Genomic DNA, 122893 nt, shown 5'->3' on the forward strand with positions numbered 1-122893 from the left:
CAAAATGAAGCTATAAGTTAAAGTAAACAACGTGGTTTAATCAAGTGAAAAAATAAAGAGCCCAAAATGTAGATAGTAATCTCATGCTCAGCAAACGCTTCAAAAACTAAACTATTTTCCCGCTTGAACAACTAGAATTATATTAGATTTTCTAAACTAGATTAGTATTGTAATTGGAGCTATTTAAGTTTTCACAAATTAGACTAAAAAGATTAATGCTTTTGAAATGTGGTGCTTCCGTAGAATGCAACGCATTTCATGGCTGGCAAAGAAAACAAATAAAGAAATTCTACACCAAGTGAACCAAACCAGAACTCTCTTAAAAAGTATGAAAACCAGACAATATAAATTTCTCGGCCATGTAGTAAGAAAGCAAAAACTGGAGCATCTCTCTTTAACTGGTAAAATTTTTGGAAAGCGGGCACCTGGCAGACAAAGACAAACACATCTGGAACAATTTAACGACAAGACAGAAACAATCATCCATGCAACATATAATAGGAACATTTGGTCTAATTATTCATCTGAGGCCGTCGATGCCTGGTTCAGGCAAGGCAATTGAAGAAGAAGAAGAAGAATTAGAGCTACCCAAGTTTTCACAAATTAAAGTAGAATTTAAACTAGATTAGAATTAGTTAGACGCAGTTGTCCCATTTCTTTTTCTATTGGGATAAAACGCCAATATGGCAAATCTGGATCGACGTGTCATTCCTCCATGACAGTACTAAAACTTGCCAAACACGTCAAACACGTCAAAATAGACATTCTTGCTATAAACACCTTTAATTCAGAAAACGTGTGTACTGCTATACCACATTCGGACGTACAATGTAGCCTACATTGTAATTTTGAATTTTTATGTTATTACACTCAGCATGTTTGCCATCTTTGGATGAATACAAAGATGAAGACAAGATGCACTCTTAATACAAATCGGCTATGTTACAGCATTAGCATTAGCAATAAAAAATCCCTTGAAAGCATATGAAAGCAATCCACTGTACGACCCCTGAGGCAAAAGCTGTATTGACAAGTTTTAATTTTGCATAAAACGCATCTCTAATTTCTTGTTTTCAGCCTCTGTGAACAGGACTAATGCAAGGAGAATTCAATCCCGCCACCAACGCTGTTGTTTCGTATGAATTTATAGCGTCGAGTTTGGATAGTTTTTAGTCTGGCATCAGTTCCGCAGCCTTTCTAACATGGGTAACCCTGGGTAGGCCGCGCCTGACAGAAATCATCAATGCACGCAAGCCTCCACACGCCAACAATGTGACGATCCAGGTTGCGGAGGAGGCACCAAGCACCAATATGGAACCTTTAGGACCTCAAACTAATACACTTCTATACGATTAAGGTAAATATTGCTTTTACGCGCTATATCCAAAGAACTTTTTTGCTCCAGGGCCCCTTGAAAAGGTTACGGGCCCTAAAATCGTTCTGAGTCCAAAAGTACCCATCATGGACCTCCCTGTCAATGCTATTGTTTGTAATTGAGAACGTCTTTACCTGGTGGAAACAGGGAGAAGGCGCAGTCCTTCAGTGGCTCTCGTAGACTTGAATCGGGTCTTGTGAGTGCAATAAATTGGAGGAGCCACATTGGGACATCTTTACGCCGGCTGGGGTGGTCGACGTTGCAACTAAAAAAAGGAAATTAATTGTTTGTGGATTCCAAAAGTACACATGCTCTTTCATAAGAGAAAACAGAAATAATTTATAACCCACAGTGTATTCTTAAACAAACCTTAAGTTAATGAAGAAAACATAACATCATAATATAGTTACACCATAATTAACTTGAAAAAAGCAAATGCCGACGATTCAATGTGCTATGTTGACTAAATTTTGATAATTAAATTGCAGATTTTTGCGAGATTTGCGCTGAGGTGTTCACCACTCGGCTATACTGTCAATGGAAGGGTAGTGTCTTACCTGCTAGTGGTAGTGTGTCTTACCTGCTAGTGGTAGTGTCAGACTCGACAAAAAGGGAAACATCGATAAAATTAAGGGCTGCCCGCTGTGTTTTGTATTTGACTTGGCTCACAAGACAATTCGAGAATTCTACTAACAGGTTTAAATGAGAAGTTGTAGTGGACAGCGGAGACGTGAACGAGAACAATTGGCGCTTATGACGTTTCCTATACCGATCTGCAAAACAGAGCAAGACGTAAGATAATGGCGGTTCCCAAACTTGATATCAGGCATTGAAGAATGACTAGAGTCTGTAAAAAAAGCCTTTTATTACACATTGTTAATTTATCATTGTTCTCTTTTTTTCAAATTTACGTCAATTGTTTACGTACTGTTTGGGGGTTCTGCTTCAACATCTTCTGCAAAGTGCGCAATGCATAACTGCGCAGCTTTTAGAACACGATGTGAACCTCCTTTGAGGAAGCCAGCCACTTCATTTTGCCAACACTCTTTGGTCTCTCCTCCAGAAGCAAAACTGTAACAAAAATTGCCATTTGTCAATAAAAATAACTTTTGTGATACAAGAAACGACTAAAAAACAGCTATTGTGAAGCAACAAATGTTGTCGCTCAGTGCTTGTAGAATGTATGACCGCGGCCTTCAACCAGGCCCGGATTTAGGGGGGGGGCAGAGGGGGCAGTTGCCCCGGCCCCCCCGACTTTTGAAGGGCCCCCCTATGTGGAAAAAAATGTGATTTTGTGTTATTTTATTCCTTTTGACCTTTAAAGTTTCTGCAAAATGCTGTGCAGTACTGGACTGATGCTACTGTAGACGTAGAGATGGCTTTTACGCGCCGTAGGCGCAAAAAATTTTTTTGCACGGGGCCCCCCGATCTAAAAGTGCCCCGGGCCCCCCATTAGCTAAATCCGGCCCTGCCTTCAACACTACTGTATGACAGAACCTGCATTAGTGGTTCAAAACCTCGAGTGAACAAAACTATCAGAATAAAGCTCTTCAAGAGACTTTATCTAACCTAAGATGAATGTTCCGTAAAACGATGCAAGAATAGCATATTATCTGATGCCAGTACACATGAAGCATATGAGTGTAAAATTGCAATACAATAAAATTAATCAAAAAAAAAGGTGATAAGAATAATATTGTTCCATACTTACTGAGTTTAACAAACAAACAACTAAAACGTTGAATCAACGTAAAAAAACTGATGTTTTATGTGTATCTAGAAAACCTTATCTCATTTCATCCGTTATTTTGCATTTACCTTAGGCTACAGTTCATAAGGACGGTAGCCTATACTCTTGTCTGGAGCCTGTCGAAACTTAACAGCAGTCAGCAGGCTACTGGTACTCTGGTCTCGAAACCCCAACCCAAACAAAATTGGTCTGCTTTGTTTCAAGTCAATTTGATTTAAGTCTTCAACAAATGAAGTCATCATCAAATAGAATTAAAATGCTTTGCAATAAACAATATTTGTCACATAAATAAGCATAGCGCACACGACAAAGTTTTTTTTCTTTTTTTCAAAGCCAGATCGTAAACACTGAAAGCGCATGCATACCTGCAGTAAGTTTGTTGTGTATTCACAAACCAAAGTGAATCTAACACAGTGTAATCCACATTGGATCGCCATTGATATTTTCGATTTGGTATCTGAAGAATACGACCTCTTTAAATTATGCCAATGTATAAGCTAAGATTAATAGTATATTGTTATTATTGTCGGCTGCATTGCCGAGTGGTGAGAGCCCTGAACGACACTCGAAAGGGCGCCGTTTCGACACCGCCCATGAGCACGCGGCTATGTCTTCGGCAAGACACTTAAAGGCATGTCTGAAGGTGGACACGAAGATTGGCTTCCTTGCCTTCAAGTCCACGTAATCTAAATCTTGAAATATCGTGTGTAAGCCTGGATACGACAAACAAACATTAGTACTAATAGTATATCTATTACTAAACAATCAAACTGATTTTCAGAGCATAATTATTTTGCCCCGAAGAAATGCAGAAAACTTCTACATAGGGCCGTTGAGAGGATGATTGAGAGCCAGTGCTATTGAGATCCTCGGGCACCAAATCAAAGCACTTCTAAGAAAAGCGCACTAAGAATTCAAGGTAGTTTCTTCAAGTTCCCTGGCCCCTTGGAAAGGTTGAGGCCCTTAAAATCATCGGGGGTTGGACGCCCCTGATCATCATTGTTGCTGTTTCTATGTCAACAATAGCAGATGCACCAGAAAGCATTTGGTCATTATTGGGTCAAAAAATCGAGTATTCATTGTGATCACTTCTATAATGTAGAAGAACTAAGGTTTCCAAATTTTTCTTAAAAGTCAAAGAAGAACTCCTTCTACTCAAGTTCTGTTCAACAAAAGGAAGTACCTAGCCTATTGTTGCTTAAAACAAATCCAGTAGACTATGCAATAACAAAATCTAGTCTACGTACAACATAAGTGGTATATTTGACTGCAACATTCCTAGATAAAACCACTGTTTGCATCTTGGATAGACTCAAGAAAAGCTCTCGAGTCGTAACTCTTCATGTGTAAAACAGACATAACTATTCAGTATTTTATTATAAAAAATCCATGGAAAATCAGCAGAACCCTATTTATGGCATATGCACTTCAAATAGATTCTATTTGCATATTCCACAACTAACATTGTGCAGATGCCATAAATAGGGCTCAGCTGATTTTCCGTGCATTTTTAATAATAAAATACTGAATTGGTACTTGATGGAGAATCGCTGGCCTGCTGCTTCTTAGTTAGGAGATTCCCTATCCGTAATGGAACAGAACTATTGTATGGAAAGCAAAAATGAGCGATCAAGTGAATTATTCTAAAAAATTTACATGCAAATTGTAATTTTCGTACCAAGGTCGACAAGCAGGATACAAAGTAATGTCTCAGTAGCGCAGTCGAGTGTACGAAATCGTCGTTTGCTCGTTTTCGTCTTGCCACTCCCACGTGGTTGACACAAGCTAGAAAATCAGGGTACGTTGAAACACCAAACCATTGTGAGGTAATAATAATCATGGTTGTGAGAAACTTTATTTTAGTGACGTAGCTAGAAAGAAAATTTTAGGGGGGCAAAAGCAATTGCTGGGGGAGGGGAGTGAAATATTTTATTGTTTGAGATAAAGAGTTTGATAAAAATATAGCTACGGCATGTAGCCAAATATTTATGAAATGTTGTTTAACGTAAAATAAAATGTCATTAAAACGTTTTAATTGTATTAAAAACATATGTTGGGTTTGAAACGGCTAAAGAGCATATGACTGTAGGCTACATCGGTTTTGGCTATAGCCTGCTAAACTGAGGGTTTCCTGTAAGTGACATTGCATAAAACTATAAAACCTATTTGACAAGCATGCTTGTCCTGCTCTGCTCAAGAAACCTGGTATTTCAAATCACATTTACTTTTTGAGACGACTTTCATGGTTCTCCCTGTTTAGCAACGGTAAGCCTACTACAACGGTTCGCCGAACTATGATTACAACCGAGCCTGCAAGGTTTCAAATATCACTGTCCTTCCATGAAGAACGGTTTGATAAATTGTCGCTCAACTAGCTGCCGTTAGACCAATTTTCGGATTATGCAAGCCACAAGGTCGATAGGCATATTTATTATTGCTTACTACCGCGATTTTAAACTAGGAACATTTTGCAACCTATTATCATTTTACTCATCTGCAACATTTTCAAAAGTCAAAAGTTAATGTAACTTCTCACATAAAGTTTGTCAAAATTCACTCACCTTCATTTGCAAACATACAAATCACAAATGTAAGCAGTAGTAGTAGTTGTGAATATAAATTTGCCATAACGCACAAAATAAAATTTATCACGCTTACCGATAAAAAAGTAAAAAAGAAAAACAACACTAAACTAGGAGGCAGGAGCAGTCTAGCTTGTCTGACATGTGTAAAAACTGAGTCAAATATTTTCGTGAACACCTTTTATAACATTCTTTCAAGCGCCATTTAAAAGATAGGAAGGCTAACTTAACCTTTTTGGTAAATACGATACACCATACAACGCTAAGTAGGCTACTGTATTTGTAGGTTGAACTTACAAGTTTGTAAACAAAGCCTGAAGACGTTCTGACATGGCCCAGAAAGTTTAATCAAGCGGTAAATATTTAATGTGTTAATTGAGAAGATAATTAAATTAGGAACGATTAAATGGCACTGAAAACAATCTAATGTCAATTCACAAAATTTAAACCTCGTTATTGGTGCTATCAGTCGTTTTAAAATACTACTGTTGCTTTTAATAGCATTGCGATGAGACAATCTTGATTTTTGAATAATTCTCTTCGTAAGCACACTGGAGTTTTTAGTAACTAACTAAAATTTAGTTGCTAGCTTACAACTTGTAAAGTTATCACTAGTAATAGTTGTAAGCGGTGCTCTCAAGCTAATTTTTGCTCATAATAAAATAGTTTTTTAGAAAATTAAATACCATAAAGAACCCATCGAACAAAATTGAAGAGCCCAGTTCCAAAACCGCTTAGGCGCCACTTTTACCAAAATTGAGTTTAGAGTGTCATTAGGTAGAGTATTACCATAGGTACCTACTATCCATTCCTTTTTTTCCAAAACATTCTCTTTCTGCTTCAAATTCGACACTAAATATTGCGTTTTCTTCCAAAACCGCTTACGCGCCATTACACTTTGTTTCCAAAAACACTTGTATCCACAATTAACCAATCATATTAAGCCATTGTATCACGTGACATATCGCTGATTGTTAAACTGTTTTCGTCATCGTTTCGTGATAAGCAGCAGTGTTACCATTTGGCAAATTTCACTACCAAATTCGAGATTTGGCAGAATTTTACGTTGTTGGCAGTAAAATTTTGAGTTGGCAGAATTTTGGCCAACATTTTTGGTGAGTTGACAGTCAGTCTCTGGTCAGTTTGGCAAAATTTGAAATGTGTTTGGTAGTTTGAAGCATCCACTATCTGGCAACACTGATAAGCACTGTTGTAGGCTTGTAGCCTATTGTTGCAGTTACCAACGGTGCTTAGTAGCCTACTTGAGCTTTATAACTGTGTTTTTTTGCTTTGTTTAAAGTGGATTTGGATTGTGGTGATGAATTAGTGGTGGTCAGCTTGGAAAAATGGTTTCAAAAATTGGTTTCTTTTATTCTGGCAGTTTTTATTCTCCAGTTTATTTCCAAAACCGCTTATATCCACATTTTTAATTTTATAAAAAGGCGATTTTAAGCCCTCTAATATTCCTTAGATCTGGACAAACGTCATGGCTCAATTCAGTAGGTAGTTATACATCGTTAGAAATCAAAAACGCATTACATTTACCAAGTGAAACTGTCATAAACGTTTTTCGTGGTTTTCTCGAAATCACCGAAAGTGGATGTAAGCGGTTTTGGAAACAAGCTCTTCAAATACGGAAGACGCTATAGTTGAATTTTACCCCAGTATAAGATCATCAGTGGTGCATAGCGTATCCATGTGTTTTGAGCGGGAATCGAACTTTCAACGTCATGAGAATTGTGGAAATCCTGGACTTGAAGCTCGAGTCAGGCGTAAAATGCCTAACATCTCAACAAAATTACATCAGCCTGCAATCAGATACAGTTACAACGGTGTCCGACAAATTGTTCGTAAGCAATTATTCGTAAAACAATTGTTCGTAAAATTACTTCTTCGTAAAACAATTCTTCCTAAAGCATTTTTTCGTGCATGCAGTTAAAATTTGATGTATACGAAGATATGCTTTACGAAGAATTGTTTTACGGATTTCATTTTACGAAAAACAGTTTACGAACAATTGCTTACGAACAATTGTTTTACGAACAATTGCTTACCAACAATTGCTTTACGAACAATTGCTTACGAACAATTTGCCTATAACCAGTTACAACTTTCTAAAACCTCTACAGCATGTTTCACCCTTTCTGGGGGATCATCAGAAGGTTCTTATTCTTCTTCGTTTGAACCTTCTTCCTCACTTCAAGGGTCGAGGGGCTCTGCCTTTTACCACCCTTGGGCAGTGGCGGCGACGCGGTCTAGATGTTTGATCAAAAAATCCTTATTCAAATAGAATAAAGCGATATCGTGATAAAATTAAATATGTTCAAATTACCACAATTTGACAAATTTTTACATCACATCTGTCACGAAAGAAAACAGTCTATGCACAGCACTATTTGGTTCAGTACCGGATCTAGATGAGACGCTTGAGCAGGTGCCCTCCAGAATAATCGAAAAAAAGCATGTAATTTTTCTCAAGTTTGAAAAATTTGTCACCGACGAGGTGATGTAGATCCAAAAATAGGCTACGTCTGTACAAGACGGCAAATACGACCGTACTGTGCTCATACTGAGTGTACAACTACGATTCTACAATACTCAAGACAGCAAATTCGTTTGTTCGACATTGATTTGCAGCTGCAGACGTTGAATCAATGTCGAAACGACGGATTTTGTTGTCTGGGGTACGACGTTTGGGAGGACAATTCCTAACTCTGCCAATTAGTAAAAACTAAACGTATCCTTTGACCTTTTAAACGCGTTTATCAACTTTTTTTTGCCAACGTTGGTGAGTTTGGGTTGAACTTTCCGGTAATTAAACAAAGTGTTTACAAAGTAATAATGGGCACTTCGTGAGTCGCACGCGAGCCAACAGCTCTATGATAATGATCCCCAAAATAAATGGACAATTTAATAAATGTAGTAAAAGAGACCATTTGTGGTATATTTTTAACTGACGGCTAGCGTCAGCTTAAACTGACGTCGTAAAAAGAAGCCTTACAAGGAATACAAGCATGCTGATGCCGATAGGAATCCAGTTTTGGGGCTATTCTGACAATGAAGAGACCAGCTAATTGTTTGATCCCTTTAAATTGTGAACTTTTTTTTAATTTAAACTATTGATAATTTTGTTTGTTGGCTTGTTTGTTGCAAAAAAACAGTTTGTATTTAAACATAAAACAAACGCAATCTTGCATTGTTTTACCTGTACCCTCATGCTCCTAGTGTCAGTTTAAACTGACAAAAATAAAATCATCCCTATTTTACAAAAAAAAAAAAATTCTCGAAAAAAACATCCATTCCTTTCAAGTCAGTCTACAGTCTACACCTATCTAAAGTCACCTTGAAGAATGAACAAAAAACTCGAATTCAGGAGAATATGAATTAAATTGTCTTGGCTGACTAATCTAAGCACACTATGCAACCTTTGATGCATGTTTTCATATCTGATATCGTTGTTTTTCATATTTTATTTATTCGTCACGTGGTGGTCTAGAACGAACAACCGTTGGGGTCCGTAAGGTGACCATGTTATATCAACACCAGACATAAATTAAAATGAACTAAAAGAACGAGAATGAAAAGCCAAAGTCGTTGACGTCCATAGCGGAAAGCATGCAGTGCAGGTGAGGTAATACGAATCCTAGTTGGCTTTCTTTGAAAGGTCACATCGCCAGTTTTAGTTTACAAAAACAATGTAATTACTGTTTATAAAATGAAAAAGGCAATTCCAGGACAGACGCTTCACTTCAGCCAGTGACGTAACTTAACTACGCATAAATATTTGAGAGGGAAAAAGCAACTGCTGGGGGAACAAACGTCATTTAACATGAATTACAATGGTATTTTAACGTTGTAATGATATTAAAACATTTCTTGGGGGCAGTATATAAGTTTTGGGGGCATCACCATTATCAAAGATCACATCCACCAGTTACAAAAGCGATGTTATTGCATTTTAGAAAGTGAATAAAGCGATTTCAAGACAAACGCTTCATTTCAATACATTATCTAAAAGTAGGCCTAATTTAAATTGCGATGCTTTCAAGATCACCACCACTTTTCATAAAAAATATTTTCTTCCAGACAACCTAAGTTTCGTAAATCTCTTTCCATGGCATCAATGAATGCTGGAGGTCCGCAAATGTAAGAATCTGTTGTTTCAGGAATGAAATTTGACATCATCTCACTGAAAGATGTCTGATTGATCCTTCCTTCACGGTAAGTAACTGCGAGAGAGTCCGAAGGAAGAAAATCATCACACCTCCCTTTGTTCACATGAAACCTACACTTGGCTGGGAAGTCCCCACAAATGCTTCGGATTTCCTCCTGAAAGTGTAGATGCATACAGCACGGATGAGAACAATAAAGCCAGTAAGCAAACGTTTCAAACAAAATTTATTTTAAAAAATAATGCGGTAATGATGTACTCGGCTATGCTGACACTGTCTGCAAAGTGCTGAAAGTAAGCATACCTGTCGACACAACGCTTTATAAAAACACACTATTATTAATATTGAAAATAAAACGCTTTTGTGTAAGCCAGCCATAAGTTGAACGCAGATATGAGAGCCATATTTTTTTAGCAATACCGTATTTTTCAAAGCCATCTTCAGTTTCATAAATATTAAGTATAACTGTCGGACGAAGAGACAAAATGCAGGCCTACTCCTTACATGTCAGATTACCAATATTAACTACAATTCCAAATTATAAACGTTTATTGATTTTTTCGAATTACAGTTAAAAAGTCACCTTAAAACTTCTATTGAGCTGAAATCACCTACTTGTGTAGTAAAACTTACTTGAAAAATTAATTCTTTTATAGATTTCGCGCTATAGATGATCGCCGTTTCAGCAGAGGCAGCATCACCCTTGTTTCGACTGTGCATATCTCTGTAGCAAAATGAGAGTATGATGGCTAAAATATGTTTATCATGCGGTCATACTCGTAAGAAGCTAATTACGGCATTTCTATTCTTGTGAGGCTTAAGAAATGAGAAAATAAGGTTCCCGTTAAGCTGTCATCAACACTAACTAGAGTCGGGATAGCCAGTTCCTTTCGTTCAGCTGCTTTTCATTCCGCAACTACGCCCACCCAATTGATTACATCCTAGAAAGTCCAACCAGAGACGGTCGTATAATTACAAAACGCGTCTTTTTTACAATGTCATCCTACTATCATAAGTTATTTTTCGGGTAAAAACTACACAATTTAATAAAAGCCTCAGCATCCAGCCACCTACCTCCTGTAACGAAGAATAGACAGAAGAGGATTAATGCCTACGCCTCCTGCAACCAGCAGCACGTTTTTATTCCCGTTGTCTTGGTAAAAAAAATTCCCTCCAACTCTCACATGAACCAAAGCACCAATTTTGCACTGAAAAGTCATGAAATTGTTATGACAGTTATAGTACATGACTAGAGAACTGTGTGTTTCTCGGCAGTCGAGTGTAGCAGGAACTCAGCGATAGACACGTGTTTCGCTTATGAAGCTGGGCTCATCAGTACCGCACCACGTTCCGAAAGCTAGTGCATCATGCTGCTAAAAGCGAAACTCAATCGATTGAACAACTGATATCTTACACGTCTAATATTATCGCTGTTACGTAATATGCACCTCTAATTTGAGCTTGAGCAGCGCTTATCATTGTACTGGTTAGTAGATCTCCAGCGTTAGTAGGCCTATCTACCTAAAGCGAGTTAAATCAAGTCCACGTCTATGAGTGGCATACTTTGTTGTGGATCCAAAATGCAGGAGGATGGTCACTGGATTTCACAGCCAGCTCAAGAAGACCTTTCTTGTGCAAACTAACCGGAGAGCTGCAGATTGAAAAGCCGCCAACCGTGTCGACCTCTGGTATCATCATATCAATCCACTGGCCAGCCTGCAAGGAAGAAAAAGAAGGTTTTTAATTCAAATGCCTTTCAAACAATTTTTCTCCAGGGGAAGAAAATTGCGAGACCGAACAAAAGATGGCTATTGGCTAGAGTTGGTGAGAGAAGATATCAGTGTAAGATATCTGAATAAAATCAACCTCTAACCGGAAGTATGAATAAAATCAACCTCTAACCAAGGGGCTGCAAAAACTGGTGGACTCCTGATAGTGAGAATAAACAGTAGGTGTCATCTATTAAAAGGGACAAATGAATGGTAAAATCTAACAAACCTCATAGTTTTATGAGAATCACTTCTGTGATGATGTTTCTGAAAAAGCAAGTCAATTTTTCCTACATAAAACGCTCTTTCACCTCACCTTAAAACTGGCATCTTCCACAAACTCATCCTCTACCCGTAGTGTCAAGTGTTTGACAGTGGGAGAGATGTCTTTGATTGATACCACTCGGGATGGACAAATGTGATTATGACGTCGCATGTTCTTTGTGCGGTTCAAGTGATCTCTGGCGTCATCTGCACAGCCTGCTGAGCAAGTAGCAATTCAGGCGAACTCATACATGTTTGCGTATATAAAACTATACGACTTGCCAGAACAGTAATTGATGCAATACTAAGACTTTGTTTTACATTTCACCTGGTACTTTAAACCTCAAACAAAATACTCGGTCGGAAATTTGCAATTTCTATTTAGTATAGAAATCAGGTCGTTGCGGTCAGTAAGAATTTTTATAATCCGAGGAAGCCTTGTGCGTTATAAAATATGTTTAATGTGATATTGTAAAAAATATATCATCGCCCAATAACTTACACATTTCACGTAAAAGCAAAGTTTATTTTACGAACTCATGAGCTTAGGTAATAACAAAATCTGCGAATCATCATTAAAAGCAAAATCTTCCCACCTTGGAATGGTTCCTTGCCGTTGTCGGCTTGAAATCTGCTACAAAACATTAAGGTCAAGATCTTGATTAAGAGTTCAGAACAGTAACAAGAGATATGTAGGTGAAACCAAAATGGTGTCTGTCAAAAATTGCCAAAAAACTACTAATTAGTTTTCTCATGGTCTTCTTTGTCTCTGGCTAGCAAATGTGGCAAACGTAAAACGTGTCATTAAATGACGAAGTCCATTATTAGGAGAACATCAACACGTACAGTATATATAACTATATATTGAACAGTATGAACACTATCGTAGATTAGTTGGGAAGTAACCCAGACAGCAAAATTCGTCATTTTTACATTGATTCAACGTCTGTAGACGTTGAACCAATGTAAAAATGGAGGCTAAATACCAATAGCTTGCCATTATAAAAATTTTCACCTTTCCATTAGGGATATCTTGCTTTTAACAAAAACTTACCAAAGTATGTTCCTGATATTGTTTCTAACTTGACAATGAACAAGGGGTGCTCCACGTTGCAAAGTCCTCACACAATTCAACACTCGTTCCATGAGCGGATTTACACTACTAACACTAATACAAATTTTACAAAAAACATGCAAAAAATAGACATCTGAAATAATGTCAAATAATAAACAAACAAGATTGGAAAACAAAAGGTTTTAACCCTAAACAATTTTGTTGAAGCGAGAAAAATGACCCAGCTGAAACAGGCAACTACCGAATGACGTCAGTGCCACAAAAAAAATCTAAAATTTATGGGGATTGATAAACCCCGCCAGATGTTGCCTGCATGGTCTAATCATGAGAACGTCAGGATAAATCGAAAGGATGCGGGTTCAACACCCGTTGAGAACACAGCTGCGTCTTGGCAAGACACTTAATGTTTGATACGATGATTGACTTCTTCACTTTGCCGTACGCTTGATGCAAATTTTGTACTACGGGATACGTGCCTGGACATAACCAGTAGAATGGTGTGTGGCGTGATTTAAACAGACCAGTGTTTACCAAATATATACATTATATCAGGGCTATCTTTCCCAAAAGAATCCATAACAAGACATTGCTTGGTTCACATTAAAAAGCCTGACGTGTGGATCGCCAGGTTCAGAACATGTAATGTAACATTAAACAATAATTGAAACACATAAAAGGCGTCATAAAGCATGTTACCAACTTTGGTGTGCCACAGAACAAAAATTGGACAATAAACCAAACGTTTGCGACTTCTAGCGGAGACATGGGCGCTCAATTACGAACCACTGGAGTGGGCAAGCCCAACTACGCATGTCGACGTCAGTAACTCGAAGCAGACATACTAACATCTGATGTTAGAACCTTACGACACGAAGGAATAAAGTTAAGAAAGTTTGAGAACATTCAATACACAAGGGTCTGGTTCATAAGGTGGTTACATCATTAAGCTTAGTGGTCAAAGACCAGAACCGACTTACTATTACACTATATGACGTTTAAACTGGAGTAAATGAATAATGAATATCGGTATAATAATATGTGTTTACAAAGCCAATCATGTCTGAAAGATTTCAAAAACGAAAAATGTCTGTACTGGGCGAAGTTTTCTTGACCTGATTTCCGACCAACAGCCTTTAATTTTATAAAGATGTATCACAACGAAATAAACAACAATCACACTGTAAAATGGAGATTAAAGCCATCAAAATCATCATATCTGATCAAAACACAAATTTTTGAAATTACAAGATTTTACCTTTGAAACACAAAACTTTGTACAGTTTAGTTTCTTTTCGTGTTCGTAGTCTCTTCAAATGGAAACCAACTCGGATTCTTTCTATATTCAGCAACGAATTAAAGATAAAGATCGTAAAAGATTGATCAAAACAGCCACAATCATTAGTCATTACATATGGAAGAGACAGCATTGCGTTTTTTTGGTATTTATCCATAAAAATAAGCGTAAGACATAGCTTAAACGTAAAGCAAGATGTAGTAAATGATTTCTATCCCGATGTCATTTGTTCCTTCAAAACAGTTTTGAAAGCTTACAAGTAAGATAAGTGCACTACTGTAACGTGTGGTGTTGCTGTAGAGCAGAGGTGACGAACCTGCGGCCCGCGGGCCGCATGCGGCCCGTCAAAGAATTTTGTGCGGCCCGCAAAACAATTTGACAATCGCTCATGCATTAAAGACAAAAGACATCTCAAAGCTGTTTTATGCCTTCACTGGTACCGCACACCTTTCCTTTGTGTCATTGCATTATTCACCAGCAAAGCCTTTGCGCAAAATCTGTGGAGTTTGATCAATGATCATGTGATATCGGCATGAACATGAAAGATGAAAATCTTAGTATGCAGTTGAGAGTTGTCACATCGTCTGTTCGAGCTAATATTGAACGCTTAGTCAAGCAAAAAACGTTCCAAAAATCCCACTAAGCAAAAAAATTCACTGCTTCAATGTTATTCTTTAATATGTTATGCTTCAATGCTGCATTAGATAGCTTCAGCTGTATGATTCGCATGGGCTTTTGTTTGTTGTTTGAAAAAGAAATTTCATTAACTGATTTGTTGTTTCGGAGCATAATGGTCGAAACATTTAGTCAACTTGAGCAAAAACTCATATGAAAGCAAACGCTTCGAAAACTAAACTGTCTTCATTATCAGTGCAAGTAGGCTACTGTTGCTCTCTCCTTTTTGCTCAAGTTGATTTGTTTTTATTTTTTACTGTTGTATGTTTCGATTCTGCGTAAGATAATTTCAACTGTAAAGGTTTTATTTGTTTGTTTGTTTTTCATGTCTTTATCCTGCATTGCGAGAAAGCGGACTTGAGCGCTATGCATCGGTGTACGCCTCCCGGCGTACACCTGACCCACGCTGCAGCCGACTGCAATGTCTGTTTCCGATTGTCTACTCTACTTATGACTTAAATTTGGTACTACCCATTACTCGAAATCGATCACTGGGTAGAGGCAATTATCGTAAAGTTTCTTGCCCAGAGAAACAACAGCAAGTGCGGGTGGTCGGAGTCGAACATGCAGGCTCTCGACTGCGAGCCCAACGCGCTAACCACTCGGCCACTGCTGCCGACTCGGCCACTGCTGCCAAATTTATTACTGCTGCCAAATTTATTACTTTCATCTGCCGTTTGTTACTTTTCATGAATAATTTCTTGAGTCGCTTCTAAAAGATTTCATAGTAGGTTACGATTAAAAAGTTGTGTGGCCCGATAACTCATGTGTAATTGACAAAGTGGCCCGCGACCGCAAAAAGGTTCGTCACCCCTGCTGTAGAGTGATACATCTACCACAAAGCAACCTTACGCATGACTCTGAAAATGAGCAGTGCAGCTCAAAATAAAATATGCTTTGCAGTTTAACGATCGTGTTTTTTTAATTTCTTTGCCTTTTTATGTTTATGATGACATCCGTCAATACGTTCATCACTATGTGGTTCAGTTCGACGGTGTTTGCCACTTTTTTTGTGTTTTTCAGATAATGCCGATTTCTGACGGTTTTCTTTGGTGTCTTTGTGTTCAATGGATTGCTTGTGCTTTCCTTCTTTTTTATCTTTTTTATGCTTTTTTACATCCTTTTTAGATTTTTTCTTCTTAGACTTACCAGCCTCTTTTAAGTTTTCTGGACGTTTTTCTACCCATTGATCCTTGTGCTTCACCTTTTTTTTCTTTCTTGATTTTGGACGTTCATTATCGGAACTTGAATCCGTTGAAGAATCATCCAGAACTTGTTGAAGCCATTGCAACTTCTTATTTTGATCTTGTCTGGATTTACCATTTAAAATGCTGTACATGGGATCTTCATACATCTAAAAATAAGAGAAACTTTACATTTCAAAATTATGTGGAACAGGTGCATTTATAGCTTCTTATATCAAACACAGTCAGTTCTGCATAACAGGCCAAGCATTGGGAGCGCAGCCAAATTGATTTAGCAAAAATGAGTGGTTCCATGGCCTGTGAAAGCCTGTGCCCTGTATAAAAGCATGGTTTTTATATCATACTTAAAAAAAATAGTCTGATTTAGTGAGATTGTCAGTAAATATCTATCATAATATTAAGGTGTACAACATTGTCGTAATCAACACCATGCTAAGACAACATGCACACAACAAACTGTCAATCATTTTAACAAAGTTATGTGTGATTGCTATAAAGATAAAATAAACAGCTTTTCAAACATACGCATATTGCCGCATGACACAGACTGTAGCCTTGAATTGCGCATCATTTCATTCATTGCACATTCTAAAGTTAACTGTTTTCATGCATTGCTATTTTTATTGGTATATATAGGTCTATGCTCAAAGCGACAATGATTTGTCAGCAACTTTGAAAGTTTTCCACAGTAAATTAAAGTAATGACAGATTTTGCAAAATATTATCCATTAAATCGAATCTGCAGTAAGATAGCCCTTTCTTGAAAAAAACAAAAGCTTACACAGTACTAGGCTACCGTATCGTAAAATACATAAAGTCAAATTATGCAACAACAACTGTCAACTAATTCCTACTTCTCGAAATTTTTCACTTGAAGCATTTCCACTTTCAAAAAGCGGGCATTCTTTATCCCCAGTTCTGTGCCCATAATTTTTGCATTTCCAGCCTAAGCAAGATAAACAGATAAAACCACTCTTTAGCTGAATAGAAATTAATTGAAATATAATATCATATTGTATAAATATACCGTAATACAATCTTCTGTGAAACAATTTAATAACAAGGAGCCCTGAAACACTTACTTACAGATTATATGAAAGGCATACTTGAACCAAATAATTATATGAGGCCATTGACGCCTGGTTCAAGAAAGGCAAATCAAGAAAATAAATTATATTTATATATATTATACACAAATTAATTATATATTATTCCGGCGTAAAACACACAATAGTCTAAGCGAGAAAAGACATCTTTCTAAATTTACAGTTGCATTGTGAATCAAATGTATTTTGCAGATCATTCAAAAGCTGTCATTAAATAACATAACTGAGAAAATTACATCATACTAACATTGCATCACTTTGACTTCTTGTCCAAGAGGCATCCATAAGCCTTTCTTCGGGGCGTTAGCTAAAAACTCTCTTGCTTTTCGATTTCCTTCAGTATCCGGAATACATTCTTCTGGTTGTTCCTCGTGCTCTTTCACAATTCCTGGAGGAGCTTGTTCATAACTAAATTTATAGAATAACAATAGAATAACATTTGCACTGCAAATGCAAACCAAAACATCCTCAATCATGAGGGCACCTTGACTCAGACAACTAAATGTTTTTTCTGTGCCTCCATAGTGTAGCTTCCATATAAACCAAAATAAAATGTAATTATATTTTCTGCTATAGTAAATCGAACTGAATATGGAGCTATACCAACATAAATTTGATCGATTAAGCTAATAAACATGCTTATCTTCAAAACACAAAAAGCTACTAGGTATATATACCGTATATATATTGAGTTGTTTTTTAAAAAGGAACTTTAGATTGGACCATAATCCTGAAAATCTTGGATACCTTTTCTTTTTCAGATGACTTAACTTTATTTCATCACATTATCATCACAGCGAAAACAATACATGTCAACATAGCAAGGGTCTCGAAAAAGTGGGGGGTTGTAGGTTTTATGCTGCTTACAAATTAATGAGAAAGAAATACAGGAAAAACGTTGCCGACCATCCGGCACAAGTGGCTTAAAACCTGCAAGAGCCAAAAGTGGAAGCGACAAAACGCAAACGTTAAAACTGGTACTGTTACCTACACTTTATTAAAGGCTGTGGCTATATTTACACTATATAGTGTAATAATAGCATCAATAGTGTTGCCAGATAAAGAATTCTGCGCTAATCTGAGAAAAGTTTAAAGCTGTTGAAAACAAAATCTTGTATTTTGGAAATTTTTTTTAGTCCTGGACTCCTGGGCAAAGATCAAAACCCTAATCTTATTCCTAACTCTAACCCTTACCGTACCTTAACCCTTCCTTACTTTAATCCTAACTCTGGCAACACCTGATTGTAACCATGGCATTAAGTGTGGAAAAATAGCCACTTCCTTTATTAAACAATCTCAATATTAACACATAAAAAATAAAACAATAAATACCACTATTAATGCGGTAGGCCTACTATAAAAAAGTGTTCAATGCCAAGCAGAGCGAATGTGGTTACTAATCTATTTGAATAACAGAAAAAGAACCTTCTGGCGATTCCAACAAGAGTGAAACAGCCTGTTGAGGTTTTTAGTGAATAGCCAACCCGGTACCGTACCGTAGTAGTTCTGTATTTGATACAAAAACAAATGTCAATCAATACTTACAAAGTTTCAATATGCTTTATTCTTTCAATAATAGCCTTTTCCATGCTGGTGGTTCGAAAATTTACTGATGTAAACCAGAAGCTGATCTTACACAAAACCAAAAGTAGTTACGAGAGTGTTCCACTTCTGTGCTCTTTCTGTTTTCCCAGTCTGACCTGACGTCAAACAATGGATTCAGTCATTTCAGATAGGGTGAAATTTTGATGTCCACAATTGATTGATTGATTAATTGAATCTTTATCCTCGGACTGGGAAAGCTTCTTGCAGAGCTTAATCCTGGCAGTTTCGCATATTTGTAGAGGCTTTGAATCACTGACGCAGGCCCGGTCACCGAGATTGGCAGAGTGAAGTTACCGATTGTTGAAATCTTGTTGCAGGGGAATTATTCCATTCATTAGATGCCGCTGAATGGAGAGCAGTCCTTAACGTGCGTTGCTCAAGCACATGCCCTGAGAGTCGAACCAGCGCCACCATCTTGAAGCTTCTTCGTTCCAGAAGTGACGCGCTAACCAATTGAGCTATCGAATGCAATCGAGCAGCTTTAGATTAGGTTTTACTGAAAGCTGCTGTTTGAGTTCCATTGCAAAAATTCGATTGCTTTTATATTCCCTTAATCCTGAAAGTTTGGTATGTTTGTGGAGGAGGAGGAGAGGTTGTTGAAGCTTTGATTGATTGGATCTTTATCCTCGGACTGTGAAAGCTTCTTGCAGAGCTTAATCCTGGCAGTTTCTCGTATTTGTAGAGGCTTTGAATCACTAACACAGACCCGGTCACCGCAATTGACAAAGTGAGTTTCCGATTGTTGAAGTTTTGCGGCCGGGGAATTATTCCATCTATTAGATGCTGCTGAATAGAGAGCAGTCCTTAACGTGCGTTGCCCAAGCGCACACCTCGAGAGTCGAACCAGCGCCGCTTGATCTTGAAGTTTCTTTATTCCAGAAACCACGCGCTCGTTGCGCTAACCAACCGAGTTATCGAGGCATTGATACAGGCCATGTCAGTGTGATTAACAAAGAGAAGTTTTAGCTAGTTAAAGTTTTTTTTTGTGAATTAATTCATTCGTTGGGTGCCTCTGTATGGAGAGCTATTAAAAATGTGTCGCTCTAGCACACACCTCAAAATTCGAATAAACGCTGCTTAATTTTCATGCTCAAAAGTCAAAAGTTTAACTATTTGATCTTTTAGAATAGACTGTCACAAACAGGGCGGAAGCTAACCTCGGTGACATTTTGGTCTTTCGCTGCCATTGTTTTTCTGCAAATTGTTTCTGTTTTATTGTATTTTGTATGCCGGAAGCACTAATAAAAACAAAAGACAGAACTAAATGGACGAAGTTTATATGGGAGATCACAGCTGATCAAACATGATCAATCTGTTGAAGAAGAATAATTGTGTATTTTCGCCAACAAAACAAACAAACGGAACTGCAGCCACTGTGAAAAATTTATCTGGCAACCTTGATTTATACCGTTTGCTTTCAAAGTAATAAGTTTGAATCAACAAGTGAATAAAAAAAAATATAAAAAAAGTAAAAAAATAGTATCATTGGCCAATCCTGTAGATGTTTGCTGGTACACCCCTTCATTTTCTTTGAATTAATAAGTTTGAGTTGGTTAAAAAAAGTAAATTATCAGCCAAGTATTGAAACTTGTATGTTTTGTTGGTAAAGCTTTCGCCACCGTGAAGACCGTTTGTATTTGGACAGGATACCGTACTGAAGAAGAGCTTTATCAATAAATTATACAGGTTTCGAGACTTGGCAGATTGTATTTACTTGTTATGTACGGTGGGCTAGGTTATAACCGTACTATTGCATCTTAGATGAATATTATGATGATTATTAAATACATAAAATAAATCAACATTAGGTTATAACTTATTGCAAAACTGTGTTGTATTAATGCAGGTTGTTGAACTCTTCACATTTGATCTAGTTTATTTAGAAATTGTTTTTTAACATAGTGTCATCATGAGTCTTTCTTTAAGGTAATAATCTTTTATATATTGTGGTAATAAAGATCATATTAATACAATTTTTGGAGATAACATTGTTGAACTATAAACAGATAAAACCAAGCAACAATACATCATTTAACAAAATATGCAAAACTAAATCAAAATTAGCAAACAATGTCGGCTATATTGATTGAATCTTTATCCTCGGACTGGGAAAGCTTCTTGCAGAGCTTAATCCTGGCAGTTTCGCATACTTGTAGAGGCTTTGAATCACTGACGCAGGCCCGGTCACCGTTAAAACTGGTATCGGCACTCGTCAGGAGGACCTAAGATTGAAACTGCCTTTTGGTATTGTATTGTTTCATCAGTTTTCGTGACCGAATCTTCAGCCTGATCAGACCGTCACGTCTGTTGAAGCCAGCTACTGCTGATGAAGCTTCGGTTACAAGCTTTATGTGGCGCTCCACAGCTTAATTGTGGCATGGGTTGCGCATAATGAGCTTTTCTTCTCTGATTTTTTCGATGTTGCAGTTACTCAGGTGTCGAATTTCTGGTGGTTCGTTGGTTTGGTCAGACTTTAAGTTCACAAGTTTGTAGTAAGATTTAGCATGATTGAATTTTCTCACATGGACAGAAGCTACGGATTCTTCCCTAATCCCCATCGGATGGCTCGTTTTGGACTGGTGCTGCTTCGCTTTCAGGCACTTCATTTTCGATTGAAAATTATTCAATGACCCCTCTCAAACTAAGAATTTTGTTCACAGCTAAATGACAAACTGTCTCATCTGCCAACATCTCCAAGAGAATGTTTTCTTGGTGCGCAAAGAATGCATTTTGCTTAAGGACATCCAGTGCAATCTTCTTGACTTTATTGTTCGGAAATTTGACGACTCTTTGTAGCATGTTAATGAAGTTTTTTGATCCATCTGTGATCGCGTGGTAGTGCTTGATTTCAAACCATGCCGGAAGGTAAACTCTAATGCAAAATTCTACGATTGTTGTCAATGTTGTGGTTGGTCGTTGTACAGAAACATAGAAACGGGGTAGCCTATGCGACAGGCCACAGTCAGCCACCTTGCATGGGAAAGTCCTCCAACTTCGAGAAGCTCGAGATCTTCATCAACAGTGCCCAACATTACGGCCATGCAAATTCTGTACCCATAATATTCGTCATTTAGCTGTGAACAAAATCCTTAGTTTGAGGGGGGTCATTGAACAATTTTCAATCGAAAATGTAGTGCCTGAAAGCGAAGCAGCACCAGTCCAAAACGAGCCATCCGATGGGGAAGAATCCGTAGCTTCTGTCCATGTGAGAAAATTCAATCAAGCTAAATCTTACTACAAACTTGCGAACTTAAATTCTGACCAAACCACCAGAAATTCGACACCTGAGTAACTGCGACGTCGAAAAAATCAGAGAAGAAAAGCTCATTATTCGCCACCCATGCCACAATCAAACTGTGGAGCGCCACATAAAGCTTGTAACCGAAGCTTTATCAGCAATAGCTGGCTTCAACAGACGTGACGGTCTGATCAGGCTAAAGATTTGGTCACGAAAACTGATGAAGCAATACAATACCAAAAAGCAATTTCAATCTTGGGTCCTCCTGACGAGTGCCGATAACATTTCCCCCTGCATAAAACTGGCATTTAACGTCTGTCGTCTAGGCTGTTATAATATTATGAAACCCAATTTTGTATTTGTTTGTTGTTACCATCCTGTGCTTGTGCTTGCTCTAAAACCACTCAAATGTGTGTTTCATTGGTTAGAGATATATCATACTCATTATGGTGCCGTTAAACTGTGCATAATGCTATGTGTTATTCATATTTGACCTGAAAATTACATTTTGTGATAATAACCATATATATATCTAGTGAAATTTCGAAAAAAACTTCTTTTGAGACAGATGGGAAAGTGCACATTCTGCTTCTTTTGGCATCAAAATTAGCTCTCTAGCATCACCGCTTACAGAGTTATGGCATTTTTATGGGATTTGACCCCGCATGACCTTTGCGTCAAGGTTGTCACCTGAGTATTCGAGGCAACTTCCCAAAACCACTTTTAAACTTAGGTTTGGGACCAAAAGCAACTATTGAGAGGGGACGTTTTTTGAATTAGTGATTTTTATTTTTTTCACTCCACCCTAATCGGAATTATCAGATGCTGTATCGGAGAATGAGGTTGTCGCGTTGTCACTGGAATACTTGAAGATGCAAAACTGCCCGTTCATGAACGCGCGATGCCATATGATCGGAAGCATTATTTTTCTTTACTGCCGAAGAACCGTTTATCCAATTTCGTACTACTGTACTTTTTTTTATCTTGACCCTGTAGCTTTTGCTTTTCTAATTCCGATTTGTTTCCATCATAAAATCCTTCACAAATTTTGCAAAATACCACCCTAACTTTTCCTTTTGTTCCCTCTGTTTGATAACTTAAAGCAGGTAAATTCCACTTTTTAACTGTATCTTCTTTCACCATGATTTATATTCGCAACGACATTGGTAAACAATAAGCATTAGATGAAAGAATAACTTTTGCGTAACAATTAAGTCAGTATTTACAAGGTTGCAAACATCTTACAGTTCACAAGAGCATTGTCAGCGCATAAAATAGCTTGCGTAATGCTCTGGGGCCTGGGCTACCGCCGTGTGACACAATGAAGAAGCGCATAAAATTTTGTTTGATTAAAGTATACGGCAATTGCTGCCGCAATCCAAGGTTTGTTGATGTGGCGAATGTTTTTGCTGTCGTATATGGAAGCTAATTTCGAGGGCTGAACATGTGTATCACCAAAAACGTTTACAAATTTCAGTTTACATATTATATATCATATATATAATATGTTAAACGCTGTATTGTTGCTCGGTTTTATATGTTTACAAGGGTATCTTATGTGTAGCAAACCTTGCACATTGATGGCTATGAGTTCTTTTTAAACCTAAGTCCCAAGCATAACCTTAGCTTTATTAGTTAGGCTATATATATATACCTTTAATCTATAAAAAAAATTATCTGCTGAGGAAGCCTCAATGCTGCCACAATAGGAACTATTTGCAATCACCAATATAGCCTAGCTTACCTACGTATTCTATGTAGGCTGAAAAGGCCTCATAGCTATCAATTCAACTGTGCAAAGTTTGTGACATTTAAAGACGCCTGTTTATAATTGTATAATATAAATGATAAAATTGATGCTTTGGACTATAAATTTGGTGATAGATAGGTATGTGTGTGATACTAAATTCTGTCAAATTGGAAACATTTGAAGCGTTTAATTTGTTTTATTTGAAACAGTGCAATTGTTTCAATATTCCATCCCTGTGATGCTAACACCAACATTGAGGTCTGTGCTATGTATCAAAACAATCTTAGTTTATCAAGTTATAAGAAAATTGTATATATATATATATATATAATATAAAATACAGTAGTACCAATTAATTTTTGTTAACTGCAGAGGGGAACTTGGTCATGAAAAATCGAAAAGAAAGAAAAGACGAGAACTAACCAATGAACAAAAGCAAGAAATAAAAGAAGCTTTTGAATTGTTTGACACTGATAAGGACCAAAAAATTGACTACCATGAACTGAAGGTAAAGTAGGCTATTTGCCTTAAATAAAACTAAATACCTAGTCCAATGAAATGCTATTGAAATTCAATGACTTTGCATGTTTTTCTATAATGACGTTTAGACACATTACAATACATTAAATGAGGATCGCATCACATATGAAACTGGATGTTAAGGATTTTTTGGGAGTAGCAACTTTTTTTTTCTGGTTTGCATTGAGCAGTCATTTTGTAATGTTAATAATATTTGTGGTATGGTACTATATGATATAGGTACTGTATAACATATTGTTTTTCATTTACCTGATGTATAGGCTATTTAATATTTAGTAACAATAATGGATACAGTTTAAAACATTTGATTTTTAATGTACTATGGTTTACTTCACAGTAAGCCACTAAGATGCACTGAATGGCAAACATTATACATGTGAGTAATGCTCGGTTTGTTTGTAAAGACAGCTTTTGAAGAAAATCAATTCTTATGAATTGTTTTCCTCAGGTGGCCATGAGAGCACTCGGGTTTGACGTCAAAAAAGCTGATGTGCTGAAAGTACTACGTGACTATGACAGAGAAGGCACTGGCACCATAAGCTATGAAGACTACAATGACGTCAGTGAGTCACTATCCATTAATGGTTTGCATTGTTTTAGTAAAAGAAAAAAAAAAAAATTTGAAAACAGTTTTAAAAGCATAGTTGGGAAATGAAATAAATGACCTCATATACTGTAGACACCAAAACAGCTTCCACCCAATTGAAAAGATAATAATTAATTAATTAGTCGAGTGAGTGCAAAGTATCTGTATTGTCTTGCTTACACAAATGAACACATTGTTACTGATAGTCAATAATGCATTATTACGCGTTATTCCACAATCCACACCCGGTGACACTGAAACTACCATTGGATTTCGTGATTTGAATAAATGAAAATAATCTTCTTTGCAGTGACGGAGTGGATGTTGGAAAGGGACCCACAAGAAGAGCTGGCAAAGGCCTTTAAACTATTCGACGATGATGACACAGGAAAAATATCGGTCTGTGTCGCAATATTAGCCTTCTTTCATTACATGCACTTCGTCAGTATTCTGATTTCATGAGTTAAAAAAGGAAACTGAATTTTGCATTTTTAATGACTATCTCACCAGATGGCATAAGAGGTTATAACCATGCCTACCAGTAAAAATGGAAAATATTAATTTTTAATCAACCTCGTCATATTAGAAGCATTGCAATTCAAGTCATAACTTAAGGTTCTATGAGCTAATCCAGCATTAGAATAAAGTGTTTGAATTATGAGTATTGAGGTACTTAAATTTTGCGTTAGATTCTAAAAGCACTAGCTGATGTAGTTATGTTATCTAATATATATTTATTGCACTTTAACCAAGTGTTGGACCTAGAATAACACGTTGCTTCATCTGCGTTTCGAACAGGTCCGTAATCTCCGTAGAGTCGCTCGCGACCTCGGAGAAACGATGTCAGAAGACGAAATACGCGCCATGATCGATGAATTTGACACTGATGGCGACGGTGAAAGTGAGTTTTCTGTTTTACAAGGTTTTGCATTCCCGTTTAATTTAAGAACTTTTATTGGTCCAATATTAAAACCGCTAGAAAGAAGCCTCTCAGCATAGGGATTTCGAGGAATTTAATTTGGAAAAGTCCAAACCCTGCTAATAACGATTCGAAGGTGTACAAGCAAGTACGTCATGACATGAAGTATGCATTTCTTATCAAGCTACTAGTACTTGTAATTTTGCTGCTTCTGTGGCATTGGGTACCACTCTTGTTAGGCCAATCGCAATGCTAGGTTTTCGATTACCCAATCAAAAAGGTCTCAAACATGCTTTTGACTCTTTTGTATTACAAAATTTAGCTCTTTGCATTGGTCGTCAGTTCGCGTAAGTCGTCACTTTTTCTGTTCCCCCTGGCGTAACGAGTTATCCAAGTTCTACTGTACTTACCTATGTTCACCTGTTACAGTATTGTAATCAACTTTCTTTTTTCTTTCTAGTTAACATCGAAGAATTCATTGCTATCATGACAGGAGACACGTAATTCTGACGTGATTTGGTTTAAATGAAGTTTGAGTATCTGCTGTGGTCTACGTCACTTTCACATCACACAAACTCCTGTTCGACTCCTGGCGTGGTTGATATTTTCTTGCCGTTCTCCAACCCATGAAGACCACATTTTTGACACTGGTTCAGCTTCATGCTTAAGAGGTTTTATCGGATGAACAAGTTCAAAAATTGGAATGAAATGTTTATCTCCGCATAGATACGTTAGTTCGAAACAGTGTAACATTTTTTCTTAAGGCTATTGCGCCGGTTTAGAACCGTTTGGATTAAAATCATACACTTCTTATATTCCATGGAAGGCCCGAAAGCTGTTTTCATAATGGTGGATTGTCCTTTTTTTTGTTAGATTGATTACACTGATAAAGTGAAAATGCATTAATAAAACATGTTATTGCATTTTGGCTTCATTCACCAGATATCTGAGACATATTAACTTATTTGTGACTTTGTCGAAGTGTGTGTGTGTGCACTTTTGTGTGCCATGTAGCTGTAGATTCATTCTCTTTATGTGTTCTGTGCATTGGAAGCCGCTTTGGAAGGGAAAGTCGTCAAGTCTAAAACTTTGCAAAGCAATCAATTCAAAACACACATTGTGTAACTGGTGTGTGACGGCTCTAACCATCTTTTTAAGTTGCTTTTTTTACACGTTGTCTGTAGCTGTGTTGTTTCAAGTGTTTTGAAAACATTTGAAAAAGAATACGCCCCTGATTGGCACTCGGCGTCTCTCTTGATTGAACAATTAGATTGTATTAAAATATTTACTTATCCGCATTTGCAAAGATTTAAAGAAATTTTCTTGATGGTGTAAAACTAAAACGTAATAGGTTTTGTTTATGTTTGCTCGTTTTGTATAAGTGTGAGTTGTGACCAAAAATATGTTGTATAATGGTCAATGCTTGTCCCCACGCAAAATTTGATTTAAATAACGGCTTACTTTTGCTGTAACACGCGCTGGTGTGTGCAATGTGCATAGAAATAAAAAAATAAACAAGATTGAAAAAACTTTAACTTGCTTTCTGTCAAACGTCGTATGTTGGACTTTGGTAGTTCTTAAACTCAGGTCTTCAATCGTTATTTGAGCTTGCTGCTTGCCAAATCATTCCAAAGGTTCATCCAAGTTCTTTGCTCTTCAATCATAGCTTTTCTACATACTCCCAGATATAAGAACGTCATAGATAAAGTGATACTTTCACTAGTATTGTTGACATTTTGGTGGACCCACGAGTTACACATTACATCGTTTCGTCAACAATTGATGTTGTTATTATTTTTTATGTTTTTTATTATTTGTCAACAATCAACGAACTCGTGTTGATTAGGTGTATCGTTCGCGTTATAGCTATTGTTGTGTGTCACACCTACAGTCCACCCACGTACTAAATGGTTGAATTAGGCTGTAGTGTTGAAGGTTGCTAAATAACTTTTGCGTCTGAAGTTCTTAGTTTATCACTCATAAACAAGCTTATTTTTTTCAATTTTTATCCTATTTTTGACCAACAAGAAGTGACAGTAGACGGTCAAAATATCATCACTTACTCATCTAGTAGCATTGGCAGGGCAAGGGTTACTTTTGCCCCCCCCAGCACGAGATACTTTTACGTGCCCGTAACTTTCCCAAAGGCCCGTGGAACTTGAATACACCACCACGTATGCTTTGGATGTAATGTGGAAGTGCCTTGGGACCCAAGAAGCTTATTGGTACCGGAACCAAAACATCCTCTCAACCGCTGTACACACATCTATGTTCAACTTCTTGTATATTATCTCATTGAGTGTACACCCCTGCTCCGTTTATTCCTTTGTCTATGCACCTTTCAATTGTTTCCTATCTGGCGACGTTGAGTTGATACATGGGTTGATTTCCAGCCATTAAAATCCATCTTTTTTTATATTGTAGATTTTTAAAAAGACGGCTTTTATTGGCTGGGTTATGTGAACTGCTTTGTCGCGTCCTCAGTAGATGTATGGAGATCACGACTGTAACCAGCTGCTTTTACACTGGATGACTTTGACACGGTTAACTTGGCGGTTGGGTAGCCCCAGCACAACCCGTTCCTGCATGATCGTAAAGTATTCGCTCAGTCAGCAAACCAGTCGTTTTTACGTTGATACAATATGTGGAGATGTTAAATCGATAAAAAAAAAGACGACGACTGATTTATCGACTGATCAGTAGAATTATTTTATGTTTGATAGTGTGTATGGGTTTTGCAGTGTAGCCTGTGAGTTTTGTTTGCGAAGTGTGTTTTTTTTTTTTTATTAAAATGTTAACCAACAAACCGATGGCCGTTTACATCGACAACGCAGCCCATTGAGCACCACACTTTTTAGACGAAGAATTGGCAAGATGAAGAAACATCTTTCGGGGTATGCGCTCGAACAACGCTTTTTAAAGGACTGTTCAGCTGCTTCCAGTGAATAATTTAAAGACAACAACACTTCAGCAAAATCCTCACTCTGTCAACCTCGGTGACCGGGCTGCGTCAGTGGTTCAAAGCCTTTACACGTATGCAAAATTGAATTAACCTCTCAAAAAAAAGTTTTCTCTGTCCGAGGATAGAAGTTTCCACTATCTGGATCCAAACCATAATCAGGTTTTGATGTTCTCAATTGAGATTGAGTCCAGTTAGTTTCGCTGTCGACGTGTTTCTGTGTATACTCATTGTATGTGCGATCATCACCGGGAATTAGAAGACGGAGTAGTTTGCGGTACATCGCTTCAGCGCATTTATTAATTATTTTTACCGAGTGAGCATCACAATATGGCAACTAAATAGCAACAGAAGAAGGTTATTTGCATTATACAAAATATCTCATTCAACGTTCACGTTTTGTAAACGTGACAACGTTACATTTGTACGTCTAATCCGCAAAATTACATTGTCACCTTTATGCTATTTTTGATCATATAAGACTGCACTAAGCTTAAGAAATAGAAACCGTTTTTTTTTTTTTGGTCAGTTTAGTCAACTTTATACTTTTGTCCCTACTATTCGCTAAGGATAAAATAGCTTATACTATTTAATGAAAAATGTGAATTATTTTCATTCAATCTGCTTAAAGAATTCAGCGCATGCCATGGATTCGCAAAATACAGGGTGACCCAAAAAGATTCGTACCCATAAAAATTTTAATTGTGACTTTGGTTGAAAAGCTATTTACTTCAAATTACAACCACACATTATTCAGTTTATGGAAGACCATTGACCAGAGTTTTAGCTTTTTCTGTCAATTTTTAGTCAATTTATGGCTTTCCCAAGATGTGTTCCAAATGTGAAAAAATCGAATAAAACATGGGTACGCATCTTTTTGGGTCACCCTGTATATGGCACTGGACAATCCGGGTATTGTTAGACTCCAACTTTGTTGCAATAACAAAGGTTTGTAATTAGTTAGAGCAGTTAGATATTGTCGCTTAGCTGGGACAGGGGCGAACCCAGCAAGTAGCCTTTGAAGGGAGAGGCGATTTCAACAAACACAATTATGTGTAAGTCTACGTTATGCCGGCCTTGCAAGTACACCGTAAATATAGTTACTTTTTTGTGTTCTAGAAGTGACGATAGCCCTCTTTAGAAATGCCACTAAGCTTGGAAAGGCTATTTCTATAAAACGATTTTATTTGTGAAATAATCTTGTTAGCCTAGCCAGGGGCGAGTTTAACTTATGGAGGGCCCGGAGCACTTTTAGATCGGAGGGCACCGATGAAAAAATTTCTTTCGCGTCGAAAGCGCGAAAGATTTTGCTATGTATCTTTAAAGTCACCCACACCGTTGTTAATGCCTGTTACGCCAAGCTCAGTCGCAATTTTCTGACTAAAAAGTAACCTTGAAAGAAAAAGGAGGCATTTTACAGAAACTTCAAAGGCTGAGAAAATAATAATAACAACACAAAATCACATTTTTTCCACGTCGAGGGACCGTTCAAAAAGAGGGCTCGGGGCAACTGCACCCTCTTCCCTCACTAAGTCAGGGCCTGAGCCTACCCAGAGCGCGCAATCGATAACTTTTGTTTTGCTTGTCTCTTTGAACCACCCTGTAAAGTGCAAAAGATATGGACTTTTGTAAAAGCTACAGCATCATAATATAACCCATGAAATGCTTTGTTCTTTCGTTCAGGATATGCGTAGCTGCGATACAATAAAGAATACAATCATACCCGTTTTGTTCCATTTCCGTTTTGTGCGGAGATCTTGTTATCTCAGCAAATGGTGTCCCGCTTTGAGCTACTGGTATCATAGAAGGAGTCTTGACGCGATATATTGGTAAAATTTAGCTTGATCGAGCGTACCTTCCCATAGAGAAAAATCTGTCATTTTTACATCTGCAGACGTTGAATAAATGAAAAAATGAGGGTTTAATCAAAAAATAAAGAGCCCAAAATGTAGATACCAAACTCATGTTCAGCAAACAAACGTTTCGAAAATATATCACTGAAAATTTTTTGAAAAGTTTTGAAAGATATACCACTGAAGATGAAGACAGTATAGTTTTCGAAACGTTTATTTGCTGAACATGAGTTTGGGTATCTACATTTTGGTCTCTTTATTTTTTGGTTAGATTAACTAGGTGTTCCAACCATTTTGCTGCTAAATGAGGGTTTTCTGCTGATTATGTTGCTTCTTGTTACATGTCATGACAAAAGTGGCAGCTACAAAATTTAAGTTTTGAAAGTGTGGAAAGAATCCCACTATCTAATGATTTATGAATCAAAGTTATTCGTTGATTATTGTTCATTTTGTGGCAATGATTTTCAACGCAGGTGTAGTAGCTAAGAGGAACAACAGTAGGCTACTCTAAATTTATTTATTTGTCAACAATTAGGTAACTTTGCTGAAAAGTTTCAAAAACCATTCATCTTTTTGTTAATTTCATTTAACTATGTTTGATTTCTTTTTTGCATAATCTAAATTGTTCATCAAAAAGCAAAACTTGACATGTTTTACTAAAAACATACATGATTTTGTTAGTAAAATTTGGAAAATTACCAGGAAAATTTGATAACCATTTCAAAAAAGCAGCTTTTTTTACCAGCATCATTACAATTTTGTTTAGTTACTTAGCCTACTGTAGTTAAAAAATAAAGATGGTGATCTACGTGTATGTATAAGGCCAATAAAAAACGCATTTAATACATATAAATTTCAAACTGAGGTATACTTTTTATTAATTTATATGTGTTTATTTACATCAAAGCAATAGGTCCATATTCACAACACACAAACCAGAAGAAGTTTCAAAGTGTTTGAACAAGAATATTTATATGCTCAATCGCTTACGGCTACAAAATTTTATGTATAATTTATCGTAAAGATAGATATTTAGGCTTAAGCGATCCATCTTAGGCAAAAATTATTTGGCAAATCCCAAAAATTACCTTAATAAAATCAGGAAAGAATAAAGTCTTACAATTTGGTGAAAATAATGATCATCAAAGCGTGACAATTCAGAACATTTTACAAAAATGTGAAGGGCACGTGAACAACGCTCCCTTTCGTTCCGCTATTGAATGATAGGACAGTTCGAAACAAATATATTCTAATCAAAACAAAAAATAAATTGTTATCACATTTATAGCACTGAAAATGGTTTTCGAAACGTTTGCTAAACATGAGCTTAGTATTTACATTTTGGGCTCTCTATTTTTATGACATTAACCAGGCGTTTCAACCATTTTGCTCCATAACCTCGTTTGTTTTGAAAATGGTTTGTTTAAGAATAATAGAAGTGGTAACACTCCACTGTTTCTAAGTTTACTCAAAACAGTTGCAATTCCTAAATAATTTGTAAATTTTTTTGTAAGTTGGTAAATAGTTCAAGGCCATTAATTGTAAGATGGTTTTTCTTAGTCCTGTCGTTTTCGTTTCGGGATAACACAAAGATGAAAATTGCTTTCTCTTTTAGCAAGAAACTTTCCGTGACCGTGAATACGAAATTTATTAAAACATAGTTTGTATTTCTTGCTCTCTGTATTTTAAAATTAGTTTTTTTTGCACCTTGCCTTTCTACCACATCATGTGACCTGTTCACCACCTTTTGATGCAGTTACCTTTGATTCTCGCAGAGCCTATATCGTTGAGTTTGAGCTAGTCAGAAGTACTGCGCAGTTTTTGTTTTTTCCAGTTTGTAGGTTTAGTAAACCATTGTATTTTATTTCAGATGTAGTTAAATAGTATGTATGCTAGAAAGACATCTTGTGATGTCGAAAACGTTCGATATTTAATTTGTTGCTTAGTTTTGTCATTTGTGTTTTTATAAATGTAATAAACTTGAATATGTTCAACTTGATCACGTTTCTCGGCTTCGCGTGCATGCAATTCAGTTTTTAAAAACTCGAATAGTTCTAATTGTAATTGTAACCTAATTTCAAAAAGCTTAAAATTCTAGCTGTCCAAGATTGGTAACAAACACCCAACAACGAGTTTACTCGACTTGTTTACAAAATTGTTTTATAAAATGTTCTTCTCCCGGTTATTATTATATTTTAATACGTTGTTTTAACCTTCAATATTTCTAACATGTCAATTTTCAGAGACTTGTTGATAAAAAACATCATTGTACCATCATTGCAATGAGGTTATGTGTTATCTCCCTGGTTGTCTTGTTCGCTGTTGCTAGTGTCTCTCCTGAAACACAAAGACGTAAGTAGCCTACACTAACAATTGACACTAGTTCAATACGTTTTTTCTATTGTTTGTGCGCGAGCATTACACCCTTACTGCATTCTTAATTTAAAGAACGTTAATTTATGTTATGATAATGCATTTTGATTTGATTACAAAACAACATGAAAACTAGTAACCACTAATCATGTGAATAACTTCTTTTGTCAATAACTTGTCATTTTTACTTCCGTAGGCGCTTGGAAATTTTCATGATATTCGATATTTTATGTAGAAACCAAATTTCAGCAGCGTTTAATAACTTTTGTAAAACCTTTTTGAGTTCGTAAATTTTGATGCTACTACCCAGACAGCATAATCCGTCATTTTCACTATGATTTCTGCAGACTTTGAATCAATGTAAAAATGACGGATTTTACTGTCTCGGTAAGTCTATTGACAGTCGCAATTCCCTTGCATAACAAGTATAAAACAGCACATCAAAGAGTAGCTAATTATATTTATTTTTTATAATAAGGCTTTTGGGCTCTGTGCTTAAAAAAAGAAAACACAGCAAATCAATTTGAAGCATAGTTTGAAAGGAGGCAACCGCAAAGTTTTCGTAATTTTTGATCTTGATTTGTACTTGTTTCTAATGCATATTAATGCAAAATACGACCTTTTAAAATATGAAAGTTGTCCCGAATAATACAAATACATTCTTTCTTAGCTTGATAACTCTGGAACATCTTTTGCTACTAAAATTAAAAATTCAGTCAAAATTTCCTAGTATCAAATTTCATTGTTGTTGGCAATTTTCAGTTTTTTTAATTTCGTTCATTTCAATAACTAAAATTTAACGTAACAGTCATAGGCGTAGTCAGGGGGGGGGGGCGAAAGGGGCCATGGCCCCCCCTCCCAAATTTTCCAAGTTTGGATTCCGAAGTTGAGCCCTTTGTTAAAAATGTAGTAAAATTTGTAGAAATTTATAACGTTTTCCAAGACATCTGGCTATTAACACCCCCAGGACTTGTTTTAGACACACAGAAAGACACCAATAAATTTTGCAAATCGTAAATCGCGCAAAGTTTACGCGATTTACGTTTCTTTGAACTAATTTGTGGAAGCAATTTCTGAATGGCTTACTCTGTTGGGTTTTTGTGTAGTTGTTGAGTTTTTGCGGATAGCTGAGTTTTTGGTCTTCTCTAATTTTAGCCACAGTTTTTGCCCGTTCGTGTGTAAGAGCTACCTTTAAGTAAATAGCTGTTTATCTGCTAATAAACTTCATACAAATATTACCCAAAAAGTGTTTCCAGAAAGCGCTACAATCCATTATTTAAGTGTAATTTTTCAAAAATTTTCCGGGGGAGCATGCCCCCGGACCCCTCTAGAATACGCGTGCCTTAGGCACGCTCTAACCTCCAGCCACTTTCATTTCTTCCCCTGCTCAACCCACCAGGATACGCCACTGCACATCAAGTGGCGATGGCTTAAATCAAACACTTTATTGTTCTCTTCAATTCATCAAATATTTGGCCCCCCCCAAATTTTTTTTCTGGCTACGCCACTAGTAACAGTGATTATTGTTTTACTCTGACGACACGTCTGCTCAACTACTCAACATTGGGCATGGGCAATGACTATTGACTAATGATACAATTAACTAAAATTAATAAACAATTTTTCAGCCTCAGTGAGTATATTTCTGCTAAGTATGAATTATTTTGCGACCCGGAGTGATACATTTCGCAACCCACACTTGGGTGGTAACCCATTTGCGGACTCTTGTGTTAGCTTAAAGTTTAATCTAAAGCATAGACAAAATGATTGAAACAGTGAAGCGTCATTTTAAGAATTGCATTTCTGGTCAGTATGTTTAAATAGTTTATTGTTTGGCTGCACGGCTGATAAGCGATAGCGCTGGATATTCAAAAACGCGGTTTGGCATGAGCACGACACGGTTTGTGCGTCACACCGACGTCGCCAAAGCGTCACGCAATTTTTTGCTCCATCGTTGAACTTGAAGAAGGTAGGAAAGCTGCTTTCCCGTTTATGCACGTAATAACCACCACACAAAGCCCATATACGACAAAGCAAATTCAAAAATTCCCTCTACCATTTCGTAGTTTTTGCTTGTAAAGCCTAAGGGATAGATGAAACAGTCCACTAAGTAGGCCTATTAATAAAAAGTTATATAACACATAGGCAGTGGCGGCTCGTCGAAACAGGCTGCAGCCTACTTTCGTGAAATTGGTAAACGTAACTGTAATGTAAAACATTTTTGCAGCCTATCCATTAAAACTAGCCACGAGCCGCCACTGCACATAGGAACAGCGAATGTCAACTTACAGAGAAGTTCTACACTTATAACTAATAACGCATAACCAAGCAATAAAGTAGAAAATGAAAAATTCTCGTTATAGTTGTTAACCTCATAAAATTTCACTTCGGTTGGATACCATTGTACTACACTAGACCGATCGTTGTTGTAAGAAGCTAACCTGAAACTTTTTTGTTAAGTGACCAACCATTATCCCTTTGATGGCCAGATATGAAATATTGTACAACGGAACCGCATTAAACCATAATAATGCCATTGTTAATGCAAGAGAAAGAATAAATTGTCATGATAACCTTTAAATTTATCACAAGCAAAAAATAGTTTAACGTTTGAATATGTTGAATCAACGTAAAAAAAGGCAGATTTAGCTAGCTGGATTGTGTTTTCAGGGTATTTTGGATGTCGAGATGATCACTCAACAGGGAACTCCAGTCTTTCACTGGACTCTTGCTACAATGGTTGTGCAATGAATGATTTTAAATTTGCTGGCGCAGCAGCTCTTAATGTGGTAAATAACTATATAGCACTTTGCTTGACACTGTCATGTTTTACTTTTACTGCATGTTGTGCTATTATAGGCAGATAATACCGAGCTAAGACACGGTATCTATAACATAATGCAACAAACTGAAAATATACTATAAATTACAATTATTTTCGGCAATCTATACAATGTGTTAGCCCTTATCAAATAACATGGCCGAAAACGTTTGTAATTTGTAGTTTATTTTCACTTAATGTATTATGTTAAATAGAGTGTCGTAGCTAGATTTTATCTGTTTTATTTCAAAAAAATTACCTTTTTATCAAAAATATTTTTATTATTATTCATACTTACAAATAAACATTTTGAAACACCGATGTCTATTCATTCTACAACCGCATGTGGGAAAACGTTTTGTTTAAAATTAAGAAATAAAACAAATAAAAGAAAGCAAGTTTATCTGCAGACGTTTCCAAGGAATTCAAAGTTGTATCAATTACTGTACATAGTTTCGATTCAATTACAATACAATTACACCATCAGAATTTTTAATTGCAATATTATCCGCATACATTGTCTTGAAATGTTCAAATTACAATTACTTCAATTATAACACTGGTCAACAAAAAAAATTTTTTTCTTGTTGCAAGAGATTTTTTGATCGATTCTGAATGAGTTTTAGCCACTGATTCCAAATCTGCAATCAGATTTTTTCTGCAAGCTCTAGTTTTTATGCAATGCACCAGTGGATATTTTGAGGCTTGCAGCATTTGGTCTGAAATTTAAAACAAAATTCCAACTATTTAGTTCTAGTTACCACGGCAGTTAACCTCGATTTACAGCGATACGATGATTGGTTTTACAAATGCCAAAAAAAAGTTGATTCTTTTTGTTATATTTGTGGCATATACTCATTCCCTCGTCAGAGACGCAATATAACGCCATTCGTGAAGCAGGCCTACAAAGCTTATTTTCAAGTTCCTCTGGGAGATCAAGAGAAGAAATGGGCTCCACATATTGTCTGCCATAATTGCAAAGAAATGCTTAGAGACTGGACAAAGAAAAAACGTAACGGGTTTCCTTTTGGTGTCTCTATGGTGTGTCGTAAACCGAAGGACCACTGCACTGATTGTTACTTTTGTTTGATTAACACCAAGGGTATTGGCAGGAAAAACAGACAAAATATTTCTTATCCAAATATTCCTTCCGCTATTCGACCGGTCCTTCACTCTGAAACGTTTCCACCTCCAGTATTTAATGGTTTTGCATCCTCCGATGATGAAAAAAACAGACTCTGAGATTTACCACGGTGGTATGGAATGCGATATATACTAAGGAAGCAGATGTAGACTCAGAAGGCTTTAATTCTGAAACCATTCAGAAATTTAACTAGTCAGAACTAAATGATTTCGTACGAGACTTGGACTTATCCAAGCAAGCTGCTGAGCTTTTAGCATCAAGGCTTAGTGAAAAACACGTATTGTACCGTTCCACAAAGGTTTCGTTTTTCAGGAAACGACATGAAAGGTTTATATATGTCTTTTTTTTTCAGAGGAAAAGCAGTTAATTTACTGCAATGATATTCCAGGCCTTCTCGTCCAACTAGGAGTTTCTTCACATGATTCAAGTGAATGTCACTTATTTATAGACAGTTCTAGGCGAAGCTGTGACAGCTTTTGAAGTGTGTTCTTTTGCACAATGGTAATGCATATGGAGGAGTTCCAGTTGGTCATTCAACTGTCTTAAAAGAATCATATGATAATATTAAGCTAGTCATTGACTTGCTGAAATATCATCAGCACAATTGGATATTATGCGTTGACCTGAAAATGGTTGGTTTCTTACTTGGTCAGCAAAAAGGATACACAAAGTTTCCATGTTATCTTTGCATGTGGGACAGCAGAGCTAATGACAAGCATTGGACCCAAAAGGATTGGCCCATACGTGAAACACTTAAAGCCGGCATGCCAAACATGTTAAACGATCCGATTGTAAGTAGATACAAAATTGTTTTCCCCCTCTTCACATCAAGTTAGGGTTGATGAAACAGTTTGTGAAAGCTTTAAGCCCTGATAGCGACTGCTTCCAATATATTGTTCACACATTTCCCTCCATTTCATACGAAAAGATTAAAGGTGGTGTCTTCAATGGACCACAAATTCGAAGCCTTGTGCGAGACCAACAGTTCACCGATAAGATGAAAACCAAAGAGAGAGCAGCATGGTTGTCCTTTGTGGATGTCACTTAAAACTTTCAAGATCATGGAACTGCGTAATGCAATAAAACTCATCAAGACTGGTAAATCTCAGGGTCCGGATAAGATACCTCCTGAGTTTCTCAAGCATTGCCCTACCAATCTATTAGAATGGCTAGCTAAGTTCTATACAGCTTGCTTTCAGCAATTAAAACTCCCTAAAGTATGGCGTAAAGCTTCAGTGATGGCTATTCTCAAACCAAAAAAGCCTGCCGATGACACCAAGAGCTATAGACCAATATCTCTCCTTTGTGTCCCATTTAAACTCCTAGAACGACTGCTTCTTTTACGTCTTGAACCTATCATTGAACCTCAACTACCGAAGGAACAAGCTGGTTTCCGTCATGGACGATCTACAGTTGATCAAGTTGTGAAACTCACTGACGACATTGAAGATGCATTCGAACATCGAGAGAAAGCTGGTCTGGTACTGGTTGACCTAACTGCGGCCTATGATACGGTATGGCATCGTGGACTGACTCTCAAGCTTCTTCGTTTTATCCCTAGCCGCCACACAGTTCGATTCATTCTGGAGATGATCTCTAATAGACGCTTCACAGTTCACACCAGTGATGGACAGAGAAGTCGACCCCGCTCTTTGAAAAACGGTGTGCCTCAAGGATCAACCTTGGCACCACTGCTATTCAATATTTACATCAGCGACCTCCCCTGCACCAAGTCAAAGCAATATGGTTATGCCGACGATTTAGCCCTACTAACCACTAATAGAATCTGGTCCAATGTAGAGCACTCACTGGAGTCAGATATGAAAATAATTTCGGAATACTTGAATACGTGGAGACTGCAACTCAGTGCTACAAAGACTACCGTCAGTACTTTTCATCTCAATAATCACCAAGTCAACAGGAAATTGAAGGTCGAAGTCAATGGTTGTCAGTTACCGTTCAAGAGTCAACCAACTTATCTCGGGGTGAAACTGGATAGGCAACTGACGTACAAGCAGCACATCCAAGGCCTGCGTGCAAAAGTAACTGCGCGCAATGGACTTTTGAGGTGCTTGGCCGGCACAACATGGGGGGCAAAACCATCTACCCTCCGCATAGGTGGCCTGGCGCTTGCCTACAGTGCCGCAGAATACGCAGCTCCGGCATGGTGTCGCAGCAAGCACACCAAAAAATTAGACGCCTGCCTGAACGAGACAATGCGCATTATTACTGGATGCTTAAAACCAACACCACAGCAATACCTTCCAGTGCTGTCAGGTATCCTACCCGCTAATGTACGCAGAGAAGCGATGGTGTCTTCGTTGGTAAATAAAGCCTGTGCTGATCCGAACCACATACTACACGATTGCGTATCCACTGTCAATGTCCCAATCATACAACGCCTACCATCACGGCGCCCTTTTGTAAGGCATGCTGCAAAACTCCAGCTCGCTGATTTCAGCACGTCAGATGCCTGGTCCGAGGAATTGAGCACTGTGCCAAAAATAAAGTCTCGCCTCGTTCTATTCGATGTCTCTCCTGCCTCTTCACTCCCACTTGGTTCTGAGCTTCAGAGAAGGGAGTGGGTGACACTGAACCGAATAAGAACGGGAGTTGGCCGCTTCAATGCTTGCTTGACACGCTGGGGCATAAGGGACTCTGCTGCTTGTCAGTGCGGTGCGACGGAGCAAACAGCTAACCACATTATCTTTGGGTGTCCCATCTATTCCCCTCCCAATGGAATAACAGGCCTCCGTACACTAGATGACTTGACGAAAAGTTGGCTCCAAGTCCTTCCATTCGGCTGACCACAAACTTTCTGCTTCATACGAACGACGACGACGACGACGACGACGACGACGACTTAAAACTTTCTTGGAAACAAAAAGGCTCACAATTACGAGGTTCTTGTGAGCAAAATGTTCTTTGTTTTCCGCGACTTAGGATGCAGAATGAGCATTAAAGTTCATTTCTTATTCAGTCATCTGGACAAATTTCCAGAAAACCGTGGAGCTGTCAGTGACGAACAAGGAGAGCGGTTCCACCAGGATCTTATGAAAGTAGAAGAACGTTACCAAGGCCGATGGAATCGACACATGATGGCAGATTACTGCTGGAGCATTAAACGAGACTGCCTCCAAAAAGCTTACAAACGCAAGAGCCTGAAACGCCAATTTTTGCCCAGCATGTAGTGTGGATTTCGCTTTCTATTTTCAACCAGTGAACTTTTCTCACAACATCAAACTTTTAAAGGAGCTTATTTATGCTTGTAATTGCAATAGGTCTGCATGCAGTGGTATGGTTACTACTGTAGTTGTGAAAATGATTCGTTTGTTATGTATATAGCCTATATAGTTCTTGAAATTTTGTTTACGACGCTTTTCGAATGATTTTGTAATGTTTTTTCAAATATTTCGGTGCATTTCTAACAGTAAGTATAGATCTAAGCTATAGACAAAACAGTTAAGCAGTTATTTCAGTCGTAAAAGATGTTTTTTTTCCTATTCATCAAAATATAATTTTTTTGAAAAATATTCAGTTTTTACTCAAAAAAGGGAAAAATCAAAATTTGCAAAAAATCTAGAGCTTCTAGACCAAAACTAACGTCATATTCAGATTCAGCACCCCAAAATTACCCAATTCCAAGTGAATTTGGAAATGCAACAAATTTATTGTTGACCAGTGTAATTAATTGCACGTTTCAATAAAAAAATTAATGTTCCGATATTTATGTTCATCAATGATTTTTGTTGTTTGATTTTATCAAAAACAGTAGACTTGCATTTGCTGAAGATTAAGATGCGAAAATTATCTGTAGGACCCAGTAAGTTCCTTTTTGCTGTATAGAAGTTATCAGACATTGCAAATAGCGTACTGTACTGTAAATGTTGAGCTAATGTTGTAGTTAGGCCTCAATGTAACCTAAATGTAAACGCAATTTAGACCAAACGTTTTTGAAATTGCAATTACATTAAACAACAAATGAAAGTCTTAATTACAACTATAATTACAATCACATGAAAATGTGCAATTAGTTACATTCAATCACAATTGCAAATTGTAATTGATCCAATTCTGTCACTGTCACAGTTGACGTCAAAACTCAATTGGTAAGAGATGGTGATATTACAAAATAACAATATCTTCAACAGGTTACTGTACGGCTGTGCTTCCCAACCAGTGGGTCACGACTCACGAGGCTACTTTAGGTAGGCCGCGACGCATTTCCAAATGTCACAAGTCACGATAAAATCGACGTGTCGTGGTATTATTACTTACCAATTACGCAAAATGTAACATATATCCAACGACTTAAATTACCTGTTGTGTCGTGTCAACCATTTCAGTACCTTCTTCCATATTGCAAAGTGTAGGTAGGTTCAGAGCCGTGTGATTACAACGGTTCAGGTGAGATGATGGTTAAGCTGAACGTTGAACAACAATTGAAGTCAGAGAGTCCATTTGTATGCTTGCCACGTGTTGAAACATGCAAAGCGAGGAGTGTCACAGCCTTCCCTCAGAAGTTGACTGATCGAAAAGAATGATTAGGATACGCGAATAAATTTATACCAGTTTATGCGATAGTGACGTCAGAATGGTTATGAGTGAGGTTTACTAGAATGGCCTCTTCTTCCTCCTGTCAATGCGGTGCCGAGGAACAGACCGCAGACCACATCATCAATGACTGTTCCATGTTCAAGCCATCTAATGGAGTGGAAGGTCTGCGTGTCATGGATGATGAAACCCGTGCGCGGACATTTTGCCGAAAGACATTTTGCAGAAACCCATTTTGCCGAAAGACATTTTGCCGAAAGGACAAATTGCCGAAAGGACTAATTGCCGAATGGACAAATTGCCGAAATAATTTGGAAAAAAATTAATTGAAGTGACACAAAGTTTCGTTGCTATGCAAGCAGTGCCTTTGAACTGGCAATTATTTTGAAGTGATACCAAGTCTCATTACTATGCAAGCAGTGCTTTTGAAATAGTAAATACTTTTCTACTGTTGTTTGCCTAAAAATGACTTTACCCACAGTTTTTGGCAATCAGTGTCAGTTTGAAGTGACGCCAAATCTCATTATTAGTGTATGTGCAGTCTCCACAGTTTTTGTACATCAGTGTTAGACGTTTATTTCACCTGTTTTTTGAAATTCAACTGAAGTCTTTTATTATTTCTGTTTGCTGCCATTTTGTGCTCCGTTTATGCCAATTTTGGAATTCATTCAGAATATTAAAGCCAACCGTAGAATTCTTCTTGAAGTTTTCGTATACGTCCTTGATAAACGCATACGTGACAGTCGTACTGGAGATGTGAAAAACGCAAAGAGTGTTCAAGTAGATAATAGTTGCGACGTTCTTCAAGGTCAGTGTTCACATCATTCTCACGCTCCTGATCCATCACGTACGGTTGTTGTGAAGACTATTTCAGCAATTCAACACCGCGCCGTTAATTCCAAAGAATTTACCAGCAACGTTATCCAGAACTGTACACAAGATTTTCCCCTGGCAGCATCTGGTAGTCTACCCAAGGTCGATACATTAGCTAAACTGTTCTGAAGAAAACGCAAGGTTGTGAACGATAGACTAAAACACGTTGTGGAGAATATCGATACATATAACACTTCTGTCAGATACTTACGCGCTGTCGCACATAATTTGTGAGTAAAATCTGTTTGTGAATGATATTTATGTGTTATTAGGTTATGATAATAGGCTACATATAATACATATTTTCGGCAATTTGTCCAATCGGCATTTAGTCCTTTCGGCAAAATGAGTTTCGACAAAATGTCCATTCGTCAAAATGTCTTTCTGCAAAATGTCTTTCGGCAAAATGTCTGGGTACCATGAAACCAAAGACTGGATGCTCTTTAGTAGCCTTCCAGTGTAGTCGGGGAACATCGTGAATCTGGGGTGGTAAAAGGATAGACCCTCGGCCCCTGAGGCTCACACGACGACGACGACGAGTGCTGCCAGTCACAATGAAGATAAATTAAAACTTGAAGGTAAAAAGTTATATAAGTGTGGGAACAGGAATGCATTGAAAAATATGACAAAGTGTTGTAATGTGAAACCGCAGTCGGTACATGATCACCATCTCAGCACCCTGCCCCATGTCATGCATTATTCCTTTTGATAACATACCAAATATTGACCAATCTACACTTAATAATGATAAACCTTACAAGGTAAATAAGCTTTTGCATTTTCAAAGCCAAAGTTATTCTGAAATCAAGGATCTATCTTCAAAGATAAATGTCTATGAAAAAAATCAACTGTTATTACTCCATGTGAACACGAGAAGCTTAGATGCTAAACTTGCAAAACTAGAATCATTGCTCACTGAAATTTTAAGGTTACCAGATATAATTGCCGTATCAGAAACCTGGCTTAATAAGAATCGTACTCAGTTTGTCCAGTTGCAAGGTACAATTTTATTTGTTCTCACAGTAGGCTGCACATGCAGACGCTAAATCAGTAGCAGGTAGAGTGGGAATGTACATAAACCATTCAATAACATATAATCAATTGGACAACTTTGGTTTAAACATAAAAGGTTGTGAAGAATTGTGGGTAAACATACCAGCAACAAATAATAAGCAATGTTTAATTGGTGTTCTATAGCAGACATCCTCAACATAAACTTGATGAATTTCAAATGAAACTCTGTGAATGTATTGACACAATAAATACCCTAAACAGGAACTACTATATATGTGGTGACATTACGTGACATTAACATTGATCTTTCAAAAAAAAGATGTTAACACATCTGTCAAAGGCTACTCCGATAAACTTCTCAGTTGTGGCTGTCAGCAACAAGTGGAGACTCCTGCCCGAGTAACCGCTAAAAGCTCAACTTTCATTAATCAATTGATCATGTTTACAGAAATGACTTACAAAATAAAATTACGTGCCATAGGCTACTTTGTAACATGACATTTCTGATCATTTTCCAATTACTATTGCAATACAGTCAATGAAACCCAATATATTAATCAAGGTGAATATCCTGACATCCTAAAAATTGCTCACGTAACTCCTATAGGCTACATAAAAATGGTTCTAAAAAACTACAGCAACTACAGACCAATATCAATCCTGTCACCTTTTGCAAAAGCATTTGAAAAATGCCTGTTTGGCCAAATGCACAAATATCTAGCAAAAAAATGCCTTGTTACACCTCATCAATTTGGTTTTAAGTCAGAGTATTCCACTTCACTTGCTGTTTCAAACATTTGTGATGACAGTTTAGCAAACCTTGACAACAAAAAACCACCTATTCGGTATTTCTTGATTTTGCTAAGGCTTTTGATACAGTCGACCATGCTATTCTCACAAAATAAAAATAAAAAAAAATAGAAAAGTATGGATTTCGAGTCCATTCCCAACAGTTGTTAAAAAGTTACATCTGCAACTGTCAACAATACACAGTTGTAAATGGTGTTTTGCCCGCTTCTAGAAAAGTTACCTGTGGAGTTCCCCAAGGCTGTCATTAGGACCTACCACATTGTCATTAGGACCTCTCCTATTTTTGTTGTATGTAAATGATCTGCCTAACCAGGGGCAGATTTAGCTGATGGGAAGCCTGGGGCGCTTTTAGATCTGGGAGCCCCGTGCAAAAAAATTATTCACGCCTACGGCGCGAAAAACCACCCCTACGTCTCCAGTAACATTAATCCAGCACGGCACAGCATTTTGCAGAAACTTCAAGGGCTGAAATAAAAAAATAAAAAAACAATAACACAAAATCCCATTTTTTCCAGGGCGGGGGAGGGGACCTTCGAAAGGGGGGGCCCAGAGCACCTGCACCCTCTGCACCCATCCCCCCCCTAAATCCGGGCCTGTGCCTAAGGCAACAAAAATTACTGTTAAATTAGTGGCTGATGACACTAATCTAATGATGGCACAAATGTGAGAATGACTTACAAAAAAAGGTGAACACAGAACTTGAAAAGGTTTTCACTTGGATGAAACTTAACCGGCTATCAATAACTTTACAGAAACAGAATACAATCATGCTTATTACAAACAAAAAACAAATAAATGATGTTAACATTAAGATTGGGTGTAAACCAATTCAGCAAAAAGATCAAATCAAGTACCTTGGTGTCTAGATTGATAATAAGTTAACGTGGAAATAACGTGACAATGACGTGACAAGAAATATTTACATTCATTATTTTAGCAAAGAGTCGACAACTCTAAAAACTTTCTAGAAAAAAAAACAGTTAGGCCTAATAAGCTATGCTGACAATGCAGTAGCGGATGTAAAAAAAATATTGCTTGGCCTCCAGAAAATTTTGTCATAATAAATAGTGTTGTTTGGGTTACTTTTTAGGCAATTTTAGAAACAATAATATTTTTTTTTATCAAGCTCCCTTATATTATTATTACCTATTAGTATGCAACCAATTTAAGTTAACTTACCATTTCAAAAAAAATTCATTCACGATCGTAAAAGGATTTCAATAATTTATTTCTTGAAAGTTGGTAGGTTATATAGCCCAGTGTGGTGTAGTATTTCAACAGTCTAGAACTTAGAAAATCTATCTGAGGTGTCCTGACCTTCGTTTCACTGATAGCATTTCCACGGCACATTTAACTTCATAACGTATCTTGATTAACAATGAAATTTGTCAATTTAATTGTTATTTAACTGGACTATTTGAGTGCGCAGTGTTTACTTTGTAATATTACATCGATTTGTTAGTTTTTGTGGGACCCAAAAAAATTTTTACTCTTATAATCTACTGTTGAAGCTATGCATATCTTATTTTGATGTCTAAATGAATAAAATGTGGTTGACGAGTAAAGAGTAAAGACGATGTCGCCGCCAATGTGCGGGTTCAACTATGGCAGGAGGGCTGGCAGCCGGACCAACATTAGCCAATATGGGGCTCACACATATGGAGAGCCTTCCTCCGGAAAGCGTAAACCGTGGAAGTATTGGCGATGCCTAAACCGCTTAAGAACTGGCATTGGCAGGTATAAAACTTTGATGAGACACTGGGGATATTCCATGGGGAGCACAAGTTGCAAATGCGGACAGGAGAAAACGATGCAACATCTACTCGAATGCCCTGACCTAAAAGCAAGGTGTTCTGCTCAGGATTTGGCCAAGTTCAACGATAGAGCAAGAGCTTGCGTGATGCTCTGGGCAGTGCCGGTCTTAGGGTATTTCGGGCCCTGTGCAAAATATGCTTTGCGGGCCCCAATGCAAAGCTATGTCTCTATGTTGAGTCTGGATGCAACCTATTTCGTCCCCTGAAAAATTCGTACCCCGATTTCGTACCGTGAAATCGTATAACAAAATCAAATTTCGACCTATTTCGTCCCCTGAAAAGATCGAGAAATTTTGAAATGTTTGCCGCAACTCCGATCAGCGACTTCGGCTATGTCGGTTTTTTTTCTCGATCTTTTCAGGGTACGAAATGTTCAGGGGACGAAATAGGTTGAATTTGTTGAGTCTCTATGTTTTCTTGTTGCTAATACCTTTGTTGAATTTTTCCATTGAAAATGACAAAATTACTGCATTTTCTGAGTAAATTGCGGGCCCCCTAATTTGCGGGCCCTGTGCGATCGCACGGTTTGCACACCCCAAAGACCGGCGCTGCTCTGGGCTACGGCCGTGTGACACACGATGAAGAGAAGCCTTCAGATGGTAAAGTAGCCTACCGGACCCCTTTCTGGGTACCAGCCCCACTTTATCTCTCTGGTGGTAAAATAGCCACTTCAGCCACCAAACAGTATAGCCTAATATAAGAATTTAGTCTAGTATAGTGATTTCCCTAACCACGAATATCAACCCGAAACACGAATTGCAAAATAAACAGGCTAATGTTTGTTTAAATTCAAAAACTGAAATGGCACAAGTAAGAAGATTGCTATCCCTATTTCTGGACTAAAAATTAGACCAAAACCACTTTTCAGATTTCAGCAAATGTTTGACCTAAACCCAAAACCTTTCCCAAATCCAATCGAAAACTTTCTGATCGTCTGCACCAACTTTGCTGTAAATTTTCTTCTGGTGAGCCTAGAACGACCAGTGAAACATAAATGGAATCGGGAAGTAATACTCTAACGCCATGAGTTAAGTAAAAGTTCAAAAAAGCAACCGCTAGATAGAGATAGTAAGTTTTGCGGATCGGGAAATTTTATTGCACAAGATTTGTTAAACGACTTGCTTAAACGACATCAATAAAAGTTTGTAGACAAACTTCATGTTCATAAAATTGTCGATGAAGGGGGACCGAAAATAAATTGGTACCGGGCCCGAGAAATCTTGTCTACGGCCCTGGTGGAAAGGAATGATTTGCTGACAGGCTAAATATTAACTCTTTATCTTGCAGCCTGCAGGCGTCCCGCCACTTATGTGCTATTGCTACGATCCAGTATCCACGCCGAATGTAGACGATTCATTTTGTAGCGCAAACTGTCCAAATGAACCAAGTTTTACTTGTGGATCAGCGGACACCAATTATGTATCTGTTTACGTTAATGGTAAGTTTGTATAAAAATTTCTTGGACTGTTTTAGATTTTATTGAATTGTAGCCTGCATAAAAATATTGATAACCCAGCAGATAAGGTGTTTGCTTTCTAACCGTGCAATTAATTCCAAGCTCTAGCAGGTTGTTGAAATAAGCACTACTTACCTCTACCCAGGGGGCCAGGGTGTAATAAGTTGGGAAGGGTTATTTTCTGAGGGAAGGGTTATTTTCTGAGGGAAGGGTAGTCGGAAGAAAAATTTAATCTCTTTCGACTAAACTGGTTTAAACTCTAAATTAAAACTGTTGAAAAAATTTTCACTCTGAAACTCTCTAAAACCAATTCTACTAAAACTGAACCAACTCTAAACTAACTAAAACTTATCTGAACTATTCTAAAACTCTCTCTAGCCTACTTTAAAACTTTAAAAACACTCGAACTCTCGAAAAAACTGGCCAATCTACTCTCTATAGCAGTGGCTTTCATCCGGGGATCCTCGAACCTCAAAAGGATCCCCAAAGTATTTTCCGAGGGTTTGTGAAAATTCTAAGTTTGCAGAATGATTGATAAATTATGACATTTAGAAATTGGCTGAGCTATGTTTGTGTATTTCAGTTGTTGTTGTTGTTGTCGTATCCAGGCTTACGCCCACCAGTTAAACAATTAGAAAGCAAGGAGAACAATCTTCGTGTCCACCTTCAGACAAGTCTTTGAGTGTCCTGCAAAAAAACACAGCACCGAAACTTATGAAACATTAGGAGACTTTAGACATTTCCATTGGGAGACGCAATATACCAAAAATTCAGATTACATTTTTTTAGGGACCGCGACCGCTTCGAAGGTACTAAAAGAATCCGCCAAGATAAAAGATTCATAACCACTTTTCTTTTGTTTAGAAGTAATGTAATGTAAGAAGCTTTCGGTAATGAGGAACTTATTTTCACATTTTTTGATGCTTGGTAGGCTATCAATTGTCTACCCTTTTCACTCATGAGACAGTTATAGTCTATGCCACAAACATTAGACACCAAGTACAAAAAGGCAACATTCGTCAGATTCGGATTCTTTTTATTTGGTTTAGCACTACAGCATGTACAAAATTGTACATGATGTACACATCAATTGATCTATAGCTACATAGATAAATACATTAAATGTGGTAGGCCTACTGGTATTAGGACGACAGCAAAAGACCACAGGGTTAACGAAGTCAGCTGCCACTCATCATCATCACTACCATAAATCTAAATGTATGAACAGCTTTTTCTGGACTGTTATTTTGACTTCAAAACCTCATAAGAAGAGCTTTTTGGTTTGACTCTTCCACTTTTGTTAAGCAGTCTTGCTTAGAAGACCGATCCCAATTTGTAATATCATAATAGGCATGTGTAATTGTGTATGTATGACAATGACATCATAAAGTTTCTTGTTCTAATTTCAGCGACATTGTTGGGAAATGCCGCAGTATCTGACTGCCATGACTTAACATACGTCAGTGAGCTTGAGGAATGTCGAACCAGCCTGGCTGCACAGTTTGACGTCATTGAAAGAATGACAATCCTCAACGAAACTCTAATGATGTTCTTCTACATGGAGGCCGTTTGTACGTATTATGTTGTAATCTTTTTATGTATTAGATCAGGGCTGTTGCAAAGATACTTTGGGCCCGGTTGCCTACCAATGAGATCGTCAGGCCTTAAAACAAGACACTACAAAAAAAACGCAGTAAATCCGAAACTAAGTGGTTTCTTTAAGTTCCAGCCCCTTGGAAAGGTTATGGGCCCCTAAAATTATTTCGGTTTCGGGTCCAAAAGTACCTCTAAAACCCCATGTTTACACTACTGCATTGAATGCTTATTCTTACAAGAATAAACGGTCAATTAAACAGTCTGTTACTGTTGTCATTCAGAAAATGATATGATGGTGTTGTACCATGACTGAAAAACCTAAAATTAAATAAAATTTCAAGCCTTAAAAATTAAGTTTTGTAGCTTTTGTGGCTGATGATACGACTTTTCCTCTGGAAATTAGTCAAAGATTGTTACAGTAGGGCCCACTTAGTAAAAACTATCTGATAAATTTTAATAGTAGTTCTTACAATAATAACTAATGTTTACAAAAACAGCAAAATATTATTACTAAAAAGTCGGTTTGGTACCAAACTTAAATATTAGCCTATACAAAGAAAAGGTGGTTTACAACTCAAAGATTTTTGTCTGATACGCTTCAGAATTCTGTCTTCAGAATTTTGAACACCTCCCTGATGAAAATTTTCTGAAAAGCGTAAAACGGAAAGCTTCGATTTACGAGTCGTTTACTTCTTCCTGTAGCACGAATATTATTAAAAAACAATACTCGTAGTCAGGGCCTCTGAGAGAAATTTTCACTAGGGGTACGAAGAGTCATTCTGGGCCCCCCTCTCACTCCGAGCCCCCTTTGTCTTTGGCAAAAAGTGTGATGTTTGCTTAGGCGTATTGCACACCACACAACATTTTATTACAGAATTGGACATCTGTGCGCAATAATAGTATCAGGCTGCAATTAAACTATTATTTTGTGTTGTGCATATCATGTGATCTGACCCTCGCCAATTTCTGTATCCTGCATTACATTCGTGTGTCAGTTGTTGATGGTGCTGTAGGATACTGTTGTTGAGAGATATCGCTTATGCGGCTTATTGTACATCTTTAATGTAAAATTTTTAAATTCATTTTTTTATTTCTCTTAGATGTAGCTTATAATTATTCCTGAAGAGGACACTATGTGATGTCGAAAACGTTGGGTTTAGTAGTTTTTCATATTTTATTTGTGTGTTCAATGTTAAATCCGTTAACTGAGTGTTATATGCATCTGGTACAAGCCAAGCTCTCTTTCAAGGCTCAAACATAACATCTTGTTAAAGCATAATCAAGTTAATTATCTGACCAATCCTAACCTTTTTTCATTAACTTTTGCATTCACCACATGCCCAGCACAAGCAGAGGTGAACGAGAGAAGTCACTTTTTTTACTCCGGCTCCGGTCCTGCTCCGAAAGTATTCTCCGGCTCCTGCTCTAACTCCAAAATTCATTTTGAAGTGAAATAAGCGTGAAACTAGCTTTGTCAAATAGATTCTAAAAAACAAAAACACCCAAGGGTTTTTGCCTGGGGTTTTTCTCAAACCTGGTTTTGCTACACTATGCCCCTCCTCCCTAGGACAGGAAAATAACTAACTTTTATGATTTAATTTAGAGCGCTTTTAACAGAACATTTTTGCACGTAAAGCATTAAATTACCACTTTGGGCCCCAAATTTGCTTGCAAAGCACTCGACTTTCTGGGCCCTTTTGCTAGATTACGGACCCCCCCAGGACTAAAGAATAACAACTTTTATGCTTGAAATCAGCTGTTTAGGATGGTTTCAACCAAACATTTTTGCGCGTAAACTATAAAACCACAATTTCGGGCACCCCAACAAACACAGGCCTGGGCTCTCAAGGGTACGCCGTACCCTCCGTACCCCCCTCTCATAAGCCCTGCTCGTAGTAAAAGCTGTAGCCTGTATCTCTGTTCAGTTCAGCAAGCCATTGCCCTAGGAAGGGCTGTAGACTTGTCCGCCCAGTTAGCTCAGTGGTTACGCGCCCGGTTCAAGATCACGCGGCGCTGGTCCGACTCTTGGAGTGTGCGCTTGAGTAACACATTTCAGGACTGCTCACCATTCAGCGGCACCTAGTGAATGGAATAATTCCCCAGCAACAACACTTCAACAATCGGAAAACTTCACTCTGGCAATTTCGGTGACCGGCCCTGCGTCAAGAGCCTCTTCTCTATAAGTATGCGAAACCACCAGAAATAACCAATCAAAGCTTTGTCAGTCCGAGGATAAAGGTTCAAAACAAACAAACAAAATATCTAGAGCAGTGTGACCTACTGTTTATAATCATCAGAGAAATCGAAGGCCATAGTCAAAGGGGCGCGGCTCCGCAATCGCCGGCATGCCTTTAATTGTTTCGCTAAAGACAATACATCTCTGTAGGCTTAATGACTAGAAACTGGAATCTAATAGATTTGGATTTTTTTATTTGGTTTAGCACTACATTGAGTGTGGTGCTGGTGCTTGGACGACAGCGAAAGATCACAGGGTCAACGAAGTCAGCTGACATCCTCACACAAGTAAAAAAAAAAACTACGAGAAGAAGAGGCAATAACAATAAGAGTAGACTACAACAAAAACTAAACAATCTAACAAAGTTAGAATTATAACAGCATATAATAAATCATTCTGGTGCACTGTAAGGTCATGCTATGGGATGGCAGTCGTGGGTGATGAGATATGTCAGTTTAATAAATCTATTAATTATATTGAGCAGTTGAATCAATGATTCTCCTTTATACTTCTACCACCTGTCTGGTGTATTAATCCAAATAAATATCTCTTCTTTTTCTTTGTCGTTTTCTTTTTTTTTCCTTCTTGTTGTTCTTTTTTGCTTATGGTTATAAATTAGAGAAATAAAACAAAGTAACTTCAGCGGGTTTAACATGATGTATTACATACACAAATATAACATAATTAAAAATAAACTCTAACGTTTTCGACACGTACGTGTGTCCTCATCAGGAATTACATATCTGCAATATACATGAAAATTGTAAGGTAAATTTGACTTTGCACTATAACTGTAACTGTAGCCTATACTAACGACACTCCAGACTGAAAAGCACAAACTGAACGAGTGACAAAGGAATGAAATAACACAGGTTATAAATTATAGTTATATTTTTTTATTATGCTATTATGATTTCGTTTGTTGTTATTTTTATTTGCAATGATTATTATAATTCTAAGAAGCATACTTAGCATTGTCGGATTGCTGTTGATTCCATTGCAACGATTTAACTAGGTTTTTGAAACAAGCTGTTGAATGGTACTTTTAAACTGACATGTTGTGTTAAACATAAAATGTTATTCACTGTACTAGTACGTGCTCAGCCTTGCGCCGATAGCCAGGAAGAGCTCTCTCTTCACAATTTCTTCCCCTGGCGCTTGCTGGTTTTATTGGCTCTTTTTTTCCATAAAAATAAGAGTTAAACTGACTGATAAAAGCTGTGGTTAAATTCCCTTGTGGCATGAATTTCATTGGTTTTTACACACGATATTTAACTTCTTTGTCACTTAATTTCACAGTTTGATTAGTGACTGTATGCTATATAATGATTAGGATTTCAGTGTCAAATCGGAGTGATGTCTAAGGTGTCTAGATGTCTAATTTTTCTAAACTCTCAAAAGTATATTTTCTTGACACTGCTGCTTTTGCAGATGAACCTGACCAGTGTACAATGACGCCTAGCGGTTGTTGGATAAACCCAGACAACCCGCTTGTTAATTCTACGTGCTCGTTCAACAGCACCAACGGACATCGCACATGTGAATGTCCAGTTGGTTTCAAAGATGCAGTACCAGTGAATGCTTCACTCACATACATACCCGGAACTAACTGCACAGGTGTGTGGTAAAATACCCAAGTTATTTCTGGAGATTTTCTTTCTAAGGACTATAGTCCGCCCCGACAGCTCAGTCGGTTGAGCGTCAGACGTTACGAACAAAAGCACTGCTTGTTCCAGCGGTAGCCTAAAGATTCGACTTTTGGGGTGTGCTTGCGCAACTTGTTTCATTTTCAAGGAGTGCTCTCCATTCAGCGGTACCTTGCGAATGGAATAATTCGCAGACAACAACATTTCAACAATCGGAAACTTCACTCTGTCAATCTCTGTAACTGGCTTACGTTAAAGCCTCTAAAAATATGCAAAAATGCCAGGATTAAGTTCTCAAAGAAGCTTTCTCAGCCTCAGAATATAGATTCAATCAATCTCATACACAATGACAAAACCCATCTCATATAGTACGGAAACATCTTTTTACATTTTTCAAGAACTCATAGTTTTTAAAAATGTTTAGATGTACTGTTGCAAGAATGTAATTTTTCTATTATTTTATGTAAGTTTTCCTCGATTTATAGCGTAAAAACTAGTCCTCCTCAAATGCGCTTTCACGTTTTCTACAAAAGTTAATGCTTTTCGCGTACTTTAGATTAGAGTTTTTTGAATACTTTTTTCCGTGACTCGAGATTCAATGATGTTTAGCTGAAATTACTTTCTCGGCCTTAATCTCGCTTATCTTTGTTCTATCGTAATTGAAAGCGACTTAAATTAAATCCCGGAAATGTTGACAGTAGCTCATGGTTTGAAAAAACATTGGTTTCTTTCCATACTGGATTTAACCTTCCAGCTACAAACAATGCAGGATGAAACGCGTATTGCATATCTTCCATTGTCACCTTGAAGCTTGATATAATCAAAACAGCCCCAAAAATAATGGGGTTTTTTGTTCATTTTTAATAAAAAGTAGACGCTCATGGAATAACGCACCGGAGCTAAAAATTAAATTTTAGTGAAACAAAAGCAACTTTTTTTGGGGGCAAACATCATTTAAAATTAATTGTAATTGTATTGAAGCAAATTTTTGAAAGGAGGAAATAAAAATTTAGGGAGCGATTGCTTTTAACCCTCCCCCCATTGACTACGTCCCTGCGCTGATGTGTCTCAACTTTTGCCCGTTCGTCTCGTTGTTGAAAAGATTTATAAGTTTAAAAGGATCCATCATCTAGGAGACTAGGTGCAATCGAAAGATTCATTTTGCTGCTGTTTTCGTGACGTAATAATGAAAACAATAAAAACAGAGAGAGACTGTTCACCAGGCATTTTATAATAAAAGTAATTTGCGTTCTTCTGGTGACTATTTACTAGGTTACCTCCTGATGTTAAAGATGATAACTAGCTTTTGTATTTCCGACGTTTCGTCAGTCAGCACGACTGACTTTATCAAGGTGGCTAAAACAGGTTAACACAACCTGTTCAGCAACGATGGCACAACACAAAAACGTACTGATAAAATGAATAAAGTAAGCAGCAAGAATCAGAATTAAAACACGCAACAAGACACCTAGAGGTTAAACTGAATGCTTTATTCATTTACTTTATTCATTTTATCAGTACGTTTTTGTGTTGTGCCATCGTTGCTGAACAGGTTGTGTTAACCTGTTTTAGCCACCTTGATAAAGTCAGTCGTGCTGACTGACGAAACGTCGGAAATACAAAAGCTAGTTATCATCTTTAACATCAGGAGGTAACCTAGTAAATAGTCACCAGAAGAACGCAAATTACTTTTATAATGAAAACAATATTGGTTGCAGTAAGAGCTCGTTTTTCCAGACCCCAGATGATTAATTTTCGTCTTCTTGACTCGGTTGGAAAAGGTTGCCCGATCGACAAGATAAAAAGAATAACATTCTTTGCAAAGATTGATTTTGTAACAGATCTGTATGAAAAAGGAGATGATCTTCAACATGAAAAATTTAAGCAAAGAGATATTTCTTTACATTATAACCAACTTAATTTACAGACATCGATGAATGCATCGACAACACCACATGCACAGCCTACGAGTCATCCTGTGAAAACATGGCGGGAAGCTTCAAGTGCGTTTGTAACTATGGATTTATTGACGTCTATAACGACGGCAGTTTCTGTAACTCGTCAGTAAACGAATGTCTTCTGCCAATAGCACCTATCTGTGATGACAACGCTCTCTGCACTACGCTTGGTAAGCTGTCCAGATAATGATAGACCGGTAATAACAGTCAGTCAACTAGGCGTGGTTTAACTTTTGATAGTTACAATATTAACAAAATTTGAAGTTGATTGAAGAACACTCAACATTGATTATAAAATAATGGCTTTTCAGAATTATCATTTGTTATGTTGTCTAATGAAAGTAGGGAAAACATTTACCTCCATCAAATAAATTATATTCGGAGCTGGTTGAATAGCGCATATTGCCCTTGAGGAGTGTGGGCAAAACATTATATTACATTGCATAGTTTGGTGCTATTCATCATGTTTGACGTCATGTGTGAGGTCATGTCGTCGTTGTCCTCACACATCGTATTGACAGTTTATCGTATTGTCACATTAGTCATAGAGGGCTACATCATATTCGTTAAAAGGAAGCGAATCGTGTTGTTGGGATTAACAAATGATCCCGAATAAAATTTGCCGATGTGCACAGCTTTGAAATGTCTTTTAAAGTTTGTCACGATCAGCTAGTTGAACTTACAATTTGGGTCACTAGAAAAACTTAATCGCCTGTTGCTTCCACCAGACAGTGGAGATCCCCGCCATACTTGCACTTGTAATTCGGGCTTCAGTGGTTCAGGAGAAACTTGTACCGATGTCAACGAATGTATGGACCCCACACCACCTTGTGGGGATAATGCAACTTGTACTAACACCGAAGGAAGTTTTGAGTGTTCGTGTGATAATGGCACAATTATGGAAACGAATGGTGCTTGTACAGTACCCCCTGGTATGTTATAAAAGTCATAATACTCGTTAGTGATTGATGACGTTGAAGTTTACTACAGATCACAGCGAAAACTTATGCATTTGTTCAAGCCGCATCTAAATTAACACTGTATCAAGGTAATTGAAATCATTATATCATTATTATGTCATTATGGTTATTATTTATTGTCATCAAGATTATTATGTCATTAATTAGATTGTGCTTTGAAATTGACAGTTGGCGGGTGTTTTGTGTATTCACTGATTAGTTACCAATAATGCAAAAATACAAACTAAAACTAATGTAATAATACAAACTAAAACCTTCTCAAATAAAATTAAAGTTTGTTTCAAGATGGCGCATTGTCCGTATTGCATTGTTTGATCACGTCCTGCAGTCAATGTTAGTGAAGGCTACTCTAAAATCAGAGAGTTGCTTAACAATAGCACTTCGACTACAATCAGAGTGCTTACTTCCAAGGTCATGTATACAAATGATAAAACATACGATAAAAATGTCAAAATAGCTTTCTTTGTCCATGAACACAATTTTTTTTATATAACATGTACCTGGTACGACTAACTACCGCTTTTTTGCAGTAATTACGCCTTGCAACGGACCAGATCCAATAGAGTACGACAGAAAAGTACTATGGGGGCAATCTTGCTCTGTGGCCATCCTTCTCAATTGCACAGACAACAGTATGTGACATCATTGTAGTTAGCAGCATTTTAAAGTAAATAATCATTTTCAAGGTTTCTTAAAATAGGCCATTAGTCCTACGCTCTGCATGAACATTCTTAATACAAATCGATGAACAATAAAATCTTAGTTTCAAATTTTTTTCAAAATAGGCTTTTTGTTTTCCTTTTTCCATATTGCGCTCTAAAACTTTGCCAGAAAATAAAAGTGTTTGTTCTTGTCATTTACGGTTACACTCTGCATTCGTGCATTATCCCGAAATTTACCGGTAGCTTGTTTTGTTTGGTATTGCAACAAAGAAACTGGATTCTTTTATTCTTCCATATTGCTAAGATTGAAACAAAACACTAAAATTATTTTGAGTGTAAACCGAAATCCTTGAGGAGTTGTAACTGAAAAATCGTTACCTTACGCTACATAATATGTATTAGTAGATAGTTCTATGCCAGTGGATGCCCCGATTTTGTTCCTTCGAACTAACTAAAACAATAAATGAAAATTTAAAACAAATGATTTTTAATTTCCGAAAGAAAACATTTTCAGAAATTAAAAATCTTTTATTCGTTTTAAATTGTCTGACATTTCCAAATCAAATTTAAAACTGTGTCTGCAACATGTTTCTTTGCTAGTTATGCTCCATACGATACTTAATAAGTTGCAGTGATGTACGCGCAGTCGCGCATACAAAAAATATTGACGCCGTCACCGTAAACGCAAACGTTCGAAAAACCATACACGTATGCGTCAACGTAACTTGTAAAAAAAGTTGGCAGCGTCACTGCATACACTAGCGTAAACTCATTTTGTTTGCTAGGTGCCAAACATTCACACGGTATAAACCACTCGAAACATACAGGTTTTATTTTGAATTTCCACAAAGAAACACAAGCATCTGAAAGTGTTCATCTGACCTTTTGCTGCGTTTTGGTTTCAATATGTCTTTGCCCACTGAAAACATTCTTTCAACTGCAGCGCTGGAAGGTATCGGAGTGTTGTAGCGAAAAAAAACATTTCGCAGTTTGATAAAAAAAAATACAAACAACAGCTAAGACATTAAAAGGTATACGTTGACGCTATACGCTAAAAAACCGCGAAAACTTTACGGCGTCCCCTCAAGCGACAACTATCCAAAAAAAATGTGGCTGTAAGCGTTATCGTAAACAAAAAGTCTACGCCAAAAGTCTACGGCGTAGAAGTTGCGGCATAACGTACATCTCTGATAATTTGATGTGCACCTTCCTTCTCCGAAATGTCAAGATGTTTCAATACATCCAATTTGGCTTGTTATAGTTCTGATGAGCTTAAATCAAAATAGTGTTAGTAGATTTATAGATGGCAGTAACGGTAAGAAAAAAAACGTCTACGGTATGTATTAACAATATTGATATATTCATCATCGTTTAAAGGTGGCAACTTCGATAATGGAGAGAGACTTGAAATTGAAAGTACGACCAACGCTGAATGCGTCAACGACCAACTGGTCTCAACTTTGCCTTCTGACTATCTTGTTGAAAACCGAGGCTCCTTTACCGGCAACAGAGGAAGGGTTTTGTTGAATGCTCAAGTAGCATGTACAGGCGATGAATTTAGCATCAAGTAAAGTGATAGTTACAAACATCAAGTTTTGAAACGTTTTCTTACAAACAATATGACAGAGCAGATGTTTTCAACACTCTTTTATCCCTTAGCCTATCAAAAACAGTAGCAGCAGATTTCGGTTGGCCTATTCGAAGGTGAACCATTCATAGGGACAGAGTTGCTTGTTTGAGTTACAACTGGTAAACGCTCTAACTACAGTAGTAACAACAATCCATAAAAAAATACAGAATAGGACAGTTCACCAAACATTTAAATTATAAATTAATTTCTTGCGTCCTTCAGGCGACCGTAAACTATCATTTCCACATCTTATAATAATCTAGTTTGCAGTCACCGGAGTCCGGGAGAACGCAAGAAATTAATTTATAACCATCCATAACATATAAGTTCTGGGGTGCTGAGTGTTTTAAACGTATTCAACTATTCTCAGCATTTGAATTTACCTAATTTTAATAAAAACAGTGCAATTAAAGATCATTTGGAAAAGATAGAAGATTTGGAAAAATTAGCACTATTGGGGATGATATAGGGAAAAAGAAGCAGAGGTCGACAAAGATTAACTTATTTAGGGCTACCATACGTCCACTTTTAAGAGGATTTGTCCTTTTTTTTCAAGAAAAATGAACTGTCTTCCGAGGACAATAAAAAAATGCTCAAATGTCCTCTTTTTGACAGTTTGGGTTTTCTTGCTTATATTTTCAACCGGATTATGTAGCTTGATGACGTTTCAGCGACAGCTTGTAGGCTATTTGTTTTCTAAACATTTTGTGTAGGCTACCAATATAACATGCTGATTTATAAATTCTAGAAGAAATTGACACATTTTATGGAACTGTTGTTGAATGTTCTTAGCCTGGTTCACTGTAAGATATTAAACGACATTTTGAAGGCCATGCTCACCTTACACTTTCACAAAAAAATATTCTTTTACCTACATACGTTTTAAGTTGATACAACGCTTGTCGATATTGTTGGTTACCAACTCAGTTTGGTTCGTTTTTACTTGAAACAAATCGAAACGAATGTCTATAAGTGCAATGTGTATAACACCTAACCTCCAGCAAAGAAATCGTGGAATGGATAGGCCTACAGCTTTGCAAGGAAAGGAACAGCTTTTTCGTTCACTTTGTTTTTAACATCTTAACGGATATGCGCACTGCGCAGCCTACTGTTTTAACCCTTAGAAGGTTGGGCTCCTGGAGTCTTGCTCAGTTTGGGGGGGGGGGGGGGGGGGGCTGTCGACTCTTTTTATGCTTTAGGAGTGATATCTCTGTTACTTTTAAGGCACGGTTTCAAATTTTGGACGTCACTTTGTAAAATTATTCACGCTGAGCATATCGTAAAATTAAAACTATGTGAATTTTAGAATTGCTCATATACGTTGAAATGTTGAGGTGACTTATGATTGTAATTGTAGCTTGAGTTTACATATTATTTTTTGGTAGAGTAATGAAGAACATGCATTGCAATGTTGTCATTAAAATTTTTTACATAATTTTACATAGAGCCAATTCCCTTCACGCTGTGAAACAGTTAGGAGGGCCAAATTAATTACTTTCATCCAGCTGGTGGGAAAATTTCGAACAATAGAATACGAAATATTTCAGAGCATGTGCTGAGAAATGCCTTATATCTCTTAATGTATAACCTTTATTCGCTCAAAATTTCAGCTCAATAGAGTTGAATAAAAGTTAGGAAAAGTCAAGAAATCTCGTAGTCGCAGCCTCAGTGGTTTTAGAGATGCAACTGTTGATACAAAATAGTTGAATTAACAGCCCCCCCCCCCCAACCTTCAAAGGGTTAATCATATTTCTTGCAAGTAATTTAACAATTTCGTTAAGGCTGACCATTACTTGTTGAAAAAAGTTAAGGCTTGGCTACCTGGAGATCGTGTCTGATTTGTCACATGTTGCAGATTTTTGCGATCATAGCTGTCTGACTGAAACTGTCTAACAATTAGATATTTTTTCACTTTTTGCTCACTCTTAATAATATAAAATCATTTGTTGTCTTAAGGAAGCACTAAAAATGAGAAAAAATAAGTTAAACGTTCAGTAAATATGTTTTCTTGTTTTTTTGTTGGGAACTTTTGCTGCGTAGGCTTATACCGGTACTGTAATGATCTAAAATGATGCAAACGATTCTTCAAGGGTAAATTTCTACTTGCTGGCGAAACGTGTCCTCTTTTTATGCGATGAAAATATGGTAGGCCTAAACTTATTTAAACAGCTTGAATCAATTGGCCACAAACCCAACAGTCAAAACGAACGATTCTATATGAATGGCAAATGACAGAGAAGTTTGGAAGACCATGATTGCCAACGTCTGTATCTGATCAGGCACATAGCCTAATCATCATTAGAAACTGCCAATCGTGTTCATTTGTTCAAATAATAAACTCTCATCGGAATCCTTCGAAATTGTTCGTAAGTGTTTGTCCGAGCTCGACACCAAGATTCACGAGGCATTGCTCATCAAATCTTTTAACTCAGGGCTCAACAGGCAATTATTTGCTGGCGGAGCCTCCTTTCTTTTTTAATTGAATTGTCACGTGTTGTGCTTAACGTATTTTTGCTTTGTTTGTGCCACTATCTCGTGTTGTGCTTCTATCCATCTTGCGTAATCTGCTTGAGTCCTTTTTCTCAATTATTTCTCAACAATTAATTTTATATCTCAAATACTTGACCCATTACTGTGCTGCTTAATTTTTTCAGTTATCATTGTGAGTGAGCAATTCAAGCAGTTTCTCAAATGTCTAGGTTTGACCATATTTTTGCTGTGATACTGTACGATTCTTTAGTATGTCTTTTAAAATTATTTTCTTATAGGCTTGAAAAGGGCAGTATGACTATTCGAAAACGTTCGATTACTGTTTTTTTGTTTTTATAATGTTAAATGTAGTGTTGTTGCTGAGTTATGTCTGTTTACATAATAGCCTAAGTTGGCAAGAAGCACAGCAACGGAAGTTAATAAAACTTTACAAATTGGGAAAATTCTGCAGAACGTAACAAATCAGACAGTATCTCTAGGTAGCCATGAGTTTTAATCACCATGTTTTTTGCCACAGATTAGCTATCCAACGTTTTCTTATGAGCCAGGCGATGTACGCTACTATGTGTCTACAATAAGTTCTCAAAAATCACAGCGACCGAAGTTTGACTTGTTTCTTTTGCTCTAGGTTTGATCGAACCGTTGCCAATTTGGGCGGATTTCACTTAGGAAATCTTTTCTTGGGAGGATTCGGAAATTTCGAAACAGTAGAAGCTGCTTATGGTGGCCAAAGAGAGTGCAGGGGGCAACCCTGGTACCAAGATGGTATCCAATACAAGTTTGGAGTGGCAGGCGGTTCCTCTGCATGTGGCACCCGACGCAGGGCAACTGTAAGTGATGAATTCTCAATTTTAATTGATGCCATTAGAATTTTAAGAGATTTAACTCTGTTCCGAATTTAAAGTGATATTATTTGCAGACTACTCGTAGTAGTTTTGTTGCGTTACAATGAAAAATTTCTTCATCTTGATCCTAATTGGTTTCAACTTTACATACGCATCGCGTCAGACCTCCTTTCATGTAGTAAACTTAGGGTTTGGCCAAAAGGAATTTTGTTTGAACAACTCCATAAAACTAGTTATTGATCGTTCATTCCAATCAAAACAAAGCGTTATTAACTATTTTATCTTGGTAAAGAGCTTCCATATTAGGCTATGTATTTATTCTGCAATCTGTAGGCTTCTTAATATCGTTGCTGCGAACACTTTATTTTTGTATGAGATGTGTAAATAATCCTTGTTGTGATACTGATAGTCCATTACCTAACTTCAATATGTGTGTGTGCATTAGTTTGTTTTTTTGTGATATTGTTGAGTTCAGTCGTGTTCTCATTGCTTCAAAAATTGGCGCTCCAGTTGTTTCAGGAACGAGGAGGCGACTGATTCTTAACTAATTCATCTATACTTGTTTTAAAGTGTCAGGTTTGGTGGCCGTACCTATATTTATCGATGCATAGACCGTAGAACTAGATCTTTTCATGCACGTTTTAAACCATTAAGGTTTTGCCACGTTTTCCTTTTGTTGGTTTTATTACTGTATTTCTTTTTCACAATATCATTTCTTCTGCATTCTGACAAAGAAAAATAAATTGAATTGAATGAATTGAACAAACAACGTTTAAAAAATTGATGGAAACGAAATTGCAAAACAAACAATCATTCTCCAAATGGTTTAAAAGTGAGCTCTATTATAGGGTATTAAACTCGGCGTGAGGGTGATGTCCCAATCAGGCTCCACCCTAACTCAGATGCATTGAAACTTTACTCTGACACCAGAGAAATGTTGCCGTAATATAACACATTTCATTAACTGTTTCTAGAGGAATCGAATAACCTATACCAACGTTGTGCGAGGACGATTGGATGGAGGGAGCGATGCTACCATTACGCGACGTATTCAGTTCAAAATTAGTTTTAACTGCGTTTTCAGCAGACGGAGCAATTCCTTTACAAATAATTTCTTTGTGTTTTTTCGACGAACTAAAAGGTATAGTTCACTAATACAGTAGTCCTGCTTATTAAGTCAAGCCCGCAACCAGGGGGGACATTGGGGGCATTTGCCCCCCCGAAATTTTTTGAAAAATTTTTAAGCGTTCTATGCAGTATGAAATGTACTATAGGCTACGTCGTACACGTACAGCCATACTGTAGACTTGTAGAGCGTAGACTATCGAAGCCGAAAGTAGGCTACGCTGGTTGGAAGCCATGCTAACGATTTTGTTCTATAAATTAGGCTGGCATCCTCATTATCTGTTTCGTTAGCGTATACATAATGTCAGCATCCATCATCACCATAAAAAGCGTTTAAAAACAACTAAGTCATTCGAGATCAAAAGCAGCTGCGATAACGTGGTGAATAAGCTACTCAGTTGGGCTTAGGCATTTGTAAATCTGATTTTAAATGAATTCTTGAAAGTGAAAGGCCAGCAAGTGCGGTGTCAGCAATAGAATCCCAAAAAGAGTTTTATCCAAACATTTACAAACTCTTGATAATTTTGGCTACACTTCCAGTCACAACTACTTCTGCAGAAAGAACATTTAGCTGTCTACGACACTTGAAAAGTTACCTTAGAAGCATTATGGGGCAGGACAGACTTTCTGGACTAGCTCTCATGCAAATCCATCGTAGGCTACTCAAATTCCAAGCGCGGAATTGGTGTTAAATGAACTTGCCAAATCAGGTAGAAAGTTAGACATTATAGGCTATGTTCTAAATTAAAATGTCATGTTGCATTTGCAAAGTCAACTTCTTTGGGCCTACAAACATAAAAACTTGTTGAGCCAACAAAATGTTTCAGGATTGTAATTTGTAATTACCGTGTTGAGTTTATTTATATGTATCTGTTTGTTTATGTTGATGTAAATATATGTTATTGATTAATTTATGACTCCAGTCGTGCCAATGCAGTTCGTAGCCTACAGATGTTGTATTTTATTTGTAATCGACTGAACACATTACTGTAATATCGTAATTTTCTTCCTTGGGTAGGCCCGTAACATGGTAGTGCCACACACTCTATCAATGGGCGTGGACATTCATAAAAATGTCATAAAAATGTTCATAAAAATGTCACAATGCATCATTTTAATGTTTGTTCTTTGATAAAATTAAATGCCCCCCCCCCGAAAATATTTGCTGGTTGCGGGCCTGTATTAGCCTAAGTCCACCTCGGGACCAGACAATTTTGAGCTTATTAAGCGGGTAGCCTATTAAGCGGGGGAGCGAATTTTGCCACTTCTATACGCGTAGTTGACTATGCTCGCCTGTGCTATGGCTAAAACTTGCTAAATCTGTTAACAACTGTAGCCTACGCAGGGGTCGGCAACCTTTTTTGCTCTGCGGACTGGTTTCAAAATGAAATTTTTTCGCGGATCGTTCTTTAAAAAAATCTAATGTTCAACAATGAAAATTTATTGCAGCTCATATACTGTAAGGTCATTATTTAATGTGGACCTTGGGCTTGTTTTGCCTCAACGAGACGATCCCACCTAGGAAATATAGAACTCAACGACACCCGCAATGTTTCTCTCACGTCCAATCTGTTTCGCGGTTTCGTCTTTGTTGCTGCCATTACAGAAAATCCAGACTCGCATAAATAGGATGTCGGAAATGGCAGCAAGGTTTTTAATGCTTTTATGGCAAGGTCAGGGTATTCCGGCAAGACTTTCATCCAAAACGTTGGTAGAGTCGTTGTATGAAAAATAACTTTCAAGCTACCGTCATTAGCAATATCCAGTAGCTGGTCCTGTTGTCGAACAGGTAAGGTCGATTCACCAGGTTTGAAAATAAACGGATTACGGATCCAATCCTTTGCATTTCGAGGGTCTTTAGCGCTTGGAAAACAGCGCTTGAATTCTATTAAAAGAGTACGCAAGTGTCTGCTCACAAGTTCGGAGAACTCTTGCTCAGGCTCACTGTCTTTCAAAGTCTCTGCTAATGTTTGAAACATGTCAAAAACCCCTTTGTTTACGCGCTGCTCCCACAATTTTAGTTTTTCTGTAAACGCAGCCACTTTATCTGCCAACTTGAATACAGTTGTCATTTTGCCCTGAAGTGAAAGATTTAGTTCATTGAGCAGATTGAATATGTCACACAAGTAGGCAAGTTTGAGAACCCGTTTTTCATCAATAAATTTGCTAGCAAGATCTGAATTTTTCTCCAAAAGAAACCTTTGCAGTGGCTCACTTAGTTCAAAAACTCTGTTCAGTGATTTTCCTCTGGTGAGCCACCTTACTTCTGTGTACAACAGAAGGCATTTGTGCTCGGCATCCATGTCCTCACATATCTGCTCAAACAGCCGAGTGTTCAGTGCATGCGCTTTTATAAGGTTGATCATTTTTACTACATCATTGAATACACTATGATGCTCGGATGATATTTTTCGGCTAGCCAGCATTTCTCTGTGAATGAAACAATGAGTGGCCTCGCACTCTGGTGCGACCTCCTTAATTCGAGCAGTCAAACCAGACAGACGACCAATCATGGCTGCAGCCCCATTCGTACACAGACCGACACAAAAAGACCAGTTTAGTTTCCCTATGTAGTATTCATTCAGAGCCTTCCACAGTTCGGAGGCTGTGGTTTTTTTTGGCAAATACAAAGCACATAACATGTCCTCATGAACATCCTCTTCATAAAGATATCGAACAAAAACTAGCTGCACAGCTTTGTTTTCTATATCAGTAGATTCATCACACTGAATCGCAAACCATGGTGACTTCACCAACCGCTCTAACAGTTGAGCTTCAATGTCTATCGCCATGTCCTCAATACGTCTCGCAACAGTGCGCGAAGAAAGCGAAACCTGCGCTATCTTTTTAGCTGCCGATTCTCCTAAAACTTCACGGCAAATATCACTACAAGCTGGTAAAATCAATTCTTCTCCGATAGTAAATGGTTTATTAGTAGGGCAACCAAAAGTCAATAAAGTCAAAATTTTTCTGCCTTGTTCAAAGTTTATAAAACGTCCACAAACTAAATTTCAGGCTGACACGAAGAGAGGTTTCAAAGTTATTAAGTAAAAAAAAAGTCAAAATTCATGGTTAGGTCAAAATTTTCTTTTAACGTAGTTTTTCTTCTCTCTATTGATATTTTATTAAATCTACACAGATACTGATTTTTTGTTGCAATTTCTGTTGCTATTCTGACGTAATAATCGATTTGATGCAATTTCTGAGGTAATAATCTTGTTTCGCCCACTACTGACGATTGAATATTAGCCAGCTACCCTGCTGTTGATGAGTTGGTTGCCAGGGTTAAAGCAGTGACCGTTTATAACAGGTCAAGAAGAGCTAGTTTAACTTCCATTGGCCAACCTCCACACTCCACAGCCAAATGTAACTAGATGGGCTTTTGGTTGAAAGCTGCTTTCTATTATTCAAAAAGTCTACCAAAAGTAAGAAATATCGTGGAAGGCTTCCATGATGGTGGATTGGTGGTGTCTTGCTGCGGCGTGCTCAAGATGCTGTAAAAGCTCCCAATTTAGCTACTCACCTTGTAGAAATAGAGGAGCAGTATAGTGCACTGTTTGATATAATTCAGAAGATGGAAAACAGCCGTTACACCATTCAAGAAGCTTACCAGAAAATGAGGTCTCTTAAATTTGGTGTTGATGGCTGCCAAATTGGAAAATATATTCAAGCAAGAATCTTAAGGAATGGCATCAAGTGCATTGTGAAAATGGGACGAGATGATATTTCACCACATTTCACCACATTTTACCACATTTCACCACATTTTCACCATATTTTACAACATTTTCACCACATTTTACCACATTTCACCACATTTTCACCACATTTTAGGAAAAATTTTGGCGAGAGACAGAAACTTCAAAGGCGATAATGTGAAACGTTACTTGATGTTGAAGTATAATAGTGCAGAACCCCCTCAGTAATTTCGGGATATTTAGACACTCCATATTTATCTTTTGCAGTTTTTTGAGTGACTTTCATTACCTGTTCGTTAGCTGTGGTGTCGTTGAGTTTTCCACATTTTTCTCATACTTCAATAGAAAAGAAGCTATCCTTACCTAACGGTTTGATTTCTAAATTTCACGTTTGAGTTGCAAACGAAGAAAGTTGTTGGTCAAAATTAGGTCAAAATTTGTAAATTATAAAGTCAAAATTTCAAGTTTTTAGGTCAAAAAATTGGTTGCCCTATTTATTAGTCTTAGCGATGCGGTGAGACACCAAGTACGATGCTCTTAGTGCATTTGGCTTTGTTGATAAACCTGTCCTTAGTAATCGTTTTTCAGCTTCGTGATCACTTTTTCTTCTTTCAAAAAAGTCCAAAGGTTTACCTTTTAGTTTGGGATGTTTTCTGTGCAAGTGCCGAATTAGTTTTGAGGGCTTCATAGCGTCGTTTGATAACTTGCTGTTACAAATTAGACAGAGCGGATAAGGTGTTTCGGAATCACAAGTTGAAATGAATCCGTACTTTACATAGGACGACTTATAATGGCGAATGAAAGAAGCCTTCCTTTTTTTGAGGTTGTAGATGTAGACCCCTCGTTTGCGACATCAGATTTTTCAAATACTGTTGGCCCACTCAAACACAAATTTCACACTCACAAATGAATGGTCAACGTAAAAGTTAAGTCACTCTTTTTGAAAATGAATCGCACAGTAACTGTTGTAAAATGGCACCTAGAGAAAAGTTACTATGACGTAATAACAGCATTGCTGCCTCGCCAGTCTCAACAAGCTCAAGAAAATGCACGTGGTAGAGGTTAGCAAGTTTAATGAAGAAAGGACGCCTCTACATGTGCATTGATTAAAAAGATTAATTTGAATTTTTATCAGTTAATCTTAGACCACTATAATAATTCTGAACGTTCACTTAATATGTAAAAGTATATGAACTCCTCGCGGACCGGCAGCGGTCCGCGGACCGGTGATTGCCGACCCCTGCACACTGCACAGTCAGGCCTGGATTAACCATTGTGCTAGGGTGTGCTAAAGCACAGGGGCCCCGCAGACAGAGGGCCCCACTTTTCCTAAAAATGAAATAAATAAAATAGCTGGTAAGGGCCCCCATAAAATTCATTTGCACAGGGAATGTTTTCCCTTGCACGGTTTCGTTGATTTAATGTGTGTCATTTTGCATCCATTATAACGTAAACATTGTTGACTTAATTTGCACATGCTTATTTAATCATCGATCACGTGCTATTTGTGCTATTTATAACTTCCATTACGTTCCACGTAAGCTGGTAAGGGCCCCCATAAAATTCATTAGCACAGGGGCCCCATTTGACCTTAATCCGGGCCTGCCTACAGTGTACACAATGATCCGTTGTTTTGGAAAATTGCGTTTTATGCACGTTGTGTCAGCAACGAGCGGTGTTTTGTACAACCCAATGAAATGAGATTCAGGTTAAATGGTGCGTGACGAAACAGTTGAATTAGGAACTGAGTTAGCAGCTTAATAAAGTGTGAAATTTTCGAAAGCAAGACAAAAAATAGTAAATTGTAACATCTTTTTAGACAAATTCATGCAAATGTAATAAAAAAAAATTTGGGCTCATAAAGCGGAGTTTCATATTGCAAGAACGAATGGGAGTAATTCCGAACCGGACCAAATTGGGTTTAATAAGTAATAAGTGAGTGGGCCTATGAACCGTGGGCTTAATAAGAAGGGACTATTGTAATAGATTATGATAAAATATTTATGTCTTGTTTGACTTTTTTTTTGCAAAACCAAATTGAGTTAATAGTAACTTTACAACGAAAAGGAGTTCGTGCCGAAGGCCGTCTTAGTTTTGTTCATAAAATCATATTCTAAAATAAGATATTATATACTGTATTTGCTTCGACAAAATGTCCGCTGAGAGGTAAATTTATCTCTGGGTTAATCTCTTGTTCAACAGTGGCATATTTGCTTGACGGAGACTTTTCCTTAGTGTAGGCTATCTGGTACCGGTAATGCAAATTTACACGCTTCAAGGGGTAATTTATAGGTTATTTTCAAAGAGAGTTGAAATTCTTGCTTATGTCACCAATTTTGTCTCACTTACTGCAGCCACCAGCGAATGTTGATTTACGCATCCCAAGATTTATGGTATATTTTATTTTGAAGGGACGTTGAAATGTCTGCTTCAATTGTTCTTCCCGACAAACAAGTTGAAATAGAAATGGCACTTTACAAAGACCGAGGCCTCTCAGAGCCTTACTCACCAACTATGCAGCTGAACGCAAGAGAGCTCATCTATGTCGACGTTAGCCTGCCAACTGATTATGGAGGAAGGTTTGAAGTTCAGATTTTGCGTTGCTGGCAGACAGCAACTCGCGACGGGCGAGGAGACGTGTTCAAGACCATTATATCAAATGGGTGAGTAACAAAAGCAAATATAGAAAATCTAAACAAATGTTTTGTGAATAGTTTTTTTTAATGTTCACGAAAAACATTACTTGCAATAACATAGCAGGGGTCTGGAAAAAGATAAAAGCGAAAAATCGCGAACTTTAATGCATGCTCGAGACCGAGTCACCGACATGATTTCCTAAAAGTCATGTCGTAGCCTACTTAACAATAAATTAAATACAGAAAACATAAACAATGTTTATGTTTGATTTTGAATGTTTGTTATTCTCGTAGTTTCAACAATTGTTTGGTTGCCCCAGCCCATCATTATGGCTGTATTGGATGTTATGTTACCTAGGTTACGGTAGGCTACTTCGTCGGTGGTGATTTCCTTTTCAAAAGGATTTTTGTTTATTAAAGGGGGTGATTGAGATAATAACTGTAACTCCATTAAATTGACATTTTTTGTTGTTTGAAGTTTACATCAATTCAATATTCTGGTTGTAAAAAATACTGAGCCTAGTCCAGATCATCATAATGAGAGAAAAAGTGAGCATACAGCTTTATATTAAATAGGCTACCGCTACTGTACGGAAACCAAAATGGGAAGCTTCGGTCTGACTAAAATTTACTGAAATTGACATTTTCTTTTCTTCTTACATTTCTTCCATCCTCAGGCACACAAAGTGTTATAACAACGCTTAACAGTGACTGACGTCAAATGTGAGTTTTAGAGAACATTTGTAATATTACTGGCGAAAATCTGGAAAGTCTGTAAAATGAGACAAACCAGGCCGCATCTTCAGTTTTCCATGTCATCTATATTCCATAACAATACGTTAGTTACGTCACAATAACCGAATCATTGTTCTTGTATAGGTGTGAAGAAAAACAATTTACTCAAAATGGAAACGTCCTTCTTCCAAGTCCAGATGGTTCATCAGTGAGATTTGGCTTCCCAGTAAAATCCATAGAAGGCAACAGTGAGAATATTTACGTCTCCTGCATGCTGGACGTGTTGGACAAGATATCGTATTCGGACTTTGACCAAGTGAGTTGGTTTGTCTCGATACGACCTCATTATAATTATTGTGTGTGCAGTTAAAGAACACTGTAGAGTGTAGAATTTTAATGGCTGCAAACTCAAATCTAACAAAACTCTACCTTTTTTCAACTCAAACAATGAATAACGTTGGGCTAAATTTGAAAAGTTCGATAAGGTTTGAGAAGATTAATTGAAACTTGAAAAATCGATCTTGAAAAGTTCTTCCAGTTCTGGCGGAGACAGCACCTTTCTTGAATGATTAGGTTTTGGAGTCAATATGTGATTGCATACAATGTGTAGGCCTATGTGAAGTCTGTGTATTTGCTTTTTTTGTAAAATATTCATCTAAAACCAATAGCCTATGCTTTCAATGTCGTGACATGTGCAATAGACTACATACCTTACCGGTTCTGGCAGTATCAAAGTGTAACATTGTTCACCACAGAGATGCAACGCATTGACTCCAAACCCGTCCACATTTCGAGCTGACATCTTTATGAAGGTTGTTACCGTTGGTCCCGTTTCTGTGCGTGATGTTTGCGGAGGAACCCACAACGGAGGGTGTCAACAATCATGTTCTGTGACGCCACAACATACACCACTTTGTTATTGTTTATCTGGCTTCGAAGTTGACTCAGCAGACTCCACACAATGTCGATGTGAGTAGGCTGCATAGTGTTTTACTTTACACTAAGATCTATTTAAACATCATACAGAGTTCTCTGGATAGGCTATACATGATAGGTTAGCCTCAGTGGCGTAGCTAGGGGGGGCGGACTGCCCCAGGCGGAACGTCTGGGGGCGGCACTTGCAGACAGGACTTTTTTTTGTTGATAATGCAAAAGTACACGAAAAATAAAAGCAAACAGAACGGCAACATTCAAAACATATAATAATTTCACGTTAAGTCAATTAAGAAAATGGAATTATCTATTGCAAATGTCTTGAAACTACAAGGTTTTTATTGCAAACTGACTAAATTAACTTAGTGTCTATAATAGTTTCATGACCTCATCGACTGATTTGATTTGGTAATTGACGACTTTGCACAGCGCAAGAGCAGAAAAATTAACTTTCGAAGTGACTCATGCACAATCTCACTTATGTTACAGAAACTGATTTAAAATGTAAAACAATTAAGTTACATTTGCAACATACTATTTGACTCTTGAAATAAGCTACTCCACAGTAAAAACTATTAACCAACGTTTGCGTTTACAAAATATTTTACCAGAAACATTGACCAAAGGATATAGAATGAATTAATTCTAATATGAGAAAACAAATAAGGCGGCCGTGCATTTTCGTTACAGCTGTCGAGGGAAAACTTAAATGCCACTTAAAAGGGAAAACACTTGCAACAATATATTAGAGCCGAAGGGATATGTAGCTGTTGTTGAATGAATAAGTGAATGAAGTTTACTGTAATCGCACATTATGTTTATAAAGTTGTCCATTGGTAAGTGATAATGGAATGTTGCCAACAATTTAGGTGAAATCGATTTATTCTAGTAATTCAATAAAATATAAAGCTGATTTTGATTATAATCTTGATGTTGCCATTGGTAATTGGGTAGCCTATCACTAATATTAGCTGATAATATTTCTTGATTTTCAGTGAAATAGGGAGTTACCTTGTTTTTACACATCGTTGCTGAATACTGATTAACCATAGTAATCTACCGCTGCTGCACTATACAGTACAAACATTTCAGTAAATGATTTTACCGTATAGCGCTATAAGGCAGTGTCTATATGGAGTCTACAGACGCTTCGTGTTTGAAATCGATTTCACACGATCCACGCTTAACTTCGCAGAAAAACAAGTCAGAAAATCTTTGAATTCTACTTACGCGAAACTATAATCCTATCACTGTGTAAGTTGGTAGCCACTTTAACAAGTCGAAATTCTGCCACTGAAAATGACTAAGTTAGAATGAAACCGTCAACCAATCATAAGCTACGGTTTAAGTGACGTAAAAAATGGCGAAAAGAAGATAATAGAAAGCAAATTAAGCGATGGATTTTTTGTCAGCTGGTTGGCTTAGGGGTTAGGGTCAAGGCTAGAAAGTAGTCATTTCATTGACGCGAGTTTGATTCCCACCACTGCTGTTGCTCTTTTTCTTCTGTAATTACCAAATAAAGTTCAAAACAAGCATTAACTCTCTGGATGAGTGCTAGAAGGGTCACAATTGGACGGTAGCCTCTAATAACATGTTCTGATTGGTTGGCGGTTGCATTGTAGTCATTTGCAGTGGCAGAATTTCGACTTGTTAAAGTGGCTACCGTGTAAGTTAGGCTGATTTTGCAGAGCTCCGCATTGCATTTTTTCAGATTTAGATTTTTTATTAATTGCTGTAACAATATACTACCTACTGTAGGCTACTATTGTTACTGATGCCATGCCGCACTGGATTTCACTTTTGGTCACATAAACCGGCCTTGTATCCTGAATTATTATAATTTAAATACACGGAGAGGGGGAGCACAACACTATGTTTATTAACTGTTGTAATAAATAACTTTGCTACCGTCACTAGAATGTGGCTGTTAGATTGCGAAAAGTGAGAACATTGCGCAGTAGCATGGCTAAAGTCTACAATATGATTTTTCTGCATTTGCAACCTTGTAATTTGTGCGCTTGCTCATTTTGTATTCGTTTTACAGTTGATAAGAACAAGCTTCTATATGATTCTATCCATATTTTATTTTAAAGTATTGTAAGTAGGCTATATAAAAATTATTGGAAAAATTATAAAACTTACGTTGCGAATAAGTAAAGAAAGTTCAATGAGCAAAAGAAGAAAACGTCTGTATCACTACATTGGTAAGCAACTATTCATGTTACACAGTCTAGTACTCTAGTAGAAATGATTTAGGCCTAAATGAATTTTTCTGCCGTTATGTTTTTAATACGTTACAAAATTCCTGTTAGCCTTTAGCAGAGGCGGAAACATGCTCTTCAAATTTGGGTAGCCTTGTAAAAGGTTACAAATTGATTACTTTAATTCTGCAGCAGTTTTTGTGCTTTTTGCATTCAGTAGGCTATATTACTAAATTATAATGATACGTTCGTCTGACTTTACACCACAAATTGAAAAAAGCACGTTGCGTATTGCAGTGCTGATAAAAAAGCGCATTTTATTCTCACATGCTTTTTCTTGAAGGGGCGGCAAAATCTGAATCCGCCCCGGGCGGCACATTCCCTATAGCTAGTAGCTACGCCACTGGGTAGCCTACTTGACGTTAACAGATGAAACTAGGGACTTTAGATAAAACACATGAAATGTTTTTCGTGAAGATTGAGCAAGGACTTGTGCGGCTCGGCGAATAAGCTTCTGAAACGAGAGTCAAAGATAGCCTACTGTGGGCTATAGGCAAAACAAATAACTGTATTAACTAAATAAAAAAAAACTATGTGAATTGTAGCATGATCGCCTGCGTGTGTCATCATAATATAGTAGGCTATAGAATAATGTCCCAGGTGTTGTGACCGTGCCAAATCCTTGTATTTAGTAAACCATAAAACATTTGTCTCCGGGCACGCTTTAACTTTCGCGTTTTGTCGCTTCTTCTTTTTTCCAGACCTCTGCTATGTTATGGCAAGTGATGATATTGTTGTTGTGTGCTTTGCTGGTCTGAAATATGATGATGACTTGTTTTGCAGTGTCAAATCCTGTATCTCCGATCTTCCCTACACAAATCTATTGGTACTACTATGTGATCCCACTCCTCATCCTGTTCTTACTGATCGCTCTCATCGGGCTAGCCATCTATAAGGTGAAGAAATCCCGGAGTTCCCACTCAGGAAAATATGTCTTGAAGGAGGCGGAGGAAGCTTCAACATCCGAGGAACCAAACAGTTTTCTTCATTAAAGAGACACACTGAGAACAGCAATAAATTGTTTGATGTATTTGGAACATAGTATATTTATCTTTGTTGACTGCGTTGCTGTAGCATGCAAAGATAAAATCAAAAAGTTGTATTTTTTTTCAAAAAGCTGTTCTCGTTAAGCAGCAAAATGGTTGGAACGCCTGGTTAATCTGATCAAAAAATAAAGAGTCCAAAATAGAAATGGCCCTACTAAACTCATGTTCTGCAAACGTTTCAAAGACTATGCTGTCTTCATCTTCAGTGCTTTAAATGTCCATTAATAGATTACGATTTACATATATTATTATTCATTTAGAACTTTGGTAGAGTTTGTCTTGTTAAACCATAGGCATAGGCCTACGAAGCCGGATAACGTGATCAAGTTTAACATCTTCAAGTTTATTACATATAGAAACACAAAACTACGCAACAAATTAAGTATCGAACGTTTTCTGTCCTCTTCAGGAAAAATATACGTAGGCCTACAACATACATTCATTTATAGAATATAGTAAGCCTACATTAATAGTAGGCTACTGAGATGAAGACAGTTAAGTTTTCGAAATGTTTGTTGAACATGAATTTAGTTTTTACATATTGAGCTTTTTATTTAGTGATCTTATTTTCGTTTGTTTCATAACATACTTCACAATCGTTAACAGCCAATTGCCAACTAAAGACCAAACAAGAAAAACGATTACAACGTATCCGGCCGGTAGCAACCAGAGAGAAATATCTATTCGGAAAGAATAGCCTACAATGGCTGGCATCGCTAAATTCAACCTACCGTACTTTGAAACCCTGTTCTGTTTCAAAAAAACTTCCATCATGCCTACAATATACGGTTTAGGCCTAAAAGTTATAATCACTGCACTGTGTAATGACAGATTGAACGCATCCAACCCCTACCACAAGTATGAACAGGACAACTGAACCAAACTGCTATCAATATTCAAAATCTGCGGCGTAGGCTAACCTACGACTAAAAAATAAATGAGACTGTTCACCAGGCATTTTGTTAAATAACATGATATACGTTCTTCTGATGCAAGCAAAGCTGAGCTATCCAACATCTTGTGATAGTTCAGCTGAGTCTGCAACAGAAGAACGTATAGCATGTTATTTGGTCTACTCCTGTTTGCTTAATGCTTATTCTATCTAAAACAGTAGGTTACAACACAGTTCACACTGCACTTGTAGGATTTATGGTGTTTCAGAGTGGTTTGCACTCAGGACAGCAAATCCGCCACTGACCGTACCGAAGCATCGATGGGCGCAGTCGAGAAGATAGATTTGTGCTCTCAAATGGCGCTTTCTCTTTGTTGATGATAGGGTGCACGTAATTTACAATATCGCAAACGTATCAACTGGACAATATAATAAAGTTCGCATTATCAAACCTCACTATTACGAGATATTTGGGTTGTGATATTGTTTTTATACATCGTTGTCGATTATCTATAGTAAACATGCATGGTAATTTTAAGATTTGACGGTTCAGTGCAGCTTTACTAATGGGGCAGCCAAGTAAGGTATTGCTTAATATGGAGAATGAAACAACAGCATTATTGCTATATTTATGTCATTGGTCCAACTAGGTGTGGTATCGGACTTCTTCCTACAAAACAGGGATTTTAGATCATGAATACGCGAAATTACATCTGTTTCTGCTTATCCGCCACACCAGAAGGGTTACGTTTCTTTTTTTCTGATGTAAAAGATATTGTACCTTTTTTGAGTTATGTAAGAATGCAATTAGTTTTAAAGTAATTTAAGGTTTTCTGTTGAAAGCAAGCTAGTAGCGAAGCGAAAAAAATTGACCCTTCTAATGTTGCCGGAAAAGCGGAACCGCACGTCCCGTAATGTAATGTCCCTATCAAATCCTGGTTCGTAATGGTCCATTCCAAACGCTATTAGCTTTCGCGTACCACAGCGTTGGTCAAAAGCGGGCTTTGTTGCATCATAAAAGAAGTATGAAACACGACATGAAATAAAATTATTTTAACAGATAACAGTGGTCAACTGGTCAACGTACAAATCACTGTACAGTTTACAGCAGGCTACACTATAACACATAGCAACATGGACAAAATTACCGATACGCATTATATGATTGACAGTCTCCGAGTTAGCGTTGGTGCCACAGCGATATGACTGGCAGCTAAACACACTGAGTTCATTGCACTGGTGGGTGCTCAACTTTCCTTCAGCTTCGTGCTACAGAAGACTAATTGACACTTGAGGTTGTTCAAAAGTCATATGACGTCATTCTCTGGAATAACGTCATTCCTCATATAACATCAAATGTGACAGTGAGGTAAACTCCGTCCAAAGAACATCGTATGATATTTCTACAGCTCCTCAGAGGTTGCTTGCGGACGTCCATGCTCAAAGGACCAAGTACGATTATTAGTCATTTACATTTTTACTTAGCAACTGCACAATGCTCGTGGAGACAAATCTCAATGGCAAGCACACATCGAAATGCATTGAACAAACACACAAGGCAGGAACCGTTTGCTGCATTTCTCTATGATGTCACCTATCCAGCCCATTAAATGAGAGTGGATGATGTGAAAATGCTCCCAAACAAGAATTAGCACATCTTTTAAACCTCATGGCAAAGTCAAACCACTGTTTGAACACATGAAGCACAGAACCACAACAGAAGTCATTCAGATCACGCGGCGCTGGTTCGACTCTCGGGGTGTGCGCTTGAGCAACGCATTTCAGGACTGCTCTCCATTCAGCGGCAAATAGTGACTGGAATAATTCCACGGCAAGATTTCAACAATCGGAAAACTCCACTCTGTCAATCTCGGTAACCGACCCTGCGTCAAAAACCTCTACAAGTATGCGAAACTACCAGGAATAATGACCCATCAACGCTTTGTCAGTGCGAGGATAAAGATTCAAAACCAACCAACCATGTCTCAGAAGCACCAATACAATCCAATTAAACGTTATAAAATTGCTTTAACCCAAAAAACAGGAGTAGTCAAAGTCCTCTTTGACACAACGTTCATGTCTGTGTCATCCAATCAGCAGTTACGGTAATAGGCGGGTGTTTATGCCACGCAGTGGTGAGAGCTTATACTTTTATAGGAATACTCACTGATACCATCCTGACTCCAAAAAAAATAAAATTTAAAATTGACAGCAATGAATATTCAACGTTTCAACTTGATTTTTAACGTCTAACTTTTAACAGACGTATTCTAAATTTTATTGATATAGTTCTCATGTTGATACATTCGTTCGCAAAAGAACTTGACAACTGCAGTCAACGTCTTAATAACGTCAACTTGCCTCGTGGAAGTTTCATGATTTTGCAAAACATCAAGCAAAAGTATAGAAAATTAGAAATGTTCTTTGCCAAGTTTGCTTCATACAAGAAAGCAACAGGCAGCAACATCAATAAAGTTTTAACTCAGAAGTTTTCATCCAGTCTTGAGCGTTGTGTTGAAAGGATATTCGGCAACACTGTTCTCAAGACACTGAGTGATATATTCGTAAAGATATTGGGCAACACTGTTTTATGGCTCCAGATCTTGAACGGGACATCGATGGATGCGAGATCTGGCTCGTTCGTCTTTCGTGATCCGGAAGAAGTGATCCACGTAATTGGATCTCGCAAGAAGATCAACGAAGTCTTCATCGTGAGTAATCACCACGAGTTGGAAGTTGCGTTGCTGGGATCGGGAGTCGATGATGCTGAAGAGGAGTAAGACATTTAGTAATGATGAAGATGAAGAATTACTGAAGCTTGAGGAGCAGACAAATATTTAGTACAGTATTGAAGAGAGTCTTCTGATTTGTTGAACAATAGCAAACGTAAAATAATAATAACTTATTTTACACCAGTTGGGTGCAAAATAGCATCTATTAAAGTCTCCACAACTGGCGATTTTAAGCCAACTGTCGCAGTTCTTCCGGGCTGTGCTTTGTAAGAAATCGAAACTTTCGCATGAAAGTTTCTGCTGGTTCTCCTTGATTTTGTTTGCCTTGATCAGTTTTTATTAAAGGAGAGTTTTATTATAAACTGAGTTTACTGGATGTCGTATTCTACGTCCCAACCAGAGAAGTTGACGTTTGCTGACTTGTTGAAGCAGGGGAGTTTCTCATACAGCACCATATAACAAGTCATTGTGAATATGGTCAGTCCATGAAGTTTTGAAAATTCTTCTTAATGATTGTGTGTGGGATGTGTTGATGGTATTTTGAAGTTGTAATGTTGGCTTCCATGTTTCACAAACATACTGTAAGTGAAAACGGGAAGAACAAGTGTTTGATATAGCTTCAGTTTTAAAGTTGATAACAAGGTACTGTTCCATATGTTGTGTAAATTTGCCACTACTGCAGCATTTGCTTTGCAAAAACCAACCTCGCACCAACGCGGTGCAGAAGTGGAAACGGTGGAACGTGTTTCCAGTAGGCAAACGAAGCTCTGGTGGAGCTAGTAGGGCCAATCACCCGCTAGTGGAGAATAACAGTTTCGAATGCATACAGTGTATGAAAGATTTCTTTAACACGGTTGATTTTTAACTGCATAGTATATATGTTCACAAAGCTATCACAAGACTCTCGGCCCAATTTTTAAAGGCTATTCCAGTCCACCATCTATTTTTTACGTCAAAAGTTGTGCATTTCTTATATTATGTCTATCCATTCCCATGAAAACTATTCGCTTGATGGGAGTAATCACTCTAATAGGAGAAATTTATTCTTAGTCCAAAATCCTTACATTACAAGGTAATAAAACCTAGACAGATCCAAATCTGAGCAAGTACCATTATGGTGCGCTGCTTACGTCATATTCAACACCATTCAATTTGAAGAGTTCTTAAAAACTTTGATGACAAACTACCCACCTGACTAATGCCTTGGCAAGACTTTCAATGTTGTCTCGATCCAAGTTGGTCGTGGGTTCGTCCAAGGCTAAGATGCCGCAATTGATACAGAAAGCTTCAGCTAATGCCAAGCGAATCACCAGTGAAGCCAGTACCTGAAACGAGGAAATATGTTGTGCACGCGCAGAGATGGGAAAACTGGTGTCGGTCAGTTTATCGACTTATCCGGCACTCTAAACAATCCTATCAATATTTCTCGCTATCAACTATATCATGGCGCAGACAATTAGAACAAACTTACAGTTTTTGAGTCCATTAGATCAGCGTGTTAAATTTAAAAAAAAATGCTAGCTCGCCGTCTAAACTTTTTGTACCCTCTAGGTTAGAACGTTGACGTGCCAACACTTGTTGCACAGCACATTCAATGCCGAGTGTTGGGTTAATCAGGGGTGTTCAGTAGGGTGTTTCATTTTTTCACCATTTTTGAAATTCAAAATGCCTGGGGTCCCATCTGGTGGTATTTGGGGAAAAAAGTTTACACCCCAATTTTTTTTCAATTATGACGTCATATTGAGGTGGTCCACAAGGTTTGAAATTTTTGGGCCTCAAAATTTCGAAATTTGGCCGTATCTCCGGAACCACTTGTCATAGATCGACAAAATTAGTATCAAAATGCGCAGAAGGGTCGGTTTCCTATACCTGATGTAGAGAATATTAAGGTCCCTCTGCTTCAGAAAAAAAGTTATTTCAAAAAATCTGATTTTCGGTGTATTTTCTCCTGATGAACAGAGATCAGGTGATCAAGATAATAAGTTTTTCTGTATTTTTCCACTCTTGGAAGCTGCTATTGCATAATAATAGTCCTTGTTTGTTTTGCAAGAGACGAAAGTGTAATTAACTAATTATTGAAGGTATTACTATTATAATGATGATGGCTACGGCTACCCCTCGTCGAGGATATTATAATGTGACCGTTGAGGAAGAGGTATGCTGTTCACCTGCTTTAGATTTTGATTAAGTGTCATTATGGTATTAAGGTCAAGTATTAGTAAGTCGATGCAAAACTTCAAAGAATCGGAGAAAAATGTGCTTCCCCTTAATTCAGATATAGTCATCACTATTTTTTACTTGAGGAAGAAAGTACGGTAGCCGAAACTAATCCCAAAGTTTTTGAAGAAAATACCCCATTTCAAAGATTTGAGAGATGAACTGCTGAAAGATGTAGCTGGCATATAGAACAAAGCTGGTCTTCCAGTGCTTAGCAAACAGAGAATTGAAGCCAAGTTAAAAGATAGAGAAGTAGGCTACAATACAGCAAGAAAGAAAGAAATGAAACGCAGAGGTAATGAGGTTAATCAAGAATGGTTGCAGAACTTGTTCGATATATGTGCATGTAAGTGAAGTGTTCGATCTCCGAAAATCAGGTTGTTTTTCAAAAGAAACTCTCTTGCAGCTGTGAACTCGAAAACCGAGTCCAGGAGAAAGAAATAGCTTTCTTGAAAGATCAGCGAAAAGATCGAAAAATGTTTATCGGTGGCGTAGATGTCAACCATGTAGAAAAGGCTTTGGAACGGGAAAATCATAAAAGGAGGTGGGAAACGAGCAGTGAAGTTGAACAACCGAGCACTTCTGGCATACAATCTGCCAAAGCATCGGCACTACTATGTTCGAAACAGAGAAAAAGAAATGAAGCAGTTAGATGTCTACACAGTAGCGAAAGCGACTCTGATGGGGATATAAATTGGGAAGATGATAGGGAATACGAGCCTCTGAAATCAGCTGTTGGGGAAAAAGTGTAGGCTACAAGAAAGTACATTCTTTTTCAATAAATGATAGAAGTTGTTTACTTGCTGATCGCAGGATGACTTCGGTACGCCAACAGTCAGATCTTATGAGGTCGGTTTTTGGAAACGATCAAATAGCTGCATCACCTTCGACAGCATACCGCCAACGACAAAAAACAGGAGAAAAATCTCTGATGGAAAGTGAGAACCTTCTCAACTCAGCTTCTACCATGCAGTTATGTTATGATGGGCACGTTGTCGATAAAATAGATCGATACGTTTTCTTAGGTCAACTTGTTGATGATAATGGCATGAAGCACGAAAGTGTGCTTGCTGTTAAAAATTTTCCCAAAAGTGTGTCAGTCACTGCAGCACTGACTTTTGACAACATCATCCAGGAGGCTTGCAAAGTTCACCTACCCCAAGTATATTCACTATTCAGTCATGGCTGATACGACTGCTCTCAATACAGGAAAAAAGTCCGGAGTCAATACTCGACTGGTCAATTATTTTAATGATGAAGTTGGTCATGATATTCATACCCTTTAATGCATGTTCCACATAAACGAAATATATCTTTTCCATGTCATTTCTTTTGTGGACGGCGCCAAGAAGAGTCCCGGAGCAATGCAAGATGGGGCTTTGCTTAACCAGATAGCAAGACTAGACAAGTCCAGTACTGAAACCTTAACACCAACTATTATTACGCAATAACAGCTTTCAAGAGTGGAAAAATACAGAAAAACTTTTTATCTTGATGACCTGATCTCTGTTCATCAGGAGAAAATACACCGAAAATCAGATTTTTTGAAATAACTTTTTTTCTGAAGCAGATAGACCTTAATATTCTCTACATCAGGTATAGGAAACCGACCCTTCTGCGCATTTTGATACTAATTTTGTCGATCTATGATAAGTGGTTCCGGAGATACGGCCAAATTTCGAGATTTTGAGGCCCAAAAATTTCAAACCTTGTGGACCACCTCAATATGACGTCATAATTGAAAAAAAATTGGGGTGTAAACTTTTTTTCCCAAATACCACCAGATGGGACCCCAGGCATTTTGAATTTCAAAAATGGTGAAAAAATGAAACACCCTAGTGTTCAGCTTGGGTGGTGTTTTATTTCAAAGTTGCATCTCAGCAATAGTAACAAATAGAAATCCTGAATATTTACAAGAGCAAACCAGAAGTACATTGCTGGCATGAAACACGCGTTTATTAGATGTTATTGCTCTTTAAATAGCTTGTGACACTTAAAAGCATAAACTTTCGTCAAATCCTATAATAGACTGAGTTTCATTTTAAGCAGCATGATCGTTGTTTATTTCACAAGTTTAAATACAAACGACCTGTTTTGGTTAAAACAGGTCGTTTGTATATACACTTGTGAAATTCGTTAAATCGGCTGAACATGTCAGCGTTGAAGAACTGCAACCGACTTCACTTGTTTGTGTTAACCAACCACCTCCAAGAGAGATAACCAACAATAACTTGCCTTTTGCCCAGCACTGCATCTTCCCCTCATGTCCATGCCGATCCCATTGGCGTGCATCACCACACGGTAGTTGAAGACACGTCGGGAGGCGGCACTACCAGTGTCTTCGCTACTGGAGATCTCGATGTAGTCAATGTCTAGGTGGAAGGAATCGTTTAAAATCTTCTCTACGTATCCGCAGGGTATGCTATGTTGGTAGAGCTCTGCTTCAATAGGGCGCCGGTTCGACACCGCTCAAAAGCATGCGGCTGTGTTTTTGACATGACACTTAAAGGCATGTTTGAAGGTAGACACGAAGATTGGCTTCCTTGCCTTCCTCTCTACTTAGCATAATTTTTCAATCACCGGACGTCAGCCTAAATATAACTGAGAAACAAGATTGGAAGACCTAAGTTCAAATCCAGACTGGGTCACATCAACGAGTCTGAATTAACCGGTGCAGCTTATAAATCGTCATTATTTAAGATCTGATGATACAGTGAATACGATTCTATGGCCCAAATTCAAACAAGTTTTTTGTTAAAAAGAGAAAATATTGTACTGTAGATGAAATAAGCAAGTACACAAAACCATACAAACTGTGTGATCGTTTCGTGGTACCTTTCCCTTTGTATGTTTCTTGCCACAAGTCCTTGATAATCTTATTTATCTCGTTCATTTTCATTTTATGAAATTGCATCACCGCCCTATCCAAGGCTTTGTAATATTTCCCGAGGTCGTCTATAGAGAGGCCAAGAGTGGTGGAGTTCACTAAAGAATTCTTGAGCCTTTCATCAGCGTGCCTGACATAACATGGATCAGGAAGTGATTACAAACCAGCCTTTGCTCATTCGTCAACAAACGTAGATGCGATGTTAAAAATACTATAAAGTTACATTTACCAGCTGTAGCTTAACTTTGCCATAAAATGAATAAATTGATTTTGCTGAAAAATGACAACGCAAAGCAGGTAATAAAAGTTGTATAATAATAATAATAATAAAAGTAATTTGCGTTCTTCTGGTGACTATTTACTAGGTTACCTCCTGATGTTAAAGATGATAACTAGCTTTTGTATTTCCGACGTTTCGTCAGTCAGCACGACTGACTTTATCAAGGTGGCTAAAACAGGTTAACACAACCTGTTCAGCAACGATGGCACAACACAAAAACGTACTGATAAAATGAATAAAGTAAGCAGCAAGAATCAGAATTAAAACACGCAACAAGACACCTAGAGGTTAAACTGAATGCAGTGAATGCCTAAAACCAGTAGGCTGCTTTCCAACAGCGTAAATTTATCTATCTATTGGGCCACCGTCAAGAAACATTGAAAAGTCATCAGACAAGACAGAAACCAAGGGAATTGGCAATAACAATGATAGAGAAGACGCACTGAGAATGGAAAAGGTGAAGTTAAAGTTAAAGTAATTTTTTGTACACAGAGGGAAAATTCTGACCATCTTTCTGGTTGAGAGCATGTTGTGCTTTCTGGTTTATGTACTGCCTGCTGAACAGGTTGTGTTAACCTGTTTTAGCCACCTTGATAAAGTCAGTCGTGCTGACTGACGAAACGTCGGAAATACAAAAGCTAGTTATCATCTTTAACATCAGGAGGTAACCTAGTAAATAGTCACCAGAAGAACGCAAATTACTTTTATTATAAAATGCCTGGTGAACAGTCTCTCTCTGTTTTTACTAATAATAATAATGTTAGTTTTTATATAGCGCTGTATCCATCGCAGACTACGTTGCTCCTCAGCGCTTTACAAAGCAGACAGTGTCAATGCAGCCGTATAGAGGCGCAACTGACCGAATCCATTCCATTGCTGAGTGCCAAGCAAGAATAAGATTCAGTACCTCTTTAAAGATACTTGAATGAAGGAAGTAGACCATGCCTGTCCTACTGTCTATGCTTCAAAGCACAATACATACATTTCTATACAGCAAAATAGCAAATTGTATTATTTTTATAGATAATGATTCCCATTACAAAAGCTACACTCTAAAGCACAGCGCAGGCTGATAAAACCAACAACGAAAGTTTTATCACAAACTTAGAAAAATAGAAATTCTTTCGGGAAATTTAACATCCAGTCATTTTTTTTCATTGCTTTACTTTTTGACAAGCATAAGGGCACAAAAGTGCAAGGAAACAAAAAATAAACTTAAACCTTAATGATATAAGCAAACATTATCGTAATGGAAATCCACATTACTTGTAGTCGTCCGACTTCAACTGAACTTTGTACTTTCTTACTTCCTCCTTCAAGTGAATCTCTCTCTCTGCTGCACGGACCCGCTCCTTGGTCAGGCGGTCACGCTCCTGGCCGAGTCTCATGCTCTCCCTGGGAAGTAAAACGTTCACTCGTTGACGCGGTTGGCGAGTTTGTTGCTTGTGACGCACAATGCAACGACAATGGGAGGTTGCGTTTTAAAGTCAGCGTGATTCTACATAGAACCTTCCCAGACCCAAAATCCGTCGTTCTTACATGGATTCTATGAAAAAACGACGGATATTGTTGTCTGGGTCGTGGCAAACGACAGATGATAAAAAGTGGAAGAATCAAGAGGCTTAAGGTTCGATTCCCAGCTCCGTTACCTAAACATATCTCGCTGATTTGGTATGAGGATAGTTCGACATGGCATTAATGTTTGCATTGTACGTACGCGTGATGTCCTAACAATGTAATCGTGACATTGTAAATCATCTCTTGCAGCTTATAGTATTGTGGATGCTTTTCTAAGTCTTGTAATTATAACACCAGGCACAGATTTGATTTACACCAAGGGATGTTGCTGAAGGCGACATTATAGAAACAATTGATTGACTTACGAACGACGCTAAGCAAATTGTAGCAGTCGATGCGTGTCCATTGGTCAGAGTTCAAACTATACACGAAGTTGGGGCACTTTTTCACCTATGACAGTTAGCAGCTCACACACTGAAACATGTTGTTCCTATAAGTGACTGACCTGTTTATTTTATCTGAGTCCATTCCTCCCAGTTCTTTCCGCTTTTCCGCTATTTCCTTTCCAACCTTCTCAATTTCAAGAGCGCGCTCTCGAAGAGCAACATTGTCTTCTAAGTCTCGCTGACGATCCTGGGAAAAGGAAGTGATTCAGCAAAATTTAAAGTGATGAATCAGCATAATTTTAAACTTTTTGGTTTTCAGATGGAATAGTGTAGCTTTCGGAGAGAAGCATTTTTATAATACAATAAACAGATGGCTGACAATAACTTAATAGGATTGAATGGCATTATTCAAAACAAATACAATACACTAACATACTTGTGCTGAGCGTTCCGGTCGAGGTTCGGTTTTGACAGTTTTCGTTTCGCATTTTTATGATGTACAATTGTACATACAATCCTACACACTAACAACATAATAAATTCAAACGACTTCGGCAAGAACTGTTTGCCCTCACTAGGAAATACCTAACATATTTAAACAAATAACTATAAATAATGGTAATGATAAGTGTCTGAACAAGTAACTGTAATACGCACTGAGCTAAGCACAATACAGTTACTTGTTTAGACACTTATTACCATTATTTGTAGTTATTTGTTTAGAAATGTTAGGTACTTCCAGTGGAGCGCCACGAGTTCTTGCCGAAATCGTTTGGATATATTATGTTGTTAGACCGTTAGTGTATTGTATTTGTTTTGAATAATGCCATTCAATCCTATTAAGTTATTGTCAGTCATCTGTTTATGGTTTTCATTTGCAGTGACAGCTTTTCCAAGACATGGCATGAACGTTAGTTCGACGCCGCATGAGAGCACACGTACGTGTCTTAGCATGGCAATTAAAAGCAAGCCAAAGTGAGAGCAGCTAACTTGATGACTACATAATACATACAGTAGATAGAGTCTTTGCCTGCTTTCAGCTGCTTGTATTTCTATCTGCAACTAGACTGTACCGTAGCTTGCCACATTGGGGCACAATAAGTTGATTTGTTTGTATTATTGGAAACAAAACATTAACATCTTAGCACTGTAACAGTGGCCGAGCTGCATAGCCGAGTGGTGAGAACACTGGAACGGCAATCGAAAGGGCGCCGGTTCGACACCGTTCAAGAGCATGCGGCTGTGTCTGTGGCAGGACACTTAGACATGCCTGAAGGTGGACACGAAGATTGGCTTCCTTGCCTTCCCGTCCACTTAATTTAAATCTTCAACCACCGGGTGTAAACCTGGATACGACAATCAAGGGTTTCAAGCAAAATTCGTCATTTTACATTGATTCAACGTTTGTAGACGTTTGCTTAATGTAAAAGTGGCGGAATTTGCTGTCTGGAAAATACAGCATAGTCCACCTACCATGCATGTAGCGATGTCGTTTTGTATTTTTGCAATCTCGTCTCGGAGCTGTTGCAAGCTTAGATTCAAAGCTTCGATGCGACTTTCCGTTTGGACGATGTTCTTTGTTGTCCGCTGAGGTGCAAGTGGTTTATAATGGGAAACTAAAGGTCAGCTGAAAGTTATCGACAATTTACCAACGTTACCAAGTACTACCAACAATACTCTTATCTGGAAGTCAAAACACATATTGCCAAGGGAGAGATCCTGAAACCCATCATAGAAAAAATCATGAAATTCTTAGATGACGTTATTTCAGCAGACAAACAACTGTATTTAAACACGAATAAACCGCTTTTTGAATTATAATACCGTCGCATTTCTGTCTTGCCACGGACATCATAGAGGTAAGACATGGAGGATTATCTTTGTTGTTTGATTAAACTTCTATTTATTTATTTCTGTTTCAGCGAAAAAAATTAAAGATTGCAATTGTCTATTTATAAAAACGAAATACTCGCTTTCGAAATACAAAAAATGTTAAACATTAATTCAAATACCTCAAGTTTCTCCGTTTTTCCGGATTCATCGAAGCGTTGAATTTCACAGTTAAATGATTCAACTTTAGTTCGCTTCGACTCAAAATCTTGTTTTTGCTTCATGACCTCATTTGCTTTGGCGTCACATATCTTGGCAGCCTCGTCTTTTCGTTTGGTCAGTTCTTTCACTTTTCTAGGAACAAAATTCAAAACAGTTCTGCAGATGCTTTCCCAGACAGCAAATTCTGCCACTTTTACATTAATCAAACGTCTACAAACGTTGAATCAAAGTAAAAATGACGAATTTTGTTGTCTGGGTGGGCTGCAAGACTGTGGAACTGATAGTGTCGTGGGTTTGAAGTAAAAAGGTCTAATTCTTTGCAGGGCTTACGTATAATACTACTACTTGATTTCTACGTCGTTTACCTCAACCGTGGGCTGAGAGCTGGCCAAAGCACCGACTAGGTCCACACGCCCATAGTGACCATCCTCAGTGTATATTACCAGAACTGTTACTTGTAGGCCTATATGTTGTTTTTACCGTTTTGTTGAATTTACCAGGAAAGGGTGAGTAGGCCTATTGTTTTTGCTGCAATGGTCAGAAATAACAATAAGCTAAACTGAATAGCAACCATCAAGTGTTCTTCATCCTTGACCGCTTGTTTAATTCCTACTCGTTTTGTAACAAAAGACACAATAAAATGGAGGGACTTAGCACTACCATTAGTGCTAAGTCCCTCCATTTTAGCACTACCATTTTACTACCATTAGAAGAAAAAATGGAGGGAGTTTATAAAAAAGATCATAGCTGATCAACCTGATAAAGAAGAACCTGACGTCACAACGCCAAGAGGAATTAATCAAGCAGTTAATATAATTAATAAGCTACGACCAAACCTTGCAACATGTATCACAATAGCAGACAAAGTAGTCAAATAGCTACTTCTCTCTCGGCGCCAATGTGGACTCGAGCTTTTCGATTTCAGACTTAATCTTTGTGACGTCGGCATCCAGTTGCTTTTGCGCTTCTTGGAGCTGCTCGCGCTTTTGAAGGTCGTTCGCCAGTTTAATTTTTTTCTCCTAAAAGACAAAACGATTTTAAGAGAAAATCCTCCCTGACAGCACACGGCGGTACTCGAAAAAAAATGTTGAAAAAGATAAGCAACATTCCGCATGTATATAACTTTTACAGACATGGAGATCTGAAAAAAAGCAGCACGAATAGACATGATAGAAAGAAAAAAATGCAGAGGTCGACAAAGATTAACATATTTAAACACCCTGAATCAATGAGCCACAAACACAACAGTCCCGACCAATGAGTTTATGCAGATGTTAAATGACATTTTAGAAGACCTTGATCGTCATTCGCCAACATTCGTATCAGATCAGGCACATAAGTATCCTCACATAAACATTTCTGTAAACTGTATACCAGCAACAATACGAAATACATTCAAAATTAAAACAACGAAATTAATTCACCCTAATTAATTCAGGGTCCATGTCTTTTAGGCGCTGACAGTTAGGCGCTGGTCTAATAGGCGCGCACACTGTGGCGTCTGGATATTTAGGTGCGGAGCACTGTGGCGCCCGTTCATTTAGGTGCTATTCCTACTAAAGTCTGTAGATTGTATCAGCTTGGCAGGTAGGGGCGTAGGGCAATGCTTTTCACACAAAATATTATATTGAACAGGAAAATATATTGTTTTGTTAATGCGTGTGCGTTGTTGGTCATGGCTTCAGTGAGTGAAGTTGCCTAAACTGGCAAGGCTTTTTCACACAAAATGTTTTATTACACAGAAAAATATATGGGTGAAGCTGCTTGAACCGGAAATGCTTTTCACACAAAATGTTATATTGAACAGAAAAATATGTTATGGCTTCCGTTAGTGAAGCTGCTTAAACCGGCAATGATTTTCACATAAAATGTTATATTGAGCAGAAAAATATGTTGTTTTTTTAATGCGCGTGTTCAGCATTTATTTGTTGTTAGTGCAGGTTTGCGCCGGCGAAAGCTTTATCAATAAATTATTCAAGTTTCCGAAAATGTATGAGATTGAGTTCACTTTTAGTTAGGTCAAATAATAACTAAACATCAGTAAAAAATGTACCGTAGGCTGTACTCAAGCGGGCGGTAGGCTTGAGTGAAGAGTAATTTAGTTTTCCGTCAAAACCCGGACTAGGTTTAACGAGCGAAGTCTCACCATTATGCTTGCAACTTGTAGCCAAGGTGTAGCCTATATGCCCTGTAGAAATGTATTCATGTGAACAGTAGTAGAGCGTCTTACGCGTTCTCGTCACATGGCCAATCCATCCCGAACAGAAGTAATTTATATTTAATCTAAATTACCAGACATTTTTCACACAAATCTGTTGTATTTACGCGGTAAAAACATGTCATGTGATCGACGTAGACGCACAATCTTGACATCAAATGAAAGCATACATCTTCAGCTATCCGAAGATGCAAAGCTTTGCAATAAAATTTAAAACATTCTATGTACAACTAGCAACTTTCCAAAAGGTATTTTTTCTAATTTTTTAAAAAATTAAAAATTGACAGAAAAGTGTACTCCATTATAATTTTTACTACCCAAGCATGATACAATAATATGAAAATATATGTAGTTTAATCGAATGCCAAAACAATTCTGCACATAAGAAAAAATTTACTTCGTTTCTGCGCGCAATGCTTTAGGAGGTACAGCAGAATGATTATGGAGAAATTTGGAAAATTTTAAGCAAAAAGTTTACGTAATTTAGCCTACAGTCTTTTTGATCGAGAAATTCCAAAGTAAGGGGTTGCCTAGCCAGTTTTGACTGCCAATTCCCATGAGTGAAAGAAAAAAAATCCACTGTGTCCCCATCTTTAAGAAGTCCTCATCTGATAACTGCACCGCTAAAATATTTTTTTTTAATTAGCCAAAAAAGGACAGGCAAAGACTATGGATCTGCCATCATTTACATTATTTTTTTGCTTGAAATAGGCTACCTTTTAACCTTGGACGTAGGGATACTTCCTTGGTCATCATGGCAAAAATCCCAAGGCGTGTGTATACGTCCGTGGTCGCGAAAGAGTTAACTAAAAATGAACTCAATAATGTTCGGAAGCTTCAATAATTTATTGATAAAGCTTTCACCAAAGCAAACTTGGACTAACAACAAATAAAACAATAATAAATCAACTAATAAAACAACAATATATTTTTCTGTTCAATGTAACATTTTGTGTGAAAAGCATTGCCGGTTTTAGCAGCTTCACTCACTGAAGCCATGATATAATTTTCTGGCAAGCTGCCAAGCTAATACAATCTACAGACTTTACTAGGAATAGCAGCTAAATGACCGGGCGCCACAGTGCTCCGCACCTAAATATCCAGACGCCACAGTGTGCGCGCCTATTAGACCAGCGCCTAACTGTCAGCGCCTACAAGACTTGCTCCCTTAATTCACCCTTAAAACAACGATCTACAGTAAATTATTAAATCAAGTCATTTCAAAATTCAAACTTACTCGAATAGTGTTGAGCTTTTCCTTTAAACGATACATTTGGTTGGTTTTTGAATCAATTTCTTTGCGAACTTCATCAATGGATTTGTTCACTGAAACACAATAAAAATCGGCAAGCTGTTTACAATACAGAAGTTTTTTAACAAAACATCAGAAATATAATTTCCTGTTAAATGACTAATTCGTAATTTTATTTTACGCAAGTAGTGGATATATAACTAGTTAACGACACTACCATTAAAAACAATAAACATAATAAAACATCAGCTCCTTGCTAGAGCAATGTCACATCTTTATATCCACTATTACAGTTATCTCCCGGTTAAGTACGCAACTTGATCCTGAGTAGTTAATGCGAACTTATGTGGTAGGTGCGTACTTAGCAGTTATGCAGCCATCTAGTGAAGGTATGCATGCAGCCATGCACCCTGCATGCGTGGCCAACGCGTGTGTGAATGCGTGTACCCAATACACAAATGTTGCATTTATTGCGTCATTGACGATGCGTTGTGTTAGTTACAGTGTTAGTTAGTTACAGTACAGCACAAGTAATTTGTTGGGTACAATTTTCTCGTTCGCATGATGTCAGGTAAAGGTAAGCGTTTAAGTGAATCCCAAAGATTGAAAGTCATCGCCAAGTTGTGTGTGCCGTCCGCTCCGAGTAAAAGAAGTCTCGCAAGAGAGTATGGCGTGAGTGAAGCTGCTATCCGAAAGATTCTGAAAAACCGGGAAGTTATTCGAAAGCGTTCTGCTTTGATGTCTGAGGAGACAAAGACAAAAAAGTTTCGAGCATCCGTTGGTCGGTTTTCTGAGCTGGAAGATATTCTATATCTTTGGATTGATAGCATGCGCCGTGCAAGTCTTCCCGTTCACCCCCTCACTGGTCATTGCAAAAGCAAAACAAATCGCTCAACAATTATTGATATCAGAAGATGATTTTAAAGCGTCGTGGCAGTGGCTTAGCCGATTCAGAGCACGTCGAGGATTGCAGAAAGTTCTTCTTCATGGTGAAGGAGCTGAAGTGGACAAGGAAGACCTAAAGCTTTTGGCTGCATTGAATGATTTACATGCTATAATTGCAAGGTATGATCCTGAAAATGTGTATAACATGGATGTCACAATCAAGGTGCAATGCTTCGCGATGGCTTGCTTTGTATCTTCAACAAGCGTGTTGTTTTCATTATGGAATTCTGGTGCGTTGTGTTATTGTCGGTTATGACCTGAAGTAACCTCTGATGACGAAATCTGTATTATGTAACGTGTTTTCTGGAATCATTTTCCCTACGTGACCTTCTATAGACTTCGGTTGTTTACATTTAAATGCTACGTGACCGAACGATGGTTCTTTATGATGTAACCTTCTCGAAGTTATTGGACTGAACAGCCAACTATAAATAGTGGTGTAGTTTGTGTAATGTTTATTCTGAGATTATGAGATTATGATGGGAGTTGTATTATGATGAGTTGGTGATGAGAGTTCATTATTGTAGTAGTAGCAGTTGTTAATAGACGCAAAGATTATTGTTGATCGAGAGTGGAAATATCGAATACGAGTACTGTAAAGCAAAGTTGATGCTAATATAATTTCTGATTGAAATTAGAATCGTATGAGAAGCTATGAGTGGATCACGTTAAACTCGATCAATAGTCGCAAGCATTGGAATCTATTTCTGTTTACTATTACTTTGATTAATTGTTGGAAGTGGTGAACCATTCGTTGGAGTCCTTCAAGCGTTTTTATATATCATTTCACCAGTAGAACTATCCGTGAATTTAATTGACTGCTTTTCGGTTTGACCCATTAAACTACGTCATTGAATCTTTCCAAGTCTTTTTCCTGGTAAGAGATAGAAAGAAATCGTGACAATGGATAAAACAGGGTTGTTTTTTCGTCTGCTACCTAGATATACCTTGCTTATGCCATTTGAAGATCTCAGCAGCATCCGAGGGAAGAAGAAAGCTAAAGACCGTGTGTCTCTTGTTGTTTGTGCAAATGCCACAGGAACACACAAAGTTCCATGCACATTGATTGGGAAACCTAAATCTCCGGCCTGTAGCCTATAAAGAATCGGGGATGGCCTGTCAAATATCTTAGTCAGCGTAAAGCATGGATGGGCGTTGACACATGTTGGAAATGGTTCAACGAAGTGTTTTATCCTGAAGTAAAAAAGAGAACAGGACGCCCGGTTCTCTTGTTGATGGATAACGCTCCGGGCCATTTTCCAGCCTTTGAACGGAATAACGTCAAAGTGGAATTCTTCCCACCCAACTGTACTAGTTGGAAACAGCCATGTGACATGGGAATCATCGCGGCACTGAAGAAGAGGTACAAATATTTATATCTCAGGGAGGTTCTGGACTTTTACGAGCTTGACGAGAACTTGAAGGCCCACAAAAAAGAGCAAGCTAAAAGATTACCCAGAGGGGCAGCAGGTGTTGGTTATGGGAACCCTGCTCATTTGCTGGATGCTGCTCACTATGTAAAGCAAGCATGGGATTTAATATCGGATGCGTCGGTAAGAAACTCGTTTAACAAGGCTCAACTAATAACTCCGTTGGGTGGTGGCGTTGATGAGGAAGCTAACTTTATGTCTGACATGTCTGAAATTTTGCGCTGTTTTAAGTCTATGGATATTTCGATTGACAAAGACGAGCTAGAAGGATTTATGCATGTTGATGACGAGAATAGTGAAGAGTATTCACAGGCGATTTTGGGTGACGTGAATGAGGTGTTGGAAACGATGCAGACTGAAAGTGACAGGGTTGTTGGTATTTTACCCGACCCAAAAAAACCCGGGTGGGTTTTTTTAATTAATTTTTTAATAAAACCCACTGAAAAAAACCCAAAAAAACCCATAAAAAAACCCAGAGCATCATATTTGTCCAGTTTTTATTGGAAAATTAAAAAAATTTACAAAAACACTACAAGGCACTTACAACAAACTTTAAATTAGGACTTAAGGATGTGATTGTGAAGTAATTTCCCAGAATAAACTGAAAACGCAGTGGATATTGCACAGTACACAAAAATCAAGTAATGTCAGTTTGTGTACACTACACTAAAACTCATTTATGCAAGAAGGCCTTATAGTTAAATTGGTGAAAGTACTACTCTACTGTAGTCTGTATATATGATGTGAAATGCAATTTAGGAGGCTATTTACCAATTACAGATTCTAGATTCTAACGCATGGCTGTTTCAGAGCATTTGCCTAATTGGCCACGCAATCGCTCAATTGCTCATCCATTACTATATTTATTATATAATATAAAAACAATGAAAACTATTAATACTACAAAAAGTGCTCAATGCCAAGCAAAAAGGCAAAGCAGAGCGAATTAAATCAAATGTAGTTATTACTATCTGAAGCCTTTACAAATTGTTTCACCTAACGGATCATCAGAAGGTCTTATTCAAATAGGTCTTATTCAAATAGAATCTTATTCAAATAGATTCTATTTGAATAAGACCTTCTGATGATCCGTTAGGTGAAACAATTTGTAAAGGCTTCAGATAGTAATAACTACATTTGATTTATTATATAATATATATATAAATGATAAAAAATATTTAAACATGATGGCATAAATGCTCCTTGCCTTCAAATCTAAACAAATGATGCAATAATGTGATTTCTACCACAGTAGCATCAACTTGGTATAGAAATCAGTGGATGATGCAACATCCAACTTGATCTTGAAACTAATGGATGATACAACATTCAAGCAACAACAGCCCTAGTGCATTATTTTATTGAGTTATGCAAGCATGTACTGTGAGTGAAAGGCACTTCACTCGTAAAAAGTAGTTTTGAGGTGAAATAAGCATGAATCTACCTTTTTTTGCATCTTTTTTAAAAAAACCCAATAAAACCCAAAAAAAAACGGGTTTTTTTAAAAAAACCCGGGCGGGTTGGGCTTTTTTAAAAAAACCCGGGTTTTTCTCAACCCTGAAAACGGTACTGAACCCTATTCCTGCCTGGACTTTGTAGAAAGTTCAACTGTTTGAATTAGAATCATTGAAAACTGGTGACACTGACGATGAGGCTGGCCCAAGCAACGATTGTGCACCTGTCGAAAACAGCATCGTTTTTCATGGCTTTGAACAACTTTACAACAAAGTGCTTGAAGTTGAGGATCAGTTGCTGTGTCCTGCCTTACAAGATCAAGCAGGAGGTGCTTACGATAATCTCAAAAGCACTTTTGAATGCTTTCAGCGAAAACTGAGACAGGTGACGTTGGAAGCCAAGCAAAAAAGAATGCAAAATATGCATCAGATGACTTTGCACGACATGTTGAAGCAGTGAACTATTGTTAAGTTGACATTTAACTTTTCCTGACATCCAGTTAATGTGCTTGCTGCTTAAAATAAATAAATTGTTGAAAAAGTTGAACCCAGAACTTGTAAAGAATTTTGCGTACTTATCTGGGATGCGAACTTAAACGGGTGCGTACTTAACCGGGAGATGACTGTACTACATTGTAGAATGATTCAACCTTCCAGAGTTAGCTTCAAATAGGCTGACAAAGGTCAATTGCTTTGAAAATTGCAACCGTTGTATCACAATCAGCAAAAACTGCTATTTTGCATCGTTTCAACGTCTAGCCATGTTGCAACTACGTAAAAACCACAACTTTTCGTGGCTGATGAACTTTTTAACGATTACCTTTTTTCAACTTTAGAGATATATTTTGTTTTTCTTTGTTGAGGTCGTCGGCTGATTTGTTTGACGTCACAGCTGGAAGCAACTTCTCCAAGTTGCGGATGTCGCTTTTCAGGTTGGAAATCTCGTTCTGTTGTCGCATAATTCAATATAAAGACGTCACAAACAAGTCTCAATTACAACAGTTAAATCACAATTGTAAAAGCAAGCAAAAACTGACGACACTTGCTCGAGACAGCTTTAGAACGAAAATTGAAAGATTCTCTATTAAACTTCCCGCACAGATCCATCTCAAATAATAATCAATCGGTGCTGGCCAACGGTTAGAAGCAAACCGTTTGACAAAATCCTTCACGTTCACATTGATTCAATACCTGCAAACATCGAATCAATGAGAAAATGACAGATTTTTCTGCATGAAAACGTATTGCAAGGCGGATGAATATTTAATTATTTAGTAATTCACAACGAGCGTTTGCCGGAGCTGTTGGCCTTAACCAAATGATAAGTAAAATGATTAAGAGACAGTTGATCTTGTACAACATACGGTCACGTTGAAGTGACGATTAAGTAAACCTATTTTACTACGATTAAGAATGGAATCTCGAAACTACAAGGTCGCTTACCAAGAGCGCATCGATTTGAGCCACATCACCAAGGCAGCTCTTGGCCAGGTTGTCCTCATCACGCAACTGAGCGCTCTCGTCGTCTAACTCTTTCGTTTCTTCGCGGACTTGCTCCATTTCAGAAGACAACTTGGAAACCTTGTTCTGAAGTTCGGGAATGTCCGTCTGAGACAAGCGATCAAATTCCAACCTATGGAAAAGTTGGGAATCAAGTGAAAAAGCAAAGAAAAAGGTTTTTAGTAAATCGTTTACAAATTTCATATGTAAACAAGAGTTCCCTTCAATTTTGGATATAAGCTATGTAAAAAATAACTTTTAGCACATTTCGATATCAGCTGTGCAAGCTATTAATTTTTAGTTACGGTGATGCTATTACTATCCAGCGAATAAAAGGTCTTGGTAGAGGGAAATAGTCGTGACGATGGACTCTCTTACTTGACAGGCTTGTTGTCTTGCAGAAGTTTCAATCTAGCCTCTTTCTTGGCCAGCTCTTTAGTTTGGTTCTCAAGCTTCTTTGGGGCAACCGACAGTTTCTCTTCGAGCGTGGCGATAAGTTCATCAACTTCCTGCAAGAAACGTCATTGTGATGTCATAGATGAGCTTGTGTCCAGGTGTATGCCAATACTTGAAAATTTAGATTAATCAAACATGAAGGCAAGATATAAATTTTAATGAACATCTTCAAGCATGTCTATCTAATATCTATGCCATGAACAGAATGTGCTTTGGGTGGGTTTCGAATCGACATCCATATGAACATCAGGATGGTGCTACAATAAATTTGTTGCAGAAAATCGAAGAAAATACAAAAATATACAGTGTCGTATCCAGGCTAAAGCTCGGTGGTTGAAGGCTTAGATTAAGTAAAAGGGAAGGCAAGGAAGCCAATATTCGTGTCCACCTTCAGGCATGCCTTGCAGTGTCCTGCCAAAGATACAACCGCATGCTCTTGAGTGGTGTCGAACTGGTGCCGCTTGCTGATGATATAGATGATGGTGCATAAAGATGATCAAGATATTCCCGTAGCATCTTCATCATCATCATAATCCATCGTCGGTTTGTTCCCCACTAGTGGGGGTGGCCGATTGTTTCCGCGCAAAATCTTGTGAACCACAAATCTTGCGACAACAAATAGAATAGACCGCCGCGTAATCACGTCAATTGTTCTCTAGTAAACTTACCGCTGTTTCGTCAAAAAGACGTTGACACAGTGGGCATGGAACTTCTTTCTTGTCAGATGTGTCTTCAGGTTTCAAGTCAGCAATGAATTTACGGTACATGTGCTGTATGCCATCAGTCAAGCCTGCACAATGCACATATACGCAGATGTGTTCACTTACCGCAAGATTGATTATGGAAAACATTATCTTCGGGCGAGAACCCTCGACTAGCACTTAATCCTGGCAGCTTGGCATATTTGTAAAGGTTTTAAAGTACTGACGAAGGCCCGTTCACCTAGGTTGGTGGAGTGAAGCTCCCGTTTAAGCTGTCCTTCAAGTCTGTTACGTTAGCTCACATCCCAAAACGTTGAACCATCATTGCTTAACATTGCTGTTTCTTTGTGACGTCAGATAGTTGCTGACGACGACATTAACAATGAACTTTTGTGTGCATGAAAAAGAAAAGAAATTTTTTGTCATGAACGTCTGCGGGACATAAACAAGTGCAAGTCATTGAAGTAACGCTGTCCCGGTAACACAACGAACGGAGAAAGGTTGCAAAACAATCTCAAGCTTATTACGGCCACAAACGGCCCAAACATAAATTATGGTCGAAATATGTACCCTTCTTCCCGCGAAGCTTCTTGATATCAATTTCCAGAGTCGTCAAATCTTGCTCCAAATCTTGTGAACCACAAACTTCGAATAACGTTTCGTCAAGCTCTTCTTGCCGCTTTTTCTTATCTTCCATTTCAATTATAGTCGAGTCCAGTTGGTATTTCAGCTTGTTCAAGTTGGTTCTGGAACAAAACGCAATCAACTTGCTGCCCAAAGTGTCTCACACCTGTTTTGATGTAAGTCAAAAAAATTTAAACCAGGGCTGCACGCACCTTTAAGAGGTATGAGACCTGTTACCAGGGAATGCGTGGTTGCTAAATAATTAAGCATAGTCATGAAATAACCTAATAAGCTATGCTTGTTTACCAAGATTTCAACTAACATTCTGAATTGTAGGTGAGTATTACTTTTCAGCCGTTCTAGGAGGGGTACGAACATGGTGATTTCAAGGTGAAGACAAGAAAAAAGGCTTGAAAATCATTGAACTAAGTCACATTATATGGAACAGATGAGTTCAGTTGAAGCAACAACATGTCGTCTTCAGAATTTAATAGAAAAAAAATAAACTTCTTCGGTTATGAGAATTATTTTCAATGTATTGTGCTTGTACTTGACTTCAAATCGTAAAACCAGAGAAATGATGAAAATGATAATGAGAGAAGATGCCAAATCTGAGATATTTACTTTTTATCGTCATATTTCTTTTGGGATCTCGAAAGATGCTTTTCTTTATCTTGGATCCACTGGGCGAGTTGGGTTTTGCCAGGAAATGGAGTCAGTGAGAGACCGACTTGAGATAAAGCATCACGACTTTTCGACTTTAGTTTTCGGACTTGGTCATCTTTCTTGGCGACATCTTTCTCCAACATCTCGATCTGTGTTCTAAAACACAAAGGACATAAAGAAAATTAGTATTGTTCAAATTGTAACCGGCAATCCTTCCGGGTCTAAACCTATAATAAAATTGCATAGGCCTGTTCGTAAAGTTGTTGCAGGTCTAAAGCAACCAGTGGCGGATTCCGGAGGGGCAATTGCCCCCTTAAAACACATAAAAGTAACTTTATTGGTGTATTTTCAAGGTCGGATTAATGTAGACAATCCTAGACATGCACATCACTATGTTTTGTTGAAATTGTCCCTTCAAGGCTACTCACTGGATCCGTTCCTGAAAGCGAATGCATTGTGGCAAGCTGATGGCTTGTATGTTGATAACTATGGTTGCGCTTAAGACATTTGTAAGCCATGACTCACCTTGTCTGCGCAAATTTCTGAGCTTCAAAGATCTCCTTCTCCAAGATTTCATGTTGAGATTGCAAAGTTGATTTCTGGTTGTCCATTTCCTCCATGTCACGCTTTAAGGCTTCCACATTGTTCCTCTTCTCAACTTGACCAAGTTCTCTTTCCTGGATGTTATTGTTAAATTACCCAGCCAGCAAATCAATGCTTTTTTACATTGATTCAACGTCTGGAGATCTTAAATCAATGTAGAGAGCCTTGTTGGTTTTCGTGTCAACTTACGTGGCGTTACACATTATGGTGTAAAAACACGTAAACTCCACACAAAAGCTTTACCATTACATTAAATTGTAATTAATTGGCTTATTCAACACCAATATAAATAGTAAATAATGTATCAAGGTTATTGTCGACTGGAATCAGCAATAAACACAATTTTCGAAAATGAAGTAACTTATTTTCAAAAAAAGTGGTTCTACTTCTTTACTGCAAGGCTGGCAGCAATAAAACAATGAATAGAAATTAGATTCAAAGTTTCATCTTTATCTTTTAGCAAAAATTTCTCCACTTCTGTACAAATCTTGAGAAAGTGCACTTGAATCTGATGAGCGTACACATTCGAAACAACACAACTGTATAATGTGATAGATGATGCACACACCGTTGCTTCTTCTTGCTCTTGCAACATCTCCAACTCGTCACCATCCGCTGCGGACTGGATACGCTTTAATTCTCGGAGGTTCTAAAGAAATATTTACGGTATGTGATAGCAGATGATTATGTAGCATCTCAATACAGGAAATGCTTTCTGAAGCGCAATATATTTACTAATCTCGAATATTTGCAAAAAGCAAGGCGTCTATTTCTGCCAAAAGTCCAAGTGGCAATACTTAAATTATTCAGTGTTTAATTGCTTTTTTTTTAAATCAACCTAAATTACAGGCACCAGGGATTGCTTTCATTCAATAACGTTGAAAATAAAAACAGTTCAGTTTTCGAAACGCTTTCTGAATATGAGTTTAGTATCTGTATTTTGAGCTCTTTGATTAGATTAATCTGAACTCTCTTCGAGAAAGAAGAAATCCAACAAACGAGTGAAGGACCAGGCTTCTGAAAACGTGTATCCAGATGTTGCACCCTACACATTCAGAAATAAATTTACCTTTGCCTGTTTTCCCTTGAGTTCCACCAAAGCGTTTTTTTTATGTTTGCATCCTTCCACCACCTCGGTTTTCTCTTGCCAGGCCTTTTGAAAGACACTCTCCGCCTCTCTTCTGTGATTGTCTAATTCCACCTGTTCACAAATACGAAAGTCCCTGTATTTACCAAATAGTTTTACATGGTGTGATTGTAATGTCTTTGATGAAATGTATGAACGTCTTTCATTTGTTACAATGAGCGTCTTTCATTTGTTACAATGAACGTCTTTCATTTGTTACACAATGAACGTCTTTCATTTGTTACAATGAACGTCTTTCATTTGTTACACTTTTAAACAAAAGCTTTTTACTTGCAGCAATAGTTGAACAAATTATTTATCATATCTATCGTGAAAGATCGGTTGTGTTAATTTTTAGCTAATATATTTCGAAGGTTCAAACATCAACACAAAGCTTTGATTTTTCTTGCATTTTAACCAATTTAGAAGAAAAAGCACACAAGTTCACCATTCGCCGGGGAGCTCGCAAAGCTAAGAATGGTGCAGAAAAAGCCTAAAAACTCAGGTGGCAACCACATTTATCAGGTGGAAACCACATTTATCAGGTGGCAACCACATTTATCAGGTGGCAACCACATTTATCAGGTGGCAACCACATTTATCAGGTGGCAACCACATTTATCAGGTGGCAACCACATTTATCAGGTGGCAACCACATTTATCAGGTGGCAACCACATTTATCAGGTGGCAACCACATTTATCAGGTGGCAACCACATTTATCAGGTGGCAACCACATTTATCAGGTGGCAACCACATTTATCAGGTGGCAACCACATTTATCAGGTGGCAACCACATTTATCAGGTGGCAACCACATAAATGTGGCCATGGTCGAGATTATGAACCTTGTTGATCCGAAAACAAGATCAACATGAAGAAAAATAACTTTTTAAAAGTTTGAAAACTCGAGCCGTACAGGCGTCTTCCTCTTGGCACCATGCCGTACCTACTGCGCAATGAAAGCAATGCATTGGCACACAGAAACATATGAAACAAGACATAACTCATAACATAAAACATAGTGAGTGACATGGTATGATCTCATTACAAACTTTTTCATTCTTTAATTGTTTTGCTTGGTTCGCCCCGTACTTTTTGAAGATGTTTTCAAACTTTTCCAGTTCGTCGTCATTAATGTCATCGCCATCAAAACCTTTATTGTGACAGAACAAAATGAAAAACACAAGTTACTTTTATAATAAACTGGCGATGTTTGTTTTTGTCAAAGCGCATTGTAGAAAATGAGCTGAGAATCTGAGAAAAACGTTGTTTAAATTTATTTAATCACTTTCCCCTTGCACAACAACGGCACAACGGCGGTATTAAAGCCGTAACATATTGTCACAAAATAATTGTAAGCTAAAGATAATTTCGTACTTGCCCTCCACAAAACAGGTAAGTTAGTTTCATCTAATGAAATTAAAAATTTGAAATGGAACACTACCACTTGTGACTTGTCAAACGAATCGAAGGCCATGAGAGTTTTTCTGTTTAAACCAGTGATTCTCAAACTGTGTGCCGCGGCACACTAGTGTGCCGCAACAGATTCTCAAGTGTGCCGCAAATCTTTTTGAAATTTTGAAAAAGAACTGTATAAATATTTAAAATAAGCCATTCAGACAAGCATGCGACTTAATTAAAAGCGCTTTAACTCCTTCAATAGCTGATAAATAAGCACATGTGACGATGAAACCAATTATGTCATTACTGATACAGCAGGGTAATTGCCACGTCACTATTGGGCTGCTATGTTAGCTATTGCTAACATTACTTCCCACCATTTGGAAGCAATGAATCAAGCAATCTTTCTGCAGAAGAAGAACAGCTCATTGATTTACGAAACGACCCATTTTTTTAAACGCTGTTTCCACAAAAAAACTTAGATGCGTTTTGGCTGTCTGCTTCCAAATTCTATTTCATGATCCCGTGCAAGACCAATCAAAATTATATTGCCATTTGCATCTTCATGGCTATGTGAACATGGCTTTTCTGTTTTGAATGAAATTACAAGCTGTAAACGAGAGAGACTGCTTGAAATTGACGATGAAATTCGGGTATATGTTTGTCAACAATGCAACCTCGTTTTAGTCGAAGCTTATATTGGTATAAACAAGCACATCCATCGCATTGACACGTAAAAATAATTTTTTTTAAAGCAACTTTCCTTCTTTTGCAAGTGTGCCGCGTGCGTTTTATATTTTTTCTAATGTGCCACAAGCTGAAAAAGTTTGAGAACCACTGGCTTAAACGTTCAAATTTGGTCTTAAACAGAAAAGCCGTTCTTTCTTGTGAGAAAGCACAATTTGCAGGTCTACCCCTTTGTAAGAAATCAAAAGATATAGGCTTTATTTCAGAGTTTTGTTACATAAACATAGCATCGTGAACCTGGCATTTGAAGGCCACATTCTTCGCAAAGACTTTGGATGAGTCTGCATCTGTCCCTTCTTCGTCCTTTAGCATTCTTTACATCTTGCTGTAGCTTTCCTAAAAACAACAGAAGGTTTCAACCAACTTCAAAATGAAAGAAAAAAATCGAAAAAATTAATTTGGCAGGTCATATTTGGATTTCCAAAAGCAATCAAGCGTGAACACAAAAACATATGCAAATCATTCGTTTTTTACATTTAACGTCTGCAGACGTTGAATCAATGTAAAAGAATGGCTGATTTGTTGTCTGGGTAATTGCAATAGTTGCTGGTATCATTACCATAAGACACAAAAGCGGTTACATTTATGCGAGTTTTCGGAATACAATACTTAATACTTCTGCCATTACAACACAATTACAGTAAAATCGCAATATTCCAGCATCTTTAAAAGTAATGCATGGCCACTGGCCAGGTCTTCTAAATATTATGCTCTTCAGATTTTTTTTTTTATACAATCTCAATAAATCCACTCCAGTCTTAATCTCAGCCACCTTCCTCGACAGAAAGGGATGTTTTTCTTCGTCTCACTTCATCGATGTCCCTCTCCATGGGTCGTACTCGGCTCTCGCATTGCGTCTTCTTCCTTTGCTTAAAGCTGGTTGTCTCCTGCTGCTCCTTTTGAAGTTGAACCAATTGTTCATCTGTACCCTGTTGATAACATGTATATGTATACCGTATTAATCCGTGTATAAGTCGCAAAATTTTGCACCAAATCTTGCCCAAAAAGGTTGGGGTGCGACTTATACACGATGGTGCGACTTATACACAAGGTTCTGAACTTCTGACAAACGAATGCTACAGATCGCGCGTTAGCGCTGCTATTAAGCGTTTGTATTTTGCATGCAAAGGATTGCGACTTGCGAGCATCGCATTGCGAGCCCCAAGAACAATGGGACAAACTATTTGGCATCAGTGAAGATGAAAATGAGTTTGAAGGCTTTTAAAATTCTGATTGTTGTTTTTCAATAAAATTTGCTAAAAATAATTTTGTACCAATATTTGAGCCAAATTTTGGGGTGCGACTTATACACGAATGCGACTTATACACGGATAAATACGGTACATTTAAATATTCAAGGTAAAAAAATAAATATCAGGTAAAAAATCTACTTCTGAAATGTGCATCAACAAACAGGTTAACAGTGAAAATGCTGCATGTGGCTTAGTTACATGGATCAAACTTTTACGTAAATGAAACATACATTAATGATACTTCAATGCTTATTGCGTCAACAAGAGCTTATGATGATTAATATTTTATTCTTTAATTGTCTTTAGATTTTAGTTAAATTCAGTTCCATAGACTAGTGGAAAATCAAAACGTTGTAAATAACGTCTTTTAATTCTTTCTTTTTTTAAGCCTTAAATTCAGCCAGCAAGTCTGTTTTCATTGATGACTATTGACTATCCTACAGATTGTTTGCAGATATTGAACCAATCTTAAAAATTATGGAATTGCTGCTTGTACGCACATTAAATATGTTGTTGATCCGTGATTCCAGTTTCTCACGATCTTCATTCATCTGCTTTTTCCTGCTCTGCAGAGAATTCAATTCACCATCCAGTTCACTAATCTTCATCCGTTTCTCAGCAAACTCTCTAAGTTGTCTCTCAATTGGTTCCAACTCTGTAGCAACATAGCCCATCGACTGTTGAGCGGCTTGCAACTTTGTCGTGGCACACTAGAAGTGATAAAAAGGTATTCATCAGTTCAGTTTGACTTTATTTAAAATGTTCTTTGTGTAAAACAGTAAAAAAATTAGGGCTATGGAGTCGGAGGGGAAAATATACGATTCCGACTCCTAGGTTTATAACTGGCCGACTCCGACTTCATTGTTGTCAGATATTTTTTTTAAACTTTGTCTTTTCTTTTTCATTTTTCATAAAAAGGCTAAAAAGACAGACCTTTGATGAAGTATTGAAGCCAACACAGGCAGTTTATTTGTACACGATTCAAGCAATGCGGATACAAAAACAAAGAATAACTATTTTGAGAGATCAAACAGCATAACGCTACAGGTATTTGTATGCCAAACAGTTACCAAATTTTGTTCTCTCCTGTGCTTTTGTATTTATTACAAATTAGTAGTTTTCAACTTCAAGACCACAAAACAAAATAATGATAAGTTTTCACCCTCAATCTTTTGCTATGCAACATCACTCAAATGATTAGGCTTATAGTTACGTTCATATTTTTACCAGTTCTTTTTATTAGTTTACGTATGTTCAGTGCAATGTGCTATACGATCGTCACAACACCGAAAAAACAACAGGGTAGGCTACAGATAATGAACGCTATTATAATAAGCTGCCAATGTGGTAAAACTTTTGGTGGAAAATGTAATCTCCATTTGTGGCTTATCATGAAAAACATCATTTAGAGTGTTTGTGGTTTTATGTTAATCACCAAGAAATCTCATATTAGGGTAATTTATCCTAACTTTGAAAATCTTCAATAAAATTGGCTACAATGATGCCTGCTAACCTCAAGATCACGTTTGACATCATTAGCTCGAGTGCAGTTTTGCTCCAAAAACTTCAACGCGACATCTTCTTCACCCTTTTCAGCTCTTTGATTTTTCTGTACCTTTTTAATCTCGTCCAGAGCCTTAATATACCTGAAAACAGTGCATGGAGTAAAATTTACCTACCACACTTTGCTCATAAAGTTCAACACTACCTCTTGCATGAAGTAGAAATAGAGACTATTGCACCAACAGTTCTTAAACCCACAAAACGAGAGTGCTACAGTCTTGAATCGTACCTAGTTGCAGCAAAAATATCATCAAAGCGTTGTTTGACAGACTTTCCTTCATTTAAAGGCCAGTTTGATTCTTCTTGGTGAACAAAGATAACATTGTCCAAGACGGCCTTGGACACCCCAAGGGCTGAAACCATCTCACGATTGATTTCTGCACATTTTGATGAAAGATGTTGTACTTCTCCGTTCCTAAACACAACACATTTTATTTGGTTCACACCACACCGTGATAATCAGATAATGGCACGCTGCTGCTGAACTGAGCATTCCATTTCAATTCATGGCAGTGGCACCATACACGTTTCAAAATATATTTCCAGGTTTGCTAAGGGTACCACTTTCACTAGCAACAGGTGATTAACACACCCCCAGTATTTGCACAAGGGTCATTCCATGCCAAGTGTCCTAGACCTATCAGTTTGACCCTCTTCGATTTTGCTCAAACTTGGTCAAAATGTTATTTGGCATGATTTAGCCATGCATTACAAATTTTAGCTCGTATCTATTATAGTTTTGGAAATATGATGCTTTAAAGTTTTAGATACCCCCCTAAACTTTTCCGCATTCGGTTTTTGGACCATTTTCAATTAACCATATCCTTTTCTCCGAAGATTATATATATACATAAAGTTTATTTTTGGTAAAATGATTCACTTCTAGCTACCATGATTGCATTGTCAAAATGCAATTAATTTGCAGCATAACGGAGTAATCAAAAACAAATTTTGTGCCATATTTGGAAGTCTGTAACTTTTTTATGAAAAGTAGAATGGTTATTATATTCATCATGTATGCTCTTTCCCTACCAGGCAACAACTTCACCAAGTTTGATAAGTAACATTATATTTATTAGAAAGTTACAATGCATCAAAATATGCACCCCAAGCAAAAAAGCCAAAATAACACCATCTTGTGGTATAAAAATAACCCCGTAAAAAAGTGTTTACAAAATAATCTTTTTAACCATTTGAAGAACATTACCTAAGGAATTTGCATGGCTAAATCATGCCAAATAACATTTTGACCAAGTTTGAGCAAAATCAAAGAGGGTCAAACTGGGATCTTTATGATTTTTCAGGACGTTTGGCATGGAATGACCCACAAATACCGTAAATTAGCCAGTACTACCAATGCAGGAAGAAAACATAGGCTATTTTCATAACTAGAGGTCAAAGATAATTGTAATTTGGCAAAAGTAACTAACTCAATTAAATTAAAAAAATACACATTTTATATTTATCAATTTATAAACATAAAACTGCATGATAGAAATTTACGAACAAAACATGCTATGCCCTTCTTAAATACAAACTTACACTTCCTTCTGGATAAAACCATCTGTGGTTTTAAACTGAACACTTTTTTGCTTTTGTGTTACCATCATTCCTCGTTCCACAGTAATGTCATTCCCACGAATAGTTTTGCACTGTAATCGAACCTTTTTTATAAAAATAAAAAAACAATTAAAACTTAGCTCACTTGCCAATCAAAATCTATTGAATGTGAAATCACACTTCATGAAAAAGTCAAAAAGCTGATGTTAACTGCATTATCTGTGATCTGAATTTTACAGATTATAATACAAAACACACTAAGAGATTGATCAAAATGTAAAGCGTGGCTATATCTATGGTAGGCTATTAGTGTTGCCAGATAAGGAATTATGTCCTAATTTGAGAAACGTTCACAGCCGTGATTTGTGAAAATATGAAGTCATATGGGCAGAGACCATTGCACTGGCAACACCTGCCACAAACAATGCTGCTTTATTGCAACCAGTGCCTTAAATAAAGCCACTTTGGAAAATGCAATACTTTTATAAAAACAATGTGTACCTTAGCTCGGACTTCAGTGGCACCAGCTAGTTTAGGGTCATGGATAAATGCTCCACCTTTTGTATTGAGTGGTTGCTCCCCAGTAGTTGCATAACGAAGACACTCAATGATGGTCTAAAATAGGAAGAGTACTCAGTACTCATGATGAAATTAATTTAGAGTGTGAAGATTATAAGATTTTCAAATTAAACAGGTTTTTATCAATGTGACAGAGTCAAGGTATAACCAGCACTACTGTACACTAATAATCTGACATAAAAGATCCAATGTCGTCTAGATCAGTAGTTTTTAACCTTTTTCCTTGTTGACACAACTTTGAATTCACGAACCAGTTCTCGCAAACCTCTTCTAGAACGACTCAAAATTAATTTTATTTACATGTGTTGTTGTGTAAATAACAAAACAAAACCATTGTGTTTCTCATTATTTATATAACTGACAATGAATTAACACAATATGATGCTTTCCTCATATGGGGATATCAAAAGTATGAAAATTGTTTTTCTTAATGTTTGTGACTTTATCCACTTCTACGATTTAACGTGACCTTATTGCGAGGGTTGGTGGCCAATTCTGTTTGATGGCATTTCTCCATGCCACTGGTCCTGAAAAGTCAACCAAGACGAGATCTGCAAATGGCAGATCTTTCTAGAGCCAACACTTCTTAGGACGTCCTCGTGAGTTACTCCCACGGACATTATATAAAGGACTAAATTTTTTTTGGCCAGGTGATTCATTCCATTTGTTGCACATGTCCGTTCCAACATAGCCTTCTTCATCTCATGACATCTTCAAGCTGATGGATGCCAAGCCTGAATTTCAGCTCTTCCATCATCACCCATCAGAAAGGCAATTGCATCAGATAAATCATACCATGGCAATGGCAAATCATTGCCACATAGCCGATTTCGCTCTTCGACAGTGAAAGGACAGGTCTCACTTGCATGAAACATATTATGTAAGTGATCTTAACTATCGAAGAGAATATCCTTGTCTAGAAGTATAGGGATGAGCTCACGAAAACTTTTTCAGCCCAATTGCACCCTCATTGCGAAGGCATCCATACAGGGAGCAAGTCTTTTAGGCGCAGACAGTTAGGCGTCGGTCAAATAGGCGCGCACACTGTGGCGTCAGAATATGTAGGTGCGGAGCACTGTGGCGCACGTTCATTTAGGTGCTATTCCTTGTAAAGTCTGCAGATTGTATCAGCTTGGCAAGTAGGACAGTGCTTTTCACACAAAATTTTATAATGAACTGAAAAATATGTTGTTTTGTTAATGCGCGTGCATTTATGTGTTGTTTGTCATGGCTTCAGTGAGTGAAACTGCTTTATCTGGCAATGCTTTTCACACAAAATGTAAGCTTTATCAATAAATTATTCAAGTTTCCAAAAACGACTGAGTTTACTTTTATTTATATATATATTATATATAAGTCAAATAATAACTGCACTAAACATCATTAAAAAATATACCGTAGCCTATATTCAAGAGGGTGGTAGGCTTGAGTGAAGAGTAACTTAGTTTTCCGTCAAAACTCCGACTAGGTTTTGCCAAAGCTGAGCTGATACAATCTGCAGACTTTACAAGGAATAGCACCTAAATGAATGAGCGCCACAGTGCTCCGCAACTAAATATCCTGACGCCACAGTGTGCGCCTAAAAGACGTGGACCCTCCATACAGCCTCCTGATTGCCCAATCATCCAATCATGTCATCAAGATTGCAGTTAGGGTTTTTTTTTTTCGCTGAGACTTTTCGGTCATTTGTCTGAAATGACTTGAAGAAATTCGGTCATTTTTTATTTATTTTGGTCATTTTTTCTGATGAAAATATTTCCTTTCAAGCAGCTGATACAAACCAAAATTTGCACTTCCTGACTAGCTACAACAATAAGTTTCACTGAGAAACGTTGTTTTTTTCGGACATTTTGACCGAATGGACTATACATTTTTTTGGACATTTTGACCGAATTGACTATATTTTTTTCGGACATTTTGCAAAAAATTGATCAATGACCGAAAAAAAAACCCAGATTGCATTTGGATACAAACTAACTTTTTTTGTTAGTTGTAAGAAAAATACAAAATAGTTTTTCTGTAGTGGTGGTTAATAATAATAATGTTAGTTTTTATATAGCGCTGTATCCATCGCACAATGCGTTGCTCCACAGCGCTTTACATAACAGACAGTGTCAATGCAGCCGTATAGAGGCGCAACTGAGTACATTATTACCCGAATCCACTCCATTGCTCAGTGCCAAGCAGAAATTAGATTCAGTACCATTTTTTTATAAAAAGTCTTTGGTATGACCCGACAAGGTATCGAACCCATGACTACCGCTTCAGAGGCGGGCGCACTAACCACTAAGCCACCGAGCCGGTTAAGCAACAAGCTCAGTGACGTTTTTGCTGTTGTTGTTGATGGTATCAAATTGTTTCCTGTTGATGATGGTATCAAATTGTAGCGTATTGGTCCTGAGTGCTACTCGCATGTCAAGGATCTAATCGGTTTTTGTTTTGATGTAAAGCAGGCAGGCAAATGTTGATTCCCAAATTATTCCTTTATAAATAATTCACCTTTTTCCCACCCCTTCAGCTCTTGCAAGCCTGCTTAAGAACTCCTGGTCTAGATTAATAACATTTTCGGGTTTAATAGATTTTAAGGAACAGCCATGCTGAAGCATGATGGGAAGTTGCATATTGAAAATAAACAATTTGTGATGATTCAAATGGGATTTGTTTTGTTTATATATTGGTAAACATTAACCTAAATTAGAGCTCGACCGATATATCGGTCAGCCGATATGTATCGGCCGATATCAGGAGTAGCCGATATATCGTATCGGCTATTTTTCGCCGATAAACATCGGCCAGCAAAAGCACACTCAAAACCAGCCATGCATGTCTTTAGAAGAAACACAAGTTTCTCAAACGTGCTTGCATAGCACAAACAATTGCTGTGAGAATATAATTTCCCGCCCATTCTAGTGCGAGCATCTAGAAAATGTTAATACTGTATCCCTTAGCTTCAATTCAAGCAGGAAAAATTTCGAGTTTTACGTTGCTTCAACGATTGATGACATTGAATCAGTGTAACAAAGGTGAATTTTTTGCTAAGAATCGATGGGAGTGCGGGTGTACTTCTACACTAACCACGCACAGCTTATTTCAAGTCTTACGTCACAATGCCTGGCTTTGATCTCCGAGTGATATTGATAAGGCAAGATTCGTTACAAAATGAGATCATACGAGTAGGCTATCGCAGCAAGATGCAGCAAAATTTGTCAAGTTTTGGTATTACAGTAAGAAAGAAAAGGTCCAGGGAAAATTAACTTTTGTTCACATGACATGCAAAAATAAACCCAAAGAAAAAATCCTAGTGAAACTTTGCACAGAAGAAAATAGTAGCGTCATTGTAGAAGTTGCAAAAATAAAGAAAAAATCCTGGTGAAACTTTGCACAGAAGAAAATAGTAGCGTCATTGTAGAAGTTGCAAAAATAAACCCAAAGAAAAAAGCCTAGTGAAACTTTGCACAGAAGAAAATAGTAGCGTCATTATAGAAGTTTTCCAATTCGTGCCCAGAGCATTGTGACGCAAGAAGCCACACGACCTCTTTCGGTGGAAGTTATGCGGCGTAATTAAGCAAGCAACCACCTGCGCCGAGTCTCGGGCGGGTGGGCCACGCCCGCCGAACATTTCAGGAATTAAAAAAAAAAATTAATTCAATTTTAAGTTCAAAAATTTCTGTAACCATCTGCCACCTTCTAATACTAGCCTACTTACCTTATTCGCAAGGTTTTGTCGCCATATGATAGGCCCTACTAGACCTACTAATTAAGCAATTAGTTTTCGTCAATTATTGCCATGTTACATTCATGCAACGTTAAACAACGTTGATTTGCCGTTAGACGAGCAAAAGTGTCCAGCCGCGCCGTTTGTCTCCACTCTGCCACTCGTAAGCCCAGTGCTATAAATCAAGTAAATTGCGCAAACCTGTGAGGAACTTCATTCGCAGCAAAAGTCTGACCGCAATTTCCACTGCTGTTACATCGTTTTAACATCGCCAGATGCTAAATCGGTGTAAAAACTGTAGCATTGTTCTTCAAAGGAGTAATTTTCTCTCAAACGACGTCATCAATTAACTCTGCTGCTAAAATGCTCTATGTTGTCGTCTCAACCATCACAGTTGCGTCTGTTACGTCACTGATATTAAACTGTGCACTACTGAACAGTGCACACGTGTTGGTTTGGCCGGATGAAACCGTTGGTTGTCACTCATTAGTTGCAATTCAGCTCTTTCGTTAACTGTTCTATTGTAGATTCAATGTAAGCTCGGTTCAATAGCGCAGTTTATCGCTAGATATTTGCAATTTATAGTAGTAGGAACTAGGAAGCCTAGATCTTGGACCTTGGTGGCAGGAAAACAACAGTGGAGTTCTACATTATTATTGGTGATCACGACGTGACGTGACAGTATGTGTTCGCCCGCCCAGCTATTTTGAAAACTCGGCGCCTATGACAGCAACCAATGCATAAACTTTCTTGGACTGGTTTGTTGCTTAATAACCTTGTTGGTAACAAATTTTTCGTAATTGATATATATCAACCGATATATATCGGTATCGGCCTAAAAATTTCATAAATATCGGTATCGGCCTGAAAAAGTGATATCGGTCGAGCTCTAACCTAAATGCAATTAATTAAAATGACAACAAATTCTACTGTGCACTGAACAACAGCATACAACCCATACGTGAATAATGTGGTGTTGGGAAAAAATGTTGACTACATCGTGTTTGCAAATATAAACATAACACTATCCGGTCTGCTTCGTTAGCTCAATGATTAAGCACTCAAATCAAGATCATGCAGCGCTGGTTTGGCTCTCGAGGTGTGCACTTGAGCAATGTATTTCACAACAGAAGTAGTGGATGAAATAATTATTCGGCAACAACACTTCAACAACAATAGAAAACTTCACTCTGTTAATCTCGGTAACCGACCCTGCATCAAGAGCTTCTACTAATATGCAACACTGCCAGGAATAAGCTATCGAGACTTTGTCAGTCCGAGTCCTAAAGATTCAAAACCAACCATCTTTATAATTTAGGAATATATTTTTGCACATTTTATAACAAAGTTTGATAACTAACGGTTTTTCCTGCTCCATTCGGCCCAACAAGCAATGTCAATGGGTGTTGGAAGGTGATAACTTGCTGATTTTTATCATCTGGTCCGAATGATCGTATTCCAATTATTGCCATCTTTTCTATCATAGACATATTGAGTGCACTTTGTTTTTCAATAGATATTCAACTATTAAATTATCCTTAGGATTTCTAGAAAAATATAGCCTATCAAACTTCTTAATTTATAATACAGTCATACCCTTTCCCATCAACCCAGTGGTTCTTAAAAGTGGAGTGCAACGTACAATCACCACCATGTTAAAATACATGCTTCTGATTCTGACCAATAGCTGCAAAAATCAAGCTGTAACTGATAGGGTAAAAAGAAGCCAGATATGACTGCCTGACTGGTACTTCTTATATGGATAAAATTGGATATTTTGAAGAAGTCTATTTAATTCTTCAAGATCTTTACAAAGTTCTAGGGTTGTGGTACGGTATCGGGTAAAAAATATCTGATTCCGACTCCTCAGTTTATAACTGGCCAACTCAAGAGATGTCAAAATCCTTCCGACTCCACAGCTGTTTGCAACCATCAATGCACCAACATTGGGAAAGCAAAGATTGAAAGATGTGGCTAGGTTTATGGAATTACGGGGTTAACAAAAAGTTCTCAATTCTTAGTCGGAAGTTTTCAACTGAGGCATGTCCTGGGATATTTTGGCTTTTCCCGCAGGAGTGATTTGAGCTCACCCTGGGGCATTTTCGCCTTTTCCCGCAAGAGTGGTTGCTTCAGAGCATCAACACTTGAGTGAGCAACAGAACAGCTGTTTACCTCCAATAATGACCACACACAAAAGTCTATGAGATTCAAATCAGGTGATGAGGAAGGCCACATTGCTTCAGAATTTTGGAAGTTGATGTGAGCACAAGTCCTGAGTTTTTCTTGAGGTGTGGGATGGTGCACGGATGCAACCTAGTTCGTACCATGAACAGTTCGTACCATGAACAGTTCGTACCTTGAAAAGATCGAGAGAAAAAATTAAAAAAGCCAAAATCGCTGATTGCAGTTTCCGCAATCATTTTAAAATTTTCCCTTTGAAAAGATTGTGAGAAAAATTAGCTCAAAGCCTAAGTCCGCTTATCGCAGTTTCCGCAAAGATTTTTCCGCAGTTTCCGCTAACCCTAACCATAGAGTAATCTATGCTCTAACCCTAACCTTCGCTGATCGCAGTTTACGCAATTTTTCCGCAGTTTCTGCTAACCCTTGTACCATAGAGTAATCTATGCTCTAACCCTAACCCTCGCTGATCGCAGTTTCCGCAAATATTTTTCCGCAGTTTCCGCTAACCTTTACCGGTACCCTAACCATAGAGTAATCTATGCTCTAACCCTAACCCTCGCTGATTGCAGTTTCCGTTAAACGCAGTTTCCGCTTACCCATGGATCACGGAATTAGAAATTAATAAAAATTAAAAATACGAATTAAAAATCTAATTAAAAGAATAAAAAATCTAATTCAGTGATCCATGGCTTACCCAAACTCTAACCATGAGTAATCTATGCTCTAACCCTAACTGATCGCAGTTTCCGCAAACATTTTTCTGCCGTTTCCGCTAACCCTAACTCTCGAGTTTGTTTCAAATTGTTTGGGGAAACTCCGATCAGCGACTTCGGCGTTGTGTTATTAAACTGCGATCATCGACTTCGGCTTTTTTTAATTTTTTCTCTTGATCTTTTCAGGGTACGAACTGACTGTACGAATGGTTCAAGGTACGAACTAGGTTGCACCCATGGTGTACCATCTTGTTGAAAATGCACAAAGATCATCCCTTCAGTGTTGCTTCATCTCTTTCAGAGCTGGAACCAAAATATCGTTGATGTAGCAATTTGAATTAATTTTAACCACTTTTCCACAAAAATAAGAATTTAAGACTTCCAAGTTTTAGAGATGGCTGCTCACACCATGACAGAAAACACTTTTTGACGACGGTAAACTGTTCACACAGAACCTTTAATATCTGCTGAAAACTTTGCATAAATTATGTCATCCTGACTGTTGAACTGAGCAGTACCTCTAAATACCCATTGTCAGGCATTGTCGGGCATTGTCGAGCATTGTCGGGCATTGTCGGACATTGTCGGCTTTTTCGGGGGTTGTGGAGCATTTTGGGGGGTTGCGGAGCATTTATAGGGGTTGTCATGCATTTTCAGGGGCTGTCAGGCATTGTAGAGTAGCTACCTTCAGGCATTGTTGGGAATTTCCAGGCATTGTCTAAATTTACCAGGCATTGTCGATCATTATCAGTGGTTGACAGGTTTGTTAGTCATTGTATAACATTTTCAGGCATTGTCGAACATTTTCAGGGGTTGTCGAGCATTTCCAGAGGTTGTCAGCCATTGTAGAGTAGCTACTTTCAGGCATTGTCGATAATTTCCAGGCATTGTCTAGGATTTCCAGGCATTGTCGATCATTATCAGTGATTGACAGGCTTGTTAGGCTTTGTCAGCCGTTTTCAGGCATTGTCGAATATTTTCAGGGGTTGTCGAGCATTTTCAGGGGTTGTCAGCCATTGTAGAGTAGCTACTTTCAGGCATTGTCGATAATTTCCAGGCATTGTCTAGGATTTCCAGGCATTGTCCATCATTATCAGTGATTGACAGGCTTGTTAGGCTTTGTCGAACGTTTTCAGGGATTGTCGATCATTATCAGTAGTTGACAGGTTTGTTAGTTATTGTATAACATTTTCAGGCATTGTCGAACATATTCAGGGGTTGTCGAGCATTTTCAGGGGTTGTCAAGCATTGTAGAGTAGCTACTTTCAGGCATTGTCTATAATTTAAAGGCATTGTTTAGGATTTCCAGGCATTGTCGATCATTATCAGTGGTTGATAGATTTTTTAGTCATTATAGAACATTTTCAGGCATTGTCGAACATTTTCAGGGGTTGTCGAACATTTGCAAGCGTTGTCAGCCATTGTAGAGTAGCTATTTTCAGGCATTGTTGATAATTTCCAGGCATTGTCTAGGATTTCCAGTCATTGTCGATCATTGTCAATGCCCGACAATAGCTGACAATGCCTGACATTGCCTAGACAATGCCCAACAATGCCTGACAATGGGTATTTAGTGGTAGCCTACCCCCTAAGAACCCTTGACACCTGAAAATGCTCGACAACCCCTGAATATGTTCGACAATGCTTGAATATTTCCAACAATGCATAATAAGCCTGTCACCTATTGATAATGATCGATAATACCTGGAAATCCTAGACAATGCCTGGAAATTATCAACAATGCCTGAAAGTAGCTATTCTCTACAATGGCTGACAACCCCTGAAAATGCTTGACAACCCCTGAAAATGTTCGACAATGCCTGAAAATGTTCCATAATGACTAAAAAAATCTGTCAACCACTGATAATGATTAACAATGCCTGGAAATCCTAGACAATGCCTTTAAATTATAGACAATGCCTGAAAGTAGCTACTCTACAATGCCTGACAACCCCTAGAAATGCTCAACAACCCCTGAAAATGCTCCACAACCCCCAAAAGCCGACAATGCACGACAATAGCTGACAATGCCCGACAGTGTCTGACAATGGGAATTTAGACGTACCCTCTGAGAACCCCTGACACTTGAAAATGCTCGACAACCCCTGAATATGTTCGACAATGCTTGAAAATTTCCAACAGTGCATAATAAGCCTGTCAACCATTGATAATGATCGACAATGCCTGGAAATCCTAGACAATGCCTTGAAACTACCGATAATGCCTGAAAGTAGCTACTCTACAATGGCTGACAACCCCTGATAATGCTCGACAACCCCTGAAAATAAATGTTTGACAATGCCTGAAAATGTTCCATAATGACTACCAAACCTGTCAACCAACGACAATGCCTGGAAATTATCAACAATGCCTGAAAATAGCTACTCTACAATGCCTGACAACCCCTGAAAATGTTCGACAATGCCTGAAAATGTTCTATAATAACTAAAAAATGTGTCAACCACTGATAATGATCGACAATGCCTTTAAATTATAGACAATGCCTGAAAGTATAGCTACGGTACTCTACAATGCCTGACAACCCCTGAAAATGCTCGACAACCCCTAAAAATGTTCGACAATGCCTGAAAATGTTCCATAATGCCTAACAAACCCGTCAACCACTGATAATGATCGACAATACCTGGAAATCCTAGACAATGCCTGGAAATTATCGACAATGCCTGAAAGTAGCTACTCTACAATGCCTGACAACCCCTGAAAATGTTCGACAATGCCTGGAAATGTTCTATAATGCCCAACAAACCCGTCAACTACTGATAATGATCGACAATGCCTGGCAATCCTCGACAATGCCTGGAAATTCCCAACAATGCCTGAAGGTAGCTACTTTACAATGCCTGACAACCCCTGAATATGCTCGACAACCCCTAGAAATGCTCCACAACCCCCCGAAAAGCCGACAATGCCCGACAATGCCCGACAATGCCCGACAATGCCTGACAATGCCCGACAATGCCCGACAATGCCTGACAATGGGTATTTAGAGGTAGGCTACCCGAACTGAGCTTAAATAGTGAGGAGTTTTTCATCTGAAAAATGATCTCTTGCCTTGTCATGCCTGCCTTCAGTGTTTTTAGAAGCACCTGCGCTCTTTCAAGTTGCATTTTCCTTTTGGAGAGGTGTACGGTAAGGAACAGCTATTTTCTCATCTTGGGGTGCCCAAACTCCTGCTCATGGGCCAAATCCAGTCTGCGATACATTTTTGTATGGCCCACGCCTGTTGTTGCTTTCAAGATTTTGCGGCAGATGTATAAAACTTATTGTTATTCACTTCTTTCTGTGTGAACCCTGATGAGGCTCCAGCTGATTGAGCTTCACCATGACGCCAAAGTAAAAAGCAACATCTTTTCCTCATGCTTTTTTACCAACAGCTGGATAAAAATAAATTTCCAGAAATGCAACAGTTTGCAAAAAAAAATGTTTTAACTTGTGCGGTTTAATTTTCTTGTGAGCAGACGTTCTTGGCTATGAACTTGAAGAATCGATTTAGATCAAAACTGAGCAACTCCCACTTTTGTGATATCTAACCTTGAACCAGACTTCACATGAGTACAGAAATGAAGACGTCAGTTTCTTCTTTCACAGTAACATAGTTGTGTTTTACAAAGTTTCTGAGTGTATTCAATTCTGATGGAAAAGCAGATAACTTACAACCTAACAAGATTGTCAGAAGCTGTTCCGCCGATACTGTTGCATTATTTAATCTGGACCATGTAGAAAAAAGTTTGGACACCCCTGTTGTAAGGAGACAACTGAATATCCTTTTCCACAATGGTTCTCATTGAAAAGTGTTGAATTGAAGAGGATCAGATCATGTCATTGTCATCAACTATTGTACCATCTTCCACCTACCGAACCAAGCAGAAGGTCTGCGTGTCTTACATGATGAATCCTAAGACTGGCTGCTTTCTAGTAACCTTCCAGTGTAGTTGGGGTGGTGAAAGGATAGACACTGAGCCCCAGCAACACAATGGACCAAGAACAAAACAGGGAACTGCTGCAGTAAGCTAAGTCTACCACGCTTTAACTTCCGTGTTTTGTCGCTTTTACTTTTTTGAGACCACTGCTTTGTTATGGCAAGTGTTTATTTGCTTTGGGGTGATCAAAAATAAAAAACATGTTGAGATGTAATTGGTGATGACAGTAGCGGCAAAAACATCATCAAAACATTGGTTGTATGTATGGTTGAGGGATTTTCTTCACTGAAGTTTCAATCAGGGTTGCAAGATCCGAATTTAAAAAAATGACAAATAAAATCAACATGAACACCTCAGAACACAGAACACCTCATATTATTAATTATTTAAACATCAACATACTGCCAAATTAGGGAACAATGCTAATCACAGCAGTGTAAGCTGTGGGCGGATTACTATGATCAGAGCCGGACGCCGGTACACAGCCGGTAACAATGCAGATCGCGCGTTGGGCTCGCAGTCGAGAGTCTGCATGTTCGACTCCAGCCACCCGCACTTGCTGTTGTTTCTCTGGGCAAGAAACTTTACGATAATTGTCTCTACCCAGTGATCGATTTCGAGTAATGGGTAGTACCAAATTTAAGTCATAAGTAGAGTAGACAACCGGAAACAGACACAGGCCCGTAACTAGGGGAGGTGCAAGGGGGGCGAAGCCCCCCCTGCAAAAACGTTGGCACCCCCTGGAAAAAATTATGTTAAATTAGCTCTGTTCGCTGACTTTTCAGTTTTACACTCAATTTTCTTGTGTTTAATTGTAAACATTGTGTGTTTAAGGGTGTGGTAGAATCAGTGGCGCAGCCAGGGGGGGGGTTGGGGGTTGCAACCCCCCCCCCCCTTTGTCATACGTGTGACGTCACGATATTGAGATTGATGCTTAGTCTAAAAAAAAATTGTACAAAACTGTATTAAAAGAGCGAGTTTTGCCAATACCAAACAACTCAGCCAGGAATTAGCAACAAGAAAACATAAAGACCTAGCTTTATTTCCGAAAAATGTCGAAAAAAACATGATCTTATCCTTTTGCTTTGCCACCGGACAGCACCATTTTACAGGAATATTTATACCCACATTTTTGTTGAAAATGCTCTCAGAATGCACCAAATTCAAAGTAATTTTAAAAAAATTTTTGGGGAGGCCCCCCCGCTGCTGGGTCGTCAACCCCCCACCCCTTTCAAAATTTCTGGCTACGCTACTGGGTAGAATGTTGTCTCTAAAACAAAGTTTGCCTAATTTTGAACGAAACTGCATTAAAAGAGCTAGTTTTGCCAATACCAAACATTCAAATATCTCAGCCAGGAATTAGCAACAAGAAAACATAGAGACTTAGCTTTATTACCGAAAAATGCCCTAGAAAACATGATCTTATCATTTTGCTATGCCACCGGACAGTACCATTTTACAGGAATATTTATACCCACATGTTTGTTGAAAATGCTCTCAGAATGCACCAAATTCAAAGCAATTTTTCAAAATTTTCTGGGGGAGTTCCCCCAGACCCCCCGCTGCTGGGTATCGCCTTTGGCGAAGACGCTGTCGGGCTTTGCCCGCCGCCCGTCAACCTCCCCGCCCTTTTTTTTCTAAATTCCTGGCTACGCCACTGACCGTTTCTATGATAAACTAGTCTAATGTAAACGTTGTATTAAGCCTACGATTAATGTTCTTGCGTGAATATACCCACATTGTGTACAAACGTCGTTTTCGTACATGATTCGGAAGGTAAAAGTTGGGCCCCCTCTAGAATACTTTTTGCCCCCCCTGTTGTTCCAAGCTAGTTACGGGCCTGAACAGACATTGCCGTCGGCTGCAGCGTGGGTCAGATGTACGTCGGAAGGCGTACACCGATGCATAGCGCTCAAGTCTGCTTTCCCGCAATGCAGGATAAAGATAATAAAACAAAACAAAATCAGATGTCATTATCAAACATGACACCAATGCATAGGCAACTTATCATATAGACTTGAAAAAACTATTCTTGTCAATACCTGAAAATAAAATTCTGAAAATGCCATTGCTACTCAGAAAAAACTTAAAGATCAGTCGACGCTGGTTCGACTCTCAGGATGTGCGCTTAAGCCAGCTTAAGCAACGCATTCTAAAGACTCACCATTCAGCGGCACCTAACGGATGGATTAATTCATCGGCAACACCACTTCAACAATCCGACTACTTCACTCTGCCAATCTCGGTAACCGGCCCTGCGTCAAAAACCTCTACAAGTATGCGAACACACCAGAAATAACCTATCGGCTTCGTCAGTCCGAGGATAAAGATTTAAAACCAAACAACCAGGTGTAGAAGGGTCCTAAAAGATACCCGAGAGCCGAGGCATCCCTCTTTGTCGCAAGGGAAGTGAATATGGTAATGGATGCCTCATCAAAAGTATTAGCGATGGATATGACAACAAAAACATTCTGAAACAAATACACATTTTAAAATTAAAAATAGGTCAACCAATTGTATAGTCAACAGAGCAAATGTAAAAAGTTTGAAACACGTGTAGGGACCCGAATGAATTTCCATTGTTTTTAGCTCTCTACAAAATGTAATTCTCACATAACATTTACGTTTCTTAAAAACTAAGTGAGAATAAATAGGCTAGTTGCGTTTCTTAAGAAAACTCACTTGTTGTGCACCGAGATAATATTGATGGATCATTTTTTACTCAAATAACCTTTCACCGGCAGCTTTTCTCAAGTGAGTCTGTTAAAATGGCCAATTATTGCTTATTCAGTATATCCGCGATTCACCTCTGCAATGGAATCTCACTAGCAGGAGTTCAACCTAGTTTGTAAACATTGTTGGAATTTGCCAATTTTAAATTACGAAACTGTTTCTTTTTCCTTTTTCTGAAAGTGCTTTATATACCTCTGCACAAAACAATTTTGACTTATAATATAAGATTTACTCATAAAATTTAATTTTAACAGAGACTCTTAATATTACTGGAAATTAACTGAGACTCATCGTGTTACCTTTGTGCCATCGAAGCTTTGTTACGCCAGCAGCGGTTCTGCTGTTATCAGGGGTTATAAACTTATAATACAAAAATAACCGAAAACCCCTGCATTGGTGCCTTCCGAGTGTTGTCTTGGCAAGAAAGAAGTAAGAAGAAAACAAGAAACTCATCCAAAGAGAAGAATTCAACCAAAAAGGAGTATTAGTTTATAGTCAACTTCACGCCGAAGAACGAAAAGCAAAGACTTTCCGCAATACAACAACGTCAACATTCCATCGAAGAAATCAACTAACGGCAAGTGCTCATTTTAATTTTGTTTTTAATTTAACAATTGCCTTCCATCCATAGCCAAATTTTCAAATGGAAGCGTTAATGTTTTATCTCATATTGCTAAATAATTTCTCATTCACAACACTATTAGACGTTGTAAAAACTACATTGCTAGTTAACTCATACTTGTATGCTTGTCTCGCACACTGTCCTTCATGTTGTATTTTAATGTTAAAGCAAAAAGCGCCATTGCCTATTTCGCAAAAACAACGTCATTCCCCGTCGATCGTCGATAGAGACAAATGCTTGTAATTCAAACGGAACGCCTAACTTTTGTTGACGACTTTAGCTTTCGAATCACAATGCACTAGCAAAAATGGCTTGTTGGAATGAATGAATGAACACGTAGTATTTTTGTTGACAGCCTTTTGGAAAGTATAATGAATTGGTACGCGTTAAACTCTGTCGTATTTTCTCTCATTTATCTTTATTCTCTGTTCTACATAAATTCGGCATAGTTCTTACTATAAATAAATCTCTATTTTTTCTAAATATATACAAATTTGCGCTGGCGCATTTTGTTGACGTGAGACAAAATTTCTGACGTAATAACGCCTTTTTTGATAGCACTGATTTTTACAAGCTACTATGCTTGAACATTTTCTGTTTATTGTCTGAGCAGCGTGGCTAATGGAGCAATCAAGCCCCCACGCAATCTTGTCTGAGCAGCGTGGCTAATGGAGCAATCAAGCCCCCACGCAATCTTGTCTGAGCAACGTGGCTAATGGAGCCCAAACTTGGCCCCCACGTACCCTTTCAAAGCATGTGGCTAATGGTACCTAAATGTGGTCCCCACATAGCTATTTTTTACTTTTATCGAGGTCAACCTGGCATGTTGAAGGGCATGTTTTGACATAGCCTGAGAAATAGCACAGTCTATTCTCATTTGTAAAACAACATTGTTTAGGTCCTCAAATACATTTTACAATCGCATCGCGATACACTGCAACTATAGCAGGTTTTTTTTGCAGCTCAAGCTAAATCGCTGGCTGTATTTTTTGCCGAAGCTTTTTGCAACTTCATAAACGAAGTTCAACTTCTGCACAAGTGCCATCCGTCAGTTGTGGTCAGATATTTTGATTCTCGTCAATCGATCGCGTTAGCCAAATGCGTGTGTTTTTTTTCTCTCTTCGTTTCAATACTCTACCTCTACATTCTTTCAACGTTATCTTGCAACCTTTTATATGTTTCTTTACCTTTTTCTACATCCCAGACGGTATTTCTAAATTATCTCTAATTTGCCACCAATAATTCGACTATTTGCTTTTTTTCGGGATAAGAAGTCCTGTAGTAAGTGCTGCTTTTATTGTTAATTGCTCTTGTGTGAATTCATTCGCTTTGCATTGTTTTGATGTCGTTTTTTATATACTGTTTTAGCTACAACACATTATTTCTGCACCCTGTATTTGTATTACTTTCAGGAGAAATCAACAGAGCATATTTACTGGCAGTGACGCACAAAGCCTGGTTCGATTCGGAAAGCTCGAAACGCAACAAAACACTCTGATGAAGCGAGAAACGAGAAGCCTAATCATATCGAACTCTGAAGTATAAAGACATTATCCGAATCAAGCCAGAGACTTAAAGACGAACACACGCCATGCTCGCATGATTTCTCTTTAAAACAAAAAATATATACATAAAAAAAACATAGCAGGTCAAGGCTTGCTTGCGCCAGACTTTTATCCCATGAAACTTGCGATTATTTTTAACATGCTTCTATAATTTTGTGCCTTTGTTTGCTTATCATTTAACGCCATTTCTTCATGCTTTTTAAAAGGACTTTTCAATCCGATTTTTATGACCTGCAAAACCACATTATTGCATCAATTATCGTGTTTATTTTTTAGTTTTACTTTCACCTTTTTGTTAATTTTAAGACGTGTGATCTTCGATCCCAC

The 122893-nt window shown here is 37.8% G+C and overlaps 6 protein-coding genes across 6 annotated transcripts; 3 read left to right on the forward strand and 3 right to left on the reverse strand.

The window, feature by feature from the left end:
• Positions 1–9181: 9181 nt before the first annotated feature.
• LOC145767518 (oxidoreductase NAD-binding domain-containing protein 1-like) lies at positions 9182–14438 on the reverse strand. Its single transcript, XM_082579355.1, has 8 exons — positions 14243–14438; positions 12967–13120; positions 12509–12546; positions 11965–12128; positions 11443–11595; positions 10954–11087; positions 10513–10603; positions 9182–10036 (listed from the first exon to the last, which is right to left on the reverse strand). Exons 1-8 carry the CDS (start codon positions 14436–14438, stop codon positions 9758–9760), a joined length of 1209 nt encoding a protein of 402 aa, XP_082435481.1. The 3' UTR covers positions 9182–9757.
• A 1403-nt stretch (positions 14439–15841) lies between these two features.
• LOC145767519 (retinitis pigmentosa 9 protein homolog) lies at positions 15842–18960 on the reverse strand. Its single transcript, XM_082579356.1, has 4 exons — positions 18813–18960; positions 17515–17675; positions 17016–17107; positions 15842–16310 (listed from the first exon to the last, which is right to left on the reverse strand). Exons 1-4 carry the CDS (start codon positions 18854–18856, stop codon positions 15861–15863), a joined length of 747 nt encoding a protein of 248 aa, XP_082435482.1. The 5' UTR covers positions 18857–18960; the 3' UTR covers positions 15842–15860.
• Positions 18961–20679: 1719 nt separating this feature from the next.
• Positions 20680–28667, forward strand: LOC145767520 (centrin-3-like). Its single transcript, XM_082579358.1, has 6 exons — positions 20680–20798; positions 24233–24368; positions 24849–24963; positions 25297–25385; positions 25785–25887; positions 26366–28667. The coding sequence occupies exons 1-6, from the start codon at positions 20782–20784 to the stop codon at positions 26407–26409; spliced, it is 504 nt and encodes a 167-aa protein (XP_082435484.1). The 5' UTR covers positions 20680–20781; the 3' UTR covers positions 26410–28667.
• Positions 28668–32969: 4302 nt separating this feature from the next.
• Positions 32970–55199, forward strand: LOC145766044 (uncharacterized). The gene is made up of 6 exons (XM_082577698.1): positions 32970–33069; positions 35761–35879; positions 47408–47558; positions 48986–49147; positions 52840–53025; positions 54982–55199. Exons 1-6 carry the CDS (start codon positions 33000–33002, stop codon positions 55197–55199), a joined length of 906 nt encoding a protein of 301 aa, XP_082433824.1. The 5' UTR covers positions 32970–32999.
• Positions 55200–55820: 621 nt separating this feature from the next.
• Positions 55821–75347, forward strand: LOC145766148 (alpha-tectorin-like). The gene is made up of 9 exons (XM_082577805.1): positions 55821–55944; positions 56523–56624; positions 58032–58221; positions 61403–61604; positions 62594–62760; positions 68854–69105; positions 69958–70129; positions 70569–70782; positions 73791–75347. The coding sequence occupies exons 1-9, from the start codon at positions 55824–55826 to the stop codon at positions 73997–73999; spliced, it is 1629 nt and encodes a 542-aa protein (XP_082433931.1). The 5' UTR covers positions 55821–55823; the 3' UTR covers positions 74000–75347.
• A 186-nt stretch (positions 75348–75533) lies between these two features.
• LOC145766147 (DNA repair protein RAD50.L-like) lies at positions 75534–112301 on the reverse strand. Its single transcript, XM_082577804.1, has 28 exons — positions 112173–112301; positions 107019–107132; positions 106500–106621; positions 105187–105372; positions 104908–105040; positions 103895–104104; positions 102914–103070; positions 102379–102477; positions 101046–101146; positions 99936–100067; positions 99435–99515; positions 98789–98940; positions 98222–98419; positions 97544–97719; positions 96941–97062; positions 96195–96325; positions 95760–95949; positions 95137–95263; positions 90473–90561; positions 87900–88036; positions 86978–87149; positions 86439–86552; positions 85085–85212; positions 84328–84456; positions 82730–82911; positions 82130–82266; positions 78869–79002; positions 75534–77711 (listed from the first exon to the last, which is right to left on the reverse strand). The coding sequence occupies exons 1-28, from the start codon at positions 112299–112301 to the stop codon at positions 77534–77536; spliced, it is 3960 nt and encodes a 1319-aa protein (XP_082433930.1). The 3' UTR covers positions 75534–77533.
• Between the last annotated feature and the right edge of the window lie 10592 nt (positions 112302–122893).

Source organism: Aplidium turbinatum, chromosome 3, assembly GCF_918807975.1.
Source record: "Aplidium turbinatum chromosome 3, kaAplTurb1.1, whole genome shotgun sequence".
In the NCBI taxonomy this organism is placed as follows: domain Eukaryota; kingdom Metazoa; phylum Chordata; class Ascidiacea; order Aplousobranchia; family Polyclinidae; genus Aplidium; species Aplidium turbinatum.

Excerpts from the sequence above, each read along its gene's own strand:
- LOC145767518 (XM_082579355.1), bottom strand. The coding sequence starts at position 14,438 with ATGGATAAATACCAAAAAAACGCAATGCTGTCTCTTCCATATGTAATG. Across the intron at positions 13,121-14,242 it reads CAAAGTTTTGTGTTTCAAAG|ATGTCTATTTTTTGCATGTT; the intron begins GTAAAATCTTGT and ends ACATTATTTCAG. Across the intron at positions 12,129-12,508 it reads CGGCAAGGAACCATTCCAAG|GCTGTGCAGATGACGCCAGA; the intron begins GTGGGAAGATTT and ends CTTGCTCAGCAG.
- LOC145767520 (XM_082579358.1), top strand. Across the intron at positions 24,964-25,296 it reads TGAAGACTACAATGACGTCA|TGACGGAGTGGATGTTGGAA; the intron begins GTGAGTCACTAT and ends TCTTCTTTGCAG. Across the intron at positions 25,386-25,784 it reads ATGACACAGGAAAAATATCG|GTCCGTAATCTCCGTAGAGT; the intron begins GTCTGTGTCGCA and ends CGTTTCGAACAG.
- LOC145766044 (XM_082577698.1), top strand. The coding sequence starts at position 33,000 with ATGAGGTTATGTGTTATCTCCCTGGTTGTCTTGTTCGCTGTTGCTAGT. Across the intron at positions 33,070-35,760 it reads CTCTCCTGAAACACAAAGAC|GGTATTTTGGATGTCGAGAT; the intron begins GTAAGTAGCCTA and ends TTGTGTTTTCAG. Across the intron at positions 35,880-47,407 it reads GCGCAGCAGCTCTTAATGTG|CCTGCAGGCGTCCCGCCACT; the intron begins GTAAATAACTAT and ends TTTATCTTGCAG.
- LOC145766148 (XM_082577805.1), top strand. The coding sequence starts at position 55,824 with ATGGACCCCACACCACCTTGTGGGGATAATGCAACTTGTACTAACACC. Across the intron at positions 55,945-56,522 it reads TGCTTGTACAGTACCCCCTG|TAATTACGCCTTGCAACGGA; the intron begins GTATGTTATAAA and ends GCTTTTTTGCAG. Across the intron at positions 61,605-62,593 it reads GCACCCGACGCAGGGCAACT|AGGAATCGAATAACCTATAC; the intron begins GTAAGTGATGAA and ends AACTGTTTCTAG.
- LOC145766147 (XM_082577804.1), bottom strand. The coding sequence starts at position 112,301 with ATGTCTATGATAGAAAAGATGGCAATAATTGGAATACGATCATTCGGA. Across the intron at positions 107,133-112,172 it reads CGAATGGAGCAGGAAAAACC|ACCATCATTGAGTGTCTTCG; the intron begins GTTAGTTATCAA and ends TTCCTATTTTAG. Across the intron at positions 97,720-98,221 it reads AAGAAATATGACGATAAAAA|AACCAACTTGAACAAGCTGA; the intron begins GTAAATATCTCA and ends GTTTTGTTCCAG.
- LOC145767519 (XM_082579356.1), bottom strand. The coding sequence starts at position 18,856 with ATGGAAAAGGCTATTATTGAAAGAATAAAGCATATTGAAACTTT. Across the intron at positions 17,676-18,812 it reads ATAAAGCATATTGAAACTTT|TTATGAACAAGCTCCTCCAG; the intron begins GTAAGTATTGAT and ends CTATAAATTTAG. Across the intron at positions 16,311-17,015 it reads CAAGTGAAAAATTTCGAGAA|ATGTATGAAGATCCCATGTA; the intron begins GTAGGAATTAGT and ends TCTTATTTTTAG.